General features: G+C 40.4%; 2 protein-coding genes and 1 long non-coding RNA gene across 16 annotated transcripts in view; 2 read left to right on the top strand and 1 right to left on the bottom strand.

The window, feature by feature from the left end:
- sec31a (SEC31 homolog A, COPII coat complex component) overlaps window positions 1-31,867 on the top strand; it is a 110,366-nt gene extending 78,499 nt beyond the window's left edge. For 7 of the 12 annotated variants that reach the window (XM_069925437.1, XM_069925433.1, XM_069925436.1 and 4 more), the window contains 9 exons: window positions 216-305; window positions 1,524-1,659; window positions 4,723-5,052; window positions 17,065-17,103; window positions 18,888-18,949; window positions 20,717-20,974; window positions 25,324-25,443; window positions 28,285-28,356; window positions 31,096-31,867. In XM_069925437.1, coding sequence (XP_069781538.1) covers window positions 216-305; window positions 1,524-1,659; window positions 4,723-5,052; window positions 17,065-17,103; window positions 18,888-18,949; window positions 20,717-20,974; window positions 25,324-25,443; window positions 28,285-28,356; window positions 31,096-31,275 — 1,287 coding nt within the window. In that variant the 3' untranslated portion in view covers window positions 31,276-31,867. Of the gene's footprint in view, window positions 1-215; window positions 306-1,523; window positions 1,660-4,722; window positions 5,053-12,782; window positions 12,853-17,064; window positions 17,104-18,887; window positions 18,950-20,716; window positions 20,975-25,323; window positions 25,444-28,284; window positions 28,357-31,095 lie in introns of those variants that run through there. The other 5 variants (XM_069925439.1, XM_069925442.1, XM_069925440.1 and 2 more) reach the window with 5 other exon arrangements.
- A 15,459-nt stretch (window positions 31,868-47,326) lies between these two features.
- Window positions 47,327-48,963, bottom strand: LOC138757705 (uncharacterized). Its single transcript, XR_011353842.1, has 2 exons — window positions 48,497-48,963; window positions 47,327-47,638 (listed from the first exon to the last, which is right to left on the bottom strand). It is a non-coding gene; the product is annotated as an uncharacterized lncRNA (long non-coding RNA).
- LOC138757704 (stearoyl-CoA desaturase 5-like) lies at window positions 48,504-142,428 on the top strand. 3 transcript variants are annotated; one of them, XM_069925430.1, is made up of 5 exons: window positions 48,504-49,043; window positions 55,768-55,898; window positions 106,734-106,939; window positions 123,366-123,598; window positions 130,840-131,065. In XM_069925430.1, exons 1-5 carry the CDS (start codon window positions 48,833-48,835, stop codon window positions 130,884-130,886), a joined length of 828 nt encoding a protein of 275 aa, XP_069781531.1. In that variant the 5' UTR covers window positions 48,504-48,832; the 3' UTR covers window positions 130,887-131,065. The 3 variants fall into 3 exon arrangements, with proteins under 3 accessions (XP_069781531.1, XP_069781532.1, XP_069781530.1); XM_069925431.1 differs by lacking the exon at window positions 130,840-131,065 and adding an exon at window positions 128,497-128,739 and having other exon boundaries at window positions 48,505-49,043; XM_069925429.1 differs by lacking the exon at window positions 130,840-131,065 and adding an exon at window positions 138,110-142,428 and having other exon boundaries at window positions 48,511-49,043.
- Window positions 142,429-144,179: the final 1,751 nt, after the last annotated feature.

Raw genomic sequence — 144,179 nt, 5'->3', positions numbered from 1 at the left:
ATTGAACAGAATGCATGCATGACAATCATTTTTGAGCATCATCTCCAAAATGTGATCTGTAATATTGTTCTTCAGAATGAATGTATTTTTATATTGGATTTGGTATTTATTTACTTTGTGTGTGCATGTTTCGGGGAGCTTTCATGCCATCCTTTACTTGTGTTCCGTGATTCTTTATTTTTTCCATTATTGGTGTCTGTCTCTGTTTGCTCCAGGTTAGACCAGCCCCTACTGTAACATCATGGAGTAATCAAACATCCACTGCCCTTCCCAGCTTTATTCCAACCTCCACATCTAACGCACAGGTACAATGGTGTTCATTTTCTGCTCTCTCAATTACCAGTCTCTTTTTCACATCGGAAACCGGGGCTAGAAATGAGTCCTCGGCTGGTAGCAACAAACCTGCCAAATAACTGCACATTGTACTGTGCTTCCTGACTGCAATAGAACTGAATTTTCAAAGTGGAGTAACGTGGAAAGTCGCTACTTTATCACAAACAGAAAATGATAGAATACTCAGTAGGTCAGACATTGTCTTTGGAAAGAGAAAAAGATGAAATTTTCAGGTCGAAGACCTTGTGTAAGAACCTATATCCTTACTTCAATGCTACCGACCAAGAGGCATTTCTATCCCACAGTGTTTCAGTTTGCTTTGCTTCACTCACCAACTAAGCTCAGTCTCTGCTTTTTTGCTATCTTGTCTGAATATGATTTTGTTTAAATTTGGAGGAGGGGGTGGGGTGAATTCAGTGATTTAGTGGACTAATAGTTACATACGGTACATACCGTTAATGCAGATTAATCTAATCCTGCGATGAAGTTCCCTGCACCAGGCATTCCTGAAGAGTCTCTATGGAGCGCAGGGAACACTTAGAGGGGTAAAATTAGAATATTTCAGGATGGTTTATTCTCCCTACTTCCACAGCCCTTCATCATTATCATTTAATTCAATGTGGGATTTTTAGGGATGGGCAGAAGTTTGTATTTAAGGCGAGGATTTAGAGTTGCAAAAAAACTGAAGGATTTGTCATGACAAGCATTTAGTAGTTTTTGATGAATGACTTTATGCTCAGTTACTTGAAGAATTCTATTGGAGCAGGCCTCTTTAACTGGACTGATGAACCTGATTGCTGGAGAAGCTGTTGGTTGTTGTACCAGAGATATGACTGGTTCCATTATTGCCCCGCCCACTTTTTTTAAAGCTGAGTTCAAAAAAAATAAGATATGTCCTCTTTTTGATGAATGCGAAAAATAAAATAAAAGCTTAGCAGATAAAAGATGGAAAAAAAATCTTTTGTTGCTTCTTTGAACAACACAGAAAGATGTCCAATTTCTAGTATCCATGCCTTCCAAGTTCACTCTGGGTGATGATCACATTTAAAAAGAAAATAAAAAGATAGTTCTATTATATATATATTTATTTATTGATCTTACTAATAGGCACAAAATTCCCTATTAGCCTATTAATGCTGGTCTTTGAGTCTGCTTCCAAGAATTCATGGGCTATTCTGTTTGTTCCTCAGGGTGAAGCCCCCCCACCACCAGGTTTTGCACTGCAAGCAATTTCCAACCCTGTTGGGCAGATCCAATCACCAAACCCAATGTCCACTGCGTATTATGTCTATTCCCAAGTTGGATCCCGTCAGACATTTCCTTCAAGTAAGTGTCATAGTGTAACATGTCCTCTGTTCTGAATCATGTATATGATCTGATGCATTATCATAACTTAATCTTAATTTTACTTTGGTTAGATCTTAGTTAAAGGTTATCCTCTGATTGTATTTATGCAAGCAGGTGAAACAGCTTTTCTCTGGGCCTTGGTGCACACGGACACACAGGTTGTCTATTAGATGCACCCCAAGGAACTTCATGCTCTCCATTCACTCCACTGATGTGTAGTGGAGAAGGGTCGACTTTCATTCTCAATCATTTCTTTTGTCCATATAGGACTTGGATTGTGTACACAGATGCACCCAGACAGATGTGTGCACAGACAGACATCCACACATTGTTTCTCACACTGCACATAATAATCACATGCATATATGGAGATATATAAAATGCACATGAGTAAATATTCTGAAATAATTCTCTTAATTTCATTAATAAGTGACCCAAAGTTCATCAATCTCATAGCCTGTGGGAAGAACCTATTTCCCAGCCTGATGTTCCTGTACTTCCTACCTGATGATACTGGGTCAAAAAAAACTGTGATTAGAGGATAGGGATCCTTGATAATTCTTTGAGCCCTATTTAAGCATGGCAGTGAATGTTTTCAATAGAGTAAAAGGAGATCTCTGGTGTTTTGATGATCTTCTGCATTGACTGCCAGTCTGATGCTTTGCAACTACTGTACCACCCAATGATGCAGCCAGACATGACACTCACAACTGTATTCCTGTAAAATGATGGCAAGATGGAGGCCAGTAGCCTTGACCTCCTCAATCTCCTTTAGGCACTGCTGCATCTTCCTGGCTAATGAGGGTCCATGATAGGTTGTCTATTAGATGCACCCCAAGGAACTTCATGCTCTCCATTCACTCCACTGATGTGTAGTGGAGAATGGTCGACTTTCATTCTCAATCATTTCTTTTGTCCATGTTGAGACTTGGATTGTGTTCTCGCACCATTCGATGAGCCTCCCAACTTCCTTCTATAAACTGACAATGAGGCCAACTACTGTTGTATCATTCACCCTCAGAAAATATCTCTTCTTGAGCAAGTTTGTGATCCTTAAATTTGTGTTATCCATTGGAGGTATCCACTTAGCTGCACTTAATGCATCTTGAAAATAGTTGCAACTTGTAAAATTGTATGATCCCAAACTAGCAACAGCTGTGGCAATAAAATTTATAAAGGTTGAAACCTGATTGCTTGTTCAATACTGTAATGTTAACGGTTTTAACAATCAGCTTTCTTTCAGAGGAAAAAATACGTATCTAAAGTTTTGAATCTTTTTCTCCATCAAATCCTTTCAGATACCATTTCTGCATTCCCGTTTCACTATAAGGAATTTCCATTGAGCAGGAAAAGTGTGATAAATGTCTGGCAGTCCGCATTTTATAATTAAATGCATCTTGTAACTTCTGTCTCAATACTTGCATTTAAGTGCTCTGGGTATTTGGGGTAAACAAATGAAAACTTGAACTTAAAAGTGAAGCTTGAACCTCAAATCTTGAAGCACTAAGGATTCAAGAAGAATTTTCCATTCCTGTGGGAGGTACCATATGGGTCAGTATTGTCCGATTAAAAATGATTAGCAGTAACTTCATCATTCAGGCGAGTGAGAGTGTAGAGGTCACTGCACGTGGAACAATTGAGGTGAGTATTTTGAAGTCCTCAAGTTAAATGAGGGAAACACAATTAGAATTTTGTGCAGGAAGAGTGAAATGAATTAGGAGGGAATTTGTGGGAAGAGAAAACACTGGTGTAAATCTATTGTGCTGCATGTATTTATAGAATTAAACCAAGATTGGATGATTGGTATAAACTAATTAGGATCACAAGTGGGTTGAAATTAACTTGGAGGAACCTTGCTGCTGAATTCCACCACTATCCCTCATTCTTCCACATTTTGTATCCGCAACAATGATTCTTAGTGGAGTTGTAGGGAGATACAGTACAACTCTGATAATCTGCTGTCCAATTGATGGACATCTAATTTACGCAGCTTTTTTCCATTTAAATTCACAAGCAGCCTATTTCCCATTGTTTTTAAACTCTAGGATCCCGTCACCTTCACTCCCTCTGAACGCATTGGGGCCCCGTCTCCCTCATTCCCTTTGCAGGTACTAAAAAGTACCTAGTGCTGTTTTCCAGCAGGAGAACATGAACTGCGGTGAACTCCTTTTCAAAGCCAAGTGCAGTTCTCTCTCCTGCGCGAACACTAGATGGCAGACCGAGAGATAGAGCAGTTGCACCCAGCTCCAGGTTGCAAGGATCCAGGTTGATGGGGATTAATCACTGTGGGCTTTGGCGGTTAGCTCCATGTCATAGTGGTTGCAGGTGGGAAATTTCAGCAAAATTGTTCTCACTGAACCATACCATCTTGCTCTACGTTGCAGTTTGTGTCGGAGAATAACCTAAGTGAATATTGTCTAGTTGAGATTTGAGCACCTTGAACTGCAGAATACCCTCTGCTCATTTCTCCCATCGTGATCCATTCCAGGCACCGATATCTATGGATGCACCCTTGTATGATATCAATGGGACTACTGAGAAACTCGAGGCTAGATTTTCATAAATTGTTACACTCATAGAAAGAGCTAATCAGCAATTCATCTGTCACGAGTGGCTGATCCATTTGAAATTAGGGTGCTGGATTGTTCTTGATGCTGCTGTGTTGAGCTGCTAAAGTATTGTGGCTGAGGCATTAAATTCTTCTTGGCAGAGCTGATCTAATCAGTGTTGCAGGCTGACCAGGATTGACTCCAACATTCCCTACATATGGAAGCTATGTGGTGATTGCTTCAATTCATCGCACAAATGTGTGTACACCATGGGTGCTATTTTGGAGCTTCAACAGTCACTGTGGCAACCAACACAATGTGCCAACATTATCAACCTCTTTCTGGCAGTTTTGCTCATTTAATTTAATCCAAAGTTTTTAAATACCAATGTAAAACGTATTTTGTTTGCTGTTTAATTCTAACTTAATATTTTAATGGAATAATAACATAGATGATCATTCTTGTTTACCAACATAGTAATTTTTTTCCATAGCTCATCAATCACAGCAGTACCCTCCTGGAGCAGGGGGTCCAACTTACTATCAACCTACTGCACCTCCAGCCCCATCCTCCTATCCATCTGTATATATGCCCTCACTTCCTTCTCACACCTCGTCTTCATCTGTGGCTCCTCAATACCCAGGACAGCCGCAGATTTCCCCTCCCGCATCTGGCCCTGCTTCTGCTTTTCCTCCTCTCTCTGGAGCACCCTACCAGCATGGCGGACCAGGAGCTCCAGCATCCTCTGTGACCTATCCTCCATCAACAGGACCACCAGGTACACCAGCTGCAAGTATCGAACTGCCTGCCTCACAAAGAACAGGTTGGCTGTCGTTGGCATGTAGCTTTTGTTTTCAACTTTGAACATGTTTTGCACTTAACATTGTCTGATTGGTGTCTTTGTAGTTGACAGTAAGAAGAAAGTAAAGCATGTTCTCCATGAAGGCAGCAGCATCTTGCAGTGTGCTGTCTCTGATGTAAAGACCTTGCTAAAATGGCTCCATATTCATGAAAAATATTTGGCTGACAATTTTGTTCATTCACTAAACAAAAATGCATTGTATCAAAACACATCCCTGCATGGCGTGTGCATGACAAAATTATGTATCGTTTTTCCAAGTGAAACGTTTTAGCTACATCTTCCTTTTCATGAACTAGTGCTTACTTTAAACGAAGGTCATGTGCATGGAGCATGACAGTAACTTGTATGATCATGGAAGAAGAAGTGAAATTTCTCTACTGCACTTTGTCCTTCGCTACTTGTATAGGTTTTGCATGTATCCTCTGCTCCATAGAGGATTAATCTAAACTACAATTCCATCATCTAACCTCCGTGTATTTTAATTCTTGCATGTCACCTCAGCAATTTTAATGATGAACTTAGTTAGATTTTCAGCATGGCTGAAATAAATGGCAGATGCTTTGACCATCTAACCTATTGCATCCCTTTTTGTCATCCAGGACAGTTCTATTTTTTTTAAATCTCATTCTCATTCCTTCTCCATATCTTTCTTGATAGTTTCTTCCTTCTCCCAACTCCATTTTAAATCCTTTTAACATCACTGCCTTTCTGAGAAAAAACATCCATGTATTCCCATCCCTTTCTGTGAAAGTGTTTTCCTGCATTTGTTCTGAATATTTTTCCTTTGAAGATATTTTTAATTGTTTAACATAATAATCCATATACAAGATATTAATAAAGCAAGGCAAAATAATAACATAAAATTAAAGTAAATATACAATATGACACATTTTAAATTCCATCCCTTATCATTAAATGTGATTAACTATTAAAAAGATTATACTAACATTATACCATAATAAAATCTGAAAAAAAATGGATATTATCCAGGATAATCATAATTAAACCCCATGAATCCATTTATCTAAAAGAAAAAAAACCCTAAAATTAATACTAATCTAACCCCTCCTTCTAATTAAAGTTACAAGAGAAATACAAAGATGGATCAAGTCGTGACCTCCAGAAGTTGGACAGGTCAGCACTAGAGAACCCAAATCACCTAAAACAGCCAGTATGATAGTATTCTATAAATGGGCTCCACACCTTTTCAAACTGAAACTTTTTATCTTTAATATTATACCTAATTTTCTCTAACCTTAAATATGTCATTATATTCTGTAGCCACTCTGCATGAGTCGGTGAGAGTTCAGCTTTCCATTCCATTAAAACTGCTCGTCTGGCTATCAACGTGCTAAAATCTAAAACTTTCCCTTAAGATGCCACAAAAAACCAAACAGGGCAGATAAAGGGCATGGATCTAATATAATCTTAAAAGTCGTTGACAGAGAATAAAAAAAATTCTGCCAATATCCTCCTAATTTAGGACACTCCCAAGACATATGAATCAACGAGGCTTCAAAAATGTTACTCTTTTCACAAAATGGATCAACACCCACATAGAAATGGGATAATTTGAGTTTAGACATGTGTATTCTATGTACCACCTTAAATTGTAATGAACTGCCTTGAACAAAATGAAGATTCATTGATCCAGTTAAGAGTGGAACACCAATCCTCATCGAAAAAAGATATATTAAGATCATGCTCCCAATTACTTTTAAACTTAGCCATTGGGGCTAATCTTAAATCCAATAGATCAATATAAATACGTGATACCAGTCCACTGTGAATAAATTGTAGATCAAAAAATGTATCAAGAATATTTGAATCTGCAATTCAAGGAAAAGTGTTGAATTTAGACTGAACAAAATTCCTAACTTGGAAATATCTAAAAAAAATGTCTATTAGAAACCTTAAATTTAACTGACAGTTGTTCAAAAGAAGCAAAGTTATTTCGAATAACTCTAGATTCTGAATTCTCACACTGGAGAGAATTATTCCCTCTTTGCCAGTCGAGTTCTTCATTATTTTAAATTGGTCAATCAGATCACCTTGGATTAATGGTCGCACATTTCTCTCAAGTTAGAATTTTGTAACTCAAGCCCATCTCCGAGACCTGAGCATATAATTCAGGCTGACATGCCATCACATTAATGAGGGAGAGCTTTAGAGTATGGTCATCAAGGGAGTGGTTATTGCCAAATGGGCTAGGTCAAGGTGGTAAGGCTTTGGTGAGAACAGATGAGAGATGAGGGGTAGTAGGAGTTGAAGTAAGAAAGGGCCACCCTATTCAAGGAAAAAAAGGATTTAGCAGGTAGGGACAGGTAAGGGAAAGTTTTAGATATCATATATTTTGTTCCTCTAGTCGTAAACAGTGGGAATGGCAGCCAAGGTAGGGAAATGCTCCTCTTGCAGAATGTGGGTCATCAGGGAAGCCAGCAGAATCCCTGACAACTTCATCTACGAGAAGTGCATCAAACTACAGCTCCTGATAAGCTGAGTTAAGGAATTGGAGCTGGAGTTCGATGAACTCCGAATCCTTCAGGAGATAGAGGGGTGATAGACAGGAGATACAGGGATACTATCACACCTAAGAGACAGGACGAGGGTAGATGCGTGACCGTCAGGAGAGGGAAAGGAAACAGGTAGGAAGCTGCAGGGCACCATTGTGACCATTCTTCTCAATAATGTATTCAATTTTGGATGCTGTTTTGGAGGGGGGGGGATGGAAAACGATCTACTGGGGACAAGCCACGGCAATCAGATCTCTGGCACGGAGTCTGGTCCTGTGGCTCAGAAGGGAAGGGAGGAAAAGAGGTGAACTGTTGTGATAGGGGACTCCATAGTTAGGGGGACAGATAAGAGGCTCTGTGGAAGAGATTGAGTATCCCAGATGATATATTGCCTCCCAGATGCCAGAGTCTGTGATATCTTAAATCTAGTTCACGGTATTCTCAGGAGGGACGATCAGCCAGATGTTGTGGTCCATATAGGGACCAATAACGTGGGAAGGAAGGGTGAGGAGGTCCTGCAAAGAGAGTTCAAGGTGTTATGTGATTAGTTGAAGGACAGGACCTCCAGCATAGTGATCTCCAGAATTGCTAACCGTGCCACATGCTCGTGAGGATAAATATAGGAGGATAATGCAGCTTATGTGTGGTTAAAGGCATGGTGTAGGAGGGAGGGCTTTAGGTTTCTGGATCATTAGACTCTCTTCCAGGGATGAGACGGTTTGCATCTGAACTGGAGGGGGATTAATATCCTAGCAAGAAGGTTTGCTAGTGTTGTTCTGGTGGGTCTAAACTAGATTTGTTGGGGGATAGGAACCAGAGTGCCAGAGCAGAGAGAGGAGTGGAGGATGGAAAAGATGATGTGAAAGTTGCATGCACCATTAGAAGTAAACGGATTGTACATGGTGGAAATGTTCTTGGGTGTATCTATTTCAATGCAAGGAGTATTGTAAGAAAGAAGACAAACTTAGAGTGTGGATTGGTACATGAAATTATGACATTGTGACCATTAGTGAAACTTGGTTACAGGAGGGGCAGGACTGGCAGCTCAGTGTTCCGGGCTTCTGTTGCTTTAGGCGGGATAGAATGGGGGATGTAAGGGAGAGAAGTGATATTGCTCATCAGGGAAAATATCACAGCTGTGCTCAAGCAGGACAGACTAGAGGGCACGTCTACTGGGGCTTTATGTGGAACAGGAAAGGTATGACCACATTCATGGGTTGTATTAGAGACTACCTAAGTCAAAGAGAATCGGAGGAGTAATTCTGTAGAGAGATAACAGACAGCTGAAGGAAACATTAGGTTGTGATGGTAGGACATTTTAATTTTCCACATATTGACTGGGACTCCCATATTGTTAAAGGGCTGGATGGCTTGGAGTTTGTCAAATGTGTTCAGGAAAGTTTTCTAAATTAATATATAGATACCAACTAGAGAGAATGCAGTTCTGGATCTCCTATTAGGGAACGAGACAGGATAGGTGACAGAGCATGTGTTGGGGAACATTTTGGGTCCAGTGATCATAATGCCATTAGTTTCAAGTTAATTATGGAGAAGGATTGGTCTGAGCCTTGGGTTGAGATTCTAAATTGGAGAAAGGCTAATTTTGAGGAAATGAGAAAGGATCTCGAATGCGTGGATTGGGTAAGTTATCTTTGGGCAAGGATGTGCAAGGTAAGTGAAGGATCTTCAAAGGTGAAATTTTGAGAGTACAGAGTTTGTATGTTCCTATCAGGATTAAAGGCAAGGTTAGCAAGCATAGGGGACCTTGGTTTTCGAGGGCTATTGGGGATCTGGTTTAGAAGAAGAGAGAGGTGTATAGTTGGTATAGGCAGCATGGAGCAAATGAGATACTAAAAAATACAAGAAAAATCTCAAGAAAGAAATCAGGAGGGCTAAAAGAAGACGTGAAGTTGCTTTGGCAGACAATGTGAAGGAAAATATGAAGGGTTTCTATGGGTATTTAAAAAAATTTTTTTAGACATACAGCAAGATAACAGGCCTTTTTGGCCCATGAGTCCATGGTGGCCAATTTACACACAATTAACCTACACCCACAGTACTCTTTGAAACGGTGGGAGGAAACGAGCCCAGAGAAAACCAATGCAGACAAGGGGAGAACGTACAAACTGCTTACAGACAGTGTAGGATTCGAATCCTGGTCCCAATCGCTGATGCTGTAAAGGCATTGCTCTAACCATTATACCAACCCTGCGCCGCCCTATTTTAAGAGCAAAAGGATAGTGTTACGAGCCCAGAGGACCCCAAAACCCAGCAGCAATAGAAATTCACCAAGACAAACAAAAGTTACTTTTAATTATCTTTAAACATGAAAATAGGATCATACTTTATTTTATTACTTTTAACAATTTTACCCCCTTCTAATTCTAAACGCAGGTGTATATAATGTTTGTATAAGTTCAGAAACGTACTTTAATTTACAGTTCAATCTCATTTATCACTCTTCCAAATTCACCGGAATCAGGCAATTCTTATACTGTGCACAGAATTTAACATGTATAAAGTTCACCAGGCTTTGATCCTCAGCAGGTAAATGGTTACTGCTCAGGAAGGTTCTTGTTGGTTTTCAGAGAGATTTGTTGCTCCTTGTATACCCACAACTGATTCCTTCCTATCAGCCACTTTAGTGTCTTGCCGAAGAAACTTGCCCCATCAGGGTTTTCCAGATGATAACCTCTTTCTTTCAGGTCACCACAGAGTTCCTTTTTGTTTCCCTTATTTCAAGTGAAACTTTATGCAGCCAGCCATCTCCTCTTGTATGGACCACAAGGGCTTTGACCAGGTTGAACTAAGAGCTCATAACACATCTTCTAAATGGGGTTTTCCACAAGTTTGCCAGCTTGTCATGTTCCAGTCCCAGCTGCTGCTGAACTGCTCTCTCTCTCTCTCTCTCTCTCTCTCTCTCTCTCTCTCTCTCTCTCACACTCACACTCACACTCACACTCACACTCACACACACACACACACACACACACACTCATTTTCCAAAACAATAATCCATTACTCCACAGCCAGTCCAATTAATACCTACTTGTGAAGTCCTTATAGGCATTATTCAAAGTTTTTGCAAAGGTACTCGGATCCTGGACTGTCTGGGTTGAATCAAGCTGTTGGACTTTAAATGATATGTCTTTTGAAATGTTTGCATGTGACCTACACTAAAAGAGCCTGCCACAATTTATCTCCTTTAAATCATATCTATATACAATATAAAATATAACAATCTGTCACAATAGTAAGGGACAAAATTTGTCCCCTTGAAGATCAGAGTTATTAGCTTAGTATGGAGCCAAAAGAGATAGGGGTGGGGGGGAAATCATAACTTTTTTTTCATCCCCATATTCACTCAGTAAACAGATGCAGAGTTGTGGGAAGTAAAGAAAACCAACAGTGAGGTTATGGAATCTATACAGATGAAAGAGGAGGGGATACTTGCTGTTTTAAAGCAAATAAGGGTGGATAAGTCCCCAAGGTCTGATAAGATATTCCCTCGGACCTTGAGGGAGACTTGTGTAGAAATTGTAGGGGCTCTGCTAGATGTATTTAAAATATCTTTAGCCATGGGTGTGGTGCCAGAGGATAGCTCACATTGTTCTGTTGTTTAAAAAAGGCTCCAAAAGTTACCTTGGAAATTATAGGATAGTGAGCCTGACATCAGTAGTAGGTAAATTATTGTAAGGTGTGCTAAGAGATTGGATATACAATTATTTGGATAGCCAGAAACTGATTAGGGATAGTCAACATGGCTTTGTATGTGGTAGGTTGTATTTTTCGAGGATATTACCAGGAAAGTTAATGAAGGAAAGGCTGTGGATGTTGTCTATGTGGTATTTAGTAAAGCCTTTGACAAGGTCCCACGTGTGAGGTTAGTCAGGAAGGTTCAGACCCTTGGTATTTATGTTGAAGTGAATTGGATTCGACAATGGCTGGATGGGAGAAGCCAGAGAGTAGTGGTGGATGATTGCTTCTCAGACTGGAAGTGTGTGACTAATGGTGTGCCTCAGGGATCGGTGCTGGGACCATTGTAGTTTGGAGATGTTGCTGACAGCAAAAAAAGCTTTTCAAGGCTAGAAAAATGTGCTGAAAAGTGGCAAGTGGAATTTAATGCAGACAAGTGTAAGGTGTTGCATTTTGGAAGGGCAAACCAAAAAAAGGACATACACGGTAAATGTTGGGGCACTGAGGAGTGCTGTAGAACAGAGAGATCTGGGAATACAGAATCAAAATTCCCTAAAAAGTGGTGTCACAGGTAAATAGGGTTGTAAAGAGAGCTCTTGGCATATTGGCCTTCATTGATCAAAGATTTGAGTATAGAAGTTGGGATGTTATGGTAGAATTGTATAAGACATTGGTGAGGCCAGATTTGGAGTATTGTCTGGTCTGCAGTTTTGGTCACCTAACTACAGGAAGGATATTAATAAAGTAAAAAGAGTGCAGAGAAGATTTAATACATTGTTGACTGAACTTCAGGAATTGAGTTACAGGGAAAGGTTATAAAAGGTTGGGACTTTATTCCCTGAAGTGTGGAAGAATGAGGGGAGATTTGATAGTGGTATTTAAAATTATGAGGGGAATAGACAGATGAAATGTAGATAGGGTTTTTCCATTGAGGGTAGGTGAATTACAAAACAGAGGGCATGGGTTAAGGGTGAAAGCGGTAAGGTTTCGAGGGAACTTCTTCACACAGAGAATGTGGAACGAGCTGCCAGCTGAAATGGTGAATACAGGCTTAATTTTAACATTTTAGAAGAATTTGGTCAGGTTCATGGATGGGAGAGGTATGGAGGGCTATGGACTGGATGCAGGTCAGTGGGTCTTAGCAAAATAAAATGGTTGGGCACAGACTAGAAGGGCTGAAAGGGCCTCTTTCGATGCTGCAGTGTTCTATGATTCTAGAAAGTGCTAATCCCTGTGTGTGAAATTCGCTCTCAGATAAATGCATGAGATCACATGTATTATTTTGATTGACTTCATATTTCCCTACATTACTTAATTGACAACATTTCATCAATGTGTGGTTGGTTGTAAAGCACTTTGGGAAGGCCTGACACTGAGGAGACTGTCATAATTCTGTAATTCTTGGATTCTGTTACCTCTGAGGAATGTAACACAAGATTACCCAGTCATTCTAGATAACTGAATTTTTTTTCATACCAACAGTCAACTCTGAGGCCAGTTCTTCTTGAAGTAAGCTGTTATTCCAAGCAAGTCATGGTCACTCCTCAGTGAGGTTATATAGTTTTATATCTTTGGCGATATTGTTTAGCATCCCATTAATCTTATTGTTTATGATCTGCTTGTCTGAGCAAGCTTTTAATGGTGTTCGGACATAAACATCTAACCCCCAATATTCATCTCTTAGACCATGGCATTTTTCTATTCTCTGCCATATATTTATGATTGACTGCCTCCTGTGGTTGCAGCCAAACGTGAGACTAAAAGCTGACTTGTGGACAGTTTCACAGAGCTGCTGCGCTCTGTCTGCAGTGGACATCCTGAGTTCCCAGTTGCATGCCATTTCAACTCCCATTCCTATGATCTCAATGACCTGCATATCCTGGGTCTTCTACTCTGCCAGAATGTGGCTCAACGTAAACTCGGAATATAGCACCTTGTATTCCGCCTGGGCGCATTACAGCCCAATGGCTCGAAATTTGAATGATCCCAATTTCAGGCAACATGCTTCCTCTCCCTTCTGAGTCACTTTTGTTCTTGGCTCCTCTTTCTCCACTAAACCCCCCCCTCCCAATTATTCTTCTTTTTCACCACCCCTCCTGTCCCCTCCACCCTTTTCAACAAGCATCTCACCCATTTTTCAAGCCTGAAAGATTGATTATATATCTTTGCTACCCTATGGACCTGCTGAGTTTCTCCAGAACTTTAGTGTATTAATCACCCTTTCTTATTATCTTCACTTTTATGTTCTATCCTCTCCCCCCACCCCCCCCCACCACCATATTTCCATTCTATCTCATCTGATTTGCCCTTTGTCTCTCCCCTTTTCACTCCCATTATCACTTTCTCAACAACAGATTCCAAAACCAGTGGACTGTGTCCACTGATCATCACTCCACAGCCAGATGTTACTTCAACTTGTGTCACTCCTCTCCCTCTACCTGACCCTCTGCTTTTCCTCTTAAATCTTTCTCCCCTTGTCTGCCACCTGCCAACCAGTTGTCTCTGCATTTCTCCATCATCCATTGTCCTTCCCTGGATCTCTCAAGTCCCAATGGGATCTTCCCAACCCCTCCCACTATGTCCCTGTTACAATGGCTATCTCCCCATTGCATTCTCATTCAAACCTGGAAGGTTGACCATTTGTTTTCTCCCACTGATGCTGCTCAACCCTCTGAGTTTCTCCAGCAGATTGTTTGTTGCTCCAGGTTCCAGAAGCTGCAGTCTCCCCCTGTGTGTCTCCATTTGGAAATTGGCCTATAAAACTTCCTCTGATTATATTTTATAATTTTACATAAAAATGGGGAATGTTCTTCATTCTTTTCCCAAAATGAGATGTGGGTTATTGGGCTTTTTATTCATTTCGGGGAAGTGGCTTATTTGTTCTAGTTCCATACTTTTTTGAATTTCATTTTTCTTCATTTATTGATTAATGTATTGAATATTCACAGCAGAAATTTTGTTATTTGCCAGCACTGGAATTGACAGCCAATTTGCACATGCACTAGTGAGATAAATCATTATGTTGGGGGTCAGGTTGGGAAGGTGGTCGAATGGAAAAAAAATATTGCCAAAGAGGAGAGGAAAAACACCCTGTTCCTCTTCAAAGCGGCACCAGAAGACCATTTCCATCGAGTTGAGAAGGCAGATTAATGTCTCGTCAGAAAAAGAATGTCTCCAACAGTGAAGGACCTTTTAACTTTATCTACCAATGATTGTTATCTATCAATAAAAGCAAGTATAATAGTCCCTGAGGCATCTGGTGCTCTTCAGTCACCAGAAAATGCAAAATACAAACTCAACTATGCAAAGCTTGTAGAGGGCACAATAGTATTATCTAATGAATTTGGAAGAGCCTTCCTTTTCCAAAAATAGCTTAGCACATAGATATAAATGCCATGACAAGATCAATTCAACATCGCTATTTTAAAATTAATTTTGTGTCCTCAGGACCTTAATTTTGTAAATGTAAAGTAGTTAATCAAATCTTGAATATAATTTGACTTTGTTCCTTTATGGTTTGCAATTGAAGGCAAGTTAATGAACCCTTGCTAATCAAATAGTTTTGTAAAAATGAATAGTTTTATTCAGAATGTTTTGTATTATATTGATGTAAACCACTAAAATTAATAGCTTGTTATGTGGTGGGACAGAAGCACAGTTTGTGATAGTGTTAGACAACTGGAATCCAGTGTTTGAATCCAAGCCTTCCACTTGATGGAGTGCTGCTGAGAGTTGAGTTTACAATTTGAAAAGACTTCATGATGACATTTTAACCAACATTTTGGTCCTGATTGTTCAACGAATAAGGAGGAAAAGCTGATTTGAATTAGTGTTTGAGTCGTATAGCATGGAAGCAGGTCATTTGGCCCATCCTATTCATGCAGGTCATCAAGTACCTATAATTTTTTGTTTTCCTGCACTTTGCATGTAACCTTCTAAGCCATGGCTTTTCAAGCACTTGTATAAAAACTTAAATATTGCACGTCTCAGGCTTCGTCACCCCCTACTCCCCCAATTGGGCAGCACATTCAAGGTTTTACCCACGCTCTCAAATACTCTTTAAATCTCCTTCCAATTCCTTAACCCTACACCATCTGGTTATCATTATCTTTATTATGGCAAAAAAATGTCACTGTCTATCCCCCTCATTATCTTTTATGCCTCAATCAGGTTGCTCCTCTGCCTTCATTCGCAAGAAAACAAACCAGCCTGTCTAGTCTTCTCATTCCTCTAAGTCCACCCATGCAACTCTGTGGGTCTATCTTATTTGCACTCACTTAACATCATGGCAACCAGATCTGTGCACACAACTCCAGTTGTGGCTTCATTTGGGATCGACTCATATTACCTTAATAAAATGCTTGCAACAATTCCATAGTTGAATTATTGGCTGCAGAAAGTTGCATGAAATGCATCAATTGTGAAGAGGGAGTCATTTTATTTTTAAAGATGAGTGACCAGTCCTGTTGTGTTAGTCCACTTCTGAAGAACAGAGCTGAGTTCTTGGTTCCATTAATGGGCAATGAACTTCTCAAAGAAGAATATCAACAATTGATGGGAATGGAGGAACTGAGAGAGTTAATGGCATCTCACTCAGTGCATTAGCTCTATTTATCCCAGGCACAGATCCCAGAATTTAGTGGGAAAAGTGCCAGTGAAATGTCAGCAATGTCATTCATTCTGACCCTGTCTGAACGGCTGATGGAGGCAACTACTTATACAGTATTTTAAAAGTATCTGCATTTGAATACTTGAAACCCTAAGTCATAGAAGGCTACAGACTACGGCACGGTTAGAATAGCAGCTAGCACAACACTGCTACATTGCCATCAACCTGAGTTCAAATCCAGCACTGTCTGTAAGAGTTTGCATGTTCTGCCTGTGACCTGCGTGAGATTTCTTTGGGTGCTCTGGTTTAACCATGCCCTCAAAATGTAAAAGGTTGGCAGCTTAATTAGGTGTAATTGGTAGCATGGGTTTCATGGGCCAGAAGGCTCTTTTACCATTTATATTAGTAATTTTTTAAAAAATAAAATGAAATGAAATGCTGCTAAATAGAATCAGCGTGGATAGGCACAATGGATGGTGTGAACATGGGGGCTGAGGAGCCTGTTTCAGTGCATATGAATCTATGGGCAGGCAGAAAACATTCACACTTTTCCAACAACACTCTTCCATACCTATGGATAAAACAGAAACATTTATTTATCGCAAACAATTTTAACTTTGTGATCATTAACATCTTAAATTCATATTTTTGATTTGGGTCATCCGTGTTAAGTTTGAAAACAATCTGATGGAATCTATCTGAAGTGCATTGAAGCATGGCTTCCTTTTTACAGGTGGAAGCTCTTAACGGATATGTATTTTCAATGAAAACACTTCTACAGTCACCATGTAGTGTGTAAACAGCACCAGACAACAAGCTGGGGTGTCAGGAGCCTTGTGTTCTGCGCCCTTATGATGGTGGTAATGTGATTGCAGCTTGTACAGTCTAGGAAGAATTTGTAGCGAGTGAACAGAGCAATTCATTAAAACAATAACTTGTGTTTTTAAAAAAAAAAAGCAGGAAAAATAAGATGGTGAATACTGAAATGTAAATAGATCCTTCTGACTCTGAGGATTTGGTGGTAACTACTCATTATTGAGTCATCCTGCAATTTGATTATCTGAGTGTAGGTAATTAACAAAATTAACTATTTTATAAAACATGAGTCACGTTTGTGTGTCCCCAGTTCTGAATTGACTTTGCTTTTGTCTACAGGAGACATGTACTCCCAAGATCAAACTACCATCTTAGAAGGTGAACTAGAGATTGTGATTTCCAGTGAAAAATTACGCTGTTAATTTGATTTGGGGAATAATCTAGCAAAATTCAAATTTAATCCCAGTGTTACCAAATTGCAATGAAAACGAAGCAGATTATTTGTGATTTCATTAATATCATGATGATCTGCACCATTATGTGTTGAGTTTAAATTTGCTGTCATGAGGAAAATAATTCTGCAAAATTGTTTCTTGTTTGGGGCTTTATTCTCTGTGGCTGCTATTATATAATTGCAAAGTTTTGTTTCAATTTAATTTTAACCCAGTTAAATTTTGCACACAATAACAATATTTTTTCCTTTTAGTTTCAAGCATATCACGCCCATTGAGGTTTGGTCTAAAAGCAAACTGATGTTGCTCAGTCAGCTGCAAATCCTGCTGTTAATGCACAACCTGCGTTTGGCTGTAGCAGCTGTCTGAACATGTAATATTTAGTGCTAGTTGATAGTCTTTGACATTTTTATTTTCCTCCCCTTCATTCCTTCCAATCACACCCACAAATAATGGTTGAAATGTTACAATCAATAATTTTTCCATATATCCTTTCATTCAGTGACTTTTAAGATTCAAGAGGCAAGCCTAATTGACTATCCTGTGGTTTTGTTTTTCTCTCTTTCACTGTATTGACACAAGTACCTGTAGCTATAGCAATATGTGGCACTGGGTAGCAAATTATAGCATGTTAATTACCCTATTGTTCATAGTTGGCAGTGTCAGTAAAGTAAAATACTCAGGTCATGATTTTTTAATGCTGTATCTGCCAGAACAAAAACAATTTTCTCATGCAAATTGCTCATTGCTTTCACGTTAAGATGGTCAAATATGTTGAAGAGCAGCAATGGCTTTGATGTATCCAAAGTCTGTTCCTATAGCTTTTTAAGATTATTAGCCAGTTACTATTTGTTATCATCTGACTTTTTACAACCAGACAAAACAGCCTTTGTCCTGACCACAGTGCTATAGATAATATATACATATTATATAATGCGTGCGTGCATGGGCATGTGTATAAATCTTGTATTTATAAAAACTTTAGAAGGGCATAATCTCTTGTCTTACTAAAATCCTGCATCCTTAAAGGGCAGGTAGCAGGACTAAGAAAGAGCAAAATTTGCAAAACTCAAAATTGACCAAGTGTGCATCTCCTAATTTTGTTTAGAAGTAGCATACTTGAAGATCTATGATTAAGGATGATGCGGGGGTTGAAAAGAGCACATGGACAATGGGGGGGAGGGGGGGGGGATCTAGTGGGGAAGTGATAACTTGAATTTTACTGGAGTGAGGTTTGAAACTTGGAGGAGACTGCAAAACACCTTTGTGAAATAGGAATGGTTACGGATTAATCACAATTCAGAGAGCCAGATGATAAAACATTTGGTAAACAAGTGCATCAAAATCTGGTTAAAGTGGCAAGTGATCTATTGCATCTGTCATTTATAGTGCATGGAAATTGCTGATATATTCTCTTGGCAACCTCTTCAGATTGTCATTGGAAATAAACTTCAGAAGTTGAACAAAATGTAGACTTCGGAACTTTTGCAAATTCTTGCATAACTACTAAATTACTTGCCTTGATGATTCAATTGATCAATCATTTTTGATTCCACTTTTGTTGGTTTGAATATATGGGCAATGGATGGAAAGATGCTTCCACGTCTGTACTTGAGCACTGCAAATTGTCAGAGGCAGTTGAGAGAGAGAATGATGATGCAATTTATAATTAAACTTAAATAAAAGAAATAAATATTTCTCTTTCAAAAGGGCCTCAAAATGGTTGGAATGACCCTCCAGCTTTGAGTAGGATGCCAAAGAAAAAGCAAATGGTAATTGAACAAATATTTAAGTATTTTATCTCTCATGTGAAATCAATGCTAGAAATTGTAGCTGAGGTGGGTCAGTTTTAGTGACCAAAAGATGATAAGGCTAGAGAACAGATTCATATTTTGTTCACAATTATACATTTTTGGGCCAATTTCTTCATCCATAACAAGAATTGTGTTACCCATGTAAGCCAGCATTAGAGTGCAACTATACCTTTTTGTCTCAGGGCAACTCAGAGGTAGCTTCCGTAACCTGGGCTCAATCCCCTCTTCTGGACCTGTTGTGTGGAGTCGTCCCTGTGATTGTCTGGTGCTCAAGTTTTCTTCAACATACCAATGACTTACCGAAGATGTGTAGATTGAAAAGTTAATTGGCTACAATAGGATGCCCCTATCTAGGTAGTTGGGAAGGGAATTGGGTGAAATTAGTGGGCATATGAGAGAGAATAGTGTACTGTGAAATAAGAGAGGGAAAGAAATTGATGTTGGGAGGGTGGGAAGGGACTATAGACTTGGTGGTAAAGAAACATAAGAAAATGTGAAATGGTTGTTGGACTGATGCCTCCAAAGGGAGAGTGAATTTATCCTTAATAATTTTATAAGGAAAAATGTGCAAAACACAAGATTCTTAATGTTAACTACATACAAAGTTGTTATGCAAATATAATAAGAAATATATAACAGGTTAAAAATGTTATTGACATTTCTACTGCTGTTATGACCTAGCCAAAACCTTGTCCCAAATTTTGCTGACCCATTTGGACTCTCAAATTGAAATCTGTGACAAACTTTTAGTATCTGAGGTGACCGCCATTCGGAACAAATTGGTTTCCAGTCAGAGTATATATTGATGTTCACCTTGCAGTTTGAGCTCACTTGAAGACATCCCCATGTAAGTGAGAATGTGCCTCAATACCTGTATTTGTTCCCATGAGATCATTTCCCATTCTTTTAAACTTCAAAGCATATAATGATAGTTTCCTTGTTCTCTCCTCGATGACAATCCACAGCAAACCCCCTTTCGATCCATGTGCCACGTCCTCACCCATCTCAGTGCCTGACCCTATCCCTTTAAAGTTTCACTGCCCTTCTCATCGTAACTCCCCTGGGCTCCCCATCATGAGCCAAGTTGGATATGTTAAACTTGGGCTCCTCATCCAAATCCTCATTAGGATCAATAGTTTGGACCCCAGCTTCCTTCTGACCCCAGAACAGCCCATTTATTTATACTTGATTTTTTTTTTGGTTAATCCACAATAGTTGTAATTTTGGTTTATTTACCTTGTGTGGCACATCGTTGAGGGATTTCTGAAAATTCTAATGCACCACATTCCCAGGTTTTCCCCATGTTCATTCTGCTACCCGATACAGTTTCACATTTGGTAAATCAGTACTGCTTCGCCCCAATTTTAAGTGCGCTGTCACCATTTCCTTCTTGATAGATTCCAGCAATTTTGCTACTGTGATTGTCAGGAGTTGCCTGCTAAAGATAGTGGATCTTGGAATGAATGATCCTCTACTGAAAATTTCCAGTTCAGACAGACCTGCTGTATGTTCATGTTAGTTTGTTTTCATCACAAAGTTAAATATTTGTGTATTTACTGGTTATGCAGATACATTAATATTTGCATTTTAGAGTTGTTAAGGTTTTAATTTATCATTTCTGAATCCCATAAGGCGGCTGTTACTTTGGTCTTGACCTTTAACATTAAACAATTCAGACTGACTTTTGATTTATTCACCTTCATTTCCATTTCCAACGTTTTGCAGTTTCCAGGCAACTTTACACCTCCTGCACCCATCACTGCTCCCATTATGAACCCAGTCGCAGAGCCACAGACTTCAATCCAGAATCAACAGACTCTTCCTGTGCTGCACAGTGCGTTCCAGCAAGCTCCAAACCAACTAGGAGTTCAGAATCATTACCAAGGAATGCTGCAGCCAGGGATGCAGTCCACCGTACAGACAATGGTGCCAAAACATAGGACTGAAGAAGCACCTGGTGCTCCAACTGGCGACACCATGCTGGTACAATCCTTTTCCTGTGTTGTGTGTCTATTCATGACTTGCAGATAAACTTGGCATAATTTTCTTTTTCAATATTTTTATTGAAATTGAAGTTCCACATTGAAAAATACATAGGAATACATATTAAAAGTCAAAAAATAATACATTACACTTAGATCATACTAGTTCATCCAAGGTACCCAGCATTCTCAATTAAATTAATTTACAGTAATATTTTGTTACTTTATTAAACAGATCTAAACCCACTACCAAAAACAAAGGTGTTTGGCAAGGAGAGAAAAAAAATTCCTAATCAAAGTAATAAATTACCTTATTAGTCAACACTTCTGCATTCATATCAAATCAGCGATTCTCCTAAAAGGGTCCCCACAGTGATTTAAAACTTAAATTCAAATCAGAAATTGAGCATCTAATCTTCTCCAAATTTAAACAGGACATGACATCATGTAGCCATTGAGCATGAGTTGGCGGAGCAACATCCTTCCACCTGAACAACACCATAAGAGAAATAAACGCTAATACATGCAAATCAGATGCCGTTAGACTTTTGCCAGTCTCTCCAACTAAACCAAACAAGGCAGTTCAAGGATTAGGCTTAAAATTGACTTTACAGGAAAAAGTTTGAAAGATTTCATTCCAGTATTTCTCAAGGTTTTGGCATGTCCAAAACATATGAATTAATAAAACATCTCCATTGCTGCATCTATCACAACAAGGAGATGCATTGGATAAAAATGAGGTAATTTGACTTTGGACATGTGAGCTCTATTGATGACTTTAAGTTGTAGGAGGGAGTGCAGCACTAACTTGGCATAGTTTTAAATCAATATGCTTGTCCTCGCATTACAAAATTGATCCAAGTCAGGAATATTGAATGTGTATAATGCACTAAAGTCTATATAATTTTATATGTTGTAATTGTACTCCTCCATTTCCTCTGCACCTTACTCCATACACCCTCTGTGTACAAAAAAAATGTTCTACCTGTTACCTTTTAAATCTTTCTCCTTTCACCGTCACCCCATGCTCTCACTTACCCAGGGAAAAGGTCTATGACCATTCACTTTTCTATGCCATTTGTAGTTTTACATAGCTTATTAATATCACGTCTCAGCCTTCTATGCTCCAGGGGAAGAAGTCCAGCCTATCCAGTTTCTCCTCATAGTTCAGCCCCTGCAATCCCAGTAACATCCATACAAATCATTTCCACACCCATTCCAGCTGAATGACATCCTTCCTAGACCTGGGTTTTGTGTACATAGAAACACACAATTCTCCAAACATGGTCTCACTAACGACTTGTGCTGGTGTTACATGACACCCCAACTCATGCCTTTATTCCCCTGTCCAATGAAGGCAAGTGTGCAAAAGCTTCCTTCAGCACCCTCTCTGCCTCATTTTCAGGGAACTTTATGCTTGTACCCTGAGGTCTCTCTGTTCTACAACCCACCCCAGGGCCCTGCCGTTTAACCCAATGAAATATTTTGCACTTGTCCGAGTTAAATTCCCTCTCTTGGCCTAGTTCATCTAGACTAGGAGGGGTCTCCAAACTTTTTAGACTATCAACCCCTCCATGGAATTCTTGATTCCTCATGTACCCCCAAAGCATGGAATCCTTGGAGTGTGGCACTGCTGGACGGGGGATGGGGAGGTGCCAGTGGTGTTGGACACATACCACCTTCTTCTCCACTCTGTCAGACCTCCGCTCTCTACTTATTAAGAGGGCGAAGTCAAATACAACATGGCAGCCACCAAGGCCAGCTCTTGCAAGAGTGATATTTTCCGTAGACACCCCTCTGATTTCAACCACAAAAGTGCAATTGACCCCCCCCCCCCCCCCGCAGAGGTTGATCTGGACCACTTTGTAGACCCCTGATCTAGATTAGATAATCTTCATTATCGACCTTCTGACTCCTTCCACCAAGCCAGTCTTGTATCCATTTGCCTTATACACCATATGATCTGAACCTCCCTATCAGTTTTCCATTCAAGACCTTGTCAAGGGTCCATCAACAAACATCTACTGCCCTGCCCTTGTCAATTCTCTTGGTCGCTTCTCTAAAAAGAAACTCAATCAAATTCATGAGACAGGATTTTGCACACACAAACCCATGCCCATTATCCCTGCTTTTCCAAATGCAGGTAGATCCTGCCTCTTGTAATCCCCTTTAATTAATTCAGTATGGCTAATGGTGATACAAAATTCTCTGCCAAGGCCCCAGCAGTTTCAAGACACCTCTTCCCTTTGCTTCCCACAATGTCCCATGATACACATGGACTTGGTCAGGCCCCAGGATGCATTCACCTTTAAGAATGCAAGCACTTTTCTTTTGCAATGTGTTTCAAGACACCAATGCTTTTTTTCCTGAATTCCCTATTATGATTGTCCAAGTTATACAAATTCACTTTTACAGAAATCATAAATCTCTCCCCAAACATTTGAGAATAGGAATTCACAGAATTTGTGTGTTGAGTGGAAGTAAATCAACACAAAAATGTAGTTAAACAAGAAAATGTACAGATGCTGTGATTGTAATGTACACAAAATGGCTGGGGAAACTCAGCAAGTCCCGCAGCATTCTTTATGTAGCAAAGGTAAAAGATAAGCCACTTTCAGGTGGCCAGAATACCCCAATGTAAAGGTGCCTAAAATACCCAAATGCGGCTGTTGGGAGGCCACCTGAAAGCGGAGAACCCTGACCCGAGGAGTACTTACCCAACCCTCCTCGGGTAGGTGTATTCTCCGCTTCCGAGCGCTCCCCCTAGGCACCTGAAAGCAGGCGGGACTGCGGCCACAATCAACAGGAGCCGGTGTTTGCTCCGTGGTGCCTCTCCCGCTGCAGACCTTTCAGGTGCCAGAACAGCACCTTCAGCGCTGGCACCTGAATGTCGCTTCGCACACCCCTGCAGCTGGCTCCGGAGCCGCATTCTTCAGTTATTCCACCTGAAAGTGGCTTACCAATAGTTCGAGCCTGATCCTTCATCAGGGTAAAAGGAAAGTTTAGGCAGGTGCCTGGATAAAATGGTGGGGGAGGAGGTCATCTTCTTCTGGCTATCCATCCCATAGGATGATGATGGTTCCTTTCAGTCAGTTTGCGAGGTTTGATAATGTGGGTCCTGGAGACGCTGTACAGGCTGATCCTTGACAGGCCCTGCTTGATGCATACTTGGCAGGTGAGGCCTGGAGGGGTGACAGGGGCAGAAGCTCTGTTGTGGCACTTCCTGTACCTTTCCTCTGTTGCCTCTTTGAGCTTTTTTTCTCAGCAGTGTCCCCACCTTTCCGATGGCGTCCCTCCACTGTGAGCAATCTTGAGCCAGATCCTCCCATGTTGATGGGGCAATGTCAGCTTTCATGAGGGTCCTGTGCAGAGCATCCTTGTACCGTAGTCGCTGGCCTCCTCATTTTTGGGTACCACTGGGCAGTAAGTCATACAAGATGTCCTTGGGCAGTCTTCCGTCAGGTATTCTGACAACATGTCCTGGCCGGCACAGTTGGGCTGACATCACCAAGATTAAAACTGCTGCCATTCCGGATTGAGAAAGGACCTCAATATTGGAGACCTTGTCTAGCCAGTTGTCTAGGTGGATAAGGGTGGGAGGGAACAAGAGAAAAAAAATGATGTGAAGTGATAGGGTGAGGGGATAGCTCTGAATGGAGGGAAGGGGTGGAGAGCAGGAGGAAAGGAGACAGAGGGAATGGGGAGGGCCCTATGGAAACCAAAGAAGTTGATGATAATGCCATCTGGTTGAAGAGTGCTCAGACAGAATATTAGGTTGGTCCTCCATTTTACGGCTGGCCTTGGTTTGGCAGTGCATGAGTACATAGACAGTCATGTCGGCTTGGGAGTGGGGCATGGAATTAAATGGTTGGCCATTGGGAGATTCCCACTATTGCAGCAGACGGAATGAAGATGAATGAATTCCCAATCGGTGTCTAGTCTCTCTGATGTAGAGAAAGTCCCAGTGGGTGTACCGGATGCAGTAGATGACCTCCTCAGATTCACGTGAAGTGTTTGGGGTCCAAAATGGAGGTGATGAAGGATGGGGTATGGGCACATGCAGCACTTCCTGCATTCCCAGAGCTAGGTACCAAGAGGGTAAATAGTGTATATTTCTTTTCGTGTCTCAACGCACGTGCCTCCACATCTGGAAAAATGCGATGTGATCTTTACTTAAGGAGCATCTTCTGTAATGAATAACTCAGCTACATTAGCTGCACTAATTGGCTGAAATTCTGATTAAACGCCAGCATTAACGAGCCATGCTAGAAATCTTGAGAGCCGTCTACAAGTAAAACTGAATCTGGTGCTTCATTTAACTGAGACCTGAATGTTATTTGATTGGTTCAGCCGGTGCAGCCGATAATGACTGAGAAAATTGCCAAGAGACCCATTCCGGAAGAGCATGCCATTCTGAAGATCACGTTTGAAGGGTTAATTCAGCGGTGTATGACTGCAGCAACTGACCCTGTACGTACTAAATGTGCTAATTTGATAAAAATATTTTGAGAGACTGGTAGATTTTTGTATCTAATGTGAGGTTCCACCAATGTATTTGCACCAACAACTCTGACACCAACAACTAGATTATTTTGAGCACACAATTGCAGATCTGCACTGCTACAATTTTAAGTAACCTTGAAAGCTTATGATATTTAACATTAGATGACTTCATTAGAATGGCTTTGGCCAGAGCATCTAATAGAGCTGCTGCTCTGGTGACTTGGGGTCAATGCTAACCTTCAGATGATCGGCCTAGGCCTGAATCATTGATCACTCCTTACTTCCCATGGATCCTGTGTGACCTGCTGAGTTTCTCCAGCACACTTGTGTATTGCACTCAACCCCAGCCTCTGCAGACTTCTTGGGTGACCTATGATTCTGAATGTGTGGAGTTTGTATGTTGGGCCTGTAATGCGAATTGATGGGCTGATTGGCTTCTCATCATCTCCCTCCTATTACTAGACATAATTTACATGAGGTGAGTGGAGAATCAGAAGGAATTGATTGGAATGTGGGTGGAATAAAATGGCATTAGTGTGTACCGCACGGATGGCATTCTCTTCAATCTGAGGCGCCTGCAAGCTCACACCAAGACACAAGAGCAACTTGTCCGTTAACTACTCTTTGCAGACGATGCCGCTTTAGTTGCCCATTCAGAGCCAGCTCTCCAGCGCATGACGTCCTGTTTTGCGGAAACTGCCAAAATGTTTGGCCTGGAAGTCAGCCTGAAGAAAACTGAGGTCCTCCATCAGCCAGTCCCCCACCATGACCACCAGCCCTTTGAAGAAACACACAAAGATCAGCGTGTACAGAGCCGTTGTCATACCCACGCTCCTGTTCGGCTCCAAATCATGGGTCCTCTACCGGCATCACCTACGGCTCCTAGAACGCTTCCATCAGTGCTGTCTGCGTTCCATCCTCAACATTCATTGGAATGACTTCATCACCAACATCGAAGTACTCGAGCTGGCAGAGTCCGCAAGCATCGAATCCATGCTGCTGAAGACCCAACTGCGCTGGATTGGGTCACGTCTCCAGAATGGAGGTCCATCACCTTCCCAAGATCGTGTTATATGGCGAGCTCTCCACTGGCCACCGAGACAGAGGTGCACCAAAGAAGAGGTACAAAAGAAATCTCTTGGTGCCTGCCACATTGACCACCACCAGTGGGCTGATATCGCCTCCAACCGTGCATCTTGGCGCGTCACAGTTCGGCGGGCAGCAACTTCCTTTGAAGAAGACCGCAGAGCCCACCTCACTGACAAAAGACAAAGGAAGAAAAACCCAACACCCAACCCCAATCAACCAATTTTCCCTTGCAACCGCTGCAACCATGCCTGCCTGTCCCGCATCAGACTTGTCAGTCACCAACGAGCCTGCAGCAGACGTGGACATACCCCTCCATAAATCTTCGTCCGTGAAGCCAAGCCAAAGAAAGAAAAGTGTGAGAGTAGTTTGAATGGGTGCTAATGGTCATTATGAACATGGTGGCTTGAAAGGCTAATTTCTCTGCTTTGTGACTGTCTCCATAACTACTGCCTGTGTTAAGCAGCTGATCACTTTACTCAGGTGGGATGATTCTTAATGTTTTATAGGTTCTATGTTTGCTAGTCTCAGCTAAAACCGTGATGCTAGTTCTGCAGTTAAACAAAGTTCGCAGATGCTGGGGTCAACTGCAAAACACAAACATGCTGGAGAAACTGAACTGCCGACTTTCTCCAGCATGTTTGTGCATTGCATACTAGTGTTGGAACTGTCTCCTTATCCCTGATAGAAAAGAGAGATTGGCTGTCTGTTTAATAAATACATTGAAAAATGTATCATGCTTGGTGCAATGAAGAGATGAAAGCCTTTACAGCCTTGCCTTTCTTCATCGTTGTGAAGTGCAGACACAGTTGCAGTAGTGCCCTAGAGTAGAGAAAGCAAAATAAAGAACCTCAGTAGAAGTCAACCACCTGAAGCCTACTCGACCATCCAGCAAGGTCATGGCCAATTCTGGCAAGTTCCCCTTTTCTTTTGCCTTGATTCTCTTAGTTTGCCAATTTTAGTATTTTAGAGCACCCATGACCCTCTGAGAATTCTTGACCTAATTGGTCAAGAAGAGGAGGGAGAAGAGAGTGTGGACGGGTCATTAGCAACAGGAGATGTTGTTGGAGTCCATGGAGGGGACAGGAGTTTTTGTTATGATCTGAAGCAGAGCAGTTCACATAGCACGCTGTGATGGGAAGGAATTGCTGTGGCTTTCAAAATCAAACCCCAAGGGAACCATTCATTGAGAGCAAGCAAGTCATGAATGATAAGCAGAAAGAAACTTCAGTTTAGTAAAGAAGTAGAATCTGTCTTACACTGAACAGAAACAGGGCCTTCAGCCTAACTTGTCCACGCTGACCAAACTTGAGCTGGCCCACTTGTCAGATTGGTCTACCTTATCAAGCATCTATTCCCACTAATGTCATTTTGTTCTCATATGATTCCCCCTCCCTATCTCACCTGGATTCTTCTGCCATTCACTTGTTCTGAACATCATTTTCATCAGTCAACTAAATAATAACACGAGTTAATTCCTCATGGTCACCAGGAGAATTTGCAGCCTTCATACAGACAGCATCTAAGGTCAGGATGGAACTGGGTCACTGGAATGATGAGGCAGCAGTGCAATTCTGTCTCACTCAAGCTGCAGGGAAAACAGTGACTGGATTTTCAAGTGCATTAATGACAGTGTGACCATTGCAGTAAGTGTTGCTTTCTTTAATGTTTTTTTCTGCACCTAACTTTTACTGACTAGACTTTAAATAAACTTTTGTGCAGCAAACCAAGAGAAAGCTGGATGATGCTAACAAGCGGCTCGAATCCCTGTATGACAAGCTGCGGGACCAAGTGGTGAGTGATGGAACCTGAGTTTCCTTTACATGTTGCAGTTTTTGATGACTCAGACTTAGTGTTGACTGGGAAGAATGTGTGGTATTTCTTCTTTCTTAGTCCATTTCCTGCAGTGTAGGTCTATGCAGATATTAATCATCAAGATTAAACCAAATTCATTACCGTGACCAAAGAAAGTCACTTGAATTTGGTTCTGTTATTGATATCATATTAAAAATCCTTTCTCATTTTTACATTTTCCCCCAGACTGATGCATTGGGAGGGGAGGTGGGGGGGGGGATGGGGAGGAATTATCCTGAGTGACTCTCACTTTGTGGTGTTTGTTTAAAATCCTTTCTACATTGATGTAACTTTCCAAGTCTCCATTCCCATCCCCATTTCAGAAATGAAGGAGCACAAAATAGCATGCAGCCCACATCCCCATGTGCTGTCTCTCCAGAACAAGCACTGGCTGATAGCAGCCTCATTAGTTCATACAAATCAGGTGTGACCAAGCTGTTTGGACAACGCAGAGGTCTTGTAAATGAGCCCAACTTTGGATCATAAATAGAGCCATGAACCAGAAGAAAAAACTTCCTGAAATGAAATAGAAAATCATATGAACCCTTTACATTCAGGAAAATGCCCTTTCGGTTATTCGTGGTGATTGTGAGTTGTTTTGCAACCAAAGAGTATTTAGGTGGGTCCCCTGGAACTGAGCTCCCTTTCTGAATTTTACATCTTCACTTTAAAAAAAAACACCTGAAACCTGGAGGAAATAAACTACTTTGCTGAAGTTCAATTTGCCGTCTATTGAATAAAAGGCAAAGTCGAATGCTGAAGTGTAAACCATGAAATAAAACGGTGGTAATGTTACATAAATTTGACTTTGTCTGCTGTAACAAAGATTTAGGGTTAGGGTTAGGGTGCCTGACACCCTTTGCAGTTAGAGCAAGAGCAGCAAAAGAGAGTCCCCCCTGAGTCAGTGAGCATCCGTGGATTCCCCTCCAGCACTTCCACAGCCACACAGATTCCAGTCCAAACCATCGGGAATCAAAGCTCCAGTTCCAAACCTTTGACACGATCAGGAAGCCTTCAGCACCCTTGGCACCCTCTTGCATCCCAGTTCCAATACCTAGTACTCCTTCAGCCCATCTCCAGCAGTCCGCAGCCTCTGTGGGTTCCTCGCTTTGAGTCACCAATAGCCCACCGCCTATGTGTTCTGGATGCAGGATTTTAAAATAAACTACCATCGGGTCCTTTAACAGGCTATTTAAATTCTGTATGGAGCCGTCTAGATTTGGACCCTTGGAGGAACGCTTTGTCTCCTCTCCCGCTCTCTGCAACCACTGCTCTGGCAGCAGCACCAATTTTTTAAAAAATCCGGCCAGTCCCTATCTCAGCACACTGCTGGTGCCTAGATTTGTTAATGACTTAGCATTGTACTGGGAAGGATGTATGGTATTTCTTATTTCTCAGAGTGATTGGTAGAAACTTTTCCTATTCTGTATTCATGTTTAATATTTTTAAGTACAATTTCCATAAACTGGTTCTCTTTTTAGATCGGTTTGTGTTTAGGTTGTGTCTTGCCATTCACTTTCCAGTGCTGTGTGTTTTGAGAACATGAAAGTGTATTCTGAAAAAAATATAAAAAAATTGAAATTCATTAGGCAAAGCATTTCCTCCTTTCATTCAGATTGTGAAAGTAAATTGTATTAAATAATTGGAATGTCTATGCCACTTCACATATTCTCACTTCTGCCAGGTATATTGTAGCTTCCAGTCATAAATGAAGGCTTCTTGTTGCCTAGTTTTAATGTACTCATTCCAGCTGACCTATTTCATAGGGAAATTAGTATTTGTACGGCAGATGCTGCTTTTCAGAGGATGCCCATATTAAAGATTTGTAGAAAACTGCACACAGTATTGAAGTACACAAACCACCTGCAAGGGACATTTGTTTTTGTGACTAATTCAACCTTGATAGAAGGCCACATCTGGCATTTCTGATTTGTAATGCCTAAAAACACAGGAATGCTGGAGCAACTCATCTGGACTCAGTGTCCATAGGAGGTAAAGACAGATTACCAACATTTCAGGCCTGAGCCCTTCCTCAAGTTCTCGGGCTCAGGTCCAAAACCTCCTTATGGTTGCTATGAGACTGGCTGAGTTCGTCCAGTATCTGTGTATTTTTACTACAATCACAGTGTCTGCAGACTTTCGTGGTTCATTCTGACTTGTAATGTCTGGTTAACTGGTGGAAATATGTACTACCTCTTCTGTAATAACATCAAATAGTTATACTCCAACTGTTTACCCCCTCCTGCCGCACACCCCCTTCCCCCTCAATGCACACTTTCCATCTGTCGATCATCCATTCCTCCATGTGTTAAGGGCCCAATAGAAATGGAGTTTGTGCATCTGTGTTGATTCTTTCTGGTAAAATGTTTTGAGTTTGTTGACTATTTTTACACCAAGATGCCATATGTTTAATAAATTTCACTTTAAAACTGTGACTTATTTTGACATGCTGCACCCTTTTTAAAAAAGAAATGATTTGTGTCTTGGATCTGTTTTTGATCCAAAATTCACTGTCAGCTCATGCTGACATCTCACACCTTGCTATGAATTCCGTTAGAAGATAACCAAAGGCCATTGAAAACAGTACAAAATATTTAACATATTATGTTAGCTCCAATATAAGTTTTGCATTCAAGAAAACATTATGTTGATTTTAAAAATTTATTTCATTTCTTGCAGCTCTCACCGGCTATAGTTGATGGTTTACACAATATCGCAAGAAGCATTGAAACTCGGAACTACCCTGAGGGGTTAAGCATCCACACGCACATAGTGAGCACCAGTAACTTCAGTGAAATCTCTGCATTCATGCCAGTCCTGAAAGTAGTCCTCACCCAGGCTAATAAACTAGGTGTTTGATATATTAAAAAAGATACTTGGTGAAAAGTAAGTGTTGACCAAACCAATGTTGGTTTAGATAAAAATCCGAATCTAAGCAGACATTTGAATACCCATGGTCAAATGTAAAATGGCCATGTATTTCATTCCACATTGCATTTTACCAAGGCAAAACATTCCACTATATAATCAGATAAAGTTAGTCAATGGGAATATACATTGATCTTTTAAATCTATGTTGCCTCTTTTTTACAAAAAGAACCAATGAAAGGACATGACCTACATAGGACAAATTGAATCCGTACAGTATTGTTATAATCCAACTGCATGCAAGTCTGATTGAACTATCAAATGATACACATTATCTCATTGACTTTACTGGCAAAGTGTACTTTAAATGCAGGTCTGTGATTAGCACAAATACATTTATCCAGAGTAGAAGAGTGTGATTTATCGACTTTATGATACTCAATTAATGGCTAAGACCCTGGGAAAAGTACACCGCAAGCTGTACAAAAAACTACTTCATGCTTGTCCTACCCTGTGCTTAATTTTATGATTCAGAAATGCACCTGAAATTCATCTTATTTTAAATAAACATTAATTTATTTAAGTGTATTGTCTTTTAATATTCTGTTAATCCTTCATTACAGTTAAGACAGCTGACTATTAGAATATTAGCAGTAAATTCAATAAACACACAAATGTTACAACTCAATATAATCCTCCTTTATTATTTTCTGGAGCTTTTGAGCATTGAAAAAAGCTCTTAAACAGTGAGAACTTACACTTTTACTGACTTTTTAATCAATATTTTTATTGTCTTTATTGTAAAACAATGCACATTCAATATACTAGCAAAACGAATAGGAAACTGATACTCTAATTGTTGAACGAAACCAAATAAGTTTTTTTTTCTGTAACTAAAGATCATAGCTCCCAAAAAATAGAAATTGTCTATTTTTACTCTCATTCACCACAAATGGAACTAATGAGGATGATCACTTTGACTTCACCCAAAGCCAATGTTAATGAATCCTTATTCCTTGGCACTTTTGCCATGGCACAGCCATAAACCCTGAGGTTATTATTCCATGGAGAGATTTTGCAAAAATATTTTTAAAATTTTGATTATGGGTTCCTGAGAGAAGATATAAATGTAATAAGTGTCAACACATTCAAATTTTTGTTAACCTGAAGGATTGAACATCTTCACAATTCTGCAGTTATAGTAAGGAATATGATTACTTCACCAAGCCAAATTGCCTCAGTGTAACCTAAAAGACATTTGTAACTATGAGATCAAATTCACTTTGTGTTTAAGAGATAAAAGTATCACAATTAACCAGATATAGAAATGTTAAATACTGCATTTTGTTTCCTCATTTATCACATTAAGCTCTCTCTTGCTTCAACGTAATCACACAATGTGTGTAGTGTTATGAGGCCAGAGGACCCCAAAACCCAGAAGCAACAGAAATTCATCAAGTCAAATGGTTACTTAAACAAAAGTTGCTTTTAATTATCTTTAAACATGAAAACAGGATCAAACTCTAACTTATTGCTATTAACTTAACTCCCTTCTAGTTTTAAGCACATGTGTGTGTAAGTTCAGAAAAGCTCTTTGGTTCACAGTCCAATCTCACTTCTCATTCCTCCAAGTTCACTGATTGCAGGCAATTTTTATACTAAGCACAGAATTTAACATTTATAAAGTTCACCAGGTTTTAGTGTTTGAAAGGTAAATGGTTACCACTCAGGAAGGTTCTTGTCGGTTTGCAGAGAGAGATTTGTTGGTCACTGGACACAAACTGATTCCTTCTAATCAGCCACGTCAGTGTTCTGCTGAAGAAACTTGCCCTATCAGGGTTTTCCAGATGATAACATCTTTCTTTCAGGTCACCACAGAGTTCCTTCTTGTTTCCCTTATTTCAAGTGAAACATTAGGCAGCCAGACCTCTGACCAAGCTGAACTAAGCACTCACAACCCATCTTCAAAATGGGGTTTTTCCACAAGCTTGCCAGCTTGTCATATTCCAGTCCCAACTGCTGCTGCTGACTGTAGCACTGCAGAACTGATCTCTGTGTGTGTGTCTCTCTCTCAGAGAAATGCCTGTTGACTGTCTTTGCTTGCAAAACCACGTGACCCTCCTAGAAGAGCAAACTGCACTCAGACAGTCTGCGACTCTGATAAGTACTTTCATCTGTTGCGACAAGTACTTTCATCTATTGCTTTTCAAAACAACAATCCATTAGTGAAGTCTCTTGGGCACTCCCCAAAGCTTTTGCAAAGGCACTCAGAGCCGGTCTGTCTAGCTTGAGCAAAGCTCCAGGATTTTAAATGAGATCTGTTTTGAAGTGTTTGTATGTGACCTACACTAAAAACCTGCCACACTTCATCTCCAAAAAACATATCTATATACAATATAAAGCACAACATATTCGGTTACAGTAGGCAAGATGCCACATACTACTGAAATGAGAGATTCCACAAATGTGATCAGAGTTGATCAACATTTCAACTTCCTTTATTCAAACAATGAATTCTGTTTCTTTCTCCATGACCTGACAATTACTTCCAGCATTATCCTCTTTTATGTCATGCCTCATCCACTGGTAAAAATATTTGTCATGTTGTTTATGGCAGACTTTATTTTTCCAATACATATTGGCCCATAATATTAAGGTCTTCTCATACAGATCTGAATAACTCTGAATAACTGTCAGGTCTGAATAACTCAAATGAAAATGACTTAACAGTTGCTTTATATTGTATTTTGACATATTAACAACATCAAAAGAATATTCCCTTTGATCATTTATATTGCTTTATATGTTTAGAGTTTGCTTAAAGAATACAAATGTCAGAATTTGAAACCAAACATTAAATTTTTAAATTTAAATTTAGACATAGAGCATAGTAACAGGCCATTTCGGTACACAAGTCCATCCCACCCAATTTATACCCCATTAACCTACACCCCCAGTACATTTTTGAACGGTGGGAGGAAACCAGAGCTCCCCTGGAAAACCAAAACAGACAGCACGGGATTTGAACCCCGGTCTGGTCCCGATCACTGGCGCTGTAAAGTCATTGCGCTAACCACAACACTAACCATGCTTCTCTTAATATAACAGAAGGGATCTTGCCCAAATGGAATGATAAATTACAAGATAGGCTCGTGAATCAAAAACAGGAATAAAAGGATACCAATTCAATTTTTAATAAGGCAAGGGTACAAAAAATTCTGGTTGTAATTAGATCAGATCTTAACAAAAACTAGTATTTATTGCCAGTTCATAATGAAACCAGGACTAAAATATTAAGATATTTTACAGAATTATAGGCTAAATTTAACGTAAGTAATGCACTGTTGATGGAAAAGAAAAATGACTGGTTTTGTAAATTCTGAAGACAAATTTGAAAGTGACCTTGGTTTCATGTGGATCTCATTCTTGATTTGACACTCTGCATGGCCAAGCAATACTGAATTATCAACAGACCTGTCAAACAACGTAGACAAAGCAGTGGTATGCAAATTAAAGTATTTTGGACATTGTGTTCAATTTGAGTACAAAAACCTAGGAGACAACTTGAAGTAGAACTATATGCCAGAACTTGTGTTTTAGCGTAACAAGGACATTTTGATCTTAAACAAAACATCTGGATGTGCTCTTTATTCGAGTAATTGGTGAATCCTGAATCAAAATGGAAAATACTGCAAATGATCAGCTGGTGAAGCAGAACATGTAGAAAGAAAATCAGTAAATGTATTGGGTCTTGACCCATTTTCCCTTTCCCTGTTCTTATGTAGGGTTTCGGACCTGAAACATTGTTCCTCTTTTCTGCAGATGCTACCAGAAGAACTGGATTTTCCATAATTTCCTGTTTTTATTTCAGGTCTCCAGCATCTGCAGTTTAAAAAAAAATCAATGAATCTAGATAATTTTAAGATGGACATGTTCAAACTCGTTAAAGGTAAAATTAAGACTATTATTTGGAGATTTTCCAAATAGATTGAGAGCATTGAAGATCCTGATGCTATTTAAAAAGACATTCAGATACTGTTCTAAAATGACAAAAGGGATAATTCTAAACTAAAATGAATGTGTTTCCTTTTCCATAGTTAATACGAGAGGTTATAGTCTGGCCCTTGAATAGATGGTGGAAGTCAGTACAGGAAGGAATTGACTTGAAATCATAACATGAAATTGAAGTGTTAGGACGAGAATTACATTTCTGTTCTGGACTAGTGTCTCAATTGCTTAAATGATGTCAGACTTGCAATACAATAACTGGATGTGATATGAGATGCATTGTGCTTGTGCAGTAGCTTTTGTATCTCGGGAGCTCCCAAAGCTTCTCAGAGCCAATTATATACTCTTGAAGTGTTTGCAAACTAACTAGAAGCCATATGGCTCTGACCACATCATTTTTATTATGAATCTTTATTAGGAGATAAATATAGCCCAGAACTCTTCCTGAGTTGAAATAGATCTGGAAACAGTGTTATTTTTCTTCCCAATTGTTTCTTCACAGTGGCTTGGTCTGAAGAATTCATGTATTATGCAAATATTTTGCACAACATCTTTTCAAACTGGATATATTCCCCTATGTGTTTAGTGGGTCTTTGAAATTAAAAGTCATTGATAATCCACATCTTCCTAAAGATAGATTGAATGAATGTAATTTCCATTAGTAGAAATATCCTTTTTCAAGGTATTGAGCTGGGTAATTATTTCTTGTTAATTTACCAACATCAAGATTGTAAACAATGAAGTAATGCACCAAACTATAAAGAGAACTGAGAAGTGGTGGTGCTTGCTGTGATGATAGCTATTTTTGTTCATTTACGTCAGTTATCTTCATCAATTCAGCTCTTCGGGATAGGCATGAAAGTCTTCCACCATGCCATCTTTTATTAATTCATAGGATTGGGGCATTGATGGCAAGTGGATGTTGAGAATTTAGAGGCTTTTCCTGAGAGCTGATGATTCTCACAAGGACTGTCAGGTCTTGGCCTCTGGCTGGTGAAGGTAAAGTGGTTCCATGGTTCACACCTCACATGGGTAGTGTACACCATAGCCACAGTCCACCTGTAATGGAGTGAATAAATATTTGGGATAATCTGGCTTCTTTGTTTTTCATGTTTGAGTTGGACTGCTCACATTTAAGAAAATTGAATATTTTAGTGAATCACATTCCTATCTTGTCCCTTGTCAGTGACACAGACATTTTGACTAAAAATGTGACTTCCTTGCTCCAGAATATCTAGCTTTGACTTACTCTGTGATCTGGGATCCAGGGGAGTTTCTGATCAATTATGACCAGAAAGATGATGGGGCTGCTGTGATGGTACAACATACTATTAAATATCAAGTGATATTACTGATATTTGACAGCATTTGCATGGCCTAAATGGTATATACTGTACAACCTTCAGTCTGACTTTGGGAGTTCCTGCTGATTAAGGGTTTGCACTGGTTGATTTCAAATGGAAATGAAAGCTGTGCCCCACTTATGATGAAAGAATGCTTATCCGTGAAATTGCAGATATGCTTGAGGAATTCCTGCAGTGATATCTTTGGCTTCCAGATTGAGTGGATTGTAATTGGTATCTTCCCAAACACTGAGTTAGATCAGGTTGATCTCAATGCAATAATTTCATATTGTATAAATAGATATGCTTTTAAAATATTTGATGGGTTAAGTGCTCAGTTCTGAATTCAAGCCTTTGGTTTCATTTATCTTATTTTTTATCAATATCCAACAAATTTAATTTCACCACAATCTAAATTCCAAACAGTTTTTAGTAAATTTCCATTTGAAATTCTTCAAAATCAACCAGTGCAAACTCTTAATTAGCAGGAACTGCAGAACACCAAAGTCAGACTTTTCTGCAAGTCAAAAACGCATATCCCTCATATTTAATAGGGATCCTATAATGGAATAAATCTTTATTTGAGTGTACTGCAGTCTGTTGCATTTTTAAAAAAATGCAAGTTTTGCATAAGGCAGAGTAGAACATAAGTTGTTTTTGTCTGGTTGGATGATTGTTGTCAGGCTCCTTTCTTCCTTCCTAATGGTAGCAGTGAGAAAAGGGCGGTGGTGAGGGTCCTTGATGATCGAGGCTGTTTTCTTTTTTAAAAATATTTATAATTTTAAATTGTGACATTAATTATAACATATGGGTACAAACATTATGTAATTAATAACCCCCCTCCCCAACCTCCCTTATCCACCCAACTCCCCTACCCTCCTTCAAAGAAAGGAGATCATCACTAAAGACAACAAATGATCAACTTTTTAGCTGTGGAGACCGTCACTGGAGCGGACCAGGAGATTAAAATTTTAATATCAAGAGTTTTTAAATATGGGCTCTGTACTTTTATGAAAAAATGATATTTATCCCTCAAATTGTACATTATGTTTTCTAGATTTCATTTCACTATGCCATCTTTGCATTCCTAAAACTAAATCAGATTTTTTAGAAACAGCCAAAGCCAAACGTAAAAATTAAATTTGGTACATAGTCAATCTCAACCCTAAAGCAATTGACTGAATGAAGGAAACGTTCAAGTTCCCAGTAATAATTTTTTTTGTTATCAGGTTAAAACTTTTTAAACTATGGCCTAATTTTTCCAATAAAAAAAATTGCTTTAGAATTATTGCTTACTAAGGAAGAAACAAATAAATGTATTTCTGAGGCTGCTTTCTTGAGACATTGCATCTTGTAAGTGAAGACTAAAGCCTCTGATGACGCTGGCTGAGTTTACAACTCTCTGTAGTCTTTTTCTGTCCTGTGCATTGGCACCTCCACACCAGACAATGACGCAAACCGTCAGAATATTCTCCATGTTACACCTGTAAAAAATTGCAAGTCTTTGATGATCTGCCAAATCTCTTCAAACTCCTAATGAAGTATGAAGATAAACTTGGAGGAAAAAAACAGTAAGAATTTTAGAGATGACACATTGCACTGAAAGATTTAAATAACATGAATGTAGGCAAATCAGTTGGATTAAACTGAAAAAGAGGCAAGTCATAATTTTAAAAACATCGACAGAGATAACCTTCAGACAAGTGAAAATGTTGAAAGTGCCAAAATTGGGAATGCATCACTAGTTCACCACCTATTGTACAACTGCACAAGAGCAGGTCGAACATTATTTAAATTAGTAGTTTTAATAAATTGTCTTGAATAGACTATGAATATAATATTAAAAATTCATACATTGGATAGATGGAATTTCCACCTTGCATGTTAACTATGCAGTAAGTTAAATTTTGGGAAATATGGGGTGCTAGACTAATATTTTTGTTAATTTGGTACAGGTCATCAAGGCATTTCAAGAATTATAATGTGAGACTATTTAAATTGAATTTGTTGTTACGTGTACCAAGATACAGTGAAAAGCTTAGTTTTGTGTGCTATTCAGTAAAATATAGTAGGTTGTGCAAAGATAAAGCAAAAGTGCAGGGTTTAGTGTTACAACAAGTCAAGAGTGTTGCGTTACAAGTGCAGGGTTAAACGAAAGATACAGTTCAAAGAGTGCAAGAGTATTATATTTTACTAAATGCGAAGTCCATTAGGAGTCCAATAATAGCAGGAAAGAAACTGTTAACCCTTCCACCCCATTTCCTGAAGTCAATAACCAGCTCCTTCGTTTTGTTTACATTAAGGGAGGTTGTTATTTTGACTCCAATATCAGATTCTGTCTCATTTCATGTACAATCATTCATCATTTACACTAGGATTTAATTGTTGGGGGACAGTTCATGGTGATGCAAGTTGCAAATGAAAAATGCAAGCTTAATTGAAATGTTTACTGACGCATGTACTAAGGTACAGTGGAAATTCAGGCAAGTCAACCTATACATAGTACAGCAAAGAGTGCCGGATAAAAACAAAAGTGCAGGGTATGGTGTTACTTGAAACAAAAGTGCATGGTGTAGTGTTAAAGAGAAAAGGTATGGTTAGATAGGACAATGCATTATCTTTTATACTGGGAGGTCAGTCCAAGAGTCTGAAAACAGAGAGAAACTGTCCTTGAATCTGGAGGTGGGTGTTTTCAAATTTGTGCAACTTCTGTCCATTGAAAGGAGTGGGGAGGGGGGTTGGGGTGATGGGAAATGAGAATGAGACTGGGGTGGTGTGTTCCTTCATTATGTTGGCTGCTTTTCCAAGAGAGTGGAGGGAGGGGGTTTGCAAACAGCGGGGAGGCTGCATGAAGGCCTGAGCTGAGCTCACAACTCTCCGCAGTTTCTTGCGGTGTTGGGCAGACCAGTTCCTGTATAGAACATCTAGTCAGGATGCATTCTGTGATTCAGCTATAAAAATTGGGAAGGGACATGCAGAATTTTCTTAGGATTCTAGGGAAGTCGAGGTGTTGGTGTGGTTTCTTGGCTGTGGCATAAATGTAATTGGAACAGGGCAGGTTGGTTATATTTACTACTGTAAAACCTAAAGAGGATGGGGGTGGAGGGTGGGAGGTGATGAGGACCAGGTCTAGGAGCTTGAAGACGAGTTTGAGACTTTGTTGTTGAAGGTAGAGCTATAGACAATAACCAGGAGTCTAACCTGGGTGTCCTTATCCAGGTGTTGCAGTGCTGAGAGTAGAGCCAGGAGATGGTAACCTATTACAGTGGTAGGTGAATTGGAGTAGATCAAGAGTACCTGGAGGCTGTAGTTAATATGAGGCACCTCATGATGATGGATGTCAATGCCAATGGGCAGTACTCATTGAGGCACAGTTTCTTAAGCTTCTTTGGCATCAGGATGATAATAGTCTTCAAGCAGGTGGGAACATAAGTTTGTAGGAGGGAATGGTTGAAGATGCGAGCAAATATTTTTTCCAGCTGGTCAATGCAGTTGTCAGACACTGCTAGGGACTTCAGCCAGTCCATTCACTTGTCATGGATTCTCTCTTAGGCCATCTGATGTCTGTAAGCAAGCAGGGATACAGGTGTGCATGAGGATCTCATTGATGACTCAATGTCCTTCTGTTTAAAGTGAATGTAGAATGCATGGAGCTCATTAGAATGGGATGCGTTATTGCCTGTGATTCTGCCCAGCTTTGCTTTGCAGTCTGAGAACTCAGTTGGTCAGGCAGCATCTGTGGAGGGAAATGGACAATTGACATCTAGGGTTGAGGCCCTTCACCTGGGCTTAAAGAGTGACAGGATAGAGAAATAGCTGGCAAGTGATGAGTAGATCCAGGTGAGGAGGAGCAAGGTAGGGGAGAATTGGGTGGAGATGGCAGCAAGAGTGGGAGATGATGTGATGAAAAAGGGCTGCAAATGATATAATCTGATGAGAAAGGAGGATGAAGAGTGGAACCAGATGAGGGAGGGATGGTGGGCAGATGGCAAGCAAATAGCCTGCTTTGCTTACTTCAGAACCTCTTCTATCCTGGCCTGGACCTTGGATCCCAAGATAGGAATTTGAATCCCACCATTACAGCTGGATAATTTAAATAATAAAATACACACAAAATGAAAAGCTAGGGTCAGTAATGGTGATGATAGAAGTCTTAAAAAAAAAAATCAGGCCCACAATTTCACTGTTCTCAGCTTAGGAAAGGAAGGCAGGTTTTCCTTTTCTGGCTTTCATGGGTTGACTTTTAGCTGCCACTTAAATTTTTTGGGGTGGGGGCAGTTAGAGATGAACAATAAATGCTGGCTTTGCCAATAACACAGCACCCCATCAATGAATTAATTTAAAATATTAATATTCCTGTCTAAAAAATCCCAGGCTAAATTCTAATTGATGTATCCATCAGGTGATATCTTTAGTTATGTATTTAATATCCGTTAACTGGGTTGTAATTTTGCACAGACCCTTTTGCTCTTTTCAGTTCAATCAATTTTCTGCAGTTTCTTTGACTGCAGGATTATTTTGTAGATTTTCCTTTCGATGTGATATTAATCTGGACCACTTATTGTATTTTATAAATTCTTCCTTTTGTGGGTGCTGGGATTTCAAATTTCCTTTTGAAACAGTAACAGGTGTTGGTAGATGCAAACTGAGATAATGTATGCATTATATGTTGGATTTCCATGTACTGTGAATTACTTTTCATTTTCAAGCACATTAATACTATAGAGATGAACTTATGGGGAATGTCTGTTGTGAGTCTTAAACTGTCAGCAGCTTGGTGATGGAAAGGTCAAAAGATTAGAGTGATGACTTTATTAATTCTGAATATTCTGTGCACATAACACCATATTAATTATAATTCACTCTTGTAAAATAATTCAGTGTCAAATTTTGGTTTTAAACATTTGATAAATCAAATGGTTGGCGAAGTGGTTAGCACAGTGCCTTAACAATGCCAGCGATCGGGTTCAAATCCCGCACTGTCTGTAAGGAATTTGTATGTTCTTCCTGTGTATGCGTAGGTTTTCCCAGGGGCTCGGGTTTCCTCCCACCATTCCAAACGTGCGGGGGTTGTAGGTCAATTGGATGTAAATTGGGTGGCACAGACTTATGGGCCAAAATGGCCTGTTACTGTGCTATATGTCTAATTTTAAATTTTAAATTTAAAACTTGTATTGGAGAATCTTTGGCTTGGCTTTGCGGATGAAGATTTATGGAGGGGTAATGTCCACATCAGCTGCAGGCTCGTTTGTGGGTGACAAGTCCAATGCGGGACAGGCAGACACGGTTGCAGCGGTTGCAAGGGAAAATTGGTTGGTTGGGGTTGGGTGTTGGGTTTTTCTTCCTTTGACTTTTGTCAGTGAAGTGGGCTCTGCGGTCTTCTTCAAAGGAGGTTGCTGCCCGCCAAACTGTGAGGCGCCAAGATGCACGGTTTGAGGCGATATCAGCCCACTGGCGGTGGTCAATGTGGCAGGCACCAAGAGATTTCTTTAGGCAGTCCTTGTACCTCTTCTTTGGTGCACCTCTGTCTCGGTGGCCAGTGGAGAGCTCGCCATAGAACACGATCTTGGGAAGGTGATGGTCCTCCATTCTGGAGACATGACCTACCCAGCGCAGTTGGATCTTCAGCAGCTTGGATTTGATGCTGTCGGCCTCTGCCATCTCGAGTACTTCAATGTTGGTGATGAAGTCGCTCCAATGAATGTTGAGGATGGAGCGGAGACAACGCTGGTGGAAGCGTTCTAGGAGCCATAGGTGATGCCGGTAGAAGACCCATGATTCGGAGCCGAACAGGAGTGTGGGTATGACAATGGCTCTATACATGCTGATCTTTGTGTGTTTATTCAGGTGGTTGTTTTTCCAGACTCTTTTGTGTAGTCTTCCAAAGGCGCTATTTGCCTTGGCGAGTCTGTTGTCTATCTCGTTGCCGATCCTTGCATCCGATGAAATGGTGCAGCCAAGATAGGTAAACTGGTTGACCGTTTTGAGTTTTGTGTGCCTGATGGAGATGTGGGGGGTGCTGGCAGTCATGGTGGGGAGCTGGCTGATGGAGGACCTCAGTTTTCTTCAGGCTGACTTCCAGGCCAAACATTTTGGCAGTTTCCGCAAAACAGGACGTCAAGCGCTGAAGAGCTGGCTCTGAATGGGCAACTAAAGCGGCATCGTCTGCAAAGAGTAGTTCATGGACAAGTTGCTCTTGTGTCTTGGTGTGAGCTTGCAGGCGCCTCAGATTGAAGAGACTGCCATCCGTGCGGTACCGGATGTAAACAGCGTCTTCACTGTTAAGGAGTTTCATGGCTTGTTTCACCATCATGCTGAAGAAGATTGAAAGGAGGGTTGGTGCGAGAACACAGCCTTGCTTCACGCTATTGTTAATGGAGAAGGGTTCAGAGAGCTCATTGCTGTATCTGACCTGACCTTGTTGGTTTTCAAACAAGACAAATTGCAAATTGACTGCGATCTTGAATTGAGAGATTAGTTTGTATTAGACTGGATGAGAATGATAACAGGGGACTTTGGAACAAAGAAATACCCAGCACAAAATAAGTCTGATGTATCCTGAGGATGGTAGAAAATAAGAAAGTAGATATTAGATATTTCACTGGTTAGAAATTTTGGCTTGCGTTATCCTACTCTTTTGCACATGTTTCTTATACAGAAAACTCTTGGTTAAATTATAACCCACAGATTCTATGTTTAATGACATTTCTATAAATTTCAATAGACATGGTAATTATGAAAACCATTACATCACATCATAGTGCAATTAATAATGATCAGCCAATCACTCATAACATTTTCACTAACCATGTTTTTAAAAAAAAGAGGTCTTGTTTGCTTTAATTATCCTCCTGTTTTTCCTGCACTCTGATTGTATTACTGTTTGTTTAAATGTATCTATCCTAATACATAGTAGATATCGTTAACATTTTATGTTCAGGTGGACATTGCTGTTTTGGTATGCAATTATTACCCTGTGGCGACGCACTCTCTCATGGTGAACCGGCCCAGTGTGTAACGCCTTGTGGCGGGGCAGCCATGGGAAGATGGCGCTGTCAGGGGTTCTTCCCGACTCAAACCTTCTGCTCAGCACGTGCCTCGGGCAGCAATTATGATATCACCACGCATGTGGTGACTGAGCCAGTGCTAAACCTTAAAGAGGCACGCGTTAAATTCAAATAAAAGTCGTTAATGACCCTCAACCTGGTGGCTATGCTTTCTTCAGCTGTGCAGAGCTCCACATTAGTGACCCCACTCTCACGCCTGTTCATCAACGCTCTCGCCCCCGGACTTGACTTTACACAACTAGCCCAGGCCCAGCAATATGACCCAGAGACACAAGCCCTCCGGACTGCCATCTCGGGTCTTGACCTCAAGGATATCCAGTTGCCCAACAGCCTGGACACGCTGCTTTACGATGTCTCCACTGGTCCACTGCGTCTGGTAGTCCTACCGCAGTGGAGGGCGAGAATCTTTAGCCTAGTCCACAACCTTGCTCACCCTTCGGTGAAGACAACCAACCATTTGGTTGGTTGCGGAGCGGTTCGTGTGACACGGGCTCAAGAAGGAGGTGGCGAAGTTGGCTAGAAACTGCACCAGGTGCCAGGCCTCCAAGGTCCACTGGCACATGCAGACTCCAATCCAGCACTTTGACTCATCGGCGTGGAGGTTCCAGCACATCCACGTTGATGTCGTCGGTCCCTTGTCAGTGTTCAGAGAGGTGCGCTATCTCCTTACTGTGGTGGACCGAGCTAAGAGATTACCCTATCAGAGAAGCTTATGTGGAGACATGTGCTAGGACCCTGGTCAGTCAGTGGATCGCCCGATTCGGGGTTCCGGCACACATCACCAGTGACAGGGGTGCCCAGTTTACCTCTGCACTTTGGGTCCAGCTGGTGAGGCTCTTGGGGATCAAACTCTACCACACTATGGCCTACCATCTGCAATCCAACAGTCTGGTGGAGAGGTTTCACTGGCACCTAAAGTCTGCACTCATGGCTCGACTCACCGGCCGGACTGAGCAGATGAACTGCCCTGGGTCGTCCTTGGGATCAGAACTGCACTCAAGGTGGACCTGCGTCTCGTTGGCGGAACTGGTATACGGCACACCACTCTCCCTGCCCGGTGAGTTCTTCGGCCTAGAACTCGACACTGCACCCGACGACGTGAGCCTGCTGGCGGATCTCCGCAGGAAACTTGCCTCCCTGGCCCCTCCACCCAGCCATCCCACCACCCTAAGGAACTGTGCTCGTCCGGAGAGGACCACAGACGGCACCATTACAGTGCCTGTACAAACGTCCGTAAAAGGTCCTCTAGTGATCGGCGGAACTTTCACTTTAGGTGTGGAGGGAAAGAGGAACTTTTCACAGTGGACCGCCTGAAGGCGACCCACCTGGACTTATCACAGCCGGAACAGACGGCCCGGCCTAAGCGCCGAGGCCGCCCGTCCAAGCGGTGGGACGCGCAGCCTGTTCTGTAGGTGGTTGTGTGGCGATGCACTCTCTCGTGGCGAACCAGTCTCGCGTGTAATGTCACGTGGCAGGGCAGCCATGGGAAGATGGCGCCATCAGGGGTTCTTCCTGACTCAAACCTCCTGCTCAGCGCACACCTTGGGTGGCAATTATGACATCACCATGCACGTGGTGACTGAGCCAGTGCTGCCCTTAAAGGGACGCGTGCTAAATTCAAATAAAACAGTCGTTAACGACTCTGAACGTGGTGGCTGTGCTTTCTTCAGCTGTGCTTAGCGCCATAACCCATCCCTTACTGAACTTGAGAGAGTAGTAATGCTGAGCCATTCTTCTGTAACACTTACTGGGTAGGGTGTTCCAGATCTTTGACACAGTTACAATGTAAAAACATTGGTGTGCAAGTGGGAAGGAACCTACAAGTGATAGTCCCATACATTTACTGCCTTTGGGAGATGCTGTGAGCATGGCAGCCAATTTGTTAATGCAAAGCTCCTAAAAACAATGATGCTATAAAAAACAGGTAACTTGTTCCAGCAATGTTGATCAAGGGATAAATATGGATAAGGCATTTATTCAAAGCAATACACAAGATCTTTTGCACCCTCCTTGAAATGCAGGCAGGCAGGTTAAATGCTTATTTGGATAGATAGCACTTCCTCCCTATTATAATGGTACACTGTAGTGTATGTTTTTGTCTTAGTTCCTATGATGTGAACCCAAATCCTTTTGACTGAGAATTGAATCTGCTGCTAAGTGAGCATATCTGGGAGCTTTTAAAATGACCTCATCTTGAGTTCTTTCAGTACCGTGTAGTGCAGAAGAAGCTTCATTAGTGAGTGTGCAGGGAGTACATTGAATCTTCCTTTCTATAATGACCCAAACTTGGATCACTGAATTTCTGACCATGTCCCCAAGGACAAGGCAAGTTCTGTAAATCAGCACTGTCTCTGGGTCAAATCTGAGTCACAGTTGATAAAATGTCACTGACCATTTTTTGAGTCCTAGAATTTTACAGCACAGAGAAGGGTCTTTTGGCCCAACATATATATGCCAATCAGGATAGTCCCATTTGCCTGTGTTCAGCCCATATCCATCAAAGCCTTTCCTATTCATGTACCTGTCTTTTAGGTATTACAATTATACTTAAATTAGACTCATGACTGTGCAGCAAAACACAGCTTAAACATATCATCAGGTTCGCTGACGACACGACTGTGATGGGCCTTATTAGTATGAATGATGAGTTAGCGTACAGAGATGAAGTGCAGTCGCTATTGGACTGGTGCAGAGCCAACAACCTGCATCTGAATGTTAATAAAACAAAAGAGATGGTTGTCGACTTCATGAGGACCCGGTGGGGTGGGGGGCGATCACTCTCTGTTGTCCATTGACGGCTCTACCATTGAGGTCATCAAGAGCATCAACTTCTTTGGTGTGCACTTGGCAGAGAATCTCACCTGGTCCCTTAAGATCAGCTCCATAGATAAGAAAGCCCAGCAGCACCTCTACTTCCTGTGAGGGCTGAGGAAAGTTCATCTCCCATCCTCACTACATTTTACATGTATTGAGAGAATTCTGAGCAACTTCATCTCCACCTGGTTTGGAAGCTGTACCACCATAGACCACAAGACCCTGCAGAGCATAGTGAAGTCAGTGGAAAAGATCATTCAGGACTTTCTTCCTACCAAGACAGAGATCTACTACACTTGACACAGGCAAAAGGCAATAAACATTGTTAAGGACTGCACACACCCCTCATGTAAAATTTCTCCCTCCTGCCATCTGATAGGAGGTACTGTAGCACTCGGGGCCTTAAGTCCAGATTGTGTAACAGTTTTTTTCTCCCAAGCCATTAGGTCTTGAATTCCCAGAACATATGTGGATAGTGTAGCTTGGACTTTTATTGTAGATGTCTTAATATTTTAACTTCTATTTTCTGCTCTGCATTATTGGAGAAACACCATCTTGTCTACCATGGTATGAACGACAAAAAAAGGTGACTTGACATGCATGAACCACTTTCTCTGGTTGTTCTTTCCATATACCCACCACCTGAGTTGATGTACTCTAGAAAATAATTTCAAAAAGGTTTCTTCTGACTACTTACTTCCTTTTCTGGAAGCAGAAATCTTGGGTGGAAAATAACAGATGATAATCATAGATTATTTGATGACATCGAATAAAATTATGTCACAGAAATCCAAGTGGAAAGTCTACACCAAGGGATCAACACATTTATTTCCAAAATCACTCAGGATCTTACAAGTGATAACTTCTGTTGTGGATGAGAGTGCTGTTGTTACTGGCAATATTGGAGAAAGGGAATCATAATTATATTTTGTTTCTGGCAATAGAATTCTTATAAACCTTTTAGAGTAAGGGATGAATTCCACTTCTAATCCTCAAAATAATAGAAGAGTCAGTTGCTTCATCAATTTTCCTTCCATTGCATGGTGAGAACTGGGGATCATCATGGGTGATTTCACCATGTTCAACTCCATAGCAAATTCAGCAGTCCATACTTGTACAGGCCTGTATATGATCAGGAAAATATTAGTTAATAAAGATCATGTAACATTTGTACCAGTGCCAGTCAATGATCATCTTCACAAGAGCATATCAAATCAGCAATCCCTCTCATTTCCATTGCTGACTCCACTTTCATCAATACCCTGGCATTCACCATTGACCTCACAAAAACAATAGGTTCAAGAAGCTGGTATTTCATGACAAGTGACACACCTCCTGCTTTCCCAGGGAATTTTCACCTGCAAAGGCACAAGTCAAGAGCATGAAGGAAAAACAAAAGCAGGTAAGTACAGCTCCAATGGTTGATACCATCCAGGGCAAAGCATCAGCCTACATTGTGTCCAAAGGCACTCAGCACCTCCCAAATGTACAATCATTGCACCAAGATGAACAAGGAGAGCCTCTCATGTGAGCAGCAGCAGGTTCCCTTCCAAGATGCAGATGTAGAGCACCCTTCTTTATTTGTCAACTGGGTTAAAATCCTGCAAAGGAAGGGATTCCCACAATACTACCGCAAAACCTAGTGGTAATGTGGGAATCCCTTCACCACGTCCCCGTGGCCAGGTCCAGCCCCCCCCAAATTAAACACGAGGACTGCTCTATATTTGGAGGCAGCAATGTCAGGGACTTGAGGCTGTGTTTCTGATTCTGAATTTGTTAGAATGAGGATATCTATTGACCATCAGCTGACGAGTTTGGGGGTTCTGTGCCTCGAGTGGCAAAGTTCTGCTTTCTGTCACTGGGAGGCCGGGTGCACGCCAGGGACTCCTCCATCGGCCACTCCGGGAGCACGCCCGAGACCCCCGATTCGGGTGCACGCCCGCGGCTCTTGCTGCGGTCCCTCCGGGATCACGCACGCACCTCCGCTTCGGGTGCGCGCCCGCGACTCCTGCTGCGGTCACTCCGGGAACACATCCGGGGCTCCTGCTTCTGTCATTTTCGGGGGGCACGTGCTGGGCTCCGGGTTTCCGAGCTGAAGAAGGCGTTGCCGCAGTCAGTGCCACAGGTGGCGCCGCGGCGAAGCGCGCCTCTAATTGGCTGCGTGTCGCCTGAAGGCGTCCGTGTCCGGAGCGCGGCTTCACTGCCGCGAGATGCCAGCGCTGTGGCTGCTGCCCGCTCAGCGCGGTCTCCCTCCGTCAGCCTGAGCACCGCTGCCACCCGCCGACGCACCGGCCACGCCTTCAAGAGCCAGCGGATATGGGGAGCGAGGAGGAAAAGATGGATGGAGAGGAGGGGGCAGCGGGAGGCGGCGGCGGCGGCACGGATGTGGGCGAGCGGCGGTCGGGATCCGGCCACTCCGCGCAGAAGATCGTCTGGCGGAACGTCGTGCTGATGACCGCGCTGCACCTGGGCGCCGTGTACTCCCTGAGCCTGGTCCCGCAGGCTCAGTCGCTGACCTGGCTCTGGGGTGAGTGCGAGAGCCGCCCAGATGGCGCAGCCTCCCACCCTGCTGTCGGCTCGGGGAGCAAACACCCAGACCCCTCCATTGGAACTTGCAAAGGGGTGGAGAAAATGACCACATTGCAGTTGAATTGGCATGGGGTGGGTGGGTGGGTGACTGGAGATCGGCACCCTTTGTCCATTGAAGGGTAGGGCACGGGGACCGTCGCCGTTCGCCTTTATTCCCGCCCTGCCGACCTCTCTCGGTCACTCAACCCCACCGTGCTCCTTCGCCCAATCTTTTGCCCCTCCATCATTCCGTCCACGCAGTGTCGAGCGGAACCCTTCTGTCCTTGCCCCCCAATTTCCCCACTTCGTACTCGGCCCTCTGATTCCCCCTTCCCTTGTCCTCCCTCCCCATCTCTGACATCTTCGTCCCTCTCTGCTCCCCGTTCTTTGTCCCACTTCAGCCCCTCTAATTATGCCTATTTCCCAACCCCTGCAGCCCGGGTTCTCGATCTTTTTAAAGAAAACAAGGTCCACTGTAATTATGGAGAGTGTGGAATTACATCGGTGAATTAGTAAATGTAACAAATGGCTGACGATTGGCCAAAGTAAAGGAATTTTCATGCATTTGGATGCTGGTGGTGGTAGGGACACATGTTACCTTTAATCACACATATAATTGGATACAGCGCATTCTGTAAAAGTCTGCGGTGGTTCGGGGAGATTATTACACGGGTTTGATTCAGGTCGGGGAATAAGGAAGACGTTAGTCCTTAATCTGGTATCGCGTGAATAATTAAACGTGGTTAACTCAATTTTAAATGTTTATCCACTTAACAGTGCTGGCTGAATGTTGGTGACCCTCTTGAAACAACTTGGGTTGATTTAACACCTTAACGCATTTTAAGGGAGTTTTTTGGGTAAAACCACGGAATAACTTGGTAAAAGAGAAGCTTTGAACATTATTTTTTAAAAGAAGTGAGGGAGAGGGAGGTATTAACGATTTAGATCAGTTAATAGTTTCAGTTGAGGTCGTCTTGTTTTTGTCCTCCACGCGAGTTGAATTTTGACCATATTTTATGCCCATTTTAAACAAAGTGTAGAGATTGATTTATGGTGGAATTATCTTTGATTTGTTTAATTTAGTTATTTGCTATTTCTGAATTGGGCTGTGGAAAATCTGATAATCCAGGCTGGAGTTGTGTATTACCCAATGGAGATCAGACAGTTTTTTAAAATGTTGTATGAGCAGTTGATCATACTCCATCTGATAAGGGAGATTTTGTATTTTGTATGATGGTTAAAACAGGATTAAAATTTCAAACATCTTCATCAGAAATGGGTTTTAATATTGTTGGAGTCGAGAGGCAAAATTACCCAAAATTTAAGAACATTCAAAATGTCATTTTGAATACTTCTTGCACAATTAAAATGAATTGAGAAATCGTATGAACTGTGCAAATGTAATAGGTAATGAGTCAGGGTTACATAACACAAATATAGTTACAAATCCAAATAGGATCCAAATCTTTTGATATCCTTGGATGTATGATTGCTCTGGTTACAAGATTATAGTCATTGATTCTAAACAATCTCATTCAAATGTATTTTATATTAAAATTGCTAGGATTGAGATCTAAAATGGGATAAAAATGTGTTATAATATGCTTTGCATAGAATTTGTTAAGACTGGTGACAAAGATGTATGACAAAAATTGTTTGTTGGCCAATTTAAAAAAAAAATCATGCATTTGGATGTCAGTGACGATGGGAACACGTGCTCATGGCTGTGCTGTATCCTGATGCCACGGCCAGGTTAACGTAGTAGTGAAAGTAGCAATATCTTAATCTGGCACTGCCTGAGATGCATTTAATTTTCCATCATTGAAAACTGATACAATTAAGAACTCTAACCTGTCTTATTGAGCAGTTCTTTGGGGTCAAGGATGACTTGTTCCCTTCTTTTTCACTTATAGGATCTATGAATATTGCCTGCGTTGGTCTGATACTAATGGGGCAGGTGGCTGAGTAGTTTTTAAAGTTGTCCATTACTTCTGTAGTTTGTGTTTGGACTTTGCATGTTTCCATGTAAAGCCTCGAGGTGAGGATGCATTGATTCAAAGCAAAATAAGAAAGTGCAGTAGTAAACAAAAAATTAGACTCTCCATTTTTCTGTATTTAAATGGTTTGCACCATAAAGTTTCAGTTGCTTTTTCCTGAACCATTTTGCAGTGATTTCATAATTTGCAGTCATCTTTTAGTTGTCAATGTGAAATGAGTGCATCTGAATTCTGATGTATGTTGATTAAAACAATATTAGAAATCCAAGCCATTTAATAAATTATTGCCTCTATATTATTAGTAACAATATTAAGGAGAAAAAATTGTCGTAAACTAAAATGAGATGTTTCATTGCTCAATAAGATTTTTTTTAAATTGCAATTTTGAACAAGGTCAGTTTCCAAATGGAATCTAGAAATTTCTTGAAAAGAAAAAAAAATCTTATTGAGCAACAAGAACTTGCACTTGTATTGCTGCTTTAATAAAGCAAAATGTCCCAAGGGTTAACAAGAGTAGCATCAATCAGAATTTGACGAGCCGTACAAGAAGATATGAACATGGGTGAATGCAACACAGGAGGCTTTTTGATGTTCACAAGTTATTGGTCATGCCTAAATTATATTAGCACAAGACATAGGTAAGGGTAACTGACACATGAATAAAAACTAAAAGCTCCATTATGTCACTGTTGTGGTTGTGAGCAGGCTTTGGAACTAGAACAGCCAATGAAATTGGTTGTATCAGTGAATCACTCCTGGAAAGAGAAACCATCATGTCCTTAAAATCTATAATTGTTGTTGTTGCTGCATGGTTATAGCAAATAGCTTATGAATAGTCGATGAGTGAATTTTTTGTCAAAGATTGGAACAGAGGTTTAGGGAAGAAACTTAAGATGATAAGACCTTCTGGGGGGACCACACTTGCAGACAATAAAATAAACCGACGCATAGTTAGTTTGTGCCCAATAGCTCAAATTTTGTATAAATTTTCATGTTTCTCATGTGCACTTGTGCATATTACCACTTTTATAATGTGGGTTACAAGCTGCTCAGAGCATGAGTTAGGATGATCATTCTTACTACCTAATTTTCAAAATTAAAAAAAAAAGAATTGAATTTCAGCCACCATAATATGAGCGTTACTGATTATTATTTTTAATACTCTTCATGTCACACCTGAACATTTTCCATAAGACAAGATAAATATTTTTAGACCTGAACCTCTTCGTTGTTCAAATTTCTCTCATATTTATACTTTAAAAAAAAACAATGCACATAATACACTTTTTTCAACTTTTTCTAACTTGAATGAAAAGGAAAATTTCAATTTGTTTTGCTTTGGAGAATGGAGAAAAAAGTGGTGGCTTACTTTTGCAAATATGCTAATTTAAAGCCATTCTGTTTATGACCAGACCATGCAAAGAGTGTATATATAATATGGAAAAATTCATTTTATGAAAAGAGAGGAAAACTAATGCTCCTTGTGCTTAAAATTAAAGCTATATTTCTGAACCAATTATGCTCTTAGCATATAGTTTTGCTTTGCTGGGCCAATTGGGGGCTCGACTTAAACACCTGATGTATGATAAAACCATGAAATTGGAGGTTGTTGTTACAGAGTTCTGTGTTGCGTATTGGCCTAGGTGTTTTGTGGTTTTGTGTTGGAAAGTAACAGTTTGCCTTTAAGAGCCAAGGTGAAGGTGGACTGCTGAGAGAGTGGGAGATGGACTGCATGTGCAGAAAATAATCTAGAAATTTCTGGACTTGCAAGACAAACCACCACTGGGTGTGGCTGTGAAGTGTAAGGAGACCCAAGCAGAGTCACCTAGTTCCACCCATCATCTGCTAGTCCCTCCCTTTCACCTCTTTATGCTAGCTGTCTCCCTTCTACATTCTGATGCAGGGTCTCAAACAGAAATGTCAACTATCCCTTTGCCTTCTCCAGCAGTTTGCTTTTTGCTCTAGATTCCAGCATCTGCAGTGTTTTATCCATATCAGTTTCTTCTACTATTACTGTCTAAGGGCTAAAATTAAAGTTTAGTTTTTATTCATGTGTCAGTTACCCTTACCTATGTCTTGTGCTAATATTATTTAGGGATGACCAATAACTTGTGAACATCAAAACCCTGCTCTACTTAATTAAGTAACAAACAAAAATACTGCAGACACCGTGTTGAAGTAAAAACACACAAAGTTGGAGAAACTCAGCAGGTCAAGCAGTGTGCTTTACATAGCAAAGGAAAAAATACATAGCTGACATTTTGGGCTTGAGCCTTTCAAAGATGTAGGTAGGTGTTGAATGTTGGGCATTTTAAAAGGGATGAACATTCTGAAGGCAGCCAGTAGGATCCGGACCAAGCCATTGTTCCTCTCTCTGCAAGCAACACAAGACCACTTCGAATTTTGTTCTCTCTCTCTCTCTCTATCTTTTGGCTTCAGTTTACCAAACAAACTGAATTTTGTTTATGATCTTTGCTTTGGTTGAGATCGAACTTTTGTGAGTCTTGTGTGTTTCTTTTGTGTCTAAGTTTTTTTGTGGGTTGGTTGGAAATATAACTTAGACTTTAATTACATATGTTATATTTAGGCTGGGGAATTTATTAGTTTTACACTGTTACAGAAATTTGCATGGTAACCAGTGGGCATTGTTATAAAAGGGGGGGGGGGGGATTTTGAATTAAAGTTTGAAGGTGAATTTTTGTTAATAAAGTAATTGTTCATCTTTACCCCTGTTCTTTGTGGTTGCTGGTTTGATCTTGTAACAATGTGCACTGAAATGTATGGTAATATGCATCAAGTTTCAGAGTTCTGAGGTGGTTCATGAGGCCCATGTGGAGGTACTTAATGGGGTTAGCGGCTAGTTTGAAAAACAGAGCTCTCCTTCAGCTAGTTATTGTAGGTTTCTGTGTACTGAGGTTCTTGGTGCTAGCAATTTTGAGTAGTCATGGGTCAGGGTTTCCATGTGTCAATGCAGGTATTGCACTTGTTACGGGTATATTATGTTTTATATTCTATATTAATATGTGTTTAAAAGAGATTGTGGGGGTTTAGTGTAGGTCACTTCACAAACAGACAGTGACGCTTCACAAAAAACATCCCATTTAAAATGCAAGAGCTTTGCTAAAAGTGAGACATTAAGGCATCAGTGCCTTTGCACAGACAATGAAATTATTTTGGAAGGAATTTCAAAAAAACAGGTGCAAATGGAAGAGTCTGGGCTCAAGGGCTGATGAAGATCTTTCAAGGATTGGGTTAACTCTGCAAGAAGTTCTGGTTTTTTAACAAGCAGAGAGAGAGAAAGGAAAGAACAAACAGGATTTCTCTTTTTGGAGTTTTTATTGTGTTCTGCAGTAGCTTTTGGGAGGCTGCAACGTGACAAGCTGGCAGTTTGTTTAAAACCCTATTTTGAAGACGGGTTGTGACTTCAGCCTGTTGAAAACCCTTGTAGTCCTTACAAGAGGAAATGGCTGGCTAGAGTGGTTCTCCTGAAATAAGGGAAACGAGGAACTCTGTGGTGACCTGAAGAAGTCATCATCATTTGGAAAACCCATGATGAGGAAAGTTCCTTTGGCAAGACACTGAAGTGGCTGATGGGAGAGAATCAGTTTGTGTGTGTCCAACGAGCAACAAATCTCTCTCTGAAACTAACTAGAACCTTCCTGAGCAGTAACCATTTACCTTTAGACACCTGAGCACTGGTGAAAATTCATAAATGTTAAATTCTGTGCACAGAATAAGAATTGCCTGATACCGATGAACTTGGAGGAGTGAGAAGTGAGATTGGACAGTGAATCAAAGAACTTTTCTGAATTTATACACGTGCGCTTAGAATTAGAAGGGAGTTAAGTTCATAGTAATAAGTTAAAGTTTGATTCTGTTTTTGTATTTAAAGAAAATTAAAAGCAACTTTTGTTTAAGTAACCATTTGTCTTGGTGAATTCCTATTGCTGCTGGGTTTTGGGGTCCTCTGGACTCGTAACTTTTTCCAAGGAGAATACAAGGACATCTTTGAATCTTTTCCTCTAACAGATTAATCTCTTGCTGTGACAGAGTATCTATTTTGCAAGCATGCATGCAAGTAACCTCCCCACCTGAGCTGACTGAATGTAATTCAGGCAGGGGATGTTGGTCTGGAAGAAGATGCTGATGTTGGTTCACATGACCAGCTCTGGATTTGGAGAATTTTGTGGGAAAATCATTGGTGATGGCTCTCCAGACCTTTGAGGTGCTTGCTGTAGGAGCCAACGTATTAGAAGTGTACAAGACTAAGCTTTGTGCCAGGTTTGAGGTCTTAAGACTGCCAACTCCTCTGCTGCTACAGTGAAGGTGAAGTGAATTTCATTGTCAACATCTGCCTTTGTTAAAAGTTGACTCCATGTTTTCTATTCAAGTGCCACATGATTTGCTGTTAAATGTTCCTGCTTTTGTTTTTACATTGTGCACAGTTTGTCCAAGTTGTTTCACATTGTGAAATATAATACAGAAATTATTCTTTTGTGTTGGGATGCTTTGGTTTGTTTAAGGTTGGCTTTGAAGGAACATTAAATTAATTAAAGGCACAATGGCCGTGAATATATGGAATTCAATTGCATCATTGGAATTGTTTTACTACATGACCTAGGAGCACTGTCCTGAATGCAGGAATAAAGAATGTCAAAATATTAATCCCATTTCTCTGCTCCACAGCTTATATTTGCTTTCTAATAACTGCTCTCGGAGTGACAGCTGGTGCACACCGTTTATGGAGCCATCGGTCTTACAAGGCAAAACTGCCACTACGGATGTTTTTGGCTGCTGCGAACTCCATGGCTTTTCAGGTGACTCTTGTGACTGTAAAATGTGTTGGAACTAGCATTTCCATTTTCTTCATCAAACCATGCGTACATTTGCATATTTGTTACACAGAAATTCAATTTAATCAAGCGGCCTATAAATAGATTTTAGTCTCATTTTAATTTCGAACTGTGTTTGCTGAGATAAAATGTCATTGTAATGGAGTTTAAACATTTTATGCTCCCACAAATATTCTGTCACTTACTTCATTTAGTCCTTGTCTTTTGATAGATCACAATAGGGTTTAATATCAGTGAGCTGAAGAGTTGTTTGTGATAGGTTAAAGCTCATCTTACAGTTACACATTGAGTGAATGATGCAAGCAATGAGTTTGTAATCCATTAACACCTTGATCATAATGGAATAAGATAAGGTGCTCATGAGATGTGTGACAAAATGCATTTACATTCTGCAAGAGACTAGACAATAACTAGTGAGTCACAATTGGATCTGCGAGTGGGATACAAGGTGTGTAATATGATAGTTCATGAGACTTTGTTTATAACACACTTTAGCTGAGGAATTGAAATGATAAATCTCAAAGACACAAGAGCTGCCAGTTAAGAAAACTGTTGCTGTGTGAATTGGCTTTTCGTGTTATGAACAACTGCAGTTTGTTGACACTGAAGTCAGCTTTGAAATATGAATATTTTGTTTCCATACCTTTGAACCCAGTGCCAAATATATTCAAATAGAGTGTTTTGGGTAGGATTATGCATGAAATTCTAAGGACAACTCAAACTTTCTCCCTACATTCTGTCATTTTGTATTAGTTGCTTTACTGAAAGAGCCCAGTCCATATTTTGACTTTTACATACTTTGCCTCTCGTCTAAATTTTAAAATTTAATTAACCATACTGCATAGTAACAGTCCACAAGTCCATGCTGCCCAATCAACATTTTGAAGGGTGGGAGGAAACCAGAATACCCGGAGAAAACCTACGCAGACAGGGAGAACATACTCCTACAGACAGGAGTGGAATGGAATTCTGGTCGCTGGCGCTGTAATAGTGTTGCGCTACTGCTGTTCTAACCTTGCTGCTGCATTGATGGTAAACAATACTGATTCCAAACTTTTTTTGTTAAAATCTCCTTTATTGAAAAGCTATTCTAAATAAAGAAAAAAGGCCAATATGACAGGCAAGGTGCTTGTAAGATTTCTATGTGGATATGTGTTGGTCAGACTTTTCCATTAGCATCTGGAGCTGAAATTTAATTAAGTTAGTCAAATGAGAATCTTGAGTTTAATTTAAGATCCTGTGCTTGTGAAATTATTCTGTGTTGGTGTTACTATCTTGCTTCCTGTTAATCTCTGCTACCAGGATGTGGGTTATTTGGTGGTTTGTGTTTTTTAGTTTGCTGGATATCCTTTGAGGACAGTTAATGCACATGTATTGCCTTCTCAACTGCATTTCTGATGTATACAAACATGATTTTTTTTAAAATGTTTTCCTTCAAAACAGCTTTACTGTGGTTGTGGGTGGTTTGTGGTGGATCTATCTTTGAGGCGAGGAGGATGTGGGAAGCAAATGGTTGATTCATTGGTCACTATAAATTACGAAGAGTACAAGTGGGTAGTGTAAGAATCTGGGTGGAGTTGATGGGCATTTGTCAGAGGACGTGTTATAGGGAAGTGATTGGAGAGTCAGCGTGGATTTGAGCCAAATGGCTATCTCCTATGTCGTGCCAAGGTGAGCCAATAAGGGAGGAGAAAGCAATCACAGCTGGAACTTTGCTGGGAAACTTTTCCACAGCCTGCTTAGGAAGAGCACTTCTAACTGAACTCAACCAATTATCTTCACTTCACAAAGGGATTTGCCACTGAAAACTGGGTGGAAGGGTTGGAGTGGCGGTTAGCATAATGCCTTTACAGCTCCAGCAATCGGGACTGGTGTTCGAATCATGCGCTCTCTGTAAAGAGTCTGTACATTCTTCCCATGTCTACGTGGCCTTTTTCCAGGGGCTCCTGATTCCTCCTACTGTTCAAAATATACTGGAAGTATATGTAAACTGGGTGTTAATTGGGCGATACGGACTCGTGGGCCGAAATGGCCTGTTACCCTGCTGTATGTCTAAATTTTAAATAAAAATACATTTTACATTTTTTTGCGTTTTTAAAATTGGCTGTATCAGTCTCCTGATACATCCAATTGTAGGGCCTCTGAAGTCCACTTGTTTATTACAGGCTGCAGTAGGAGTCATCAGTGCCTCTCCCAGTTGCTCTTTATTGTTGTGTTAGGAATGCAACTTTGGTTCCTTAAGGATACAGCGAAGGAGATAAAGAAAACATGACATTTGACTGAAATGCAGGCATCCCAGTATGTAAAATGTGCAGCAAGTAGGGAAGACAATTAATGTTGTCCTTGACAGCAACTTCCATAATCCCACAAGTTCCCACAATATTCCACCCCAGCCTTTTATCCTCCTTCTCTCCCCACCCATCTTTTCATTCAGGCACCTTTTTGCTCATCCCTCGATGAAGGTCTCAGGACTGAATATATTACCCTTTGCTTCCTATGGAGATGCTGCATGACCTGCTGAGTTTGCGGCGCTAGTGCGTGGATGTGGGAGTGGAGATGCAGCGCTCCCCATGAGGCCCAGCCATCCAGTCAACTGCTGTCGGCTCTGTATGGGCTTTAAACGGCCCATTCAGGGAACTGATGGTGGTTTTATTTAAAATCATGTGACCACTGGTCTGTGCCCAAGATGGTGGCGCCTATTAATCGCCAGTAGCCGTGAGGGGCTGCAGACTTCGAGGAAGTGTGGGACTGTAGCAGGGCATCAGAGGACAGGAAGATCACCACCACCCCCCCCCCCCCACGCCCTCCCCTGACTGAGAATGAGAAGCAGAAGACAACCTGTGGGGTTAGTGACCACGGTGGCAGAACAGTGAGGGGGCACTGCAGCTGAGGGATCAGTGCATGTGGTTGGCTGTTGGTGACTTGAGGCGAGGAATACACATAAGCTGTGGACTGCTGGAGACTGCTGTTGGGAGACTTGCGCTGGGCTGAAGACTGGCTGGAGGGATTCCAGCTATTGGAACCGGGGTGCAAGGAGATGCTGATGTTGCTGAAGGGTTCCTGACCGTGTTGGAGGTTTGGGTCTGGATCTTGGGTTCCCAATGGACTGGACTGTGTGGCTGCAGAAGTGCTAGAGGTGAATCTACGGACAATCGGTGACTCGGGGGGTGGTGGGTGGGGGGGGGGGGGGGCGCTCTCCTCTTTCTCTCTCTGACTGTAAGAGGCATTTAGGCAATTCCTGCCAGTGGTGAATCGGTCTACCTTGCAGCAGGCAAAAATAAATTTCATGTAATAGAACAATGTTTTATTACTATGATAATAAATTGAATCTTGTATTTCTCGAGCACTTTTGAGTATTGCATTACAACCACAGCGTCTGCAGACTTTCCTGTTTATCTCACGTGATTTGTTTCATAAATTAAACATTTTAAGAATCAATTTGATACTATATTGGCCATGATTGAATCTTGCTGGATGGATGAATGATCTTTCTATGTAATTACCTAATCATTTTCAAGTGTCTTGATTTAGGGAATCTGGTTGAACAGTTTGTATTTCTGAATCTGGACTGGAATGTCTTTATTTTCAGTTGATAGAACATCACACTGATGCTTGTTTGGAAATCTCATTCTTCTGTAAAGTTTCTTGTCAGATCTTGTCAAGATCGACATGACTGTATAGGTTGAATTTTGCAGCAGGCCATCTTGTGATTGTATTTTGTTTTATAGAGATGTGATGGGAGAATTGTTGCACACACTTCCCCTGAACCCTCTTAACAAAAAAAAAGTGAAAGGTTGCGAGGAACTCTCGAAAAATAGCAGATCATTAAGACTGACCACTTACAAAATTCCAGTCAAAATCAATTTCTGTTTTTGAAACGTGAAATTTTTGGAGTGATGTGACTCTACTCGCTAAATTACATCAGCACTCACTATATAACAGATCTTGCAACTCCTCATTTGATAGAGAAAATACCTGGAATGTGGGATGAAATTTTTTTGCAGTTAATTGCCTTGTTCCATCCTGTGTTGACCTGGGAATGTGCCTCTTTCCCATTTTCCGCTGATAGTAAACAGTGGGAAATTATATTTAAAAATTGGGCATCTCGTGTTTCTGCAATACCACTAAAAGCCAATTAAAAAGGCAAGAGATTTGTTTATACGTTATCTTTTATTACAAGAAGATCTGAATATAAGAATAAGAAAGTTTTATTGCAATTCTATATTGTATCAGGGAGATCCTTTCTAGATTATTGTGGATATTCTTGGTCTCCTTATCTCAGAAAAGGTTATTTGCAACTGAAGATTCATTACAACAGTTCCAGGCATGGTGGTAATAGTGCTGTAGCAAGTTTGTCCTTGGATCTTCTTACAAAGAAAGCCAACTTGTTGGCAGAGTAAATAAACATCACCATCATAATTGTTTACTCAGCCCACATCTAAACTTTTAGTAATTTGCATACTGAGCACCCAAATCTCTCTGAACACAAACACTTTTCAATGTTGCACCATTTTAAAGAGCATTGACCAAAGCAGATAATCTCACATTTTTCACATTGTATTTCATCTGCCATATTCTTGCCAAAGCACATTGCCAACAACACAATGAAAACATGCTCATTTGATAAAATTCCTCTAATTTGATTTACTTGATGAAAGTGAATTGAAAACTTGTTAACTATTGTTGAAAGTTGCATTCATTACCTTCAATTTTAATTCAAGGGATTGGTTTTTTTTCCCCCCATGCCAAATAGATATTGGGATACAAACCAGTGAGAGCTTTGGACAATTTGGTACACATTAGATTCAAGGAAAATGATTACAGGCTTGCAGTCATAAATTTGAATATTTAATATGGTCAGTCTAAACACGTGACTGAATTTATTTTAAAAAGATTAGATTTGCTGGAAATCTAAAACTGTAAACAGAAAATTGTGGGGGAAAAAAATCAGAAGGTCAAAAATATTCCATGAGGAGAAAAACAGATTTTTGGTCCTTCGTCAGAAAGGAAGTCGACTTTATAAGGATCTAAAGTGACTTGGTTTAAATCATAAAACTGCTTGAAATTTGAAAGAAAAACAAACAGGTAAGATATTTACATTGTAAAAACTCACATTGTGATTTTAAAGTACAATTATTTACAGTGAGCCCACCTCACTGACAAAAGGCAAAGGAGGAAAAACCCAACACCCAACCCCAACCAACCAATTTTCCCTTGCAACCGCTGCAATCGTGTCTGCCTGTCCCGCATCGGACTGGTCAGCCACAAACGAGCCTGCAGCTGACGTGGACTTTTTACCCCCTCCATAAATCTTTGTCCGCGAAGCCAAGCCAAAGAAGAAAGAATTTACAGCTAAATCCATAGCTTTAGAATGTGTCAGGCAAGTCAGGTCAACTTAGTCTCTTCGCAAGGATATATTGGCCCTCTTTGAATGTTTTTAATTCAGGGCATCTATTTGATTAATGACACAGTGTGTTCATTTTCAGCTCTTGTTTTAACAACCAGTCTTTCAAAGCTAAATTGAGATAAGTTGGTACATGCCTAGGTGTGCTGTTAAGTAGATAAGATACCAGATTTTGCTGACTACTGATGCCTTGTAAATAAAAGGCATTGTTATTAGTGCACAAATTCTGGAGAAAGAATGATGCAGCACGATTTACAAATCTTGCATGATGTAATAAATTTTTTAACTATTTGAAAATAAAAGCAAGCCTTTCTCAACTAAGAGCACCCACTGTCTAAACTCCTAATTGCAGTGTCTGACCTCCAATAGTATTCCTATCAATATCTGCATTGTTCTCCCTAACAGAATCTAGTCTAAAATGGTGCACACAGAACTTTTAATTCTTGGCAAAGAAGCAGCTCCAGCTTCCTTCTTATTTAGTTTTAATCAATTTCTTGAGGTAATGGAGCAAGCAGAATGCTTCATTAATGCCATGGTGACCAAGGGCAGATTGGTCATTGTCTTGAGATACTGCTGACCAAAATCTGCCATGCAACATTCCTGAAAATTCACTCCATGGATTATGGCAACAATAAATCCCTATTAATTCATGGTGTGCAAAAAGTTAAAAATGTAGAATGTGCAGCAAAACGAAAGAACGATAACTAAAAACAAATAGTAAAAATACTATGGAGAGTTTGCTTAAATCACTTTGTTATCTTACTGGTTGCAGAACAAGCAAGTTCTTTAGAGCTTTTCATTAAATTTTCATTGAGGTGGGGTTCAACTGATTATAAAGGTCTAAATAACAGCCATGAACGGTGCAAAAGAAAGAAGGCCCCTGCCTTTGGATGCAAGTGTGGAACTAATATAATTGAAAGATTGTGTTTATTCAGCCTGGAGTCCATACTAGAACCATAGAACATTATAGCACAGAAACAGGCCTTTTGGACCCATGCTGAACTATTATTCTACCGAGTCTCACTGACCTGCGCCTGGTCCATAGCCCTCCATGCCACATCTATCCATGTACCTGTCAAAATTCTTAAATGTTAAAATTGAGCCCACATTGACCACTTCAACTGGCAGCTCGTTCCATACTCCCACTACTCTCTGTGTGAAGAAGGTCCCCCAAATGTTGCCCTCTGATTTGTATCTCACCTACCCTCAATGGAAAAAGCCTACCAACATTTACTCTGTCCATACCCCTCATAATTTAAAGATCTCTATCAAATCTCCCCCTCATTCTTCTATGCTCCCTGTAACTCAGTTCCTGAAGACCTGGCAACATCCAGTTAAATTTTCTCTGCACTCTCTCCATCTTATTGAAATCTCTCATGTAGTTAGGTCTCCAAAACTGCACACAATATTCCAAATTTGGCCTCACCCATGTCGGCACAATTTTACCATAACATCCCAACTACTTTGATTTATGAAGGCCAAAATTAGAGGGCAGCACAGTTAGCGCAACACTTACAGCACCAAGTGATTGGTACAGCGGCTCAATTCCCTTGCTGTCTGTAAGGAATTTGTACGTTCTCCCTGTGTCTGTGTGGATTTTCTCTGGGGACTTCGTTTTCCTCCCACCCTTCAAAACCTATCAGGGGTGTAGGTCAATTGGGTGTCATTTAAATTTTAAAATGTGCCTGCCAAAACCTCTCTTTATAACCCTATCTATCTGTGATGCCACTTTCAGGGAATTATGCATGTATTCCCAGATCCCTCTGTTCCACTGCATTCCTCAGTGGCTTACCATTTACTGTGTGTCCTTTCTTGGGGTATCCTTCCAAAATGTGGCACCTCTAATTTCCATCTGCCATTTTTCAGCTCAATTTTCCAGCTGGTCCAGATCTCTCTAAGCTTTGAACACCTTACTCGCTGTCCATAATGCCTCCCATCTTTATGCCACATGTAAACTTTGCTGATCCAATTGACCACATTACCATCCAGATTATTGATATTGATGACAAACAATAGTCCCAGCACTGATTCCTGAGTAACAGCAGTAGTCACAGGCCTCTAGGCTTATTCACTACCACTCTCTAGCTTTTGTATAGCCAATGTCAAATCCAGTTTACTATCTCACCATGAATACCGAGCGTCTGATCCTTCCTGATAATTCTCCCATGTGGGACCTTGTCAGAGGCCTAACTAAAGTCGATGTGGGCAACATCCACAGCCTTTCCATCATCAACTTTTTTGGTAACCTCCTCGAAAAATTACGATTGGTTAAATACACCGTACCACACACATAGCCTTGTTCACTGTTCCGAGTCAGTCCCTGGCTATCCAAATAATTGTATATTCAATCTCTTAGAATACCATCCAATAATTTTCCTACTACTGACTTTTGGCTCACCAGCCAATAATTTCCTGGGTTACTTTTGGAGCCTTTTGTCCAATCCTCTGACACCACACCCGTGGCTAAGGACATTTTAAATATTTCTCCCAGAGCCCCTGCAATTTCTACACTAGCAAACAGCAAGCACCTACTTCTCTTCACTCTGTATAGGATCCATGACATCATTATGTGTTTTCCTTCCCTGGACTCTGTGCCAGTTTTCTGAGTAAATACTAATGTAAAAACCCATTTAAAATCTCCCCCATCTCTTCTGGCTCCATACATAGTCAGACACTCTGAGGACCAATTTTGTCTCATACTATTCTTTTTTTCTTAATATACCAGTAGAAACCCTTAAGATTTTCCTTGACATTGTCGGCCAAAGTCAACCTAATGTCTTTTAGCCTTCCTGATTACTCTCTTGAGTTTTTTTCTTGCCTTTTTTTAAATACTTCTCGGGTACCTCATTTGTTCCATATTGCTTAAACATGCTATACACCTTGCTTCTTTCCAATCAGATCCCCCAAGATCCCTCAAACCAAGGTTCCCCATGTCTGTTCATCTAGCCTTTAATCCTGACAGAAACATACAAACTTTGTACTCTCAAAATTTCAATTTTGAAGGTCTTCCACTGACCTTGCACATCCTTGCCAGAAAAAAAAACTACCTGATCCACGCTTTCTAGATCTTTCCTCATTTCCTCAAAATTGGCTTTTCTCCAATTAAAATCTCAACCTGAGGCCCAAACCTATCCATCCCCATGATTAACTTGAAACTAATGCCATTATGATAACTGGATGCAAAATGTTCCCCTACATGTATTTCTGTCACCTGTCCTCTTGTTCACTAATAGAAATCCAGTATTGCCCTTTCTCTAGTTGGTACCTCTATATATAGATTGAGAAAAATTTCCAGAACACATTTGACAAACTCCAAGCCATCCAGCTCTTTTACAGTATGGGAGTCCAAGTCAATTTGTTTCCTGCAGCTGTCTGCTATCTGTACAGATTGCCTTCTCTAATTCTTGCTGACTATTGCACACTCTAAGCTCACCTGCCTCTCCTACAATACTTGCATTGAAGTAGATGCACCTGAGAACAATTCCACCATGTACAACCCTTTTTACTTCTGACTTTACATACACTCTTTTTAAAAATTTTTTTATTTTTCACACTGTGAATCATGTCAACCAAAATATGTACAAACGTTTCTCATTAAATTTACACAGTGACCTTTTCTCCCTTTTTTCCCCTTTCCCTCCTTCCCCTCTACCCACCCCCCCAAAACCCTTTAGTATTCAACATAAACAATACAATAAAACCATAAAAAAACAATATCTTCACACAAAGAAAAATAAACAAGAAAAATGCATAGTCTATTTATTACACACTGAATCTAGTCGTTTTGTCTTATCATTTTCATTTTAGGGGATGGAGGTTCCATGTATGGTTCCCAAGTTTGTTCAAATATTGTGACTTTGTATTTTTTAAATTATGTTATTTTTTCCAATGGAATACATTTATTCATTTCCATGTACCATTGCTACTCATGCTCTCTTCCATTTTCCAAGTTGACATTATACATTTTTTGCTACTGCTAAGGCTATCATAATAAATCTTTTTTGTGCTTTGTCCAATTTAAGGCCTAATTCTTTACTACTTATGTTATTTAAAAGAAATATATATATATTTTTTGGTATGGTATTTTTTATAATTTTATTTAGTATCTGATTTAGTTCTTCCCAAAATGTATTCACCTTCACACATGTCCAAGTTGCATGTAATGTTGTTCCTATTTCCTTCCCACAGTGAAACATCTATCTGATCATGTTGAGTCCCATTTAAAAAAAAAATTTTGAGTAATGTATACCCTGTGTAACCAATTATACTGTATCATGCGTAACCTTGTGTTTATTGTATTCTTCATAGTTCCAGAACATAACTTTTCCCATACTTCATTTTTTATCTTTATGTTTAAATCCTTTTCCCACTTCAGCTTAGGTTTATAGTTTATTTATTCATTCTCCTTATCTTGCAGCTTAATGTACATGTTCGTTATAAATCTTTTAATTCTCATTGTGTCTGTAATCACATATTCAAAGTTGCTTCCTTCAGGTAATCTCAAGTTGTTTCCCAATTTATCCTTTAAGTAAGCTTTTAATTGATGATATGCAAACATTGTACCATGAGTTATTCCATATTTGTACTTCAACTGTTCAAGCGTTAATAAATTATTTTCCAAAAAGCAATTTTCTATTCTTTTGATTCCTTTTCTTTCTCATTCTCTAAAGGAAAGGTTATCTATTGTAAAAGGGATTAGTGGATTTTGTGTCAATAATAATTTTGGTATTTGGTAATGTTTTTTTTCTTTCTAAGTGGATCTTATTCCATGTATTAAGTAAATGATGCAATACTGGTGAGTTTTTATATTGCACCAGATTATCATCCCACTTATAAAGTATATGTTCCAGCACCTTCTCGCCTATTTTATCTAGTTCTATCTTAGTCCAGTCTGGTTTTTCCCATGTCTGGTAAAAATCTGATAAATACCTTAATTGGGCAGCACTTTACATACAAACTTCGATTCATCTTTTTCCTCCTCCACTCCTCTATCTACTCTGGTTCCCTCTAGTTTAAACCGTTTTGGAGCAGCACTAGCAAACCTTCTTGCAAGGATATTAGTCCTCCTCCAGTTCAGATGCAAACTGTCCTTTTGGAACAGGCCCCACCTTCCCAATGATTCAGAACCCTCCCTCCTGCACCATCTCTTTTGCCACATGCTCAGCTGAATTATTGTCCTATTTCTAACCTCACCAGCACGTGGCATGGTTAGCAGTCCTGAAAACAACCCTGCAGGTCCCATCCTTCAACTTGGAACCTACCTCCCTGAAATCTTTGCAGGACCTCATCACCCTTCCCACCCACATTCTTGGTCTCTACACGGACCATGCATCTGGCTGCTCCCTCCTTCCTCAGAATCCTGTGAACTCAATCTACGATATCTCAGACCCTGGCACCAGGGAGGCAGCATATCATCTTGGATTCTCAATCCCCTCCACAGATCCTCTTATCTGTCTCCCCCCCCCCCCCCCCCCCCTCCCCAGTATGGAATTCCCCCATTACTACAGCTCACCTTCTTAGCCTTCAGACCAGACCCTGTGCCAGTGACCTAATCCCTGTGGCCTATTCTTGTAGGTTATCTTTGTACTAATTTTGAACAAGAGTAAAGCAACTGATTCCTCTCCTCTATCCATTCCTACCAGTCTTCCAAATACTTTCAGATACTGGTGAACTTCTGTTGAATCTGCATTCTCTATCACCTGCAGTTGTGCATTTCAGATTCTAACAGCAAGCTAAATAATCATGTCACCTGTTTCTTTATGCTATGTCTCCTGGGTTTTCACATTGCACCAATATCTTTATTTCTTGTGTTATATCATTCACTAGTTTAAATATTTTAGATTTGCTCACAACCCCCTATAATCTTCCTCAATGTCTTTGATCCAATCTTGTCACTGGAATTTCTTGTATTCTCTCTGAAGCCTTGCTTTTTCTAAAGTGTGACTCCCAAATGACTTCAGTTGTTGGTACACCGGTATTTGATAGAGTTCGTAATTACTTTCCTGCTCTTGTACTCTTTGTCTCCATTTTTGAAGCACAGGATCTCATAAGGTTTTTAAAATCAGGTCAATCTCTTCCAATTGAATAACTGCCCTGGGATGACATGGTTAGTGTAGCGGTTAGCACAACACAACGGCAGCGAATGGGAGTAGGGTTTGAATCCCGTGTTGTCTGTAAGGAGTTTGTACATTCTCCCCGTGTCTTCTGTGGGTTTCTTCTGGGGTCTTTGGTTTCCTCCTACCATTTAAAACGTACGGGGATTGTAGGTCAGTTGGGTGTAATTGGGCGGCAAAGGCAAGGACCGAAATGACCTAATACTGCACTATATGTCGAAATTTAAATTTAATTCCTAAGGGACGTGGGGTTAGTATAGGAAAGTAGTAAAAACACAATGCTGGAGAAACTCAGCAGGTCAAGTAAAGATAACAATACAAGCTGTTTCAAGCTTGAGCCCTTCATCAAAATGTGAGCAGGTGTCTGAATAAAACTGTGTGGGGAGGGGCAGAGAAGGGAGCACAGGCAGGAAGTTATAGAAGGATAGTGGAGGGAGGGCACACCAGCGCACGGGGAGAGAGACATGGGAAGGGAGTGGAGAGCTGGAGGAAAGAAGAGAGGGAAGAGGAAGAGAGAGTGATGGGGGTGGGCTTGAGAAACTAGAGAAGTTGACGTTAATGCCATTAAGTTGGAGAGGGCACAGACGGAATATTAGGTGTTGCTCCTCTATTTTATTTGTGACCTTGGTTTCACAGTACACAAGGCCACGGGCAGACATATCAGCATGGGAGTGGGGCGCAAAATTGAAATGGTTGGACACTGGGAGATCCCTATCATTGTTGTGGATTGAGCGAATGTGCTCAGCGATGCGATCTCCCAGTCTGCATCCAGTCTCTCCAATGTAGAGAAGGCCATAATGAGAGCACTGGCTGCAATAGGTGACTCCCACGGATTCACAAGTGAAGTGTTGCTTCTCTTGGAAGGATTGTATAGGGAAAGTAGTGGTGAGGTTGATGAACAGCCCATATCTTATTGAAGGGCAGAGAAGACAGGTAAGTGTGAATGGCCTATTGACCCATTTTATTTATAAATATGCTCCCGGCAATTATAAGGATTTAAGGGTACTGGGGAAGAGATGGGGGAAAATAATGTTGAGGCCACATTTGGTTTGGTCCTGACCTAATTGAAAGTTGAGCAGGCTTGAAGGCCACTTGGTCAATTTCCACTCCTAATTTTTAAAATACCTGTGCACTTAAAGGCCAATTTTGCCAAGTAAAAGTCAATTGTATAATGGCAGATTTTTAAAAAATCACAATGGCTTGGAAGATCCTTCAGGTCCTATGGTGAAATAGTTTTCTTCTTTACACAATCCTGTGATATAATTGCTCTGATTGCATCAAGAATACCAAATTGTTTAAAATAGCCCACATTTTGGAAGTAGTCCATTAAATCTTAAATGCAATCTTAAGAGCAATTCCTCTCTCCCTCTTCTCAGTTTTCAGGGTCTAGCATTGTGGAATTCTTTACAGTGGTGATTTTGTTTGGGGAATATTATAAGTTAAGCTTCTGTGGATGTTTGAGTCATTAGCTTTTTCCAAAATAAGCTAAGTAATGTAGTATATTTGGAAAATGCACTGCAATTCTCTGAATATAGCCTTGAGTTTTTAATGCCTGTTACATTTGTATTGTGTTTTCACTTGTTTGAAATTGCAGTCGTTTTTTTTTTTAATTTTTTATTTTTCGCACCATAAATCACAATAGCCATGATATACACTTTTTCTTTTTCACACATTTACAGTGACTTTTTCTCCCCCCCCCTCCCTCCTCCCAAGCCACCCCCCCACCCCCCCCTCTCATCCATTTTAGGTATACAATCTAGGTTGCATTAATTCAGTCAGACAATGTTGTCATTCAACAAAAATACACCAGAAATTCTACTGAGTCCATTCTGAAATTGCAGTCGTTTTGATGTGCTGGTGCTGTCATTCTAGGCTGGTGGGTGAGGTGGTGTGGAGTTACTTGAATCTGAGAACCAGTGCCACAATATTTCAGAAATCTGAAGATCTACAGTAAGGGTTGCCAAAAACAAGAACATTTCATGTGGTTTTAAAATCTGGAAATTTGCAAATTTCCAAATGGCAAAAGACAAATTAATGTTTGGATGTAGATTCTACATTATCTGTTAGTATCTCCCTCCGTCCATATCTCAGCCCAATTGTGAACTTGTTACAAACTTTGTGTTGGTGCCAATCATTCCTTGCCTGGAGTGTCTTGAACTTGGAGTTTTCTGTGATTAGTGAGTGGAAAGAAAAAGTTGGGAAACCACTGTTTTAATTGTACCTCATTGACTCGTTATGTGTTACTTAAGACGATATGTGAGTGGAAAGAAAAAGTTTGAAAACCATTGCTTTAAAGCACCCATCCTCTATTAAGTGAGGAACTAAGTTCAAGTCCTAAGTGAACCTAAACACAATTGAATTCAAGGAAATACACATTGATTTAACTTTATGGGTGAGTGACACCCTGTGGTTCCAGCAGCTGAAAAAGTATAATACAGAATGTTTTTGCATTTGAATTATCACTCCTCTACAATGGAGCAATGCTTTGACAACTGAAGTCCCATTGCAGTGTCTCAACCTGAAACATTGACCATCCTTATGCCTCCACAGATACTGCCTACCTGCTTGAGTTTCTCTTTGTTTGTTGCAGATTTGCTGCAGTCTCCTTTTGCCAATGCTTAGTGGTTTAATTGTTTAAAGTTTAGATTACAAGGTTAATCTCTTAAAGCTTAAACACTGAGCAGTAGCAGTGTTGCAGGCTTCTGTTTTTTTTTTAGTAGAGTTACTTTGGGGGTTAAAACAGGGAAAGACACTCACAGATAACAATTGAACAGACAGCCTGCCACCACCTAATTCAAAGCTGTAAACAGTGTTATTGTTCTCAATTGAAAGACTATAACAATGGTTATTTATTCAAGAAGACATCTGTTCAGAGAAAGAAGACCATCTGCTTATGACTTATGCTTTTGGGAAATTGAAACTGAAAATCAGTATTGATCAAGCAAGTCATGTGATTAAGACACTTGAAAAGCAGCATTTAGTTCATCAAAAAGTCATTTGGAAAGACAGAATTGGAGAGAGTTCAGGTGAGATGGTCATTTCTGCTGTTTCTCCTTGTCAGAGGAGAGCAGAGATCGACTGTGGCCATCGTCTGGGTAAAGGAAACAGGATCAATCCTGTATTTGTATGGTGACCATTCTCATGGCCACTTCATTTAACCCTTGCCTGGGTTCATAGAAGCATTGAATTGTGGAAGTCACAAGGTTTGTAAGGAGGAGAGTTGTATGAAGGAACATTTCTCTGAAAGCAACTCAACAAGAATTTGTGAGTTTTGACAAGTCTGATGACTTGGTCTCCTACTTCATAATTACTTCTGAACATCAGTTTAAAAGTTCTGAGTTTCATCACAAGATTTCTAAGATTGAACTTTGAATTGACTGTTCAGAATTGTGCCTTAGCTGTAATGGTACAGCATACACATGGGGTTACGTTTAGATTTAAGTGAGATGTTATTATTAATAGCTGTTTATAAAAATATTTGTTTTAAGAAACTTTTGTCTTGGTGAATTTCTATTGCTGCTGGCCTATGACATAACAGCAGTAATAGAAAGTTTGATAGTATATTCCTGGAATAAGATTTTTTTCTTTGGCTTGGCTTCGCGGACAAAGATTTATGGAGGGGGTAAAAAGTCCACGTCAGCTGCAGGCTCGTTTGTGGCTGACCAGTCCGATGCGGGACAGGCAGACACGATTGCAGCGGTTGCAAGGGAAAATTGGTTGGTTGGGGTTGGGTGTTGGGTTTTTCCTCCTTTGCCTTTTGTCAGTGAGGTGGGCTCTGCGGTCTTCTTCAAAGGAGGCTGCTGCCCGCCAAACTGTGAGGCGCCAAGATGCACGGTTTGAGGCGTTATCAGCCCACTGGCGGTGGTCAATGTGGCAGGCACCAAGAGATTTCTTTAGGCAGTCCTTGTACCTTTTCTTTGGTGCACCTCTGTCACGGTGGCCAGTGGAGAGCTCGCCATATAATAAGATCTTGGGAAGGCGATGGTCCTCCATTCTGGAGACGTGACCCATCCAGCGCAGCTGGATCTTCAGCAGCGTGGACTCGATGCTGTCGACCTCTGCCATCTCGAGTACCTCGACGTTAGGGGTGTGAGCGCTCCAATGGATGTTGAGGATGGAGCGGAGACAACGCTGGTGGAAGCGTTCTAGGAGCCGTAGGTGGTGCCGGTAGAGGACCCATGATTCGGAGCCGAACAGGAGTGTGGGTATGACAACGGCTCTGTATACGCTTATCTTTGTGAGGTTTTTCAGTTGGTTGTTTTTCCAGACTCTTTTGTGTAGTCTTCCAAAGGCGCTATTTGCCTTGGCGAGTCTGTTGTCTATCTCATTGTCGATCCTTGCATCTGATGAAATGGTGCAGCCGAGATAGGTAAACTGGTTGACCGTTTTGAGTTTTGTGTGCCCGATGGAGATGTGGGGGGGCTGGTAGTCATGGTGGGGAGCTGGCTGATGGAGGACCTCAGTTTTCTTCAGGCTGACTTCCAGGCCAAACATTTTGGCAGTTTCCGCAAAGCAGGACGTCAAGCGCTGAAGAGCTGGCTCTGAATGGGCAACTAAAGCGGCATCATCTGCAAAGAGTAGTTCACGGACAAGTTTCTCTTGTGTCTTGGTGTGAGCTTGCAGGCGCCTCAGATTGAAGAGACTGCCATCCGTGCGGTACCGGATGTAAACAGCGTCTTCATTGTTGGGGTCTTTCATGGCTTGGTTCAGCATCATGCTGAAGAAGATTGAAAAGAGGGTTGGTGCGAGAACACAGCCTTGCTTCACGCCATTGTTAATGGAGAAGGGTTCAGAGAGCTCATTGCTGTATCTGACCCGACCTTGTTGGTTTCAGGAACAATAAAGCCCCCAGAAAGAGGTTCAATGTTGGAAAACTGCAGTCAGACGAAGCGAGAGGAAACTTCCAGGCAAACCTCAAAGCAAAGCTCGACGTTGCAACCCGCCTCACGGACCCGTCCCCTGAAACCCTCTGGGATCAGTTGAAGGCTACCATACTGCAATCCACTGAAGAGGTACTGGGCTTCTCCTCCAGGAAAAACAAGGACTGGTTTGACGAAAACAGCCAGGAAATCCAGGAGCTGCTGGCAAAGAAGCGAGCTGCCCACCAGGCTCACCTTACAAAGCCGTCCTGTCCAGAGAAGAAACAAGCCTTCCGTCGCGCATGCAGCCATCTTCAGCGCAAACTCCGGGAGATCCAAAATGAGTGGTGGACTAGCCTCGCCAAACGAACACAGCTCAGCGCGGACATTGGCGACTTCAGGGGTTTCTACGAGGCTCTAAAGGCTGTGTACGGCCCCTCACCCCAAGTCCAAAGCCCGCTGCGCAGCTCAGACGGCAAAGTCCTCCTCAGCGACAAGATCTCCATCCTCAACCGATGGTCAGAACACTTCCAATCTCTTTTCAGTACCAACCGCTCAGTCCAAGATTCCGCCCTGCTCCAGCTCCCTCAACAGCCCCTAAGGCTAGAGCTGGATGAGGTTCCCACCCTGGATGAGACATATAAGGCAATCGAACAACTGAAAAGTGGCAAAGCAGCAGGTATGGATGGAATCCCCCCAGAAGTCTGGAAGGCTGGCGGCAAAACTCTGCATGCCAAACTGCATGAGTTTTTCAAGCTTTGTTGGGACCAAGGTAAACTGCCTCAGGATCTTCGTGATGCCACCATCATCACCCTGTACAAAAACAAAGGCGAGAAATCAGACTGCTCAAACTACAGGGGAATCACGTTGCTCTCCATTGCAGGCAAAATCTTCGCTAGGATTCTACTAAATAGAATAATACCTAGTGTCGCTGAGAATATTCTCCCAGAATCACAGTGCGGCTTTCGCGCTAACAGAGGAACCACTGACATGGTCTTTGCCCTCAGACAGCTCCAAGAAAAGTGTAGAGAACAAAACAAAGGACTCTACATCACCTTTGTTGACCTCACCAAAGCCTTCGACACCGTGAGCAGGAAAGGGCTTTGGCAAATACTAGAGCGCATCGGATGTCCCCCAAAGTTCCTCAACATGATTATCCTGGAATAAGATACTTTGTTACAAATTACCTATTTATTAATTTTCAATATCTGGGCATTGTTCTTGAAAAGATAGTGGTAAAATGCCTTCTTGAATCACCACAGTTGTCTGAGGCAACTCCTACTATGTTGGCTCCAGAATTTGGAGCCACTAAAATATTTCGAAGTCAGAATAATGTGTGACTTGGAGCAGAACTTGGAGCAGAATTGTGGCATTCCCATACCTCAGCTACTTTTTCCTTCAAGAACTTGTAGTGCAAGACGTTTGTATACCCCATTCACAATTAGGTTTATTAGAAATGTTTCTGTCTTTTTTAATGGATATATATTTTCACCTACTATAGCTGGTTAGAGTAAAAAAAAAAAATCTCACTCTAATTGTAATGGGATTTAAAATGTCTCAACCAGAACCACAGCGGATAAAGAACATGCAAATCCAGTTCTGCATTCAACCAAGTTGTCCTGATTCTGAGAAATCTGAAGGGTCAACTGTGAGGAAGCAGATTGTGAGAAAGTAGGATGGCAACTAGAGGAAAGCTTCATAAAACCAATTCTGGTGAAGGCCAACATGATGTGTGACACTGAAAGCTCTGAGTTAACCTTTTGTGATGTTTTTGCATACTAATATTAGGAAAGATTATGTTTTGCAGGATTCTCAGTGAAGTATTATGAATCACATTCAGACACGAAGAAACCTCAGCAAAGGAGGAGTCAAGGTGGGGGTAGTGCCTCCAATTAAGTGTTCTGGAAATGCTCTGAATAACTCTGTTGCACTACAATAGCAGCAGCCTCTGGTTAAGTAGGAAAATAAGTTGAAGTTGTTAGAATAAACAGAAATGAGTTCAAGATAGCATGCCTAAACCAGAATTTTTGGTTTGTAATTTCAGTTAATATTCAAAAGTAGTTGGCCCTCTTTGAGGAGACAACAGTTTAAAAGATTAGTTGACCTGGGGCTGAAGGTTATTTAAATTCCGAACCATGCATTGATGTGGTATTATAGTATTGCAATCACCTTGGTGTCAAGAACCAGAAGCTAATGCTGATCAAGCAAGTTAAAAGGATTGCCCTGAAACAAGATAGCATGGTCACAGGAAAGCCCTTGAAGGTGTCCTTGATGACATCAGTGTTTTAATGCACATAAGAGTTTTGAGTTGCTCTATCCTGGATAGACCTTGAATGATTGTTTTTGCAACTGTAGCCTTCCCAGGGTGTTGAGAGTTCCCAATTCGGACACTGTAAACAATGCACTGATCAGTTCGGAATTGATCTACACATTGCGCAGTGATAGTATCTATCTATTCTTATAACCTAGGAACTTCAGGTAGGTGGAGAGAGTTGTCGCATGGGAAAGGGGCACATGCTTTATTAAGTGTGTGGAAGTGGAGCTTCCAGTCAGAGGTTGTTGCACTGCATCGACTGCTGAGTAGAGGAGTTGATTATGAAACCAAGTTGGGAGTAATTGACGAGCAGTAACACTGATAGAGTATCACTTTTGAGATGTGTGCTGGGCCAAGGTTGGCTTTTTGCAAGGACGTCCTAAGTTTGCGTTAATTTGTGTCTGTCAGTCATAACCAGGTATGTCTCCAGCCATAGATTTATTAAGGATTCCATGTAGCCACTTCAAATGAAAGGTTACTATTCTCATTATAGAAGCCAATGAGGACCCACAAGCTGTGCCACTAGTCATTAGGAAGGTAGTGCCTTCCTTCTGCCATTTACTCTGAGCTTTCAGTGTGTTCCTGATGAATGCATGCAAAGTTCTTGATGCCATTTACATTTGAAGCACTCACAGGCTAGGGATTCCTGTGAATCAGAGGAAATATTACATTTTCATTTCAGGGAAATGTAGAAAACACCCATAAATTATTTCCTCAGCCTACTTAGTAACCTTTTATTGGGACAGAGTTTGGAATAAAGTGTTGATTTCGGGAGATAGGTGTCAGGCATGCGGAGGAGCTAGTGGAGTTGTTCAAGTGAACCGGTACGGACTTGAAGGGCCGACATGGCCTGTTTCCATGCTGTAAACGGTTATATGATTATATATGGTTATATGTGAACAAAGTGGTCTGCTCGTCGGAGCTAGCAAAGTGTAATTAGAAACTGCGCTGGGAACTGTTGGTCTGGAAGAGAACACTGACTGTGGTTTGTTCATTTTGCTCGTGGATTTGGGGGATTTTGTAGAGGCAATGTTGATGGTATCAGCTTTTGAGGAGCCATCTGTTGATCTATTTATCAGAAGTACATAAGAGGACATGGATCCTACTGCCTGCTATATCACAAACTTGATTTTCAAACCTTCTTTTACATCAATTAAGTTTAATGTTTAAATTTGTCATATTATGCATGGCACAATGAGAAGGGTTCACCTGTGAGCAAACAGGTTATCTCCAACATTTATAGTCATGTGAGGAACACAATTTACTGAATATAGAGTACAGTGAAAAGAGGATTCAGTTATGTTCTAGGCAATGGTTACAATAATAGTGTAGCGGGCCGACCGACTGCGCAAGTAAATTGGCCGAATCGCCGCAACACACGGCTGGTCCAAGGTGGTGCAGGCACCCCTTCACTGCTGGGGAGCCCGTGCCTAGCACCACGTGCGGACTAAGGAGCCCTCCACTTCCACATAGTGGCCAGCTGGCCAGAAAGTGACACCGCGACGTGATGACGTTACTTCCGGAAGTCAGAGGGTATGTCACCGTAAGTGAGCGAGCCAGCGCGGAGACGTGGGGAATTCAAACCAGTAAAGTCGGTTTTTGGTTTGCAGTCACCTTGTGTGGACATCTCATTATTTGGTAGCGCTGCCACAGCAGACGCTACAATGGTGACCCTGATTGTTCCAATGTTTTGGAACCAGCATCGACCACATGAGAATGCAGCAACTGGCTGAATCCACAGTCGCAGCGCCTGCGACCAACACTGTGGGCATGCATCTCCTGCCTTTCTGGGCAAGCCAGCCCAGGATGGCTGAGTCACAGTTCCACATCAGAAGAATTGTTTCAGAGGACACCAAGTTCTTGCATGTCGTCAGTGCCCTGGATGCTGCCACAGCTGCCAAAGTAAGCTCCTTCGTGGAAAACCCACCGATGAGCATAAGTACGAGCAGTTCCAACAGTTCCTCCTCGACACCCTAGAGCTCAGCTGGCACGAGCGGGCCATCAGCATCCTCAACATGCAAGGCCTGGGTGACAGAAACCCCTCTGATCTAATGCATGAGATGGTGGCCCTGGCAGACAGGCACACAGACTGTTTCCTGTTCCTCTCAAAACTGCCAATACACGCATCCTCGGCAGTTTGTTCATGGATTTCAGCGCCCCGCAAGTTGTAGCCAAGGAAGGAGACCGGCTGTTCTGCACGCCACAGCAGAGCTCCATCCACATAGAACCAGTCTACGTGATTGGCGCCGCCACCCCGTCTAGTCCACCAGAAACACCAGAGGTTGATGTGGCAGAGCAGCTTCGCGGGAATGCCCAGCGGTGCACCCCCCCATGCTCATAGTCCACCACCAAAACCAACATGGCAATGGGCAGGCCGACCGCCGATAGTGGCCTTGGCGGTTGGCACACAGAAAGGCCTACTCTACCTCAGAGACCAGAGGACCAAGAGGGATTTCCTCATTGGCACATGCGCGGAGATCAGTCTCATTCCGCCCATGTATTTGAGGCAAGAAACAACACCAAAGGCTTTCCCCTGCAAGTGGCCAACGGGTCCTCCATTCCCAGCTATGGCACCTGCCTGGTCGCCATCCACATTACAGATGCTGTTTTTTCAGTGGGAGTGCACCATCGCGGATGTGGGACAGGCGCTTCTCGGAATGGATTTCCTCCGGACTCGTGAACTGCTGGTGGACCTGACAAGATGCCAGTTAGTAAGTGCTGCAACATTCCAATCTTTTCCCCCCTCACCCTACGAAGATGCTCTTTCCTTCCACTGGGAATTCATGCCCTGGATCAAAATGAGTACACCTCCCTACTGACCCAGCTTTCTCGGCACCAAACTTCCAATGCTCCAACCCGTCACATGGTGTGGAGCACACATAGAGACTGCCGGCCCCACCAGTGCATGCACAAGCCCAGCACCTCCAGCCAGACAAGCTCCAACAAGCCAAGGCTGAGTTTGCCGCCATGGAGGAGTTGGGGATTGTCTGCTGTTCCAACAGCCCATGGGCCTCCCTGCTCCACATGTTACAGAAGAGCTCTCGTGGTTAGCGTCTGTGCGGTGACTACTGACGTCTAAACGAGGCGATGGTCCTGGACAGGTACCCCATCCCACACGTCTAGGATTTCTCCATGAGACGACAGGGCTGCAGTGTATTCTCCAAGGTGGACCTCATGAAGGGGTACCACCAAAGTACACCCCAGCAATGCCCAAAAGACAGCCATCATCACACCTTTTGGCTCTTTGAATTCCTAAGAATGCCTTTTGGTCTCAAAAACGTGGCCTAGATATTCCAGCAGCTAATGGACGTGGTTGGCAGGAACTGCAACTTCATCTTTGTTTATCTGGATTACATCCTCATCGCCAGCACCCACAGGACGCACCTCGCCCGCCTGTTCGACAGACTGCAGCAGTTTGGGCTCATGGTGAACCCAGCCAAGTGCCAGTTCGTCCTGCAAACAGTAGACTTCCTGGGGCACCACATCATTCCAGTGGGTACCACGCCACAACCTAACAAGGCAGAGGCAATTCAAAACTTCCCTAAGCCAAATGCAACCAAAAGACTACAGGAATTTCTGGAGATGGTCAACTTCTACCATTGCTTCCTACTGGAGTGGCCATCCTCATGCAACCACTGTTTGGCCTTGTCAAACTCGGTGACGAGACGCCACAACGGACGCCAGAGGCCACAGAGGTTTTCCACACCACCAAGACAGCACTGCGAAGGCCACAGCTCTGGCACACCCGGATCCTACCTCCCCACTGGCCTTTACAACAGATGCTTCAGACAGAGCGGTGGGCACAGTGCTAGAGCACTGGCGACCCCTTGCTTTCTTTAATAAGCACCTCTGAACACCAGAGCTCAAATACAGAACTTTTGACCATGAAATGTTAGCCCTGTACCTGGCAAACGGCACTTCTGCTACATGCTAGAGGGGAGAGTGTCACCACCTACACAGACCACAAACCATTGAACTATGTGCTGAGCAAGGTCTCAGACCTTGCAAGACAACAACTGCACCTCTCTTATGTATCAGAATTCACCATGGACATCCGTCATGTCACCGGCAAGGCCAATGTAGTGGCCGATGCACTGTCCAGGCCCGCAATCGCCTCAACCTCAGGAGGACTTGACGTGATCCAGCTTGCCAAGGACCAGAGGGAGGACGCAGACATCGAGGTATACTGGACGGCCATCACCAGCCTGAAGGTCAGCAATTTCTGCCCCACACCAGGAGAACCATCCCTGCTGTGCATCATCTCCACCAGTTCCCCCAGGCCTATCCTACTGGTGACCTGGCGACGACAAGTTTTTGACCAGTCCCACGGTTTGTCTCACCACTCCTTATGGTCCACTTGCTCTCGGACAAGCTTGTGAGGCATGGACTCCTGAGATGTCATCCTGTGGGCTTGAACCCGCTTACAAAGCCAGTGCGCCAAGGTAAGCGGCACACTAATGCTCCCCTACAAACTTTCAAGCCAGCATAACTTGGGTTCGATCATGTCCACGTCAACATCCTCGGCCCCCTCACAGTGAGTCAAGTTATGAGCTATCTGTACATGACCATCAACAGATTCACCTGCTGACCATAGGCGATCTCCATGGGTGCATGAGACAGAGACATGCGCCCGGCATTTCCTCACCACCTGGGTTGCACGTTTTGGAGTCCTGCCCAATCAGACCGGGGAGTGCAGTTCATTTCCTCACTCTGTTCCAACCTCACAAAATTCTTCAGCAGCCAGGTCTACCACACCACTGCCTGCCATCCCCAAGCAAACGGACTGGTCGAACGGTTCCACTGCCACCTGAAGGTTGCATTGAAAGCCTGACTGACTGGGCCGAAATGGATGGATGAGCTCCCATAGGTACTGCTCAGGATCTGCATGGCACCGAAGGAGGACCTACCGGCATCGTCCACTTACCATCCTAGGGGACAACCCCTGCCACCGTCCAGACACAGCTCGTCACCCAGCCACATTCCAGCAGATCTGCAGTCCAGACACTGTTTTTGTACGCAGAGGACAGCAAGGTCTTCCCTACAGTGCTCGTACGAAGGCCTCTTCAAGGTACATTGGACGTTGGCAGATTCAAAGATTCAAAGTCATGCACCTGGACTCTGACATGCCGGCCCTGGACCTCCAGGTCAAGTGCAGAGGTAGACTGTCCAGAGACTGTATGTTGGATTGTTCAGAGAGCAGTGGTGATTCTTGGGGTTGGGGGGGGTGGTGGGTGGTGTAGCGAGCTGAGCGACTGCGCGAGTATATGGGCAGAATCGCTGGCACACGCAGCCAGTCCAAGATGGCAAGGATTCCCCTTCACTGCCGAGGAGGAGCCCGTGCCTGGCGCCACATACAGACTAAGGAGTCCTCCACTTCTGTGTAGTGGCCAGCCGGTGGGAGAGTGACACCACGACACGATGACGCCACTTCCAGAAGTTGGAGAGTATGTCACTGGAAGCTGATGGGCCAGCACGGAGACGGGGGGAATTCAAGCCAGTAAAGTCGGTCTTTGGTTTACACTCACCTTGTGTGGATGTCATCTTATTTGGTAGCACTGCTGCAGTGGATGCTACAATAGCACTGTTCTGAGGTTCATTCAGGAGCCTGACGACTATAGGGAAGAGACTGGTTTTAAACTTGTCGGTGCACACTTTCATACACTTAAGCCTTCTCCTGATGGGAGGAGGAAGAGAGTGTGTCTGGCATGTGGTAGGTCCTTCAATTGGCCATGGGCTGTGCTGGTGCACTGATGGCAGTCGTAAATTTCATCACTACCAATGTCTGCCTTTTTTTGAGGTAGCTTCTAAAGCATTGAAAGTGGTCATGGCTGGTGGGGATAATAAATGCTGTGTCGGCAGGTTTTGTGCTTCAGTGAACAAAGTCAGAGATAACTCTGCTCAAATATGAGCAAAAGCATTTTGACAACTGAACTTGTGAGTACCTGGTTGTGAAGATTGGGTAGTGTAGTTGAAGTTTGGATCTGAATGTGCCCCATCAGCCCACCTTGGTCAGGATGACCCACGCCTCTATCCTCAAAGACTCCCACCACCCAGGCCATGTTCCCTTCATTCTGCTACCATCAAGAAAAAGGTACAGGAGCCTAAAGACAAGCACTCAACAGCACAAGGACAGCTTCTTCCCCGCTGCCATCAGATTCCTGAATAATCAGATACTGCCTTACTTTTCATGCACAATTATTTTAAATTTTTGATAGTAATGTTGTAAGATGGTTATAATATGGATGTTTGCACTAGGATGTTGCTGCAAACACTGAATTTCACGATTTGTTCATGACAATAGATTCTGATTCTGATGCATTGCTGCATGTGTACAGAATACGTCACTCTGCTTGTGTACAGAATGTATGGTCTGCTTTGGCACCTATCGCCCAGACATTGAATATGTCACCCTGCACGTGTACAGAATATGTCACCCTGCACGTGTACAGAATGCATGGTCTGCTTCGGCACCTATCGCCCAGACATTGAATATGTCACCCTGGCTTGTGTTGCTTGGACTGACCTTTACCAGCTGGCTCCAGTTGGGCCTCTGTCTGCATACTGCTGGTTAATCTAACATGGTGTCAGTTCACACAACTGATAGTTCCTTTGATTTGGAGGAAAGGTTATATTGCAGTAATTGAATGTTTGAAATATTAGCCTGAATTTTGAGGAAACTGAGCATTGTTTCAGATTCGAGTAACGAACTACTAGAAAAACTGAGTGGGTCATGGCAGAAATGATTAGTCAACATTTTGGGTTGGATCCTTTATGGATCCTCAAGTCATTACCATGGCTGTCTTTCACAGCTTGAATGTGAAGAACTCGTATTTGCATGAAATATTAAGCATCCCTACTGTGACTTATTATCATTCTGGTGTAGTTAGTGGTGTAATATTGATTCTCTACAGTTAATTTGTTAATAAGGTGAAGCCTTTGCTTCACTTTATATAACTTTCATATTACTTTATATATTTGCTGTGTGCAATGCAAAACCAAATTCAGGAAGGACCCCATCATCCTGGTCACAACCTCATCCCACTACACCCTTCAGGCAGAAGTCCAGCATCTCTGTTCAAGAACAGCTGATTTCCAATTGCTATCAGGCTTTTGAACCTCTCTGTACTAACCTTTCCATAAACTATCTGGGACCACCAGAAGATCTGTTTGCACTATTGAATCGTCATGTGATTTATCTTGCACTTACAGCAATTGTGATTACATATATTGATTGCTTCTTTTTCTATCTTGGCATTTTGTGGTAATTTAATGTGTACTACTGTAGGTTGTGCACCTATTTTGTGGTGTGGCAAGGAAGAATTTTGGTGCATATGTAAATTGTACCTGTGTATATGACAATATACTCATTGGGTGGCCTGGGATTTTGTACTGATTGTGGGTTGCTAATCTGACTTCATTCCTCATTTTTAAATTTTGCTGTACTTGATTGCCATGCCACTGCACAGATGATTACTAGATAAATCAAACTGAATAGAATTAATAAGATCCTTCCCTTGGAAGGTACAAATAAACAACAGTTCTACCAGAAAGCATAAGGAAAAAGAGAGGGTAATTTAATTCAAATTTAGCATAATAGGCTCTTCCAGACCACAAGCCACTGCTGCCCAAATTAACCAACAACCTCAGTATGTTTCTGAATGGTGGGCACCAGGAAGAAATTGACAGACATGGGGAGAACATACAAACTGCTTTCAGATAGCGCTAGATTTGAACCTGGATCGCTGGTACTGTATTTGCATTATGCTAACCACTGCACTAATCGTGCCACTAGAAAAGAATGATAGAAATCTTGCTTGTGCTGATAAATAGTATTTCTTAAAGTCCACAAGTCTAAGTCCTCCCAATTTATAATACCATGTTAACTTTTCCAATGAAATTCTTGGCACTTTGTGACCATCGGAATTGCCTTATGTAATTATTCAATAATAATTTTTTTTAAAAATTCAGCTGTGCAATAGGCAATGATTGAGAAAGATGCTGAAATCTTGTCATCACCTTCATTTTAATACAAGTTACTCTTTCCACTAGAATAAACAGCAGGTCTTTCCATTTCTGTAAATCTTTTTCTATTTTTTCAAAGACGAGTATAATTAAATTTATATAAGTTCTGTAAATTATCTGTCATTATTCCTAAATATTTGATTCCATCTATCTTCCATTTAAATCTACAACCTTTTGATATCTTTCATAATCAAACATTTTCAATGACATTATCTCACTCTTGTCCATATTTATTTTATAACCTGATATTCTTTTATTTTAAAAAAAATTGTTTGTGATTTTATCAAAGATTCAGCTGGGCCAGACATATATAATCGCACATCATCAGCAAATAAACTAATTTTATGTTCTTCCTGTCCAACTTTGAAGCCCTTAATATCTGGATCTCTCCTTATAATCTCCTCCAAAGGTTTAATAGCTAGGATAAAAAGTCCCTGTCTACTCGATCTACTCAAGAGAAAACCCGCTGACATTTGATTGTTAGTTATATTTTTGGCTTTTGGTTTATGATAAAGACTTCTTATCCAGTTTATAAATTTTCTGCCTACACCAAATTTTTTCCAATGTTTTAAATAAGAAAGACCATTCTAGTTGATCAAATGCTTTTTGTCCATCTGGGGAGATGGTTATATTTGGATTTAACTTTGATTTTTGCCATATGTATTGAACAGTCAGCTGAGACTATTTGAAGAATGTCTTCCTGTGACAAATCCCATCTGATCTGTATGTATTAATTTTGGTAGATATTGTTGCAGTCTGTTAGCTAATACCTTTGCCAATATTATAATCAGCATTAAGGAGTGATTATAGGTCTTAATGATGATGTTTTTAATGAGTCTCTACCTTTTTTTTGGAAGCACTGTAATTCTAGCAGTTGAGAAAGATTCTGGGAGGGTCTGGGTCTCCATCACCCGGTTCAATGTATCTATTGTAAGAGGTATCAATAAATCTTTAAATTGTCTCTGGAACTTGGGAGAAAACCCATCCTTCCCCCCAGAGATTTGTTAGCTTGTAAAGAATTCGAGGCTTTCTCAATTTCTTCTCTTGTTAAAGAGGCATCTAAATCAATTTGTTCCCTTTCTTCTAATTTTGGAAGTTCAACATTTGTTAAAAATTCATCCATCTCATTTTCATCTCCTAATAGTTCTGATGTATATAGATTCATAGAATCTTATCTAAAATATTATTTATTTCTTTTTGATTAAGTTATAATATCAGCCCCTATTTTTAATGCATTTGTCTTTTTGGATGACTCCTCTGCCTTTAACTGCCAAGATAAAACTTTATGCACCTGTTATCCCAATTCATAATATTTTTGTTTGGTTTTAATTTTTCTATTCTATACATTTATAATGTATTATATACCACTGTATACATTTTCTTGTTTTTTTTATATAGTTTAAAGTTGATGGTGAATGATCTGATAAAAGTCTTGCCAAATATTCTGTTTTTACCACTCGACTTTTTAACTGGGCAGACATTAAAAACAAATCAATTTTTGTATGTGAATCATGTACCCTTGAGTAGAACTAATAATCTCTTTCTACAGTGCTAAGCTGCCTCCATATATCAATCAAGTTTAAATCCTTCATAAATGATAGTGTTGTTCTTGCAGCTTTTGCCTTTGTAACTGTTCTGGCTGATTTAGCCACTATTGGATCTAGACAGAAATTGAAGTCTTCTCCAACCAGTATATTTTGTAAAAAAAACATACCTTTCATAAAGGCTTCATCATAATTTGGTGCATAATATGTTCATAAATGTCCATGATTCTACATAAATTTTACAATGTGTCATTACAAACCTTATGACTTTGTCAGTCAGTGTCCCTTCTATTATTATTGGTATATTTTTATTAATTAGAATCGCCATTCCTCTTGCTTTTAAGCCAAATGAAGATGATATTACTCCTCCCACCCATCCTCTTTTTAATTTAGCTTGTCCCAATTTGGTAAGATACATTTCCTAAAGAAAGAATATATCTATCTTTTAATTTTTTAAAAATGTGTCAAGACCTTCCTCCTTTTCACTCCACTGTTTATTCCATTAACATTAAGTCTAATAAATGTTAAAATTATATCCATATTGATTTGATAAACAAATATTGTTTAACAATAAAAACCTTTTTGATTGTTTAAATAATAGTGATCTTTCCCTTTTAAAAAAAAAACACTTGCGACGTTCCTGCCCTGATGGTGACATAAGCAGGAAATCCCGAAAGCCTGTGAAAAAAGCCCATGGAGTCTCTCCAGGAAGAAGAACCCTCCCTTTAGTGCCATCTTTTATAGATATTCTTTTTTCTGGGTACCATTCTCCCCTTAGAATGGCATCTCCACCTTGCTACTACTGTTCCAAAATTTTATCTCTTTTCTCAGTTCTCTGTGAACATTTTCAAAATAAATACAAGACTTTTTTAAAAAAAAAACCATCTTTTACTTAGTCCCATTGTAAACAGTCTTTCTCTTTGGCAACCTTATCTTTTTCATCAACCCTGCAGGAAGTCTTCCACCTTGTTCTTAGTCTTGAAAAATCATTGATTACCTTCTGCTTATCTGTTTATCATCAATTATTTCAAGTTTTTGGAACACAGTTGTCTTTTTACATCATCAAACTCTTTTGTTTGCTTAATCAAAATAGAAATGAAATCTTGGGAAAATAGCACTTTTTCGTGGTCATTCTTGGGGGGACCATTGTTTTTCTTAGAGTATTGATATGCTTCTCCCAGAATTGTCTTATCAGGACCAGTCATGGTCACTGATCTCTAGCTCTCTTGGGTCTGAGGGTCTGGTGAGCCCTTTCAAAATGCAGTTTTTCTCTGAATTTGTCTTCTCCCAGCACTTGCAGGATCCATGTTTTGAGGAAGTTCTTCCCTCAATTCCTTCTTTCAGTCCAATAATTTGGATATTATTTTGACTGCTAAAATTTTCCATGTGGTCGATCTTGTCCAGCAGACCTTGTCTGTCCAACTGAGAGCTTTTAGCTTATCTTGTGTTTTTACAAGTCTACTGCTTGGGTCATTCTTTCCATTAGGTCTTCAATGATTTCTTTAATATCAGTCGTGTCTCTCATTGCATTTTTAATGCCAGCAAATCAGATGCTTGAGTTTTCCATTTTATCCAGGATGATATTTAGTTCTTGTCTCGACTCCCCAGTTCTACCAGGGTCCGCCAGTCCCAAGGTCACTCTTGCACCGCTCTCTTTTGGGCTTTTGCTCGATGTTCCTGGCTGAATTCATATTTTGAATATTTTATTTTTCATTTTCCATCAATAAACAAGGAAACAATATCACAAACTTAATGTACAGATATCCCCCAACAATGTACTTGTAGTGATGTTCCCCCCACCCTAGTTTTGTTGGGGTGTGGCTACATTTGTGCTCCCTTATACGCCATATTTTAACAAAGGTGCTGTATCAGTTTCTAAGGTTGTATGTGATTTTTATTTCCATGGGAATATAGCTATGCATCTCTGTAGTCCATCTACTAATAAGAAGATTAGTAGATCTTCTAGTTGATAACTATGCATTTTTATTTTGCTATGGACAAAGCAATAAATACAAAGAGAATTTGGAATTTTTAATTTATCTCTTATGTCCATGAGGTTTCCCAGGGAATACATCGTTGGGTCTGGCGGAAAGGTTACTTTCGTTATCCTGGCCAAGTCCTGCCAAAATGGGGCCATCTTTGTGGAGAACCAGGTTGCGTGAACAAATGTTCCCAGTTTCACTCCATACCTGAAACACACCTCCGACACTTCCGGTTTTGCCTTGTGAATCTTTTGTGGTGTGAGGTAGAACTGGTGCAGAAAGTTATATTGAACCAGTCTGTATCTAGAATTAATCACTTTGTCATACTGTTTCTGCACCAGTCTGACCTGCATCTCTCAATTGTGATGTCAAGGTCAGACTTGTCTCTCTCTTGATCTGTGTAGCCCTCGCTAAAGGTTTTCACCTTGGAGTACCGAGTACATTCTTGAAATGAATTTGGGTGTGTTTCCTAGTCAAAGCATTCCTTCCATCTGGCTAGGTGTAGGCAGGGGTCATTGTAGGGCCCCACCTATCCCTTAGAAACTATCTTAACTGGAGGAAATAGTGAGAGGTCCCATAAGACAAATCATATTTATCTTAAAGATGCTTGAAGGACATAAGCTGTCTCCTTTCGTAGCAGTCCTCAATATATCAGATCCCCTGCTGATGCCATATCTCCAGGATTTTATTGTCCAAGTTCATGAGCATCAATTCATTATAAGTCAGTGGCACCTTTGGCAATAGTCCCACTTTCTCTCCAATACACTCATTATATAAATTTTCCAGATTGCTATTAATCTTGATTCTAAGGTGGATCTCCTATCTGCCAAATGAAATTACTGTTTCTTTGGTTTTCTTTATAGTCAAATTTATTCAGTGGCATGATCTTGCATTTTTCTTTGTTTGGCTTTATAGTCTGATATTGCTCCATAATCCTCCAATGTGGTAAGTAGTCTTGGTGAAGACTCAACTGGGTCTATTACGTACAGCAACTCGTCATCTGCCATTGGGTGGCAGTCTCTTCAATCTGAGGCGCTTGCAAGCTCACACCAAGACACAAGAGAAACTTGTCCGTGAACTACTCTTTGCAGACGATGCCGCTTTAGTTGCCCATTCGGAGCCAGCTCTTCAGCGCTTGACGTCCTGCTTTGCGGAAACTGCCGAAATGTTTGGCCTGGAAGTCAGCCTGAAGAAAACTGAGGTCCTCCATCAGCCAGCTCCCCACCATGACTACCAGCCCCCCCACATCTCCATCGGGCACACAAAACTCAAAACGGTCAACCAGTTTACCTATCTCGGCTGCACCATTTCATCAGATGCAAGGATCGACAACGAGATAGACAACAGACTCGCCAAGGCAAATAGCGCCTTTGGAAGACTACACAAAAGAGTCTGGAAAAACAACCAACTGAAAAACCTCACAAAGATTAGCGTATACAGAGCCATTGTCATACCCACGCTCCTGTTCGGCTCCGAATCATGGGTCCTCTACCGGCATCACCTACGGCTCCTAGAACGCTTCCACCAGCGTTGTCTCCGCTCCATCCTCAACATTCATTGGAGCGCTTTCATCCCTAACGTCGAAGTACTCGAGATGGCAGAGGTCGACAGCATCGAGTCCACGCTGCTGAAGATCCAGCTGCGCTGGGTGGGTCACGTCTCCAGAATGGAGGACCATCGCCTTCCCAAGATCGTGTTATATGGCGAACTCTCCACTAGCCACCGTGACAGAGGTGCACCAAAGAAAAGGTACAAGGACTGCCTAAAGAAATCTCTTGGTGCCTGCCACATTGACCACCGCCAGTGGGCTGATATCGCCTCAAACCGTGCATCTTGGCGCCTCACAGTTTGGCGGGCAGCAACCTCCTTTGAAGAAGACCGCAGAGCCCACCTCACTGACAAAAGACAAAGGAGGAAAAACCCAACATCCAACCCCAACCAACCAATTTTCCCCTGCAACCGCTGCAACCGTGTCTGCCTGTCCCGCATCGGACTTGTCAGCCACCAACGAGCCTGCAGCTGACATGGACATTTTACCCCCTCCATAAATCTTTGTCCGCGAAGCCAAGCCAAAGAAAAGAAGAGCTGCCCCTGAATCCCATTATCTCTGGATCTTTCCTAATGCCATTGCCAATGGTTCAATTACTAAGATGAACAGCCCTGGAGACAAAACACAACCCTACCTGCTGAAGGGGAATATTGGTGATATATGTCCATTTGTTCTGACTTTTGCCTGTGGATTGTCATAGTGTTCTTCTCCAATTAATAAGCGTTTGTCCAATTTTGAATTTTTCCAATACTTTAAACGAAAAGGGCCATTCTAGCTGATCAAAAGCCTTCTCTGCATCTAGTGCGACTATTATGGTTGGATCTTGTTTTGCTTGTTCCAAATGTATAAATGTTGAATAATCTGCTTGGGTTGTTAGCAGAGTGCCTCTTCCTAATGAAGCCCACTTGATCTGGATCTATCAATTTGGGAAGGCATTGACCCAGCCTATTAGCCAGTGCCTTGGCTATTATTTTGTAATCTGTATTTAATAGGTCTGTATGAAGATGACTTTAATGAGTTCATGCTCTTTTTGGGTATCGCCATAATAATAACTGTTGAAAGAGATCCCGGTAGAATCTGTGTCACTGCCACCTGGTTCACAATGCCCATTAACAAAAGTATCAGTAGGTCTTTGAATTCTTTATAGAACTCAGGGGGAAGCCGTCCTCTCTCAGAGATATGTTTATTTGTAATGTTCCCAAAGCCCACTTAATTTCCTCGCTGGAGAAGGGGGCATCTAATTCCATCCTGTCCTCCTGAGCCAATTTTGGCAACTCCATCCCAGCCTACAACTCATCAATTTTATCTAAGTCTCCTGGTGCCTCAGCTTTATTTAATTTCTCATAAAACAAGTTTTAAAGATATAATTTATTTCTTTTGGATTATATGTTACTGAGTCTGGACCTGATTGAACAGCATTAATCGTCCTTGAAGTTTCCTCTGCTCTCAGTTGCCATGCCAAAATTTTATGAATTTTTTTTACTCAACTCATAGTATCTTTGCTTAAACATAGAAACATAGAAAATAGGGTGTAGAAGTGTGTTATTTGGCCCTTCAAGCCTACACCACCATTCATTATGATCATGGCTGATCAGTACCCAGATCCTTCCTTCTCCCCATACCCCCTAATCCCAAATCTAACCTACACTTAAATATTGACAGGGAACCGGCCTCAACTACTTCCTGTGGCAAAGAATTCCACACATTTACCATTCTCTGAAAGAAGAAATTTTTCATCATCTTAGTCCTAAAAAACTTCCCCCTTATCCTTAAACTATGGCCACTGGTTCTGGTTTTTTCCAGCATTGGAAACAATCTTCCTGCATCCAGTCTGTCTAAACCCTTAAGAATTTTATGTTTCTAAAAGATTCCCCCCTCAGTCTTCTAAATTCCAGAGAATTATAATGAATTCCCTCCCCGGTATCAGCCTAGTGAACCTTCTCTGCACCCCCTCCAAGGCAAGGATATCCTTCCTCAGATAAAACTGCCCGCAGTACTCCAGGTGTGGTCTCACCAAGGCCCTGTACAGCTGCAGTAGGATCTCTCTACTCCAATCCTCTCGATATGAATGCCAACATACCATTCGCCCTCCTCAGCGCCTGCTACACCTGCACCCCCACTTTCAATGACTGATGCACAGCCACACCCAAGTCTTGCTGCATCTCCCTTTTTCCTAAACAGATACCATTTAAATAATAATCCTCTTTCCTGTTCTTACCTCCAAAGTGGATAACCTCACATTTATCCACATTAAACTGCATCTGCTACGTCCTGGCCCACTCGCCTAACTTGTCCAAATCACCCTGCACTCTCCTCGCATCCTCCACACAGCTAAACCTGCCACCCAACTTCATATCGTCTGCAAATTTTGAGATATCCATTGTGTGTGTGTGTGTGTGTGTGTGTGGGGTGTGTGGGGTGTGGTGTGTGTGTGTGTGTCGTAAACAACTGCGACCTCAGCACGGAGCCCTGTGGTACCCCACTAGTCACTGGCTGCCATTCTGAAAAGAGCCCATTTATTCCTTCTCTTTGCTTCCTGTCCCTCAACCAATTCACCTTAATACCATACCTCCTATATTGTGCTCTTTAAGTTTATACGCTAGTCTTCTGTGCGGAACCTTATCAAACATCTTACTAAAGTCCAGATATAGCACATCCACTGGTTCTCCCCTATCCACTCTACTGGTTACATCCTCAAAAAGCTCTATTAGATTCGTCAGACATGATTTCCCCTTCACAAAACCATGCTGACTCTGCAATGATACCACCACTTTCCAAATGTACTGCAATTGCATCTTTAATAACCGATTCTAGCACCTTCCCTACTATTAATGTCAGGCTAACTGGTCTGTAGTTTCCTGATTTCTCCCTCCCTTCTTAAAGAGTGGGGTTACATTGGCCACCCTCCAATCCTCAGGAACTAATCCAGTATCCAAAGAGGTTTGAAACATTATCACCAATGCATTCACCATTTCCTGGGCTACTTCCTTCAGCACTCTGATGCAGTCTATCTTGGATTGCAAGAGCATTTTTTTTCCATTCTGTATGTTTGCCGAGTGTTGTATTTATGTTTCTTTATTTTCAAGTTCCTGATATTTCTCATTCAATCCCAGGTTTTTGTATTCTTTTTCCAGTTTTGTGATCTCCTGTTCCAGTGTCCCCACCTCAGTTAAATTATTTTTATTACTTTTGGTACACAAAATTATTTGCCCCCTTAGATAGGCCTTTAGCGTGTCACAGATTCAAAAGTTATTGTTAGTTGAGGGACAATTTGTTTCACAAAACAGATGAATTTGGCCCCTTCTAAAAGTACAAAAGTCTGGGTTTTTCAACAGCGTAACACCTATAAGCATTTGCCTGTTTTTCAGGCATTGTTATTTGCAAGGTCAACGGTGAATGGTCTAATGCTACCCTTGCTAGATATTCCAACTCAAGCACTCTGCCTTCCAACTGGACCAAAACATTAGAAAATAATCAATTTGGATATGAGTCATGGGACTTTGAGTAAAATAAATAGTCCCTAGCCTGTGGGTTCCTCTGCCTCCATATGTCTATCAAATTTAGGCCTTTCATAAAGGCCAGAGTGGTTTTTTCCACCTTGGATCTCATCAGTATTCTTGTTGTCTTATCTAGAATAGGGTCCAGTCAAAAATGTAGATCTCCTCCAATAAATGTATTCTGTTTTCTTTCTGCAGCCCTTAGAAAGGCATTTTGCATAAACTGTTCTTCATCAAAGTTTGGTTCATAGAGATTCGGCATTGTCCACGGTTCTAAAATAACTGGCAGTCTTACTATTACAAATCTTCTGGTTGTGTCTATAGCTTCACCACTCACTACCACTGGAACCATTTTGTTCATTAAAATAGATAACCCCTGCCGGCCTTAGAGTTAAAGGAGAAAGAGAACACCTGCCCTATCCAATCCCTTTTAAGTTTGTCATGCTCCTTTTTTTGTTAAATGAGTTTTCTGTAAAAATACTATATATACTCTTTTTAAGGTGAGCCAGGACCCTCCTCCTCTTTATGGGACTGTTTGGGCTATTCACATTGAAAATAATAAATTTGATAGTCTTCTTCAATTGTATTTCTATGTATTACCTTTTCACCTCCATAGCACCCCCATTTGTTTGTCTTGTGTAGCATCCTTTTTGTGCCTCTCCATCATCCATGGTCTCTCCACACCAACGACCACATCACCCATGAAAGGAAGAAAATTAAAATGATAAAGCCTTCCCATCTCCCCACAAGGAAACCTAGACAAAATAAAATAAACCATTAAACCCCCCCCCCCCCCAAAAATCATGATTAATGAACAAAACATTCAAAATCTTCCTGTCCTCTGTTTTGGCGCCTCTCCCTTTCTTCCTGTGCCACCTTCCCTCCTATTTTGAGTCTCCTCGTGTGCCATCTTTTCCCACGCCCGGTCAGATCCGCAGCCTTGCGTAGCCCCATTCTGCTTCGAGCTCCCATTGTTTTTTTTCCCATTTATATATTTTTGAAACGGGGGAAAAAAATTACCCTCCACTCCCAAACATCTTTATAAAACTCTATCAAAACCCAAATAACTGTATACAACAGCATCAATAGTCTTATTTGTTTCCGTAGATCAGTGCTATAAACTCTGTAACATTTCCCCCCCCCCCCAATCTTTTGTTTAGTTACTCCTCCATTCATAGTTCTTTTCAGGGGTTCAGTTCAAATTTACATTCTTGCAGGTTTTACACTTTTCTGGTAATTCACAGGTGCATATCAGCCTCCCGTGGCTCTCTGTGATTAGTAAGAGATTGCTTAAGGTAGTATGTGAGTCGGAAGGGAAGGTTCAGAACCACTGCTCTAGACCCAATAGTTACTGAAATATTTTGCTTGAGAAAAATTATCATTGGCCCATTTTCTTAGGAGTTGTGAACCCACGCACATAATGAGTCAATCAGGTACGATTAAAACAGTGGTTTTCAACCTTTTTCTTTCCAGTCACATACCACCTTAAGCAATCCCTTACTAATCACAGAGCATCTATGGCATAGCGAACACTTAAAGAGGTATGTGAGTGGAAATAAAAAGGTTGAGAACCACTGCTCAAATATAATCATCTAATAATTTAAAGATTTTTTTTTAAAGTTAATGGAATAGACAGGGATTTTAAAAAGATACTGCAGTCTTGGCATTACTTTCATTTTGATGCAATTAACCCTTTCCACTAGAGTAATCAATAAGTCTCTCCACTTCTGTGGGTCCTCTTCTATCTTCCCTAAAAGAGGAACATAGTTTATACAGATTTTGTAAATTGTTATCAGCTGCTATTCCAATATATTTTATTCCATCCGTCTTCCATTTAAATTTACTTCCTTTTTGGTATCTTCCGTATTCAGAATGTGTCAATGTATTATCTCACTTTTTTTTCCATATTTATTTTATAACCAGATATTCTTCCATATTTTTAGAGTGTTCCTTGTAATTTTTCCAGAGATTTATCCGGGTCTGATAGATATAGTAGCACCTCATCGGCAAGTAGACTAATTTTGCATTCTTCTTGTCCAACTTTGAAGCCCTTTATTATTATCCCTTCTTATTATACTCGTCAGTGGTTCAATTGTTAAGATAAAAAGCACGAGGGATTGGGGGCATCCCTGTCTGCTCGATCTTCTCAAGGGGAACACCACTGACGTCTGACTATTGTTTAAAATTTTAGCTTGTGGTTTATGATATAAAGTTTTTATCCAGGTTATAAATGTTCTGCTTATGCCAAATTTTTCTAGTGTTTAAAAAAGTGTTTCCAAATTGTCAAATGCTTTTTCCTTTACCAGGGAGACTGCAATACATGGATTCTGTTTGAATTTTGCTAAGTGTATTATATTAAATAATTTTCCTAGACAATTTGAGGAATGTCTTCCTTTAACAAACCTGTATGTATCAATTTTAGTAGATATTGTCCTAATCTATTAGCCAACACTTTTCCTAGTATCTTTACAATCAGCATTTAACAGAGAGATTGGTCAATATGACGAAGTTTTTAATGGGCCCTTGCTTTTTTTTAGTAATACTGTTACCAAACAGTTGAGAATGATTCCATTAAAGTGATATTTTTCCATATCTTCATGGAATAATTTTGCTATTTTTTGGTTTGTTTAAATCCTAGACAAGCCCACATTATCCCATCTGCAATGGTAATATTTTTGGCACTTGCATTCTAGTTCGAGGCCAGGAGTTGTCAAGCATTAATAAATGTTCAAACTGCTAGAGATCTTAACTTAGTTATAGTCATAGCTTTCACTGACGTTTTTGGCAGTTAGGGTATGAAGTTTTTTTTTTGCTTGTGCACTCTTGGCTCATGAAGATGCTTTGAAGTTGTTGCTCTCTCAGAGAGTTGACCTCGAGAGGTGCCAACTTCTAATGACTGTTAGTTTAATAGGCTGAATAACTTGGTGGCACCACCGGGTTGAAGAACATCAATAAAAGGTATTGCTGATGAAGAAGCACATGAGTTGTAAATCTTCCTAACAATATGGAAATATAATTCCCAGCAATTTTGGCGGAAAACTGACTGCTGGAAGCTGCATTTGTGTTTTTTTTCTTTAAATTAATCCTCAACTTGTCTTCGGTTTTAATTGGGCTGTTGAACTGCAATTGCTGAATTCATTAATCTGGATGAATAGAGTAGAAAATGGCCTGATGATGCCAGAATTTGTGCTTGTATAAACTGACTAAATTATACCTTGGATGAGCAGAAAAGTTCTTTTCAGATGTAACTATCTTGGAATTATACATGATTAAAGAAATACTTTTATCTCTTTTGGTTCTCTTTCTCCTGGAGACCGGGCAACACTAATGGCAATTCTTCGTCTGGCAGGTAGAGGGCAATTTTATGTAATATTGCATGTTATTTTAACATTACTTTATTTGACAATAAAATGAATCTTGATCTCTAAGTAGGGCAGAAATTCCCAATAGAATAGGTTTGAGTTTTCTTCCACATTAACTGCTGATTCTTCTTTCCAAGGTATTTCTGACCATGAATGATATTGGAGGTGCTTGGGAATGGAGTATCTTTAAACTGCACTTGTTGGCTCAAAATGATTCCAGACATTGAATGCAACGGGCAGCCTTTTTTTTTTTTGCCACCTACATTTAAAAAGCATACGTAATGGTCATTTCATTTCCAGTGACAAAGAATTTGTTCGGGTTCTAGCAATTATTGTGTGACTTGTTCTCACTTTGTTCGTTTTAGATTGGTCACAGTGTTCAAGCTACCGAAAGAAAATAGACACACACCGAGAGCAGTTCAGTTTATACAAGTCTTTATTACTAAATCTAAAGCTGAATTCACACTACAATATGCAAGCCCTTCCCAATTATACTTATCAATGCCTGGACTGGTCCCAACTGCCAAAGCGAGGCGACGACTGCACACTTGTAGTAGTTGTCTGGGCGCCGACTGGTAGCAGCTTCTCCACCTCCCCGGACCGGGATGTCGGTTTGGAATCTTGAAGTTCTTCTTCATGGTGGAAGTTGGATAATGTCTACTGATTCATTTGCATCCCTGGGCCTCATGGTGGAATTTAGATTATGTCTTCTGATGCAACTGCATCCCTTCTTTCATAAGCTGGTCTAAATCCTCCATTACACTTGGTCTCTTTTAAGTGAAATATTTGAAAATGTGCATAAAGAAACTAACTTTTATTCAAGAGTAACAACAGTCACTTGAGCCATTGAACTTGCTCACCTTTTAAATAAGCCGATGATTGACCTTTCACCTCAAATTCCACTATCCCAATTTCTCTTGATTCTTGTGCTTTTTAAAAAAGAAAGTCTATTAATCTTATTTTTCAATATATTTTACAACTAAGCATCAGAGATGTTTGTGGGAGAGATTCCGGAAAATATAACCAGGTGAATGAGGAAATGTATATTTTTTTGAGCCCTAAATGGATCATTCCATTCTAGACTCTCCTTTGAACGGAAACGCCTTACCTGCATCTATCTTTTGAAACTGCTTAAAAAATCTTCTGATTTGTTAAGATAATACCACTTTATTCAAATGAATCTTCATTACAAGGTTTCCTGCAATTCTTCTTCCTTCTTCTTTGGCTTGGCTTCGCGGACAAAGATTTATGGAGGGATAATGTCCACGTCAGCTGCAGGCTCGTTTGTGGCTGACAAGTCCGATGCAGGACAGGCAGACACGGTTGCAAGGGAAAATTGGTTGGTTGGGTGTTGGGTTTTTCCTCCTTTGTCTTTTGTCAGTGAGGTGGGCTCAGGAGTCTTCTTCAAAGGAGGTTGCTGCCCGCCGAACTGTGAGGTGCCAAGATGCACGGTTTGAGGCCTTATCAGCTCATTGGCGGTGGTCAATGTGGCAGGCACCAAGAGATTTCTTTAGGCAGTCCTTGTACCTCTTCTTTGGTGCACCTCTGACACGGTGGCCAGTGGAGAGCTCGCCATATAACACGATCTTGGGAAGGCGATGGTCCTCCATTCTGGAGACGTGACCTACGCAGCGCAGTTTGATCTTCAGCAGCGTGGATTCGATGCTGTCGGCCTCTGCCATCTTGAGTACTTCTTTTTTTAATTTTTTTATTTTTCACACCATAAATCACATTAGCCATGATATACACTTTTTCTTTTTCACACATATACAGTGACTTTTTCTCCCCCCCTCCCTCCTCCCAAGCCACCCCCCCCACCCCCCCCCCTCTCATCCATTTTAGGTATACAATCTAGGTTGCATTAAACCAGTCAGACAATGTTGTCATTCAACAAAAATACACCAGAAATTCTACTGAGTCCATTCTTTTCTTTCCTTCTCCTTCCATCAACTTAGGTAATGTTTGTCCCCGGTAGGTTTTCGCTATTGTATTTAATATAAGGCTCCCATATTTGTTTGAATATTTCAATATTATTTCTTAAACTATATGTTATTTTTTCTAATGGAATACATTTATTCATTTCTATATACCATTGTTGTATTTTCAAATTATCTTCCAATTTCCAGGTTGACATAATACATTTTTTTGCTACGGCTAGGGCTATCTTAACAAATCTTTTTTGTGCATCCTCCAAATCAATTCCAAATTCTTTGTTTTTTATGTTACTTAGGAGAAAGATCTCTGGATTCTTTGGTATATTGTTTTCTGTTATTTTATTTAATATCTGATTGAGATCATCCCAAAATTTTTCTACTCTCTCACATGTCCAGATTGCATGAATTGTTGTTCCCATTTCTTTTTTACATCGAAAACATCTATCAGATACTGTTGGGTCCCATTTATTTAACTTTTGAGGTGTAATGTATAGTCTGTGTAACCAATTATATTGTATCATACGTAGCCTCGTATTTATTGTATTTCTCATCATTCCAGAACATAATTTCTCCCATGTTTCCTTTTTTATCTTTATATTTAAATCTTGTTCCCATTTTTGTTTAGTTTTACCATTTGTTTCCTCATTCTCCTTTTCTTGCAGTTTAATATACATATTTGTTATAAATCTTTTGATTAACATTGTATCTGTAATTACATATTCAAGGTTACTTCCCTCTGGTAAACTCAAATTGCTTCCTAATTTATCCTTCAAGTAGGATCTCAGTTGGTAATATGCCAGCGCTGTATCTCCAGTTATATTGTACTCTTCTCTCATTTGTTCAAAGGATAAGAATCTACTTCCTGAAAAACAATTTTCTATTCTTTTAATCCTTTTTTTTCCCATTCTCTAAAGGAAAGGTTATCTATTGTAAAAGGGAGTAGCTTATTTTGCGTCAATATTAGTTTTGGTAATTGATAATTTGTTTTATTTCTTTCTACATGAATCTTCTTCCAAATATTGAGGAGATGATGTAATACTGGAGAAGTTCTATGTTGTACCAATTTTTCATCCCATTTATATAATATGTGCTCAGGTATCTTTTCCCCTATTTTATCTAATTCTAATCTCGTCCAGTCTGGTTTTTCCCTTGTTTGATAAAAATCTGATAGGTATCTTAATTGTGCGGCTTATAATAATTTTTAAAGTTTGGCAATTGTAAGCCTCCTTGTTTATGCCATTCTGTTAATTTATCTAGTGCTATCCTCGGTTTCCCCCCTCTCCATAAAAATTTCCTTATTATTTTCTTTAACTCTTTGAAGAATTTTTCTGTCAGTTGTATTGGCAATGCCTGAAATAAGTATAATATCCTTGGAAAAATGTTCATTTTAATACAGTTTATCCTTCCTATCAGTGTTAGTGGTAGATCTTTCCAATGCTCTAAATCGTCCTGTAATTTTTTCATTAGTGGATTATAATTGAGTTTATATAATTGGCCTAGATTTTTGTTTATTTGTACACCTAGGTATCTTATTGCCTGCATTTGCCATCTGAATGGAGATTCCTTCTTAAATTTTGAGAAATCCGCATTATTCATAGGCATTGCTTCACATTTATTTATGTTTATCTTGTAACCCGACACTTCTCCATATTCCTTCAATTTCTTATATAATTCTTTTATTGATAGTTCTGGTTCTGTTAAGTACACTATAACATCATCCGCAAATAGACTGATTTTATATTCCCTGTCTTTTATTTTTATTCCTTTTATATTACTATCTAATCTTATCAATTCTGCTAGTGGTTCTATAGCTAGCGCAAACAATAAAGGTGATAGTGGGCATCCCTGCCGCGTTGACCTGCTTAAGTTAAATTGCTTTGATACATGTCCATTTACTGTCACTTTCGCTAACGGTCCCTTATATAATGCTTTAATCCAATTAATATACTTCTCCGGTAAACTGAATTTTTGCAATACTTTGAACAAATAATTCCATTCTACTCTGTCGAAGGCCTTCTCTGCGTCTAAAGCAACTGCTACTGCAGGTGCTTTATTTCCTTCTACTGCATGAATTAAGTTAATAAATTTACAAATATTGTCTGTTGTGCGTCTTTTTTTGATAAATTCAGTTTGGTCTAGATTTACCATTTTCGGTACCTGTTCTGCTAATCTGTTTGCTAATAGTTTAGCTATTATCTTATAATCTGTGTTTAGCAAAGATATTGGTCTATATGACGCTGGTGAGAGTGGATCTTTCCCTTGTTTTAGTATTACTGTAATTATTGCTGTTTTACATGAATCTGGTAAGCTTTGTGTTTCATCAGTCTGGTTGATTACATCCAGGAGGGGCGGAATTAATAAGTCTTTAAATGTTTTGTAGAATTCTATTGGAAATCCATCCTCTCCTGGTGTCTTATTATTTGGTAATTTTTTTATTATCTCTTGTATTTCTACTGTTCCAAATGGTTCTGTTAATTTATTTTGTTCCTCTATTTGTAGTTTTGGTAGTTCAATTTTAGTCAAAAATTCATCTATTTTCCCTTCTTTCCCTTCGTTTTCAGTTCGGTATAATTGTTCATAGAATTCTCTAAAGTTTTCCTTAATTTCTTTTGGATTATATGTAATTTGTTTGTCTTTTTTCCTTGATGCCAATACCATTTTCTTAGCTTGTTCTGTCTTAAGCTGCCATGCTAGGATTTTGTGCGTTTTTTCACCTAGTTCATAATATTTCTGTTTTGTCTTCATTATATTCTTCTCCACCTTATATGTTTGTAATGTTTCATATTTTATTTTTTTATCCGCCAATTCTCTTCTTTTAGTTGTATCTTCCTTCATTGCTAATTTTTTTTCTATGTTTACTATTTCCCTTTCCAACTGCTCTGTTTCCTGATTATAGTCCTTCTTCATCTTGGTTACATAACTTATTATTTGCCCTCTAATGAATGCTTTCATTGCATTCCATAGTATAAACTTATCTTCCACTGATTCCGTATTTACTTCAAAATACATTTTTATTTGTTTTTCAATAAATTCTCTAAAATCCTGACTTTTAAGTAGCATGGGGTTTAATCTCCATCTATACATTCTTGGAGGGATGTCCTCTAGCTTTACCGTCAATATTAAGGGTGAATGGTCCGATAGTATTCTCGCTTTATATTCTGTTTTTCTTACTCTATCCTGCATACTAGCTGATAACAAAAATAGGTCTATTCTTGAGTATGTTTTATGTCTAGCCGAGTAGTATGAGTATTCCTTTTCTTTTGGGTTTTGTTTCCTCCATATATCCAAAAGTTTCATTTCTTGCATTGATTTAATTATAAATTTGGTTACTTTGTTCTTTCTGTTAATTTTTTTCCCCATTTTATCCATATTTGGATCCAAATTCAGGTTGAAATCCCCTCCTATTAGTATGTTCCCTTGCGTAGTAGCTACCTTCAAAAAGATATCTTGCATAAACTTTTGATCTTCTTCGTTAGGTGAATATACATTAAGTAGATTCCAAAACTCCGAATATATCTGACATTTTATCATAACATATCTCCCTGCTGGATCTATTATTTCCTCTTCTATTTTAAATGGCACATTTTTACTAATTAATATAGCCACTCCTCTTGCTTTTGAATTATACGATGCTGCTGTTACATGTCCTACCCAATCTCTCTTTAATTTCTTGTGCTCCAATTCAGTTAAGTGTGTTTCTTGGACAAATGCTATATCAATTTTTTCCTTTTTCAGTAAATTTAGTAGTTTCTTCCTTTTAATTTGGTTATGTATTCCATTAATATTTAAAGTCATATAGTTCAGCGTAGCCATTTTATACTTTGTTTATCTTCTCTTTCCGTTTTTCCATCATTACCTTTCCTCCTTTTCCATTTCTGTTTTCTTATTTTCAACTCTTTATAAGACAACATTCCTACAACATCCAACATTTTCCTTATTCTCCTATTTAAAACTTCTTTATCCCCAATCTCCCCTTCCCCTCCTGAGTTGTCCTTTATCCCTTGTCGGACAACCACATCTCCCCTCTCCATTTGGGTTTGCGAATCCACTCGCAAGCGTCAACTGATTTTGCAGTGACCGCTATTTCCCCCCACACAGCCCCCCCCAGAAAAGATTTCACTTTTCATATGTAACAAAGGTCACTCTTTTAATTCCCTCCTTATTCTCTCTATTCCATTACCTTCCCTTATTAATTCTTGTCTATACTATCTATATTTTCCTCTTAAGTACAGATGCATTCACGTATGCACATTGTCTCTATTCACTCTTATACCTCTTTACCCGCATACATATCAATTGTGATAATTTTTACTCTCATTACCCGTCTTCATCCCTCAGTCTATTTTTGTCTTTACCCACATACATATCAATCGTGATCATTTTTACTCTCATTACCCGTCTTCATCCTTCAGTCTATTTTTCTAATTGTTCTGCAAATTTTCGTGCTTCTTCTGGATCCGAGAATAGTCTGTTTTGTTGTCCTGGAATAAATATTTTCAATACCGCTGGATGCTTTAGTATAAATTTATACCCTTTCTTCCATAAAATCGCCTTTGCTGTATTGAACTCCTTTCTCTTCTTTAGGAGTTCAAAACTTGTATCTGGATAAATGAAGATTTTTTGCCCTTTATACTCCAGTGGTTTGTTGCCCTCTCTTACTTTTTCCATTGTCTTCTCCAGTACCTTTTCTCTTGTAGTATAGCTTAGGAATTTTACTACAATAGATCTTGGTTTTTGTTGTGGTTGTGGTTTAGAGGCCAATGCTCTATGTGCCCTTTCTATTTCCATTTCTTGCTGTAGTTCTGGACATCCTAGGGTCTTAGGGATCCAATCTATTATAAACTCCCTCATATTCTTGCCTTCTTCATCTTCCTTAAGGCCCACTATCTTTATGTTATTTCTTCTGTTATAATTTTCCATTGTATCTATTTTTTGAGCTAACAGTTCTTGTGTCTCTATCGCTTTTTTATTATATTCCTCCAATTTCTTTTTTAAGTCTTCTACCTCCATTTCTGCTGCTACTGCCCGCTCTTCCATCTTGTCCATTTTCTTTCCCATTTCTGTTAAGGTCATATCTATTTTATTCATTTTCTCTTCTGTGTTGTTTATTCTTTTTCTTAAATCATTAAATTCCTGTGTTTGCCATTCTTTAAATGACTCCATGTATCCTTTAATAAGAGACAGTACAACCTTTATCTTGCCTTTCTCTTCTCCTATTTCACTATACTCTTCCTCTTCCTCTTCCTTTGGGTTGGCCATCTGTTGTTTCTTTGTGGCCCTTTTCTTCTCTTCTTTCTTGTTTCCATTGTCTTCTGTGTTCTCTTCTTGCTGCAGGTGTTCTGCAGCTGTCGTTGCCGGCTGTGGAGATCGACTCCCCAGCTGGTCCCCCCTCCCGTCGTTGTGTTTTTTTTCATGCGCATGCGCGGTTGCGCACTTTTACACAGCTCAGCGAACCATTTTTGTAGTCCACTATCCACCGACCTGAGGGAGCGGGTTTCTCTCTCCACCGCGGGCCTCTTCGAACAGGTAAGGCCTTCACCTTCTTCCTCCGTTGTCTTCTCTTCCTCTCTTCTTACCGTTGCTTTCGATTTTTCTTTTTTTGTCGCCATCTTCTTTCCACCTTTATACTCACTTTTCTTTAACTTTTATTTCTGTGCCTTTGTGTTTTCCTTTGTTTTTCCCGACTTTTCTGGAGAGGGCTGGAGTTCACCGTCCGGCCACTACTCCATCACGTGACTCCTCCTCCCATCTTGAGTACTTCGATGTTGGTGATGAAGTCGCTCCAATGAATGTTGAGGATGGAGCGGAGACAATGCTGGTGGAAGCGTTCTAGGAGCCATAGGTGATGCCGGTAGAGGAACCATGATTCGGAGCCGAACAGGAGTGTGGGTATGACAACGTCTCTGTATACGCTAATCTTTGTGAGGTTTTTCAGTTGGTTGTTTTTCCAGACTCTTTTGTGTAGTCTTCCAAAGGCGCTATTTGCCTTGACGAGTCTGTTGTCTATCTCGTTGTCGATCCTTGCATCCGATGAAATGGTGCAGCCGAGATAGGTAAACTGGTTGACCGTTTTGAGTTTTGTGTGCCCGATGGAGATGTGGAGGGGCTGGTAGTCATGGTGTGGAGCTGGCTGATGGAGGACCTCAGTTTTCTTCAGGCTGACTTCCAGGCCAAACATTTTGGCAGTTTCCGCAAAACAGGACGTCAAGCGCTGAAGAGCTGGCTCTGAATGGGCAACTAAAGCGGCATCATCTGCAAAGAGTAGTTCACGGACAAGTTGCTCTTGTGTCTTGGTGTGAGCTTGCAGGCGCCTCAGATTGAAGAGACTGCCATCCATGCGGTACCGGATGTAAACAGCGTCTTCATTGTTGAGGTCTTTCATGGCTTGTTTCAGCATCATGCTGAAGATAATTGAAAAGAGGGTTGGTGCGAGAACGCAGCCTTGCTTCACGCCCTTGTTAATGGAGAAGGGTTCAGAGAGCTCATTGCTGTATCTGACCCGACCTTGTTGGTTTTCGTGCAGTTGGATAACCATGTTGAGGAACTTTTGGGAGCATCTGAGGCGCTCTAGTATTTGCCAAAGCCCTTTCCCACTCACGGTGTCAAAGGCTTTGGTGAGGTCAACAAAGGTGATGTAGAGTCCTTTGTTTTGTTCTCTGCACTTTTCTTGGAGCTGTCTGAGGGCAAAGACCATATCAGTAGTTCCTGTTTGCGCGAAAGCCACACTGTGATTCTGGGAGAACATTTTCGGCTACACTAGGTATTATTCTATTTAGGCATTTATCTTCTTCCTTAGAGAAGAGTGAAAACCCTTACACTTTGGTCCTGTTATGGTCTCATCAAGGTCATACATTATTGAAGCAAGACTACTTTCAATCATATGCCAATACAGCAATTTTTCCTCTTGCTATATTTCCTTGTTAACTTGGGATTTATCTGAATTCCTCATTTCTCTCAGTTAAGTTTAAAAAAAAAAAAATCATGCATATGGTTTTCTATTTTACCTTCCAGCATGGCTAACTTCACATATGCTCACATTTTTTTTCTGTTAACTCATTTAATGCCCATAGGTCACTTTGGAAGTTCTTCATTTTTTCCTCTTATTTCCATCCAGATTTTTGTATCAAGATGGTTAAATTTGGTCCTGCATCAAAGTCATGCATTCATATTTTAAACATGTTATCCACTCTTTGCCAATCCACAAACTCCTTATTGTACTGCTTTTTGCCTATTGATCAATGCACAATCCATGCCACTGTTTCAAGTCCAAATGCACTTTGAAAATCTCACTCAACTGATTTTTTTTTCATGTTTAGCTGCAAACTTGGAAATCTTTTAAAATGGATTTATTGAACATTGCTTTACATTTGTTACTCCCTATTAAATCTGACTCTCTCCTTCATTTCTGTTAATAGAAACTAGTAATTTTCTTACATTTTCAGGAACTCAATATCCCTCTCTGTAACTGGATTCTGGACTTTCTAACGGGAAGACCAGTCTGTCTGGGTCAGTAGCAGAATGTCAAGCACCATCACTGGTTATGTCCTCAGCCTGCTCCTGTTCTGACCCATGACTATATCATCAGATCCAGCTCCAACAATGTCATCAAGTTTGCAGATGACAACAATAGTTGGCCTCATCAGCAACAAATTTGAGTCGCAGTACAGGGATGAAATGGAAAATCTCGTGACATTGTGTGAGAATAACAACCTGAGTCTCAAAGTGGATGAGATGAAGGAGATAATTGTGGGTTTCAGGAGGACCAGGAATGATCACCCTCCACTACATATCAATTACTCTGCAGTGGAGAGCACCAAGTTCCTTGGAGTTCACTTGTATAGTGACATCGTGGACATACAACATCTCCTCGCTGTCAGGAAGACTTAACAGCCTGAGAAGACTGAAGTAGGCAAGGCTGCCAGCCACCATTATGTCACCCTTCTTATTGATTAGGAGCTCTATTGCAAGCATCCTGGCTGACTGCATCAGTGAAATGGATTGGATGTCAATCCACAGGACCATAAGAGTGGCAGAGAGGATCACTGGAGTCTCTTTTCTTACACCACCCCTCCCCTCCCATTGACATGATCTAGCGGGATTGTTGTCTGAAGAGGGCTTGCAAAATTATTGAGGATCCCTTCTCCCTTCCACTTCACACACAGCATCTTTTAGCTGCTGCCATTGGGGAAGTGATACTGGAGTCACAGCCAGTACCACCAGGCTGAGAAAAGCCTTTTTCCCATGGGCAATGAGAATGCTGAACAACCAAAGAAAGTGCTCACACTAACCATTTGAGACACTCATATTTCTGAAACAATATTTATTTATCTGTATGTCTGAATACTTGTCCAGCATATGCATTGTTTGTATGTGTGCATTACGTCCAATTGTGTGTTTGCATGTTTTGCACTGAGGACCGGAGAACGCGGTTTCGTCGGGATGCACTTGTGCAATCAGATGACATAAACTTGACTTATTTTGGATTAATCAGCTTAGTTTCCCTCTGCCTTTTTTTTCCCCAAAATGATTAATCACATTTTCTGCCTTCAAAGCTGCAGAGGCCATCTTAAATCTAGGGAATTAATAAGATCAAAATCAATTGATCTGCTATAACTTGCCATTTCTGTCTTTGGATCCAGAAGTTATCTTTATGAAACCACTTAAGGTCCTCATTTTCATTAAACCTCTAATACCCCAGTATTTCCACAGTATTTTTGTGATTTTTATTGTGAAGACGAGAACACAAAATTTTTGTTTGTACTGTTTATTTATTTCTCATTATAACTTCTCATCAAATGGAAGGTGTTTATTTTCACTCGCCATATTAAAAAAAATCTATAGTCTTAAAATAAAATTACAAGCAGTTCTTGTCTCTTGCTAGTTTATTTTCATTCTACTTTCAATCAGTTTATTGGTTATCCAAATCATAAAATCCTTCCTTGGATTTTTAACTCTATCCACTAAGTATAACTTTTTTAAAGACTGTAACGGGCCATTTCGGCCCATGAGTCCATGCTGCCCAATTTACACCCCCAGTACGTTTTTAATGGTGGGAGGAAACTGGAACCCTCGGGGGAAAAGTCATGCAGACAGCTTGGGCTTCGAATCTCAGTTCTAATTGCTGGCAGAACTTTTTTTGGACGTACAGCACTCTAATAGGCCATTTCGGCCCACTGGTCCATGCCACTCAATTTACACCCAATTAACCTACACCCCCGATACGTTTTGAATGGAGGGAGGAAACCAGAGCTCCCAAGGAAAATCCACACAGACACAGGAGGATCGTACAAACCCCTTCTAGATAGTGTGGGCTTCGAACCCTGGTCCTGATTGCTGGCATTGTAAAGGCGTTGTGCTAACTGCTATGCCAACCGTGCTGCCCATTTCAATTACTGTAGAGGGATAGGATTATCATATTAAGAGATTTTAACCTGGCAAGCTTCACATTCTTGCCCCTTCACATCAGAAACTTGGGAGAATGTCTATGGAAATTCTATTTCTATGAGAAAACCCAGAACACAAAACAAACCTTTTTTAAAGAAATGAAATGTGATGGGAATAAATAGAAATGGAGAACAACATCAATCATCAAAATATTTAAAATAGAGATCCTTGATCACTGATCCAGTACATGAAAGTACTTTTGCCAAGTTGGCATGGTATATTGTCCCAAAACAAGCCCTTTGGCCCAACCTATCGATGCTGACCGAGTTGTCTCCCTGGGCAAGCTCCATTTGCCTGCATTCACCCCATATCCCTTGAAAAGTTTCCTATCCAAGTGGCTGTCTAAATATCTTTTATATTTTACCATTCTGCCTTTATGGTGTCCTCTGACAATGTATTCATCTTATCCAGTGTTGTACGTTTTGAGTAAATGAGAACAATGACCATTGTGTATCCCAGACATGCTAATTTGGCTGCAACTGAACTATATTGGAGTCTGAATTGAAAAGTGACTGACCCAGTTAACGTGAATAACAAGTGCTTATTCTGCAGAGTTGTGATTGTGACCAACTTGGCTCAGAAGGGAATTGATTGTTATTAATGAGAATTTTGAAAAGTTTTGATGATCCTCAAAGTGTGAGATCCTGAATCCTTGTGTGAGCTCCAACGCTAGAGTTTCTTAGAATTACAGATTATTTGTTGGCTGATCTGGATCCTTCAAATATGGCTGTTTTTATAAAAAAAAAAAAAAATCTATTTTCATTTGTTTCCTCAGAATGACATCTATGAGTGGTCTCGGGATCACCGGGTACATCACAAATACTCAGAGACCAATGCCGACCCTCACAATGCCACTCGTGGGTTCTTCTTTTCTCATGTTGGCTGGCTGTTTGTTCGTAAACACCCAGATGTGGCGGAGAAAGGAAAGAAGCTGGACGTCAGTGACCTCCTTGCTGACCCTGTTGTTGTGTTCCAGAGAAAGTAAGCACTGTAGAGTGTGGTAATATATTGCAATTCTGGATACTGTTAATGACAAACACTAAGGATTTTCTTTTGAAGAGATTTTACTCCAGTAAGTCCAAAATGTAACCTGGTGTCATTGGATTATCTGCAGATAGGGCTCTCAAAGTGTTTCCCTACCCAAAGTGATAGACTTGATGGTATTCCTCATACAAAAACAACAACAAGCAAGTTGTATTACAAAGCTATTTTTAGAAAGTAACTTTTGGTCAGTTGGTTCTCATTTCAATTATTTCACTTTAGTGTAGGGAATCTGACCCATTCATAACTTAACCTATACCTGACTAAGGACCCAGACCTGAAACATTAGTTACTTTTCACTTCCTATCGATGCTGAATGACCTGCTTGAGTTTTTCCAGCACATTTATGTATTGTGGTTGACCCTAGCATCTGCAGACTTTCCGTTTAACTTTAACAGTCAGATCCCATTCCTTAGTTGGTACATTGGGGACATTGATGGACATATGAGTGTCTACAATTGTATGACATGACCAGGTTTGTGAACAGCTGTAACATATAGATGTTTCCATGTTAATGAGGTTGAAATTTTTAATATACTGTCATTTCAGATGTGCATTGTCTGCTGCATTTGGTGAAAATGTAAAGGATGATGGATATCCTTTATTAAAAATTTCCATCAGTTCTCTATTTTGCAATAAAGAATATCAAATGACCTTGACTGAAGAAGAAATGTGCTATTTTGTTAATATTCCCAAAACTCTAATGTTAGCTTAGCTGTGCAGTTTGTCTATCAGGGCAGTGCTTCTTGGAAGTTTGATTACTCTCTCTTGTGTTTGATGCTTATTGTTGGAAGCGATCAGTGATCACTAGTCTATGATACTCATCGACAATAAGGAAGGCCATTTTATGTTGATATCAAGTATAACAAAGCACCAGTGCAGACCTTTTTGATATTAGGCCTGTGGAGCAATAGTATCTGTGGGGAATTATGCCATTCATGTCAATTCTTTCACTGCGCTTCCTTTATCTTCTATGTTGGTAGGATTTTTTTTCCATCTGTTTGAACCAGTTTATTGTCTGAATGATCTACAGAGGAGCAGTCTTGAGACATTGTCCTCCTGCCAGACAGCTGCTGACTTATTTGGATGCAAGCCTTGACCAAGTGCATTGATGGGCTCTGAAATTAGATGACTTCACATCCAAGCGGTTAATTTGGTTATTCTTTAGTTTGTTTAGCTCTCTTTCTTTCTGTTTTCCCTTAGAATTTCCAGCGCCAGCAGCTTCCTTTTACTTTCTGAATTTCATCTTCACCTGATGACAGCAGAATTCCATCATGTCAAATGGAATATTGAATAGTGGTCAGGATCAGCAACTCTGGCTAATTCCCCCCCTCCCCCCCCCCCCCCCCCCCCCCCAGTAGATAACTTAATGCACATTGGGAATGACATGCGAGATGTTGCTACTTCCAAAAATAGTTGTCCAAAGATAAAAGTTTCCAATACCTTTTGCATAGCATCAAATGTCAGGAATTATGAAGGTGGACCTTTGCATGTGATATGCTGCAGTGCTGTCAGATTGCAGGCCTGATGGGAAGATTGTTATTACCATGAAGGGGCGGGATGCTCTTCACACTAGTCAGTAGAATGTTCACGGGCCACTTCTCACAATGTTGAAAAGAAACACGGATGCTGGCATCTTGAGTAAACAAAGAATTGTTAGAGGAATTCAGCAGGTCAAACAACATCCACGGGGAGTAATGGCCAGTCAGTTTCTGGTGTGAACCCTTTATCAAGACAAAAAAAATGCTGCTCACTTTTCTTCATGGAATTCAAAAGATCAAATCAGACTGGGAAGGGGGTGGGAGTTGATCATTCAGCTGCTATATTGATACAGGTTCCAGCTTTACAATTGAAGTTATCAGAGGCTGTAACAGTTTGGGCGATGGCAGTGAAATCATTGCCAGTTATGGGTCGACTTAATTTCCTTCTGCTTATTTCACTGGAAAACACAACCTGGTTTAGTATTCAGCAAGCAGTAAATTTGATACCGTTGGTCAAAGTTAAAATTGTCCTTATTACTCTGGTATATTGTACTTTTCCCGAATATGATGAATTTTTTTTTTCAAAACTTAGAGCTATGCACTTCCTTTCTACAAAAAGCTCTTGTGTCCACATGTACTGTAGTCATTTTCAGTTACTCACCAATTACTGATTTCATAACTACTCCTAAGATCTTGACATGTATGTTTGAGCTTTTATTTTTCCAGTTATTGGTGAAGAAAAATTTCCAAAATAAAATCAAATCTCAGTGCCTTTCAAAGTATAGACATTAAATCATTTTATCTGAACAATCAGAATTTATTGTCAAGAATGTGACACAAAATTTGTTGTTTTGCAGCAGCATTAGTGCAAATATTGCTATAAATTACATTGAAAAATAAATAAATTTGAGCAAAAGAAGAGTAAGTGGGGTAGTCTGTGGTTTATTGTTCATTCAGAAATCTGGCAGAAGGAAAGAAGATTCCCTTGTGCCACTGGGTGTTAGTTTTCAGGCTCCTGTACTTCCTTCCTGATGGTAGCAGTGTGAAGAGGGCATGGCCTGGGTAGTGAGGGTCCTTGAGGATAGAGGCTGTGTGGTGATATGTATATACTGTGGTGCTCTGATGGTATCACCATATATACTGTTTTGTGTGTGAGTGGCTGGTTGGCCCACTGATGGCTCGATCCCCTGTAACTCCTTCCCTTGTAACCTGGCCATAAAGGTTGACCTCCCTACCCCCTTCCATTCATTCAAGCAAATGGAGTTGGGCCAGCTACAATCTAATGTATATTAAAGCCTATTGGTCCTCATTCAGCCTTTGGAGTCGTTGATGGTGCGTATCAATTTAATACACATTCATTTTCCACACGGGGTGGACAAGCTGCTAAGACCTGACAGGCTTGAGATCGATCCACGGGTGCCCGCAGCTGCTGAGCAGTGGATCGCCTGCTTCACGAACTTTCTCAAAGTCGCAGCAGGCCTGGTGGACTCGAATGAGAAGAGACTCGAGGACCTACAAGCAAGAGTGGGCCACTGAGTGTACCTGGCGATCTGGAAATGCATGACCTACCTGGAGGCTATGGGTGAACTCTACAATCTCTACTGACCCTGGGTGAATGGTGTACTCATGTTATCTGCTGGCCTCGAGGAAACTGCAACCCAGTGAGTTCATGGACGAGTTCCTTCAGGCGCTGTATGATCTGGGTAGAGATTACTGGGGGACCACTACAGCCCGTTGCCCAGTGTGTGGAGGAGCTGTCTGGGATGTCAGGAGTGAGGTCCAACTATATTCGTTAGCGACTGCTTGAGGAGGACAAGCTGCCCCTGAAGAGGGCCTTCCAGCTTGCCAGGACCCTCGACTCGGCCCAACACCATGCCGACACGATCGCCAGTAAGAACGGGGCCTCCACGTGAAGGCACTGCTATGTTGGAACCCAGCATCACAGTCTTTCGCCGCGATAGCGAGCCACGACCCCACCACCGTCACAATTGGACACCCAAGGTGCCATTTCTGTGGCCAACTGAAGCACTCCCAAAGCTCTGCCCAGCTAAGGAGGCTACCTGTTCGGGATGTTGGAAGAAGGTGGCTACCAGTGGGTCTGTAAGTCAAAATCCACCCCGCCCCCCCGCCCCCCCCAGCAGCCCAGCGCGGACGTCACTTCTGGTCCCAAACTGCTCGGCCACATGCATGACTCGGGAGTTACCATATTACCCTTCGTCTTCTCCACCCTCCTGGATGACGTCACTTCCACCTCCTGCCACCCGGATGACATTATTTCCACCTTTGGCTGATGCGACAACCATGTGGTCAACATGGAGGCCACCATCTTACCGATCAGGCCTCCCCTTTAACAGCAATGACGATCTAATCCTGGCCTCTGTGATCCTGAACCAGGGCAGCCCTCATCTGATCACCCACTCAATGATGGAGATTGAGGTAAGTGGGGAAAAGAATGACCTGCCACTTTGATAGTGGGAGCACAGAGAGCTTCATTCGCCCAGACTCTGCCCAGAAACACTCTTTCTGTTAGACCCACAAGCGGCACCATCTCTATGGCCACTGCATTGTTAATGGTGAGGGGGGTGAATATTACGATAACTTTCATTTACTTGTGATGCCACAGCTCTGCGTGCCGATTCTCCTGGACCTCTACTTCCAGAGCCAGTTTAGGAGTGTTACGATGGCATTCTGAGGACCACAACCACCCATAATAAGACACACCCCCCGACTCACAGATCAGGCTGCTTTCTTAAGACACCATCTCTTGTAGATGTCCTCAAATGGAGTGAAGATTGATACTCATGAATGGCGCTGGGTATCAATGATTGCTCTCCCTGGTACCCATGTAGAAATTTGCAAGTCTTTGGTGACGTCCCAAATCTCTTCAAACTCCTCACTAAATAGAGCTGCTGGTGAGTCTTCTTCATAATTGCATCAAAATGGAGGCCGCAGGACGGACCTGTAGAGGTGTTGACACCCAGGAATTTGAAAGTCTTAACTCTTTCCACTGTTGACCCCTTCATGAAGACTGTTAAGCGTTCTCCTGATTTTCCCCTCCTGAATTCCACAATTAGCTCCATAGTTTTGCAAATAAATCCCAAAAGGATGCATCCGTCAGTGGCATTTGTAAACCGAGACCTCACATTTTCTATTTTTTCCTTTGTCTTTTGAGACTGGCTTACCTCATAATTTAGAAAAAGAGTGATGACCTCAATTGTTCGTGATTACGTGATTCAAAAATATTTAAGCATTGTAGATGTGTGGCAAAAATTCTGTTAAGGTTCTCATACATTTTTAATGAGAAGTTTTCAAGTGAATCGATTACCAAGTTCTGTGTGAAGCATATTCAAAGCATTCCATTATTGTTTTTCTTTCATAAATAATTTACTGCACTTTCTAGAGTCGTAGATTTTTATAGCACAGACTTGGGCCAATTGGCTCAACATCCACTTTGACCAAGCTAGTTCCATTTACATCTGTTTGACCCATGGCCATCTGAACCTTTCCTACATGTACCGTCCAAATGATTTTTAGAAGTTGTAATTGTTTGACGTCTACAGCTTCTTCTGGTAACTTGTTCCATATATTCAACATCCTCGGTTTGAAAGAGGTGTCCCTTAGGTCCATTTTAAATCTTTCCCCTCTCAGTTTAAATCTATGCCTCTAGTTTTAGATTCTCCTACACTGGCTATGATTATTTACCTTGTTGATGTCCTTCATGATTTTATAAACCTCTAGAAAATTCCACACCCATCTCTTCCCCCACCCTTGGCCTCCAACAATCCAGAGAAAAAAGTCCCAGCCTCTCCTTGTAATTCAATCCAACCAGACACCCTAACATTCCTGTGAATCCTTGCCAGCTAATAATATCTTTCCTTTAACTGGGTGCCTAGAACTGTGCCCAATACTACCAGTCTCACTAACGACTTGTGCAGTTGTACCCTGATGGATGAAGGCAAGTTTGCTAAATGCTGCCTTCAACACGCTATCTACCTGTATTGCCACTCATGGAAGTGCATACTTGTACCCCACAAGTCTATTTGTTCTGCAGCTCTTTTCAGGGCCCTACTATTCACTGTGCAATCTTGCCTCTGTTTAACCTACCCAAGTGCAACCTCTTGAACTTAGATTCCATCTGCCATTCCTTGGCCCACTTTCTAAGTTCACCTGTCTTGTTGTAATCTTGTCATTGCTTTACACAGTGCCTAGCCTAGATTTAAAAAGGACCTCCAGTTGACTTTGTGCAGTTTGGAGTATGGTATTAAATATGTAATACTAATGACCTAGAAGTTGAAACCACAGGCTTGAGAAGGAAACTGCAAAAGTATCAGAAGTTCATCTTTAAGCTCTCCAATGACCTGGAAGTGACATTTCCTGCCACAGAAGTGGTTGTACATGCAAGAAGACCTCAGTTTCAAATCTCAATCTGTTCTTGGTCAGGGAAGTACAATAGGGGATATCAGAATAGATTTAATGCCCTTGGCTTAGTAAAAAGAAATTCAATCATCTGGATCCAAGCTGCCAAGTATTATCTGGTGTCTGCATCTGGTCAAATGCAGATACTTGCCAAGGATGTGATCAGGTTTAGATGTAGAGGTTCCTATGATTGGACAACATGCCATTCCCTCTTTATTGTTATATGCTGGCATTCTAACAATAAATGTTCAAAACTAGCCTTCAAAATGTGTAATTTAAAATTTTGAAGTCATAAGTCTTGTCTCCTAAAGTTTTGTTGTACATTTTTGAGGCATGGTGAGTAACAGCAGTTCACAGATGGTGTGACTAAAAAGATGTTGACATCCAAGTGGTACTAAGAGAAACAGACCTGATTGAATACGGACTATAAGATCATTGCTAAATCTCTGGCAAATAGATTGGCAGTATTGTTAACGAGCCCAGAGGTCCCCAAAACCTGGCAGCAATAGATATTCACCAAAACAAATGGTTACTTAAAACAAAAGTTGTTTTTAATTATCTTTAAACACGAAAACCAAATCAAACTTTAACTTATCACTATTGACTTAACTAACCTAACTTAACCCCTTTTTAATTCTAAGCACATATTTATGTAATGTGTGTGTAAGTTTAGAAAAGTTCTTTAATTCACAGTCCAATCTCACTTCTCATTCCTCCAAGTTCACTGGTTGCAGGCAATTCTTATACTGTGCACAGAATTTAACATCTATAAAGTTCACCAGGCTTTGGTGCTTGAAAGGTAAATGGTTACCATTCAGTAAGGTTCTTGTTGGTTTTCAGAGAGAGATTTGATGTTTGCTGGACACAAACTGATTTTTCTAATCAGCCACGTTAGTGTCTTGCCGAAGAAACCTGCCCCATCAGGGTTTTCCAGATGATGACCTCTTTCTTTCAGGTCACCACAGAGTTCCTTTTTCTTTCCCTTATTTCAAGTGAAACATTAGGCAGCCAGTCCTCTCCTCTTGTATGGATCACAAGGGCTTTGACCAGGCTGAACTAAGCACTCACACACTCACAACCCATCTTCAAAATGGGGTTTTCCACAAGCTTGCCATGTTCCAGTCCCAGCTGCTGCTACTGAACACTCTCTCTCTCTCTCTCTCTCTCTCTCTCTCTCTCTCTCCTTGCAAAACCACATGACCACCTTAGAACAGCAAACTGCACTCAGATAGCCTTCGGTTCTGAACTGACTCCTCAGAGTTCTTTCATCTGTTCCTTTTCAAAACAACAATCCATTAGTGAAGTCCCTTGGGCACTCCACAAAGTTTTTGGAGCCGGCCTGTCTAGCTTGAGCAGAGCTCCAGTATTTTAAATGAGATCTGTTTTGAAGCGTTTGTATGTGACTAAAAAAAAAACTGCCACAATTTATCTCCCAAAAACATCTTTATATACAATACAAACACAACATATTCTGTCACAGTATATTTGCTGAATTAATAAACGTAGATCAGTCTGGTTTCATATAGAAGACAAAATCTGCGGACAATGTTAGCAGACTGCTCAGTATTATCAATCTGGCACAAACAAGAGATTAATTGAGTCGCTCTGGCCCTAGATGCAGATAAGGCTTTCGACAGACTGGAATGGAACTTTATTCAAAGTTTTGGGAAGTATTTATTAATTGGGTTAAAGTCTATATTATGAGCCTAAAGCAAAAGTAATCACTAATAGCCAAATATCATCCATGTTCCCATTGTCCAGATTTAGTAGACAAGGTTGCCCAATACCTCCAGCCCTTTTCGTCTTGGCTATCAAACTGTTAGCAGAATCTATCTGCCAAGATCCAGACATAAAAAACTTTAGGGTTAACCAAGAAGAACATAAAATCAATCTATTTTCTGACTGTTGTGATATATCTGATGGACCCAGTGAGTTCATTGCAAAAATTGCAGTGTAAATTGGAATTTTTTGGGACTTTCTTGGGCTATAAAATTAATTAGGATAAAAGTGAAGTTATTACCACTTATGGGTGGGAATTATGATCAATTAAAAGAGACTCTCAATTGAAGTGGCTGCTTAAAATATTAGGTATGAAGATAGATAGTAGCTTTCAGAATTTATACAAGTTGAATTATCTTCCCTTGCTTCAGAAAATTGAGGATGATTTAAATAAATGGATAACTCCAATTACTTTGATTGGAAGGGCCAATTGTATAAAAATGAATATATTGCCTAAATTACAATATCTTTTCCAAAACCTACCTGTTTTAGTGCCACAACAATTCTTTCTGAATTTAAATAAATATATTAGGAAGTTTCTGTGGAAGGGTAAGTTTCCCAGAATCTCTATCAATAAATTAACCTGGAATTATGAACTGGGAGTTCCCAGACCTTAAAATTAAAAAAAATTAAAAAATTATTGGGTAACCCAAATTAAGTTCATCACCTTCCTCTTTGATGGAGGAGACTAGTCTTCTTGGGTAGAACTGGAACTGCATAAGGCTGGTGAAAAGATAGCAGAAAATTTTGTATATAAATGGAATTCTAAATTGCTATCTGGCCCTAAGGAAGCCCCCTTACTAAAACATATTATTATAATTTGGAATCAACTCAACGGTCAAATTGGTGTTAGGGGAAGCCTCTCACCCAAAACACCCCTAGCTTAAAATAAATTAATTCCATAAACAATTGATAATAAAATTCTAGAAAATTGGTCTCAGAGTGAGATCAAAATTATCAAAGATTGTTTTGAGCAGGGACAATTTATGACATTTGAACAAATCAGGAATAAACCTGGAGTATTAAATACATCCCTTTTCTTCTATCTTCAGTTAAGATCTTATTTAAGGGATAAATTAGGTCCAGCACTGGCCTTGTTCCAATGTACTGAAATAGAGACTCTGGTTTGAAAGAGGATCACAAAGAAATTTATCTCTAAAATGTACTTCTTACTTCAGGTGGAAGCCCCTAAACAAGGGCTAGATAAGTCGAGAGAAAGATGGGAATCAGATTTGGTCCATTTTGCTGGTCTGACCTTTGTTGGGACAGCATGAGAAATACAATTAACTAATACAATTAGGCTGGTGCAATATAATTTTTTGCATTGGCTGGCGCTTATTCTGCAAAAATTAAATAATTTGAAATCTAAATTATCCAATTTATGTTTTTGATGTGGTCAAGATGAAGGGACCTTTTTGTATTCGACCCGGTCATGCCCAAAGGTGAGATTCTTCTGAGAAGATTTGGGGAATCTCCTGGAACAAATGGCCAGAATTAGATACCCTCAGGTACCAGAATTGTTTTTATTGGGGAAATTAGCAGATATAAAACCGAAAATGAGGCTGTTGAAATATCAATTGAAATTTGTTAAACTTGCTTTAGCAATAGCCATTACATGGAAAGCTGATTCCCAATTGAGTCTGATCTGTTGGAAGTCAGAAATGCATAGTTATTCCCCTGGAGAAGATTACTTACATCCTCAGAAATTGTAACAATATGTTTTTAATAATATGGAACCCATATTTAATACATACAAGGGTTAACCTTTGATGATCTCCACCCCCCCCCTCCCCCCCCGGGTCTCTAATACTACTATCTCCAGTATCCCTAGCAATGTCTATGTCAAGACATTTATCCCCTAAGAGAGGAAATAAGCTCTGAATGAATCTCGTAATGTTTCATCTGTATGTAATTAATGCTTTTGGAAAACAGATGATTTTGTCACATCATGTGAGAACCTTTTTTTTCCATTTCCTTTGGGGGAGGGGGATCTTTCTCTTGTGTATAATTTGATTTTTTTTGTACATCAAAATGTAGTTTGGTTTTGGTATTTTATTTTGTATATCTGTGATGTTTCTTTGATTTTGTTTGTTTTGTAACTACATATTGATTGAACATTTTTTTAAAGTATACGGATCCTCAATTTGATTTCTTGTCTTTGCCAAAATATTTGTTCCAGGTCAAAATTTGGTATCCCTCAATATTTTAAAAGGGGAGAATCAGCATGGGTCCTACTACTATCCTGTGATTTCTGTAAGACACAAGTGCAGGAGAAACTCAGCAGGCCATGCAGCAACCACTGGATGTAATGGCCAATCAATGTTGTGGGCCTGACCCCTTTGGTGGGATTGGCCCTTCAGCTCAGACCCGAAACATTGATTGCATTTTACTTTCCGTTTACATAAGTACATTGCCTGCTGAGTTTCTCCAGCAATTTGAGTATTGCAGTAGACCCCAGCATCTGCAGATTTTCTTCTTTAACTATGATTTGTGTGTTTGACTATTAAAGGACTCGGCCACGATTCAATGTCTTGGCATCAGTTGTTAAGGATGGAAGGACTATATTCTCAACCAGACCAACTCAGTGCTTTTGTAGTGGCAACAGTGAAAGGAGAAAATGGAGGGGGGTACATATTAGTAAATCCCAGAGTGTGTAAATGTGTGTTTATGAATAGGAAAAATTCCATGCAGTAGAACAATGTGGATTCTGCTACATTGCAGAAAATAAATCTGTAGCAAAATTAATTAGTCGCTATGATACAACAAATCAGCATTGTTCAGTCAACAGTAGACCATTGGTTTACAGGGGGTGTCATTTGGCAATGACGTTTGTGCTAGTGCCAGCTCCTCCTTGGCTGAATCTTTTTGAAGGTCATGGAAACTTGGGAGGTAAAAGATGTTTGATATTGAAATGTCTGCCAGTTATGGATTCATTTGCTTTTTTCCCTCTTCAATGGAAAGCAAAGTCTGACAGGATGTACAGTGGATAATTATATACTATTATTCAGTTAAAATTAAAATCAACTTCAATCTTACTTCATAAACTACTAAATTTACTGAAAAAGGAAAAAATAGATATAGCATTTGTCCAAGAAACACACTTAACTGAATTGGAGCACAAGAAATTAAAGAGAGATTGGGTAGGACATGTAACAGCAGCATCGTATAATTCAAAAGCAAGAGGAGTGGCTATATTAATTAGCAAAAATGTGCCATTTAAAATAGAAGAGGAAATAATAGATCCAGCAGGGAGATATGTTATGATAAAATGTCAGATATATTCAGAGCTTTGGAATCTACTTAATATATATTCACCTAACGAAGAAGATCAAAAGTTTATGCAAGATATCTTTTTGAAGGTAGCTAATACGCAAGGGAACATACTAATAGGAGGGGATTTCAATCTGAATTTGGATCCAAATATGGATAAAACGGGGAAAAAAATTAACAGGAAGAACAAAGTAACCAAATTTATAATTAAATCAATGCAAGAAATGAAACTTGTGGACATATGGAGGAAACAAAACCCAAAAGAAAAGGAATACTCATACTACTCGACTAGACATAAAACATACTCAAGGATAGACCTATTCCTGTTATCAGCCCACATTCAAGGGAGAGTTAGGAAAACGGAATATAAAGCTAGACTATTATCGGACCACTCACCCCTGTTATTGGCAATAGAGCTAGAGGACATCCCTCCAAGAATGTATAGATGGAGATTAAACCCCATGCTACTTAAAAGACAGGATTTTAGAGAATTTATTGAAAAACAATTAAAAATGTATTTTGAAGTAAATACGGAATCAGTGGAAGATAAGTTTATACTATGGGACGCAATGAAAGCATTCATTAGAGGGCAAATAATAAGTTATGCAACCAAGATGAAGAAGGACTATAATCAGGAAACAGAGCAGTTGGAAAGGGAAATAATAAACATAGAAAAAAAATTAGCAATAAAGGAAGATACAACCAAAAGAAGAGAATTGGTGGATAAAAAAATAAAATATGAAACATTACAAACATATAAGGTGGAGAAGAATATAATGAAGACAAAACAGAAATATTATGAACTAGGGGAAAAAACACACAAAATCCTAGCATGGCAGCTTAAGACAGAGCAAACTAAGAAAATGGTATTGGCAACAAGGAAAAAAGACAAACAAATTACATATAATCCAAAAGAAATTAAGGAAAACTTCAGAGAATTCTATGAACAATTATACCGAACCGAAAACGAAGGGAAAGAAGGGAAAATAGATGAATTTTTGACTAAAATTGAACTACCAAAACTACAAATAGAGGAACAAAATAAATTAACAGAACCATTTGGAACAGTAGAAATACAAGAGATAATAAAAAATTTACCAAATAATAAGACACCAGGAGAGGATGGACTCCCAATAGAATTCTACAAAACATTTAAAGACCTAATAATACCGCCCCTCCTGGATGTAATCAACCAGATTGATGAGACACAAAACTTACCAGATTCATGTAAAACAGCAATAATTACAGTGATACTAAAACAAGGGAAAGATCCACTCTCACCAGCGTCATACAGACCAATATCTCTGCTAAACACAGATTATAAGATAATAGCTAAACTATTAGCGAACAGATTAGCAGAACAGGTACCGAAAATGGTAAATTTAGACCAAACTGGATTTATCAAAAAAAGACGCACAACAGACAATATTTGTAAATTTATTAACTTAATTCATGCAGTAGAAGGAAATAAAGCACCGGCAGTAGCAGTTGCTTTAGACGCAGAGAAGGCCTTCGACAGAGTAGAATGGAATTACTTGTTCAAAGTATTGCAAAAATTCAGTTTACCGGAGAAGTATATTAATTGGATTAAAGCATTATATAAGGGACCGTTAGCGAAAGTGACAGTAAATGGACATGTATCAAAGCAATTTAACTTAAGCAGGTCAACGCGGCAGGGATGTCCACTATCACCATTATTGTTTGCGCTAGCTATAGAACCACTAGCAGAATCGATAAGAAGAGATAATAATATAAAAGGAATAAAAATAAAAGACAGGGAATATAAAATCAGTCTGTTTGCGGATGATGTGATAGTGTACTTAACAGAACCAGAACTATCAATAAAAGAACTATATAAGAAATTGAAGGAATATGGAGAAGTGTCGGGATACAAGATAAACGTAAATAAAAGTGAAGCAATGCCTATGAATAACGCGGATTTCTCAAAATTTAAGGAGGAATCCCCATTCAGATGGCAAACGCAGGCAATAAGATACCTAGGTGTGCAAATAAACAAAAATCTAGGCCAATTATATAAACTCAATTACAATCCACTAATGAAAAAATTACAGGACGATTTAGAGCATTGGAAAGAGCTACCACTAACACTGATAGGAAGGATAAACTGTATTAAAATGAACATTTTTCCAAGGATACTATACTTATTTCAGGCATTGCCAATACAACTGACAGAAAAATTCTTCAAAGAGTTAAAGAAAATAATAAGGAGATTTTTATGGAGAGGGGGGAAACCGAGGATAGCACTAGATAAATTAACAGAATGGTATAAACAAGGAGGCTTACAATTGCCAAACCTCAAAAATTATTATAGAGCCGCACAATTAAGGTACCTATCAGATTTTTATCAAACAAGGGAAAAACCAGACTGGACGAGACTAGAATTAGATAAAATAGGGGAAAAGATACCTGAACACATATTATATAAATGGGACGAAAAATTGGTACAACATAGAACTTCTCCAGTATTACACCATCTCCTCAATATATGGAAGAAGATTCATGTAGAAAGAAATAAAATAAATTACCAAATACCAAAACTAATATTGACGCAAAATAAGCTACTCCCTTTTACAATAGACAACCTTGCCTTTAGAAAATGGGAAAAAAAAGGGATTAAAAGAATAGAAAATTGTTTTTCAGGAAGTAGATTCTTATCCTTTGAAATATTGAGAGATAAGTACAATATAACTGGAGATACAGCGCTGGCATATTACCAACTGAGATCCTACTTGAAAGATAAATTAGGAAGCAACTTGAGTTTACCAGAGGGAAGTAACCTTGAATATGTGATTACAGATACAATGTTAATCAAAAGATTTATAAAAAATATGTATATTAAACTGCAAGAAAAGGAAAATGAGGAAACAAATGGTAAAACTAAACAAAAATGGGAACAAGATTTAAATATAAAGATAAAAAAGGAAACATGGGAGAAGTTATGCTCTGGAACGATGAGAAATACAATAAATACGAGGCTGCGTATGATACAATATAATTGGTTACACAGACTATACATTACACCGCAAAAGTTAAATAAATGGGACCCAACAGTATCTGATAGATGTTTTCGATGTAAAAAAGAAAGGGGAACAACAATTCATGCAATCTGGACATGTGAGAGAGTAGAAAAATTTTGGGATGATCTCAATCAGATATTAAATAAAATAACAGAAAACAATATACCAAAGAATCCAGAGATCTTTCTCCTAAGTAACATAAAAAATAAAGAATTTGGAATTGACTTGGAAGATGCACAAAAAAGATTTGTCAAGATAGCCCTAGCCGTAGCAAAAAAATGTATTATGTCAACCTGGAAATTGGAAGATAATTTGAAAATACAACAATGGTATATAGAAATGAATAAATGTATTCCATTAGAAAAAATAACATATAGTTTAAGAAATAATATTGAAATATTCGAACAAGTATGGGAGCCTTACATTAAATACAATAGCGAAAACCTACCGGGAACAAACATTACCTAAGTTGATGGAAGGAGAAGAAAAGAAAAGAATGGACTCAGTAGAATTTCTGGTGTATTTTTGTTGAATGACAACATTGTCTAACTGAATTAATGCAACCTAGATTGTATACCTAAAATGGATGAGAGGTGGGGGGGTGGCTTGGGAGGAGGGAGGGGGGAGGGAGAAAAAGTCACTGTAAATGTGTGGAAAAGAAAAAGTGTATATCATGGCTATTGTGATTTATGGTGTGAAAAATAAAAAATTAAAAAAAAAAAAAATAATTAAAAAAAAAATCTTACTTCATTATCTAACCTTTCAAATCCAGTGTACACATATGCATTTTACTGAATTAGTTTCCAGTTGACCTCATTTATAAACTGTTTACATGTTGTTTTTATTATTTTATGGAAATTAGCCCTAGAATTTGCATAGGAAAGGCTTCATAATGAACCGCAGTAATTGTGGTGGAATATTGGCAGAAACTGTTTGATTCAAGGTATTTCTGATTAAATTGAATTATTTAGATGGGTTTCCCAACTCTTGAACCCATGATCATTTAAACATGAGATCAACATTATGCACTTTTGTGTGATCTTGATACCCTTCAACATCACTACATCTATACATGGGACAAAATTATCTAGTATTTATCTTAGTCCTTTGCAGATTTTTATCCAGTTAAGTCATAACCTTGGTGGTCTAACTGGACATATTATTCTGTAACGAGTCCAGAAAACCCCAAAACCCAGCAACAATAAAAATTCATCAAGACAAATGGTTACTTAAACAAAAGTTGCCTTTAATTTTCTTTAAACATAAAAACAGGATTAAACTTTAACTTATTACTATTAACTTAACTTAACCTCCTAATTCTAAGTGCACATGTATGTAATGTAGATATGTTCAGCAAAGTTTTTTGCTTTACAGTCCAATCTCACTTCTCACTAGTATCAGGCAATTCTTACACTTTGTACAGAATTTTAAACTTACGAATATTCACCAGGCTTTGGTGCTTACAGGTAAATGGTTACTACTCAGGAAGGTTCTCGTTGGTTTCAGAGAGAGAAATTCATTGCTCGTTGGACACACATAAACTGATTCCCTCCAACCAGTCACTTCAGTGTCTTACAGAAGAAACATTCCCCAACATGGGTTTTCCAAATGATAACATCTTCCAGATCACCACAGAGTTCCTCATTTTCCTTTTCAAGAGAAAATGCCAGCCATTTCCTCTTGTAAGGACATCAAGGGTTTTCAACAGGCTGAACTCACAATCCATTTTCCAAATTGGGTTGCCAGCATGCCATGTTGCAGCCTCCAAAAGCCACTGCAGAACTCTCTCTCTCTCTCTCCAAAGAATCATGTGGTTTTATTTTCTCTCTTTGCAAAACCACATGACCCCTCTGAGACCAGTAAACTGCAACCAGACAGATTGCTGGCATGTTTCTGAGTCTGGACATCTGTTGCTTTAAAGACAATAGTCCATTTATTCCCCAACATCAGTCCAATTAACACCTACTTGTGAAGTCTCCAGAGGCTTTCTTCAAAGTTTCTGTAGTCACTGTGGACATGATGTCTCTGCTTATGCATAGCTCTTGCATTTCAAATAGACGTCTTTTTGTGAAATGTTAATGTCTGTTTGTGAAGTGACCTACACTAAACCTCCACAATCTATCACTTTTAAAAACATATTTATATATAACATAACAATTCTCTTGCTTAAAGATAATTCTTGAATATCTGTAAGGTCATTTGATTTTGATTCAAATTTGTTTGTTACACCATTCCAAAAAAAAGTGACTGATCCTCTTTATGGTCAGGCACTTTTGGACATGTGAGTGTAATTGTTTTTCTCTTGAATGGGAATATAAATTATCCTATTTTAATGAGGTTTATGCTTGTAATTGTGTAAATAACCTTTGTTCTCTTTTGTAGATATTACAAGACTTCTGTTTTAATCATGTGTTTCTTAATGCCAACTTTTATTCCCTGGTACTTCTGGGGGGAGAGTCTCTGGAATTCTTACTTCCTGGCTTCCATCCTTCGATACACCATTTCTCTGAACGTCACATGGTTGGTAAATAGTGCTGCTCACATGTATGGAAACAAACCTTACGACAAGTACATCAGTCCAAGAGAAAACAGATTTGTAACGTTTGGAGCACTTGGTGAGTAGGATATCAATGAAAATTGGTTGCAATTTTAAATGGCAGGTCCTGTTTTTGAACTTGACAGAAGTGGGGGGGGGGGGGGTTATAGAAATTCAGCATAAAGTTGCTTACAGATTGATCCAAACATCTGGAATTTATTGATATAATTGAATGACCACTTCTTTTGCCTTAGTGCTTCCTGAAGTCAGTAGCTTTAACTATGAGCCCCATTCTGCAAGCAGGGCCTCTATTGTAGCAACAGAGGTTGTAAAATCAAACACCTAAAGTGACAGTGCAACTGTGAGTGATCTCTCTTTATTAGGAACCTGAACTTGTGGGTGCTGGATGATCGGAGGGTTGCTCATGTTGTTCTGTTGTTTAAAAAAAAAAGGCTTCAAAAGTAACCCTGAAAATTATTGCAAGGTGTTCTAGGAGATTGAGTATACAAGTATTTGGACAGCCAGGGACAGCATGGTTTAACAAATCTTGGAGCTTTTCAAGGAAGTAACCAAGAAAGTTGATGAAGGAAAGGCTGTGGATTTGTCTACATGGACTTTAGTATGGTCTTTTACAAGGTCCCAGATGGGAGGTTAGTCAGTAAGGTTCAGGCACACGGTGTGGTAGTAAACTGAATTCGACATTGGCTATATGGGAGAGGCCAGAGACTGGTGGTGGATGGTTACTTCTCATACTGGAGGCCTTTGGCTAATGGTGTCTGAGGGATTGGTGCTGTTTGCCATCTATATCAGTGATCTGGATGATTTTGTGATGAATTGTATTAGCAGGTTTGCAGGTGACACTAAGATTGGAGACATTGTGGACAGTGAAGAAGGTTTGCAGAGGGATCATGAAAAATGGGCTGAAAAAACAAAGATGGAATTTAATGGAGAAAAGTGTGAGGTGTTGCACTTTGGAAGAACAAACCAACAAATAATAAACACTATGAAAGGTAGGGCACTGAGGAATTTGGTAGAACAGAGGGATCTGGGAATGCAGATACATAATTCTCTGAAAGTGGTGTTACAGGTGAATAGGGATGTAAAGAAAGTTTTTGGCATATTGGCCTTCATAAATCAAAGTATTGAGTATAGGAGTTGAGATGTTATGGTGAAGATGTCCAAGACATTGGTGAGGCCAAATTTGGAGTATTGTGTGCAGTTTTGGTCACCTAACTACAGGAAAGATATCAATAAGATGGAAAAAGTGCAGAGAAGATTTACTAGGATGTTGTCCAAACTTCAGGAACTGAGTTACAGGGAAAGGTTAAAAAGGTTAGGACTTTATTCCCTGGAACATAGAAGAATGAGGGGAGATTTTATAGAGGTATTTAAAATTTTGAGGGGTATAGACAGTAAATGTAGGTAGACTTTTTTCAACTGAGGGTCAGTGTGATACAAACCAGATTACATGGGTTAAGGTTGAAAGGGGAGAAGTTAAGGGGAACATCTTCACACAGAGAGTGGGGTGGGAGTGTGGAACAAGCTGCCAGCTGAAGTGGTGAATGTGGGCTCTATTTCAATTCAATTAAGAAGAATTTGGACGGGTGCATGAATAGGAGGGATATGGAAGGCTATGGACTGGGTGCAGGTCAGTGGAACCATGCAAAAAAAAAAAATAGTTTGATGCAGACAAGAAGGGCCTGTTTCTGAGCTGTCACATTCTATGGTTCAAACTTGGTCATGTCAGGATGGCTCTTTCATCAACTTTTTACTCTCAGGATGCCAGAAAGCACCTGCTGGCATTTGCACAATGACTTGCATGCAACATCTGCATCAACAATACAGTAAAATCCCCATTATCTGGAATTCAATCAACCAGAAACTCAAAACAACTGGCAAAAAAAACCCCTGACGAAGTAAATAAATAAATTGGAATGGAAAGCACTGTATGGATGGACTCTGCCGGGGAGTGCACAGGTTTTCCCTGCTGTCCTAGCAATGCCCCTCAATGCACATGCATTCTTTTCATTATTGCCACTTCTGTGGAGGTGAGTTGGCTGTCAGCACAAGGAAGGTGCTCTGAGGGCCTGACTGGGACACAAGAGGTGACCTGGTTGTCAGCATGAGGAAGGTGTGACAAGGGCCTGACTAGGACACTTGCATGGAGGTGAGTTGGGTTGTCAGCATGAGGAAAGTCTGACCAGGACATTTGCGTGGAGGTGAGTCACATTGCTCTAAGGGCTTGACCAGGACAGTTGTGTGGAGATGAGTGAGGTTGAGCTGAGGGCCTGACTGGGACAATTGTATGGAGGCAGGTCAAGTTCTCAGTGTGAGGAAGGTGTGGCGAGGGAGGCGAGTCGGGTTGCCCCAAAGGGCACTGGCATGGAGCTGAGTCAGGTTACATCAAGGAGTCTGGTTACGCCAAGTGTCTGACTGGAACAGCAGATTGAAGAGCCAGCCCTCTGCATGGACGACTCTCCCAAAGTGTCTCCCCATCCCTGCCTAGTCGGTCTTTATTTTTATTATTATTGGGTATATTAGTAAGGCTTTATCTGTAAATTTCGGGGAGGGCATTAAATATGATGGTAGAATGGTACAAGGACTGCCTAAAGAAATCTCTTGGTGCCTGCCACATTGACCACTGCCAGTGGGCTGATATCGCCTCAAACCGTGCATCTTGGCACCTCACAGTTCGGCGGGCAGCAACCTCCTTTGAAGAAGACCGCAGAGCCCACCTCACTGACAAAAGACAAAGGAGGAAAAACCCAACACCCGACCCCAACCAACCAATTTTCCCTTGCCTGCCCCGCATCGTGTCTGCCTGTCCCGCATCGGACTTGTCAGCCACAAACGAGCCTGCAGCTGACGTGGACATTACCCATCCATATATCTTCGTCCGCGAAGCCAAACCAAAGAAAGAGAAAGAAAGAAGAATGGTTAGTATAGCTGCTAGTGCAATACTTACAGTGCCAGCGGCTGGGTTTCAAATCTAAAATTTGTAAGTTATGGGAATTAATCATTTAAAGTGAACTTAACAATTAAAGACTACAATACTGATTTTTAAAAATTTTGCACTGTCTTTTGCCTTTTAAACGGTGTGTTCTTAATGCAGGTCTATTAGTTAGGTATTAGAGTGAGTCTCAGTCAAACTGAAAATTTGCATATCTGACATCCACAATCCCCATAGGTGCTGGATTTTACTGCATTTGTTTCCACGGAAGCTGATAATAAGCATAGCTGGGCAGTTTTGCGTCTCCTTGTATTTTGCCAGTGAAAAGTCAGAGGGACATCACAATTCGAAACTCTCACATGATAAGATCTTTCAAGGAAACACCTGCCACAACTATCAAACAGATACCAGCTTTGCTGAAAGGGACAGCATCATGTCTCACCTTTGCTAAGGAAATGACGCATTAGACAAACCGGGCATTGTCTATCTTCAGGTGGCAAGAATTTGAGTGCAAAAAGAAAACACACCTGGGTAGGTCTTAATTTTCATATGGTATCTCACCAGAGAAAGATCAGAGATGTAACATGTAACAATCCAAATACAGGAAAATTCTGATAATCCACTGTCTGACTTTAAGAAATCCAGCTATTTTGGTATCTTGCTCACTGAGGTTCTGGTCCCTGTGCTCCCCTGATACTTATTAATTCATAGCAGAATTTTATTATAGTGTAATGTCTTAAAACCAAGTTAGAGTTTGCTAGGGTATTGATGTCCAGAAAAGTAGCTTGTCCAAAGTCCAGAGTGAACTGGATTATTGGACTAGGTCCTTAGTTCTAATTGTTTTTCCTGACACAGTTCTTATCACAACTGCAAATTTTGGAAGAGAATTTCATGCCCACCAAAGTTATTATACTGTCTGTCCTAGGTACATTGGTTTTGATTGTGTACTTGTGTTTGAAATTTGTTGATAATTTGAATCCACCTGCTTTGCCAATTTTTCAATGGTTTGCAGTATGTTCTGAACTACTAATGATCAACAACACACTTTAGCCCTTCTCTGTACTGGTTAAACTGAGCATGCATTTGTTTTAAAGTGCCTATTCTCTCTTGTGTGAAAGCACAAAGGGGCTTGGTATTTCTCATTTTTATAGTAAAACTATAGGAGTTGGGGAGATAATTTTAGTCTAACCTCCCAAATAGAAACTTGTTTTTCCTTTTGTTAAAGCAACTTTTGGCACATTCTATTGATGATTGGCAAATCACATTATAAATTGTTTATGATACTTACAGACTCATAATGCAGTTATTCACTATCCTTTAGAAATACAATAGAATCCACATACCCGGCACTTGCTGGGATCAAGGATGTCGGATATGCGAATTTTCTGGTTGACTGAGACTCACTCTTCCAATGCCTAACACCGTTTAAAAGTCAAAAGAAGGTGTAAAATGAAATTTGAAAAAAATAATCAGTATTGTAGTCTTTAATTATTGTGGTCTTTAATCAGGTAATTCCAGTTACTTACAAAATTTAAATTTGAACCCCAGTTGCTGGTGCTGTAACGTTGTTGTGCTAGCAACCGTGCTGCCATAATTAACCCTGCTAATTTTAAACGCATATTTTTTTAGCTACCATATGTGCCAGCATATATGACGATCTGTGAAACTTAAAAATGTCACCTCAAAATCAGGGTTCGTCTTGTACACTGGGTCTGAAATCCAAACCTTGATAGCAAAATCTTAACACCACTTCCATCTTTCCCATCCATATCCTATCCCCATCCCGCTGGCTCCGATTCCAGTGTCCAGGTCAGGCCCTCGGCACACCTTCCTCGCGCTGACAGCCTGCTCATCTCCACTCAAGTGGAGACAACTAAAAGAATGGGCATTAAGAGGTATTGCTAATTCAGTGGGGCAAACCTGTGTGTGGCCAACAAATTCTCAGCGCTACCCCACGGGGTCCATTCACCGAATCTCATCAACGCTATTTATTTATTTATTTATTTCCTTGATTTTATTTTTGGCAGTTGTTTGAGCTTCCGGTTGACTGAATTCCAGATACAGGCAGTCCCTGGGTTACGAGTGTCTGACTTACAGACAACTCGTACTTACAAATGGACTACGCGCATCTTCTGATGCATCGGCTCAAGTAAGGAGAATGCCTTCTGCCATTTTACGTCAGATCACATTGCTGTTAACACTGTGTTGAGTGTGCCTACTTCAAGAAATTGACTTCAGTAGTTTTACATGCAGAGAAAGGTAAAAATATATACAGTACTATATACTAAGACAAACATTTGACTAACTGGTGATAAATAAGAAGTCTATATACCTGTTCTGACTTGACTACAAATTCGACTGAAAAACAGACTTGGGAAAGGATCTCATTCGTAATCAGTCTGTAATGGAGATTCTACTGTATTGTATTACCATGAGATGGTGCAAGATTATGCCACAGCTTTTATATAAAATGGCCACATGCTTTTATACCTCATCCATGTAGAACATAGAATGTAGTCAGTACAACACAAGAACAGGCCTTTTGACCCATGTGTCTGCGCTGAAAGTGCTCGAGTTAAAGTAAAAATCTATGATGCATGTTCCTCGATTCTCTGCATTTTCACGTGTCTGTCAAGAAGTCTCTGAAATGCAACTTGCATATGTGCTTCTGTTGGTACTGTTTATTTACTTCAGTAGAAAGAAAAATGAAATAGAAGCTCAATCCTACTAGTTCCATACCATGTGGTTAAATTCACATTATTCTCTTAAATTCTATTTGTTGTTTTTTTTCTCTCTCTGTGTAACATTTTAAACTTGCTGTTTTGGATATTTGTTTGAATAATATCCAGTAATCTGTAAATCTGATAGCCCTGAGTCTGCCAATTGCTTGTCAGCCTGGGTTGTTACCATTATTGTCAGTTGAATCCAAATCCTTCTGCTCATTCACATCCCGCTCGCTTACTTTGATAGCAGTGATTTATGTTGGCCATTTTAGCTCATTTTGCCATCTTATCAAGGTTCATTAGCAGTATTCTTCATAATTTGTAACAAAAGCTACTTGAAGTTAAATTTGAAAATTTTGACATTATTTCTTGCCATGTTCATCAAAATCATTGATATGGAATGGCATGGTAACCTGTCTAAATGACTCCCGACCAGTGGCACTCATATCCACAGTAATGAAGTGTTTTGACAGGCTGGTGTTGAAGCAGCATAAGGTCTATGACGCATGCCATCTCACTGGCTCGACACAAAGCTCTGGAACATCTGGACAGCAAAGACACATGCATCAGGATGCTTTTTATCGACTACAGTTCGGCATTCCACACCATTATCCCCTCCAAACTATCAGCAAACTCCAAGACCAGGGCCTCAATATCCCACTGTGTAATTGGATCCTGGATTTCCTCACTTGCAGACCCTAATCAGTGAGGATCGGTAAAATTTCCTCCACAATCTCCATCCATACCAGAGAATGACAGGGCTGCATACTTAGTCCCCTGCTGTATTCACTTTACACCTATGATGGTGTGGCTTGTTACAACAACACCATTTACAAATTTGCTGGTGATTTCACAGTAATAGACTAAAAATGGACAATGAGTCAGCAAACAGGAGGAAGATTGAAAACTTGACTATTATCCATCTCGCACTCAATGTCACCAAAATCAAGGAGCTGTTTGTGAACTTTGGGAAGGGAAAAACCAGAGATATATGATCCTGTGATCATTGGGAGCTCATAGGTGGAGAGGGCGAGCAAATTTAAATTCCTGGTCACTATATAAAGTCACTACCTTGGATGACCTTTCCAGGATTCGACACAATAATGTCTCTACTTCCTCAGGAGTTTGTGGAGGTTTGATATGAGAGTGAAATCCTTGTCAATCTTCTGCAGATGCATAGTGGAAAATGTCCTGTCTGGCTGCATCATGGCCTGGTATGGGGGAATCAATACATCTAAGCAGAAAACCCTGCAAAAGCTAATGGACACACCCCAGTATATCACAGGCAAAATTCTCCCCACCAGTGAGAAAATCTACATGGAACGCTTCCATCAGAGGGTGACAGCAATAGTCAAGAATCCACGCCACTTAGCACACGCTCTGTTCTCGCTGCTGCCATCAGGAAAGAGGTACAGGTACCACAAAACTTGTGGTCTTGAGGTTCAGGAACAGTTGCTACCCCTCCACCATCAGACTGCTCAACAACAAACTCAATCCGACTCATTTAAGGACTCTTATTTTGCACGTTATTTATTACTGAATATTTCTTTTCTGTTTTGCATAACTCATTTGTATTTCTTGCTTTGTTTACATTTCTCTCTTGTATCTGTATCTTTTCTTAATTACAGTTTTGTTTTGCTTTCATAGAAATTCCACCTGGCCCACAGGAAAAAGAACCTCAGGGTTGTATGTGACATCATAGAGCACTACAGCATGAACTTTGACAATAATCTGAACTTTGCTACCACAACAGAACTTGATAAAGCAGTGGTGGTTCCCTCCATTCATTCGAGAAAAAATTCTTTTACATTTTTTAGGGTAACCATCCTGCTCCTAATACTAGTACTAATTTCCTATATACTGAATAATTTTGGACTATGGAATTGGGAAGTGAAAAATGAAGCTAGTATGAGACTTCAATCCATGTACATTGTCTTCACTAGATTTTATAAATGTTGCTTTCCCTAAATAATTTGTTTTATTAAGTACAATCACCATGAGTTTGATTAGTTCTATACTCCATTTCAATATGGAAAATGTAATAGCAATTTTCCAGACCTTCAGCATGGATCATCCTTAAAATGTACCAGTATTTCCCTTGGGTTCCTTGCCATCAGCTACCATAGCAACCAGTTGTGATCCCAAAGTATCTCCAGGATTCCCATCAGTTATTGTACTTGGAGAGATCAGAACAAGATCAACAATGATTCCTAAGGATCTATGACTTCAGGATTCAACTCTTTGTATCTTTCTCTTTTATGGAAGGCCAAACTGAAACACTTAAATACCTGCACCATTTTTGATCATTATCAACAAACTTCTTTGCAGAAACCTATCTGATATTTCGTTTGCTACTTCTAATATACCTTGTAAAGTTTTTCAGTTTCCCATTTTTGAATCTTAACTACTCCATAGATCCACATAACTTTTATCCTTTCATAGTTTCATATTTTAGTACTAATATTTTTCCCCCAAAATAATCCTTTTTTGTGTACAGATTATTAATTTTTCTGTCTCCTCTACCCCCACCCCAAATCCATTGAATCTGGTTTCTTGCTGTACCAAGATCACTCATTTTAGGGTATGTTATGGCGCTGATATCATTTGAAAGATAAACAACACCAGGTGGATATCTGTCAATCAATATTTTTCTCTGCAGCCACAGTTTTCTGCTCCATTGAGACAGTTGCACCGGATGCTCAAGCGCCTGTTGGCTGTTATATCTGCACTTTTAGCAAATCGTGTGTCTGCAATGTAGCAAAAACACTTGAATTAGTGATAACCTCAACCTGGAGATTCTTTATAATTCATTGTCATGACAGATAGCCCTTTTTTTAAAAAAAAAACATACCATACCAAAATTGCATGATTTCCAAAAGCGGTGCATTTCCTTATTCGTAGCCAAGAAGAAGGAAGCTGACTAGTTGCTAACCTAGCCACCCCATCTTCACTTGCATTCATACCAAATAGATTGTTCTCTCTTGGTGATAAAATAAGATTAAACAATTCAATGGTCTCATCACACTTGAACATAATTGCTCTCTGCTCTCATTAAGTCATCAATCTCTAAGTCATCCTACCCACAGTCTCAATCAGACCATCCTTTCCCTATGCCTCTGCACCATTATCCTCTTGATAGAAACTGCATTCATCATCAATTCTTCTCTATCTATTCAAAGTCAGAAACTTCTTTATTATCTTCTCTTCCTACTGTCAGGTTGAAAGTTCCAGATCTGTTCCTATTTTTCTCCAACTTCTGCTGCTCTTCAGATTAGGCAGCATTCATAGGAAGTAAAAAGTAACTGGTTTTTTTGGGGTTTAAGTTCTTTGTCAGGCATAAGTAAAAACAGGCAGTTGTCTGAATGAAAAGGCAGGGAAAGGAGGAGAGGCAGCAGGAAGATGCAGGGTCAGGAGTACAGGCTTACTGAGAAGTGATGGAGGAGAGGTTAGCTCTCTGAGAGGAGAGGAAAGGGGGTAGGGAGCTGAAGGAGATAGGGAAAGAGAGATGGAGAAGGGGTTAAATGAAATCTGAGAAGTTGATGTTAATGCTGTCTAGTTAGAGCGCCCACACCTATTATGTCTAGGCACTATTGTCATGATAATCAATATGTATGAGATATACCAGAAGTCGCGTGGTATGAGAGAGATAAGAACACAAGCAGGAGAACAAAGGAAACGAGAGAATAAAGCCACTGAGAAGTTTACCTGATAAAACTTGTGTTTAATGTTTTATTAACTTCACATTTCGGGCCACAAATGTGACATTGGTGACGAGGATGAAAGAAGCTTGAAGAAAATTAAAGACTAAACAAGATTACAGAGGTTTACAGACAACTTCAAGGTGATAAGAATTTTCTCTTGTCTCAGTACTTTTGGGGCTGGAATATTTCCTCATGGCTGGGGCAGACGGTGACTTTCTAACACATAGTGGAATTGCTCATTTTGACCCAACGGATGATGCAAGCACTGTAAGTGTGAAGTGGAAGGCATGGCTGGAAGAATTTGAATCCTACGCCGACAGTCGTGGCCTATTTCTACATACCGGTACAGTTGAACAAAAAGCGCAGAGGAGGGCGTTACTTCTTTTCACTGCTGGACCTGCAGTTCGGGAAACATTTAAAACACTTTTGAATACTGGAAGAAAGGATGAGTACCAGAAAGCGGTAGATGCATTAAATGCACACTATGTAGTGACACCGAATGCTACATTTCAACGCCATTTGTTTCGAAGAACGAGACAAGAAGATTGCCAGACAATTGCTCAGTACGTGACGAGACTATGCCAACTAGCTGTTGGATGCAATTACATGCCAGCTTATTTGGACAACCAATTATTGGATCAAGTTGTACAGCACTGCAGATCAGATAAACTCAGAAGACGTCTACTGGAAAGAGGGAGTGAGTTGGAACTCACCGATGCTTTAACCATTTCTGCTGCATTAGAGGCTGTTGAAGGGCAATTTCATACCATGACCCTGAAAGACAACTCAAGCCAGCAAATTAAGAGGCTCTCACATTGCCATAACCAGCCAAGATATACGCTGACACATGACGTGGAGTGTTATCGATGTGGAAACCGAGGTCACTTTGGAAAAGACCCATATTGCCCGGCCAAAGGCAAAGTTTGCAGAAAGTGTGGAGGTAAGGACCACTTTGCAAAGAAGTGCAAAAGCAAGTCCAATGCAGACCAGAAGAGGAAGAGTACAACTTCCAAAGGCAAAGCCTGGGGGAAAGGAAAGTACCCTGGAAAGAAAGATACCATTCGCCAGATAGACGTTGACGATGATGATACCCAGGAGGAACAGAGTTGTTACCAATTTACGTTGAATGAAGTACATCATGAGAAGGTCCCAGTGATTATTGGTGGAGTGACAGTTCAGGTCATTGTAGACTCAGGCAGTGACAGTAATGTGATTGATCGACATTTATGGGAGAAGTTGAAAAGGAAAAAGATCATCTGTACCTCAAAGAAGTGTTCCAAGAAACTGTATCCATACACAGCAACCAGCCCATTGCAGACCATTGGATGTTTTACTGCAACTGTTGAGGCTGGAGATAAGTACACCGAAGCAGAGTTTATTGTCATAGAAGAGAGGGGAGAACCATTGCTGAGTAGAAGCACAGCGCAAGACCTGGCAATACTTCATATTGGAGCTTGTGTCAATTCAATTCTGTCATACGAGGATATGAAGCAAGAATTCCCCGCAGTCTTCCAAGGAGTAGGAAAGCTGAAAGGTCGACAATTGAAGCTAGCGGTAGATGAAACGGTCAAACCCAAGGCACAACCAATGCGCCGAACTCCGTTTGGACTTTGTAGGAAAGTCGAAGCCAAAATTAAAGAATTGATCAAACAAGACATTATTGAACCGGTGGAACATTCGACACAATGGGTCAGTCCCGTAGTAATTGTGCCCAAACCAAAGGGTGACATAAGACTATGTGTTGACATGAGAATGGCCAATGAAGCTATAGTTCGAGAACGACACCCTATACCAACAGTGGAGGAAATACTTCAAGAACTAACTACCAGCAAGGTATTCTCAAAAATTGATCTGAAATGGGGCTATCATCAATTAGAGCTGGATCCAGGTTCCCGAGATGTAACTACATTTGAGACTCACTGTGGATTGTATCGTTACAAGAGACTATCATTTGGAATTAATGCAGCTTCGGAGATCTACCAGTATGAAATCCATCGAGTGATTCAAGGCATTCCTGGAGTTGCCAATATTTCTGATGACATCATAGTCCATGCACCAACGAAGGAAGAGCATGACAAACGGTTGAGGCATGTACTATCTAGACTACAGGAGGCAGGCCTTACCGTGAATGGAAACAAGTGCCAGTTCGGTGCGTCAGAAATGGACTTCATGGGACACAGACTTACACGGGAAGGACGAAACCCTGCAGAGGCCAAGGTGAAAGCTATTGAAGAGGCACGTGCACCTCAGAACGCAACAGAGGTGAGGAGTTTCCTGGGATTGGTCAATTTTTGTGCAAAGTTCATTCCTAATTTCGCTATAGTGGCAGAACCACTAAGGAAACTAACCAGGAAAGGTGTACCATTTCATTTTGGATCTGAGCAGAAGAGAGCGTTCACAGCACTGAACCAAAGCCTGACAGATGCAAAAACTCTTGGATATTACGATCGGCAGCATCAACCAAAGTCATAGCGGATGCCAGCCCGGTTGGTTTAGGAGCCGTGTTGGTCCAGATGCCTGATGGAGGACCAAGAATCATTGCCTATGCCAGCAGATCGTTATCAGATGTGGAAAGAAGATACTCTCAGACAGAGAAAGAAGCACTCGGACTTGTATGGGCCTGTGAGGTTCCATGCATATTTATACGGCATTGAATTTGAACTCATCACAGATCATAAGCCATTAGAGGTGATCTATGCACCTAGATCCAAACCATGTGCCAGAATAGAGAGATGGGTACTCAGACTACAACCCTACAAATATAAAGTAATCCACATAGCAGGGAAAGCAAACATTGCAGATCCGCTGTCCAGATTGGTGAAGGTTGGTGGTCCACAATCCAAGTCAGAATTGGGAACAGAAACAGAGAGCTTTGTACGCTTCGTAGCTATTCAGTCGACACCGAAAGCTGTGACTACGAAGGAAGTCGAGAGAGATTCCGAACGTGATCCAGAACTGAGGGAAGTAAGAGAATGCATACAGAGTGGACAATGGGACAAGTGTACTCACAAGGCTTACAATCCCATTAGAGACGAACTTTGTTGCATCGGACAGTGTGTATTAAGAGGTTGCAGATTGGTGATACTGCAAAGAATGAGACCGAAGATCGTATCCTTAGCGCATGAAGGACACCTAGGCATTGTTGGTACCAAGCAAAACCTCAGGACCTAGGTATGGTGGCCAAGTTGTGATAAAGACGCAGAGAAATTTGTTAAAACTTGTCACGGATGTCAAATCACAAGTAGGAGTAATCCGCCAGAACCGATCCGGAGTACGCTACTCCCAACAGGACCATGGATCAACGTAGCTGTTGATTTTCTTGGACCTTTACCGACGGGTGAATCAATTATGGTAGTGATAGATTACTAACAATTCATTTCAGAGACATTTGCGGAATACATGAGGACCACAGGTATCCACCATCATAAAGTAACTCCGAAATGGCCGCAAGCCAACGGAGAAGTAGAGAGACAAAATCAGTCCATTGAAAAACGATTGAGGATTGCACACGCAGAAGGACAAAATTGGCGAGAAGCATTGCTATCTTAGGTGGCTGTCTATCGAGCAACGCCTCATGCAACCACTGGAAAAAGTCCTGCAGAAGCATTTTTTAGGAGAAAAATCCGCACAAAAATGCCAGAAATAAAGGAAATCCGAAACGACCAGGAGATGAGGGACCACGATGCTGAAAAGAAAGGTGCAGCAAAGCTGTACACAGATTCGAAACGTGGAGCCAAGTACTCAGACATCATGCCAGGAGATAATGTTCTAGTGAGGCATGAAACTGGTGGTAAGCTTAGACACACCTTATTACCATCAACCCTATACTGTCGTATCCAGAAGTGGCAGTATGGTGACAGTCAAGTCTCCGATTGGAGTCCTGTATAAGAGAAATGTATCAGGTGTAAAAAGGTACCAGTCAAGAGATACATCGAGCGAAGAGGTTGAAAGGCCAATACAAGATGCTGAAACTGAGAGACCTGATGATGTTCCAGAGGCAGTTACCAGCACTCCTGATGAAGTGACTAGAGCGCCAGAAACACCCGAAGCCGTGGCGAGCAGTATTTCCGACGCCGAGAGTGAACAACCGAGAAGCGACGACAATATCGCAGGCAGGCCGAAACGAAACCGGAAAGTGCCCAAACGATACAAAGACTTTGTGCCGTAGTTTTAATAAGAACTTTGGGACAGTATTTAATCTTATATCATAAAGTGCATGTATGATTGCTGTAGGAAGTAAATTTTATGTAGTTGAGTTATAGTATTACCATTAGTTACGATGTTTGTATGTTTCCGAGGGATATTGGTAAGTGAAGGTAAAGTTTATTTCTGATTAAAGGAGGGATGTCATGATAATGAATATGTATGAGATATACTGGAAGTCACATGGTATGAGAGAGATAAGAACACAAGCAGGAGAACAAAGGAAACGAGAGAATAAAGCCACTGAGAAGTTTACCTGATAAAACTTGTGTTTAATGTTTTATTAACTTCACATTTCGGGCCACAAATGTGACAACTATCACTTCTCAGCTTCTTTCCCTCTTCTCCCTCACCCCCCCTCACCTGTATCCATCTCTGACCTCTTACCTGTTAACCTATGCTTCTCCCTTGCCCTTTCCTCTCTACTCTCCTCACTCCTCCCCCACCACTTTATGCAGGCAGCTGTCTGTTTTTGCTTGAACCTAATGAAGGGCCCAGGCCTGAAAAGATGATTAGCCTTTACTTCCTATAGATGCTGCATGAACTGCTAAGTTTCTCCAGCATATTTGTGTATTACACTCAACCCCAGAATCTGCCGGCCTAGTTTAACTTTTGATGCTGATGCCTTGCAGTGATAATGTGAGGTTATTACTGTTGACGGTAGTATCACAATTACTAAAAAATTGGCTGCTACTTGCATTTTAAAGTTGCAAATCAAGACATTTTCCAATTAATTAATCTGTATGTAATCTTGTGTTGAACTAAACTGGGCACCATTGACTGCTTAAGCATTTCACATTTTAGGAATTTAAATTAAATAATTGCAGAAACTGCTTAAATGTGACTGATAAATACATGAGGAAGTAGTGTTGGCTATAAGTGAAGGTGCTTGAAGGGAATAATCAAACCAGATAAAATGTGATACCTACTGCAGCACCCTTTGCTTCAGCTCTGAAAGCTATTAAAGGGAATATTTTGAATTTGTAATAATCTTGCTGTATTTCTTACTACAGGGGAAGGATTCCACAACTATCACCATACATTTCCATTCGACTATTCAACAAGTGAATTTGGGTTTCGGCTGAATCCAACAACATGCTTTATTGATTTCATGTGTTGGCTTGGCCTGGCAAGTGATCGAAAACGAGCCTCTAAGCAAATGATTGACGCACGCAAATTGAGGACTGGGGATGGAAGTGCTTGAAAAGAAACAAAGTCTCAAAAGTTCCAAATGGAGTTTTCATTGATTTAAATTTGTTGTTCTTTTGACTTAGAAATGTAGTCATTGGATTTCAAGCTTGTGATAATGATGATGTATTTTGCTTTATGGCTTTTTCATTTTTCTTTCTCAATTTAACTCCTTCCATTCAATGAGTATATTGACTATATTCTCCTGACTGCAAAAAGTCCTGCTTAGTCTGCCATCTGTAGTCTTGTATATTAAGTGACAGCAAATATCCCATACATTGTCTAAAGGGTATGCTGCGCATCAGTCAAGTTTGCATTGACCTCTTAAGATTTGGGTTAAATTGTCAGTATAATAGATTCATGAAGCAGGCTTATGAAATGATTACCACTCTTGCAAGCCGAACTAATGCTCTTGCAATAAAATAAATTTTAATGTTTTGGGCTTGAAGTGATTCAACTTGCCAGATTCTGTTTTCATGTTCATGCTGGTAATGTTAAAATTTTGTATTTTACTTTATTTGAACCAAAGTGAGCTTTGTAATAGGAAGTAATTATTGAGGAGAAAACGAGTTATCTTGGTATATCGATGTTTAAGTGTAAGTGATGGATAAGAATTTTTGTCTAATTTATTTAATTCTGGTATGGTGTTGAATTGTGCTCTTTAGATACCTATGTGATGAAGAGATTTAAAGATAAAAGGAATCTTTTTCTACAAGGTTCATCAGATGTGGCACATATTGTGTTTTTGAAAAATGATATTAATAGCTAATAATCTTTTTGAGACCAAATCATGTTTTAAGTATATGCTTTAAGTTTGATCATGTGAATTTTGTGCTTGAGGGTTTAGGTTTTCCATATGGAATTGGGTTTCATGCAGGTACAGATATTTTGCTCATTGGTAAAGAGTAAATATGGAAGTGAAACTCACAGGACATATGAAAAACATTCCAAAGAAACTTAAATCAGGTTTTTTCAAAACTTTTTTCTGACTTAAAATTAAACCTTTTGTCTCCTCCAACATTTGTTGCTTGCATTCAAGATTTTTGAACCTTGAAGCAGTTACAACTCTAAGGGTATCATTTTCTGGAACAGATCAAAAAACTTTGAAGATGTGATAAACTTACATACCACAAAATGTACGTAATTAGTGCAAATGATAACTCAACAAAAATAGTTTCTGCTTCTAACATTTAAAACTATTAAAAGAAAATTATAGTAGTTTCATTACCAGTGAATTAGCTGCTATTCACACTCTATGTGGATGAGAGAGAGAGACAAGAAGATTATTGAGGAGAGGGAGGAATAGATACAAACAAGAGAATGTGTATTGTAATATGGAATAAGTCATGTCATAATGTTTTTATATTAGCCTGGGAAATAAATATCTATTTATCCCTTTTTTGGTGACCATAAAACACAAAATATAAAAACGATAACAAAACCCTATGATAGATGTCATGCATCTTGGTGAATAAGATTGAGTTGATTCTAATAGGTGTTCTTGTGTAATCCATTTGTCTATTATATTGTGACAGAACTACTTCAGGATAACTAACTGTTCTTTGTTAATGAGTTAAATATTCTATTAATGGATTAAGTAATGTTTCTTTTCTTTTTGGGTTTTACTCATGATAGAACAGCATATTACACCAAATATTTTCTCTTGCATTTGCATAAACCAAAGTCTGACCTTGCCATTGTGAATGGATTTGACCACAGTTTTAATAAATTAAAAGCAAGGTCAGTATGCTGAAATAGAGAGGAAAAAGTAATAAATAATTTAAAAATGCTTATCATTAGTATGTCAAGTCAACTTTTAATAAGCAATACTGTGCGATGACAGATTAGAAAACTTGTGAGAGCACCAGTAAACAACAAAATAAAGTTGCCTGCCTCTTACTAGAGACTAAATATCTTTCCATAGAATATTGGAAATGTGTTTGCTGGGCACCTACTAAAGGGCTCATTTTTCCTTGCAAGTCTGCCTAGTACATAGGAAAAGAGGATTTTTCAAAGTGGCTTAATGTTTATCCTGTGAACAACACAAAGACAAGGCTTCAGTTGAATTGTGTGCTTATTCATGAGGAAGAAGGAAATTTAACTGTGTTTCCATATGGAATTGTTGTTCTGCAAATGTTGTTAAAGCACAAATAAATGGATAGGTTGATCCTTTGATTTCCAAATTACCCACAGGATTCACTAAAAAGATGACTGCGGATGAATATATTCTGCAGCAAATTTTGGAAAATCTTTTAGTGTCTCTTCCTGTCAGGTACCCAATCTGTATTTCAGCTTTGGGATACTGATGCTTCCTTTAACAGAGGTTCTGACTATCGTTTTCCAATCCTCTGGTTATAGGTATGGTGCTGGAAGACTGATAATGTAACATTGTTTAAAAAGGAGAAAGGGGTAGACCCAGCAAACACAGCCAATCATTGTTAAGTTATTGAAAAAATATCAATATGTCACCATTAGAAAGGCAAAGGCTAATAAAGGACATTTGATACGGGATTAGTTGTGTACAAATAATTGAATTGTACTTTTGAAGATGTGACAAGCTGAGTCAATGAAGGTGATATGGTCTACACAGCTTCAGCATGTCGTTTGCCAAAATCCTGTTTGGCAAATTAATGGGCAAGTGAAAGCATGCCATCCATGGATAAGTAGCAAGTTATATTAAATGTATTCTCATTGAGAGAAAACAAAGGAATTTTAGTGCAGTTTTGGTTTGCAACAAACTATATTGGTTTCTGCTGAAATACAAGTTCCTTTACATTTTGGGATAACATTGAATGAATATGTAGAAGCTACAATGAACATTTGCAAATGTGATGTGATTGACTGTGATGAAAAAAGCTCCAAGATGTTTGTTAGCATCTGAAGCATGCAGCAAGTAGTCAACTATTGTGTAGTTCATTCCTCAGACAACAGAAAAGATCCAGTGGCACCTCAGAGATGTGGTTGAGATTTTAGAAGGTTGCCAGGGCTGAAGAAAAGACTGTCAAGTTTGGGGTTATATGTTTGGAATAAAGGAGAGACATCAAACAGTGCACAAAACTATGAAACACCTAGTCAACAGTGAATTGGAAGGATCTATTTCTCTTGGCAGTGGTCAACTAGAGATGATACAGATTTCAGTTAAGTGGCCAAAGAATTTGAGAGGGATGTCGGAAAATAATATCACACAAAGAAAACTGGGGACTTAGAACTCACTACTGAAAGGTGGTGGTAGCAGAAACAAACCTTCACGACAATTTAAGATACTTGGACGTACACTTGAAGAACAATGACTTGATGGATCAAGTGCTGGCCAGTGTACACGTGATGGGCTAAGTGGCCATTAAATTCCTATAATTTTACCTTTAACTTGTTTTCCTGTCATTTTTTTTGTCTGTTCATTAACTCAGGCCATCCTCAGAATATAGGACAAACTTCTGATGGTATGTGCGATAATTATAGAAAAAAAATGAAAGTAATTTTTTAAACTATGTTGGCAACTAACGCAATGAGTTTGTACATTCTCTGTAAGGAGTTTGTATATTCCCCCTGTATCTGTGTGTGTTTTCTCTGGGGCTCCAGTTCCCTCCCACCTTTCAAAACATAGATATAGGTTAATGGGGTGAAAAGTGGGCAGGACAGACTCGTGGACCAAAATGGCCTGTTACCGTGCTGTATGTCTGTACATACCAGTATATCTAACACTGATTTGTACAGTGCATTCTGAAAAAATGAACATACCATAAGAGTAGTTATTTTATGAACTGTGAACATTTGAATTTGTGATATTGGTTTTGCTTATGAGGGGGTGACTGGCCTCCTGAGTAATGTGCCATGTTCATTTGGTAAAGGGTTCCATGCAGACAAATTCCTGGGACTTCTCTTCAATTCTGTTTACAGCAGCTTATAAATAATTGTGTTTGCCTGCACAATTAATTCTGTAAGAAAGTACAATCTAAATTTAAATGTGAACGTACGATAAGATTTTTTCAAAAGCTAGCACTTATTGGAATATTCATATTTCCAATCTATCTGCTACTAAAGAAACTTTTGCCAATTTAATAAGGAAGGCAAAGAGGAATGAAATCAAATGTCATTTAACTAGGATGAGGGTATGATTAAATAAAACACTACTATTCTCAGTCTGTCTCATAGTGTTCTTTATGTAGCAAAGGTATATAACCAACATTTCTGGTCTAAGCCATTCATCATGAGCAAAAGGCAGTCAGGTGTCTGAATAAAAAGGCGGGGAGAAGCACAGGCTCGTAGGCAAGAGGTCAGAGGTGGATATGGGTGGGAGAAAAAACTGGGAAGTGATAGGGGAAGGGTAGCTCTCTGAATGGAGAGGGGAGGGGGTGGGAATTTGGAGGAAAGGAAACAGGGATTGGCTTCAAACAGCTGGAGATGAAGTATAGCATTGTTGCAAGAAAGAATGGAAAATGTGTTTGGGTAAATAAGCAGAGTGGTTTGACACCATTCTGTACTGAGATTGGGTCTGGTGTGGACCCATTGGTTGATATCCTGGCTTGCATCAAGCAAACATAAAATATAGATGAATTTCTAATGACAGACAAACTTGAGGGCACACATCCTTGAGAGGAGAAAAAAATGAGTATAATTATCGAAACTGTTGTGATTGTACTTTAATATAAAATTTACTGGAGAAACTCAGCAGGCTACACAGTGTTCTTTGTGTAGCAAAGATAACCAACGTATGAGGTCTGAGTCTTTTGTCAAGGTATGAGCAAAAAGCAGGCAGGTGCCTGAATAAAATAGTGGGGAGAAAGAGGGAGGAACACAGGCAAGAGATCATAGGTGGAGATGGGTGGGAGAAAAAATCTGGGAAGTGATGGTGATGGGATAGCTCAAAATGGAGAGGGAAGGGCATAGGGAGCTGGAGGAAAGGAGGCAAGGATGTGGAAAGAGAATGGGGGGGGCATAACATCAACTGGAGTAGTTGAGGCGCAAAATTGAAATGGTTGGCCATTGGGAGATCCCTGCTATTGTAGCAGACGGAGCGAAGGTGTTCAATTAAAATTATCTCTTAGTCTGAGTTCAGTCTCTCTGATGTATAGGAGACCATAATAGTTCCCATGCCGATGTCAGGCCTTGGCTCATGCAAAGCCAAACTGAGGCCACTTGGAAATTAGAAGAACTACACTTAATATTCTGACTGGGAACTCTCCAACCAGATGGCATCAAACATAGACCTAAAGTTTCCGTTGGCTGGCGCTCTCTCTCTCTTTCCTCCCCCCATCCCTCAGTCTCCTTTCCTCCAGCTCCCCAACCCCTTCCCTCTCCATTCAGAGAGCCAGCACCTTCCCCCATCCCAAACTTTTCTCCCTCACATCTCCACCTATGACCTCTTGCCTGTGTTCCTTCTCCTGCCCTTCCCACATTTTATTCAGGCATTTGCCTGCTTTATGCTCACACCTTGACAAAGGGCTTAGGCTCAAAACATTGGTTATGTATGTTTGACTCCTATGGATGCTACGGGACCTGCTGAGTTTCACCAGCATTTTTGTGCATTGAACTTCAATCAGAGAGTCTGCAGACTTTATTTAACACTACTCTGTCTTTTGGAATACATTTACACCAAGATCATTCCATGCAGGTGTCAGGTTTAATTAATTTAGTTAAGATGTAGATGTGTTTTAATACTAGTGGTCAAATATTTTTTCTGATTCCCATGAAAGGGGAAAAAAAGCCTGGTCAGTGTAAGGGATGCATTAACCATTTTAGATATTTTGCATAATAATACCAAGCCCAATTAAAATTGGAGATGGTGCCTAACTACCATTTATAGCATTTTACTAAATTCTCTCTCCTGCATTCTGCTTCCACTTAGATCTGAAATGTTATGTATCTTAGCTGAACCAAACTGCAAGGCTTTATCTC

This window comes from Narcine bancroftii, chromosome 3 (assembly GCF_036971445.1).
Source record: "Narcine bancroftii isolate sNarBan1 chromosome 3, sNarBan1.hap1, whole genome shotgun sequence".
In the NCBI taxonomy this organism is placed as follows: domain Eukaryota; kingdom Metazoa; phylum Chordata; class Chondrichthyes; order Torpediniformes; family Narcinidae; genus Narcine; species Narcine bancroftii.
Note: the sequence above shows the minus strand (reverse complement) of the source record. Positions and strands in the feature narration are given on the sequence as shown.

Bases quoted from the DNA above. Each gene is read 5' to 3' on its own strand.
- LOC138757704 (XM_069925429.1), top strand. From the start codon at position 48,833: ATGGGGAGCGAGGAGGAAAAGATGGATGGAGAGGAGGGGGCAGCGGGA. The intron at 106,940-123,365 runs GTAAGCACTGTA...TCTCTTTTGTAG, and splicing joins GTTGTTGTGTTCCAGAGAAA to ATATTACAAGACTTCTGTTT. The intron at 123,599-138,109 runs GTGAGTAGGATA...TTCTTACTACAG, and splicing joins TGTAACGTTTGGAGCACTTG to GGGAAGGATTCCACAACTAT.